Consider the following 144,179-nt stretch of genomic DNA (forward strand, 5'->3'; position numbering starts at 1 on the left):
CGGCCCCCTGCAAATTATCAAGAAAATGTCTCTAAGAATCCAAACACCCAGATGGAACGCCACATGGACAATGCCACCACACTCATGGATGGTCACAAGAGCAACCTGGAACAACTACTGACTGAGCTCCATACCCTCTGAAACCAGCTGGAGGATGCCAAGAACTCCACCCGCCATAGCAACATAAGAACACGCAGTCTATCTGAAAGTGTGATTGATCTTCAGGGTTGCATCTTCTCTTCTAGAGCTTCTAGAGGAACTAGTTCCTGATATCCCAGCTGAATGCCTGGAGATGGACCGGACCCATAGGGCCAGATGCCCCCCCCAGGGATGTAGTAGTAAAATTCAACTTTTACCATGCTAAGGAAAAAGTGACTTAGGTGGCCCTTGAAGATCTAATCTTTTATTCCAGGGTCATCAATGTCAGATTTTGCAGACCTGGCCCAATTTTCCATCATTAACAGTGGCAACGCTATGGGGCGTGGACCACACCCGGGTGACACCCACCAGGGGATGACACAATCAAGTAGCACTGTGGCAGGCTAAGGGGGGAGAGCCGATGTGCTAGCCTGCTCAGTGTCAGTGCAGCGGCACAACAGAGGCTAGCAGGCTAGCAGGGGGCAGGACAGAGCACTGTGGCAGGCTAGTGGGGGGGGTGACACCAATCCTAGTGATGCCACTGCCAAGAGGCTATCTATGAAACCCCTTCTTCAAATCAAACCCTTAATGCCCACTATATCTATTATAGATGGATGTTCTCCAATAAAGATCCAGTTCAGTCATCAAAACACCCACAACGAGGCCACTAATCCCACAGGATTCAGGCAGTGCTTACTGGAACTCAATCTGGTAACGTCATCGGAATCACCATCATGCTTCTACTGATTAGGAACAGCCAGATAAATCTTCTTTCTCAACGCAGAGCATAAAGGAACAGTGCTGAAGCAACTGGAGATCCCAAGCCATGGCCTATCTCCCAATCACTTCAACCAACAGAGGAAGGATGAGCACAATACCCTTCTGACCAAACCTCAATCTTTTGCTGACCCCTTGTTAACAGTGACCTTTTCCTATAAAGCTGATTTATGGCCAACAATTATGTGTTTTTGTTTATATTCAGGCCTCATGGGTTTGACTCATTTACTAATTTCTGTTTCGGCCAGGATGGAATGATTAGGATGCCATTAACCTTCCATTCCTGTTTTGGGCCTGTGCATTACTCTTATCGTCATTTGATTTGTTATTTTACACAGTTCTGTGGCTTATCCATTCTCCTACCTTGGTGCATGAACAGATTTTATGGCATGTATTAGCCACACATGAGTGGTTATGTGCTTTTTGGCACCCTTTGCCATTGCTATGATCATGCTAACAAAATGGCACCTTTATGGAACTCACATTGTGTGCCTCGGTTTAAGCCTCAGTTAAAGCTGTGTATATATTGTTTCAGTCTAAGTTCAAGATAATATCTGTGGGCACACTCAAGAGCATTTAATACTGTCTCAATTACTTTGCAACAGTTCTGATGGTGTGGAACACTGCTAGCCAACCTTGCTGATCCTTTATAGGTACGTTATGTATTTCCAATGATTATTAGAATTCACTATTTTCACCCTGGATTTGCATTTGCAGGAACCTAGCTTGCATTGCTCCTATATGAATACGTAAACTTTTCTTGGGTATACTGTAGAATGGTTGAGGGGTGGCAGTCCATTACATACTCCTATCTTCTCCTTCTACTCCCTTAATCCATTCCCATTTCCCATTTTGCTACTGCTATACATTACAATAGCATGGGGCAGACAAAAGTCTGACGTCTGCCTTCAAGCCCATATACGTATGGGCACAATTCTCAACGCCAATAAAAATAAGCAAACAAAATTAGTTACATCAGATCAGTTGAAAACTAACCTACATAATAGACCTAGTAAGTTTAGTGAGGGCACCATTTGAGAGCCTCCTATAACTCCTGATTTCTTTAATTACTTTTTCTAAAAGTGTATGGCCCTTTTTTGTGTACTCTACAGAAGTTATTTATTTGTGGTTAGATTGCAAAGATGACAATTGAGAGCTATATTATATGTTCAACCTTTCCTTCTGTATACTTGACTTATTATTAAAGTGGTTCTAAAGCCTAAACATTTTTTACCTTAATGCATTCCTTGCATTAAGTTAAAAAATGTTTAGGTATCAACCTCCCCCTCAGCTCCCCTTTACTTACCTGAGCTCTCATTTAATACAGAGCTGTGCAATGCTGCAGCTCTTCTCTCCCCTCACTTCCAGGTCTCATTGGCTTTGCTGGGCCACCAGGAGCCTTTGGCTCCCGCTGGTGTCAATCAAAGTCAGTGAGAAGGGAGTAGGGGCAGGGCTGTCTGTGTCAATGGACATAGCAGCGGGGCTTGGGAGTAAGCACGCATGAGTGCCCCCATGGGAAGCGCCTTCCCATGGGGGCACTGAGCAGAGAGGAGGGGCCAGGAGCACCAGTGGGGGACCCGAGAAGAGGAGGTATGCAGCAGGGAAGTATAGCTATGTTTGTTATTTATTTATTTTTTTTGATTACCTTTACAATCTCCTAAAACCTACTGCTCAGGAAAAGCGTACTGTATAGAGCAAAGTCTTCCATTATGGATATTTGATGGTTCATTATCACCCATGTAGTGCTCACTCTTGAAAGGACTAGCTGAATAGTCTCAAGGTTCTTTTCCTAAAGTGTTGTATCAGCAGCCAGGCACACAGGATCAGTAACTCTTCTGGCTCAATGAACAGCCTAGGGATACCTTTTTTTGAAGCTTTATTATAAGTTGAACCTGGACAGGGTGTAGGGAACCGTGGATTCTGCAGTAGCACAAAATAGTAACGTGAGGGCACTTCTCAAGCTTCTTAGCACAGTCTTCTTAGCAGCAACTAGGGAACTGAGCTGCACAAGGATACCATAGGAAATGTCTAAATTTTTTAGCAAGAGCTTGCACTGATGCAGAAGGGATAGTAGCAGCACACAGTCACTAGGATCTCTCACACAGGCCTGTACTCACAAATGTCCCTGGATACTTGGATACCTGCTTCCAATATCAGCCAGACAAAACTCCCATGTCTTCTCCAGACCACATCCTCAGTGGAATCCCCCAAACACTTCCAGCAGGGTCCAGTTGAGTAAGCCCCCCAGCTTTAGTTTAGCTGCGTCCTTGATGAGCAATTCAAATGTGCAGCTGGACTGCCCAGAAGGGCAGCAGCCCTTCAGGCTGGGAACTTTTCCTCCTGTACAAGAACCCTGCTTTCCCGAGCCTCAGACTATTTATGCACTTCCCAGCCACTTACTGGGCACACACCCCAAAGAATTGGCTGGGACTACATGAATATTCAGGCTGCCTATACACATAACAAAACAACTCCCCTTCTACAATTGTTTCTTAGTGCCGGTTCCCACATATGCGATGTCAGACATTGCATTTGATTCACAGTGCACTGCTCTGCAAATCACATGTGATGTCGGATCGCATGGGTGTTCCAGAGTCCGATAAGCCCCCCACCTGCAGACCCCCACAAACACTGCCTAGGGTTGTTTGGAAGAGGCCCTTGTCCCCATCAACATGGGGACAAGGTGCTTTGGGGGGCACCCCAAAGCACCCTCCCCATGTTGGGGGGAAGTGGCCTGGTATGGTTCAGGGGGGACGCTCGCTTGTCCCCCCTATCCTGGCCTGCCAGGCTGCATGCTCGGATAAGGGTCTGGTATGGTTTGGGGGGGGGGCACGTCATTTTTTTTACATTTTGGAGTGGAGTTCCCCTTAAAATCTGTACTAGACCCAAAGGGCCCCCCTCTGCTCCCCCTCTTTAACATTGGTGTCTATTGGAAATCTTGGTCAGCTTGGCATGGCACTACTCACAAACTAAAAGTGACAGGGACACAAAACATGGGGAGTACTGAAAGGGGACCCAAGACTACAACATATCTATACATTTTAAAAGTGGGGTATAACCTGAAAACGACATTGATTTCACTTATCTAACTCAACACACTATCCCCTAACTACCTGCCTAACCTCTATTATCACACACTATTCACAGCTGCCATATAAGCAGCCCCTGCCTTTGGCCAATCATGGCTCTCACAGGACATTGTGCTGTGATTGGCCAAAGCATACAGGTCAGGTGCATGCTTTGGCCAATTACAGGGACTTAATGCACTGCAATCGTGCAGTGCATTATGGAGGGCTCATCAGCAGGCTAACTTGCTGCAGAGCGCCCCGGGTGTTCGTGTGTTAGGCGAACACATGAACACCCGATGTTTGAGACGAACTTACGTTCAACTCGAACATCCAGCCCATCCCTAACTATCAAAATCCCACTTGTTGCTGACTACAGCCACTACCAGTATATCATCATAGCTGTGTAAATTCCAGTATATATATCAAAGTTTGCAAATGCTATAACTTTCACAGAAACCAATTAACATACACTTTTTGGGGATTTTTTATTTACCAAAGACATGTATAAAAATAAATGTTAGCCTAAATCTACAAAGAAATGTAATTTGTTTTAATGTTTTTTTTAATATGTTTCATAACATAAAGTAAAAAAATATTGATTTTGTTTTTCAAAATTACTGGTCTTTTTTTCATCTATATAATAAAAAAAATCCCAGTGGTGATCAAATACCACCAAAAGAAAGCTCTATTTATGTGAAAAGAAAATGATATAAATTTCACTTGTATTAAAATAGCGTGAGCGTAGAGTGCTGAATAACAAAAAATGCCATGGTCATGAAGGGGGTAAAACCTTCCAGAGGTCAAGTGGTTATATGCTAAAAGCCAATATTTTGATGCTTCCTAAACCTGGAAAAGATACGTAGTCCTCGACCAACTTTCCCTCAATTCCACTACTAAATATAGATATAAAAATCTTAACTAGGCTTCCACGAAAAAAAATGATAGAATCATACATAGTCAACACAGGGTGTCTGAACTGTAGGGCTTAGGGGTTGAGGTGTTGAGCAATCCAAAAAATTTGGGAAAAATAATACGTAAACCAAACTCACAAGAACGAAAAAGAAGGGGAAAAGGGGGGGAGGGGGAACGGGTCAGATGGCGAGAGCGGAATCGGTTGGTGAGAGGAGACCACACAAAACCTTAAAGAGGGAAAAGGTGGAAAGAAAAGGGAAGGCTCCCCCAAGCCAGGAGGTGGAGGAGGTCAGTTTGAGAGGCCCAGGCTGGTCGGGTGCAAAAGTGGAAAGGGAGTAAGATCACCACAAGGCCCACACTTTAAGAGTCATGGAGGAAACTAGTCATCTTCTCATTAATCATGAGAGTCATTAAGATTCTCTCTACCTTTGAAAATGAAACAGCTGGCTTTTTCCAGGTCCCAGCTATTGCACGCCTGGCGGCAATGTCTGCTGATAGGAAAAGAGGCCTGGGATCGGGCAATGAAGTAAGGCCAAATTGAAGGGTCATAGTCCCTTTAAACACATTATGCCTTTCCCCTCCTGACATCACCATAGGATTCTACCAGCTGTCATCTTCGCAGTGCAGCTGGAGATGCAGCCAGTCCACATTACCTGCTGGAGTTTTGGAGACCCTGCTGCTGCATGCTTGGCAGCCACCTATTGCATCTGTGTATCTTCAGCTGATCAACTCTGGTGTGTCTCAACCTGCTGTGTTACTATCCACGGGTGGATTGTTGATTTCAGACATGTAGGTGTGCTGCTTTTAATAAAGGTATTTTTATGCTTGGTGTTAAGCTCAGCGCCCTGCTTTTTGCTATTTCCTAATAATAGTATAAGGAGTTGATTTACTAAAGGCAAATAGACTACACTTTGCAAACGCAGCTACACTCATTTAGCGAATCTGGTGAAGCTCTGCTGATTTCCATCATCCAATCATGTGCAAGCAAAAATGTGTTTTTTTATCTTGCACCTGATTGGGTATTCTTTACAAAGTGAAGCCCCACCACAAAATGGGGCCCGCCCATGGGTATTCTCTGGTCCGTCATTTTCTCGGATCTCGCGCCTTCCTCTTCTGCTTCAATCCAAGAGACCCTTGAAGCTCCCTCAGTTATATTTTTCTGCTACCTTCAATCGCGACACTGGATAAACTCTCTCAGATGCCATGACACTTTCCCGTACCAGGAAACGGTCTTTGAGCATACCTGCCTGCAGTCCCCAAGAGCCCCTGGTACTATATCCTTGAATTAATCCTCCCTCAACTCCACTGGTGGATTGGTGATTTCTGACATGGAAGTGTGCTGCTTTTAATAAAGGTGTTTTTGTGCTTGTTATTAACCTCAGCACCCTGCTTTTTACTATTTCCTACTTTATAAGGTGATCCTGCCCAGATCTTACAAGAGCTGCAGAGGTGAACTATCCATCCATCCATCAGCTCTTCATTCATCCATCCAACTATCTTTCATACACCCCTCTACCATTCATCCACTATTGCTATAAATGATGTTATACCACACACACTTAGTGTGTTTATCCATGGACTAATTGCCAGTACATTGGACAGAGGAGCGCTGGATGCTTTGTATAATTTCTACACATTTCTTTGTTTTAGTTTATACTATTATTACAAGGCTACCCAGATAAAGTCCCAGGTCATCTGGGTTCCACATAAGACTTACCATTATAGGTCTTTCTAGACATACTAAATATCAACTGAATCATTTTGTTCTAACTTATTTGGGTCCTTCCAACCTTTCCTCCTAAACCTCTCAACCCAATCCTAACCTACACTCTGGGGCTACATTCAATATTCAGTTAAACAAATATCACAAATACACCTTTTTAACTTTCCCCTATTCCCTCCCAGAATATGATATTACTAATTAATTTTCCCTTGACTCCCAGACACTTTATAGAAAGATTCAGAATGCTGACTTTTGGGTATTGGTTTTCAAGGTATCCTTCAATAACAATAGAAGTCTCTGTTACTAAGGTGAAAATACAGAAAGTGTTATCTCTTCGGTTCACACTGGGGCGACTTGTCATGCAACCTGGTCGCCTGAAAAGTCGCCGTGGGTCGCCTGCCATAGATTAGCACAGGACCCGTTCTAATAGGAGCGACACAAGTCGCTCCGACTTAGAAAAAGGGTCCTGTACTACTTTGGGGCGACCTGGAGCGACCTGCATTGACTTCAATGATATGAAGTCCGTGCATGTCGCTCCGAGGTCGCGGTGCGCGCTGTGCACTGCGACTTCACAGGTCGCCCCGGGAAAATCGGGTCGCCCCTATGTGAACCTTAGACAGCTGAATAAACATTGAACCAGAAACTTGTTTTCCTTAATCATAATACAGGTTAATTTATTATTGCAATGCAAATAGTCAAGGATATGTGACTGTCTATCCCATAAACAGCGTTCATATTGTCAGAACCAGTTTCGCTTTAAAGAGGGTCCCTTTTTCTACAGGTGGTGCTTAAGGATAATTGTAATCAATTGTCCACTTTATTAAATATGTCCTTGCAACTAATTGGAAGATTGGTTTAATCTTAGAACTAGGCAACTTCATATTTCATAGTTTCAAATCAGAAAAACCCAGACAATCTGTGAATCATCTGTGTGTTAAGTTGAAAAAAAAAAAAAAGGTTGTTAATGCACAACATAATGTACCTTGTATGCTTGAAGTATCGTACCACAAAAGTGTGAAGCCAACCTTACACTGAGTATCATGGGTCTACCTCAGTTAAATATGTACTTGTAATATGCACATTTAAAGAAAATGTAAAAAAATATATAAAATATTAACTCAAAATTTACAAACTTTCTAAAAATGTTAACTCATTACTTTTCCATCACAGTGGCCCTCTAACTGCATGGCCACTTTTACTCCTAACCCCATCTGTAAGAAGAAGTACACAATACTTACATTTTTCAGCAGTCAGTATATTGAAAAGTTGCTGCATGTTCCCTCCCCAAAAAGTATTTAACCATTGGATAAGCTGAATAATTGCTCCACCCATCAACTGCTATAGTTCCTTCAGTCAGCTCATAGATCCTGTACTGACATAAGAGATGGCAAGAGCAACCACAGCAGTTGATGGAGGAACAATGATCGAACACATGCAGAAGGTAGGGTGCAGAAAGTATATTCATTTTTTTTTTTTTACAGGTGACCTATTGAGTAAACGTGAGTCTGTGCGTTTGATATCTTATTAATTTACCAATTTGTTTAAAAAATACATTTTCATTTTCCAAAAATTTGTGGCAAAAATACATTTTCAAAAGACTCACAATGCCTTTCAGAAAATACCCTGGGGTGTTGGTTTTCCAAAATATAATAATTTTATTGGTGTTTTTCCTGTTTTCAGGGACTTAAGAAATGTGATAGGTAGCCAGGAAATTAGATTCATAATTTATGTTCCTAGAAAGCCTAAAGGTGTTCCTTGGATTTTGTGCCCCTCTATTCATTTAGGCTGTAAAAAAGTCTCACACATGTGGAATCCCCATACTCAAAATAGAGCAGCAGAATGTGTTTTGGGGTGTAATTGTAAGTACGCCTATGCTGTGTGTGTGTGAAGTATTTTGTTAGAATGACAACTTTGTGAAACTGTGAAAAAGGAAGCAACAAGGGAACATTTTGTGGGTATTTGTACTATCCTGGCATTTTAGGCCTCAAGAGATGGGGCAGCCAGTACATCGGGATTGATTAATTTTCATATATATACAGTATCTCACAAAAGTGAGTATACCCCTCACATTTTTGTGAATATTTTATTCTATCTTTTCATGTGACAATACTGAAGAAATGACACTTTGCTACAATGTAAAGTAGTGAGTGTACAGCTTGTATAACAAATTGTAAATTTGCTGTCCCCTCAAAATAACTCAACACACAGCCATTAATGTCTAAACCGGTAACAACCAAAATGAGTACATCCCTAAGTGAAAAGGTCCAAATTGGGCCCAATTAGCCATTTTCCTCTCCCCGGTGTCATGTGACTCGTTATTGTTACAAGGTCTCAGATGTGAATGGGGAGCAGGTGTGTGTTAAATTTGGTGTTATCGCTCTCACTCTCTCATACTGGTCACTGGAAGTTCAACATGGCACCTCATGGCAAAGAACTCTCTGAGGATCTGAAAAAAAGAATTGTTGCTCTACATAAAGATGGCCTAGGCTATAAGGAGATTGCCAAGACCCTGAAACTGAGCTGCAGTACAGTGGCCAAAACAATACAGCGGTTTAACAGGACAGGTTCCACTCAGAACAGGCCTTGCCATGGTCGACCAAAAGAAGTTATGTGCACCTGCTCAGTTTCGTATCCAAAAGTTGTCTTTGGGAAATATACGTATGAGTGCTGCGAACATTGCTGCAGAGGTTGAAGGGGGTGGGGGGTCAGCCTGTCAGTGCTCTGACCATACGCTGCACACTGCATCAAATTGGTCTGCGCGGCTGTCGTCCTAGATGGAAGCCTCTTCTAAAGATGATGCAAAAGAGAGCCTGCAAACAGTTTGCTGAAGACAAGCAGACTAAGGACATGGATTACTGGAACCATGTCCTGTGGCCTGATGAGACCAAGATAAACATATTTGGTTCAGATGGTGTCAAGCATGTGTGGTGGCAACCAGGTGAGGAGTACAAAGACAAGTGTGTCTTGCCTACAGTCAAGCATGGTGGTGGGAGTGTCTTGGTCTGGGGCTGCCTGAGTGCTGCCGACACTGGGGAGCTACAGTTCATTGAGGGAACCATGAATGCCAACATGTACTGTGACATACTGAAGCAGAGTATTATCCCCTCCCTTTGGAGACTGGGCAGCAGGGCAGTATTCCAACATGATAACGACCCCAAACACACCTCCAAGACGACCACTGCCTTGCTAAAGAAGCTGAGGGTAAAGGTTATTGTAAAAGGGGGGGGGGCTGTGATGTAAAGGGGACTGCACTGTAAGGGGGGCACTGTAATGTAAAGGGGGTGTTGTGATGTAAAGAAGACTGCTCTGTAAAGGGGGGCAATGTAATGTAAAGGGGGGGGGCTGTGATGTTGCAAGGGACTACACTGCAAAGAAGGCACTGTAATGTAAAGGGGGTATTGTGATGTAAAGGTAACTATTCTGTAAAGGAGGAACTGTAATGTAAAGGGGGGCTGTGATATAAGCCCCCTTTGCATTACAGTGCCTCTTTACAATAATGTATCGGGGATTGCTCTGTAAAGGGGGCAATGACTGCTATGTAAAGGGGGGCACTTTAATGTAAAGGGGGGCTGTGATGTAAAGAGGACTGCACTGTAAAGGGGGCACTTTAATGTAAAGGGGGTATTGTGATGTAAAGAAGACTGCTCTGTAAAGGGGGCACTGTAATGTAAAGGAGGGCTGCAATGTAAGGGGGGCACTGTGATGAAAGGGGTCTTCACTATATACAATACATACAGTGCAGTCCCTTTTATATTACAGTGCCCTCTTTATAGAACAGTCCCCTTTATATCACAATACCCCCTTTACATTAAAGTGTCCCCTTTACAGTGCAGTCCCCTTTACATCACAACCCCCCTGCAGTCTGCCCCCCCCCCTCTTCTCTCTCTCTCTCTCCATTCTAATTTCTGCCTTCCCTGCTTAGGAATCCTACCATTGGCAGGGCATAGACTGTTCCCTGCCTGCCCAAAGATGTCATCCTATTAGCAGGGCATGGGATGGGAGGAGCTCTTTATTCTGATCTGCAGCTCCTCCTACCCTGCTCATAGAATGACATTGTTGGGAGAGGACACACGGGCATGGAGACACAGCAGCTGGTGAGCAGTGACTGTGGTCTGTGATAGTCCTGTGCAGACCGCGGTCGCCTCCCCCCCCCCCCCACTGTGCAGCCCGGTCATCGACAGGGCGGTCTGCACTTCGGGGGTTAGGGACCCCTGGGTCAGAGGGAGATCAACTTTAAGTGTACTGTGAGATTGTAATAATTATTTTCTATTTTTCAGCTTTTGAAGCTGTGATGACTACTACATGGAACCAAACATTTTTTCTGGCTGTTGCATTCTTCACCATCTTGCTGACAAGTTTTACAGTGCATTACTCCATAAAGGTAAGTACTAACTATTCAAATTCTTAAAGTACATTTAAAAGCTCATGAATGTCAGTCTAAACAGGTCCCAAATCTAGTTTCTATGTGACGTATAAGCAGCTTTTTTTCTCTGAGAATAGGTCCACGCCCAATTCCTCGCCCCAACCATGTCCAAACCCCACCCCCAGCCACGCCTTCCTTGAAGCAGAGAAGCACACCTTTGCCTAATAAATGTAATAAGTTAACCACTTTAGCCCCGGAACGATTTGCCCCCTTTCTGACCAGGCCCAATTTTGCGATTCGGTACTGCATTACTTTAACGGACAATTGCGCGGTCGTACCAAAACGAAATTTACATCCTTTTTTCCCCACATTCCCCACAGCTTTCTTTTGGTGGTATTTGATAACCTGTGCGATTTTTATTTTTTGCGCTAAAAAACAAAAAGCGACAATTCTGAAAAAAAAATCAATATTTTTTACATTCTGATATATAACATTATCAAAAAATACATTAAAAAATCAAGCTTTTTTTAACATTTTAGGCCAATTTGTTTTCTGCTACATATTTTTGGTGAAAAAAAAAATCGCAATAAGTGTATTTTGATTGGTTTGCGCAAAAGTTATCTACGAACTATGGGAAAGATTTATGTAATTTTTATTGTTTTTTTTTTTTACTAGTAATGTCAGCGATCTTCCAATTTTTAGCGGGACTGCGACATTGCGGCTGACATATCGGACCCCTGACTGACATTTTTGACACTTTTGGGGGGACCAGTGACATTACTACAGTAATCAGTGCTAAAAATATGCACTGTTACTGTAATAATGACACTGGCAGGGAAGGGGTTAACATTGTGGGTGATCAAAGGGTTAAATGTAAGCCTAGGTGAGTGATTTTAACTGGGGGGCGTAGCTTGTGGATTGACCATAGAGACCTGTAATCCTATATAGAAGGATCACAGGGGCTCTATGATCATTCCAGTGAGAAGAACGGTTAGCGGTGTTTACAACAGCTGACAGTTCTTCTCTCTCAACGGGGAATGATCACAGGTGTCAGGCGGCAATCGGAGCTGCCTCCCCGCTGCATCCATTTCCCTGCTGATGGGCCCCCCAGCCTCCTGCTCGCGACTGCCGTACAGTCATGGTCATTTGCGCAGGAGCGGCTGCCTGCCACAGTACATCTGCAGAGGGCGGTCATAAAGAGGTTAATAAGTTAAGGCTTAGAGCTGCGTATCACACAAGGTGCATTGGTCAGGAATGTGTAACAAACAACATACAGGACTCAGGACTTCATAACACACGGGGCTCGGGAGTGAGTATTGTGCAGTTGTGAGAAGTGCGTATCACACAAGGCGCAGAAAAAAATCAGCAAAAGGGACAGTAATTACATTCAATATGAAGCGTCCCATGTTCTCAGGAAAATGCAGCATATAACCCAGTTTACAGAATAAAAAGATAAGGGGTGCTGCTATAGCCCCCCTTTCTTTATGGGATGGTGGCAGGGGGATAGCAATACATATTATCGTTATGGGGCTTTCCTCAGGTAGTCAGGAGGTGAACTTTTGACCCAGGTCTGTCTAGGATTTGTGTTTCCCGCTCATTTGAGGTAGTAACCGGGCAAGTTTCATCTGAAATATAGCCTTCCCGCCCGATTTGTGGCTATCACTGGGCAGATTTGAGCCTGGAGCTCCGCTCCCGCTCAAATATCCCGCTCTTGGTCAGCTGTTCCAGCTCAAGCTGGTTCTAAAAGGGGATATTTAAGGGACTCCGGGTCACTTCACCCTGTCAGGACTTCAACTTCGGTGTTCCCCTCCCTCCCTCCCCTTTTTTATCTTGTCGCTGCCTAGTTATTATCTATTGGCTATTACTGTCGCCTTAGTTTGGTTACTTGGGTGGACGAATTTATTTATTGGTAAAGTCTATGTGATGTTGGATAATGTTGGTAAAAGTTCTAGTGATGTTTGTCAACCTGAGCCATCTGGCTAGGTTGTTGATGTAATTCTATTCTGTAAGTGTAAACACATTTTAAAGTATTTATTTTATTTTTTTTTCAAAATATTTTATTGGTTCATAAAAGATAAAGTACAAATGTACAACCAGTTCAAGTTGAGCAAGAAACATGACAGAAATGTACAAAATTTTCAAAATGGTACAAGCATGTAAACAGCCGAAGACGGCAAATGTAACAGTATAAAATAGCCTACAATAAACAACATTGATAACCGTGGAGATCCGGGACAACTCTACCCTGTGAGGCGTGTGAAGACAATCAGGGGTCGGAAGTGGAAAGAGAGGGGGGGCAAGAGTAGAAGCCAAAGAATTAGACACTATAGAGGAGGTAAGGCAGCAGGAGGACAAGCGGTCAGGTCCAGCTGGTCCATGTCGAGGCCCATATCCTGGGTGATCCAAACCCAGGGACGGGAGACAGGGGAGTCGTCGGGGAGAAGCGGCTGCGGAGCAACTAAGTCATGCAATGAAGGGGGGGAGCCAGTTGTCCGGGCCCGCCCAGAGACAACGAAGCAGCCCGTGGAGGGCGGGGAGGGGAAGGAAGACAGGGGGGTGAGGCAAAGGGAAAATTAACAGGGAAGGAGGGGGGGGGGAGAGAGGGAGAGAAAAAAAAAAAAAAAAAAAAAATTTATCTCAGTGGGAGACAAAAGGGAACCTGAAAGAGAACAGAAAGAGCGGTGTATCCAAGGGGGTCAATGAGGACAGTACCGTAGGGTCGTCACTGACAGAGACGGGAGAATTCGGGCGTGGAAGTATAATGAGTCCAGCAAGCCCACTTTTTGTGGTGTTTGGAGGGAGTATCCCTGGAAATGGCAATCAACTCTTCCATCTCCGCGACCCTTGAGAGGTGCTGGAACCACTGCTTGACGGTAGGTACGTGCGTGGACTTCCACAGAGCCGGGATGCACTGCCTGGCGGCATTCACCATAAGGATCGCCAAAGATTTAGAATAAGTCCTGCTGGAAGTAGAAGAGTGGTGCAAAAGGTATTGAGCAGGAGTGAAGGCTAAGTCTGCTGTGGTAACTTGCGTAATAATTCTATGGACTTCTTCCCAGAAGGCGGTAAGACGAGGGCAGGTCCAGAAAACGTGAAGGAGCGTACCAGGTTCCGCGTTACATCTCCAGCAGAGCCGTGACGTGGAAGGGAAGAGCCTGTGTAATCTCGTGGGGGTGTAATACCAGCGGCTAACTAGCTTGTAGCCGCTTTCCTGCGTAGTAACATTAAGGGAACATTTGTGGTTATTCGTATGGATAAGGTCCCAGTCTTCTGGGGAGAGAGTGACCGCCAGTTCCGCTTCCCAATCCTCGCATCGTTTAAGCTTCCCCGGATCGGGTTCGTCAAGCAGAAAAGAATGGATAGTGGAAAGGAGTCTGCGGATCGGGCCTTCCCGTTGGCACAAGTGGTCGAACGGGGTCAAGGCAGACAAGGAGGGGCACTTGCGAGAGAGTGACAGGAGGTATTGCTTGAGGAGAAAGTGTGGCCAAGGAGGTAAAGGGGGCAAGCCAGAATTTTCAGCAATGGAGGGTATATCGAGTGGGGCGTCATTGTCCCAAAGATGGTGGACCCTCAACTGGTCTTGGGCCCAGTTCGTGGTCAGGTAAGTACGGTGCATGCCAGGAGGGAAATCCGGGTTCAAGCGGACAGGGGTCATAGGGCCTGGAACCATGGAGATGGAGCGAGACGTGCTAACCGAACGGAAAACTTTGAGGGAGGGACCAATGAGGGGGTGGAGCTTTAGAGCGGGGGGGACGTGGGCATCCAGGAGCCACGGCGAGGAGTGGAGATCCAGAGAAGTAAAGCCCTTCTCAATGGAAACCCAATCCTTATGAGGCCCATGAATGTTCCAGTCCGCAATTCTAGTAAGGTGGCTAGCGGCGTAGTAGTTATACAAGTCAGGAAGGCCAATACCACCTTTAGACTTCGGTCTCGTGAGGGTCTGATAAGCAATGCGGGGCTGTTTGTCCCCCCACAAGAAGGAGGTGCAGATACGACGGTAGTGTTTAAAGAAGGAAGGGGGGAGCAGTATGGGGACCGTTTGGAGGACATAGAGGAGGCGGGGTAGAGCATTCATTTTTAGGACAGCTGCCCTGCCGAACCAGGACAGCTGAAGCTTGGACCAGGATCGGAGGTCTTTCGATATCCGTGTGAAAAGCGGGGGGAAGTTGCGAACGAACAAGTGTTGGAGGTTAGAAGGGATTTCAATGCCCAGGTAAGTGATCGAGTTCGGTTTCCACGTGAAGCGGAAATTCGCCCGACAGCGCTCCACGTCCGAGTGGGGTAGAGTGACATTTAACGCGAAGGATTTGGAAAAATTAATCCGAAAGTTGGAAAGGGAAGCGTACTCATCGAACACTTTGAGGAGAGCAGGTAGGGTCGTGATGGGATCGGAGAGGAACAACAGAAGATCATCCGCATACGCGGCAAGTTTGTACGTCCTGTCAGCGAAATTAATCCCGTGTATCGTGTCACAGTGTCTAATCCTGTGGAGAAGGGGCTCCAGAGTCATGATGAAAATCAAGGGGGACAACGGGCATCCCTGTCTGGTACCGTTGGAAATCTGGAAGGCACTCGACAGGGTGTCATTAACGCGGACCCGCGCCTCCGGTTTAGCGTACATGGCCATAACATAGCCAAGGAACCGGGGACCCAATCCCCAGGCAGAGAGCGTTGCCGCAAGAAAATCCCACGAGACCCTGTCGAATGCCTTCTCAGCATCCAGGGAGAGCAGAAACCCCTTCTGGTTAGTGGTGGAGAGGACGTGGTGCAGATTAAGCGCTTTGATGGTATTATCCCGCGCTTCGCGGCCCGGGACAAAACCAACCTGGTCCTCGTGAATCCCCTTAGATAGAAGTGGGAGCAGTCTGTTAGCCAGAATCCTTGCGAACAGCTTGACATCCACGTTGATAAGGGAGATCGGCCTGTAGCTGGCCGGGGAGGTCGGGTCCTTCCCTTCCTTCGGGATCACCACAACGTGGGCCTCAAGCATCCGCGGGGACAGGGGGTTTTCTGCGGAGACAGAATTAAAGGCGGATAAGAACGGGGCAGCAAGGATGTCAGGGAAGGATTTGTAGTATGCAACAGAAAGGCCATCAGGGCCAGGGCTCTTATTGGGTTGCATCTGTTTAAGCGCAAAATCCCATTCCTGTTTGGAGATGGGGAGATCCAGCGCAGTACGGAAATCGGGAGAAGCTTGTTGGGGCAGGTTGGACGCAAGAAAGTCCGTGATGGCTTGAGATCTGGTAGGGTTGGAGGGGGGGTGGGAGCGTGTTGGGTCTAGGTCGTAAAGTTTACAGTAGAAGGCCTCAAATTCTGCCGCAATGTCTCGGTTGTTAGCTACCAGGGAACCAGAGGGTGAGCGGAGGGAGTGAACCGTGGACTTCGCCTTCTTTTGGCGAAGGGCCGTGGCAAGGAGTCGACCGCTTTTATTGGCCTGTTCATAAAAAAACCTTTTGGGACAGGAGGAAGCTACGTCTGATTTTCCGATCTAGCTCCTCCGCGAGTTGTTCACGAGCGGAGGTAAGGGCCGTTAAAGTGTCCTGAGCAAGGGAGCGTTTATGGGCCAGTTCCAAGGTACGAATGCGCGAGATCAGGTCAGAGACAAAAGCCTCCCTTTCTTTTCTCAGAGCCGCTGATAGCGCGATAAATTTACCCCGGACAACGCATTTGTGGGCTTCCCATTGAATGAGGGTCGACGTGTCAGGCGTCGTGTTGACAGAGAAATATTCCTGTAAAGATTCGCGGATGGCGGCCGATCTAGCTTTGTCCATCAGCAAGGAGGAATCAAGGCTCCAAACCCGATCTCTGGATACAGACAGCGGGAAGGATAGGGTGAGAGAAATAGGGTGATGATCCGAAAGTATCGATGGCTCTATGGAGGCATCAGTAAGAGATGTGAGAGCAGATTGCGAGAGGAACAGGTAGTCGATCCTGGAGTATTTGGCGTGGAGTGGGGAGAAGTAAGTGTAATCCCTGTCACTGGCATGGAGTGCCCGCCAGGAATCGTGAAGCCTGAGGTCTCGAAGACATAGCTTAATCTGTTTTAGGGCTTTGTAAGGTAAGCACGAGGAGCCTGAGGAGGTGTCAAGCAGTGGTTCCAGGGGAACATTGAAGTCGCCCCCAAAGATCAAAGTGCCCCGTTGGAAAGGCGCCAGTTCACCAAATACTGATCTGAAAAACGAGACCTGGGATTGGTTGGGGCTATAGACGTTCGCGAGGGTGATCTGGATATGTTTAAGGGTACCTTGAAGCAGTAAATAACGTCCTTGGGCGTCCGCCAGGGAGTCGGAAATGGAGAAAGGGGTTGATTTTGCAATGAGTATAGAGACTCCTTTAGACTTCGAAGTCTCAGACGTAGCATGGAAAGCTTGAGTAAAATGTTTGTTCGTGCATTTAGGAAGAGCGTCCGAACGGAAGTGCGTCTCTTGCAAGAACACTACGTCCGCTTTAAGTCTGTGCATGAGCATGAGCAATTTCGAGCGTTTCTGAGGTGTGTTCAAACCCCGGGCGTTTAAGGAGACAACCTTAAGGCGGAGGCCATCAGGCTGGGGTGCTGTTGCGGTCATCGCAGTGCACCCTAGAAGGGGGGGGGGAAGAGAAAAAAAAAAAAGGGGTCAAGAGTTAGTGAAGGGGAGGGTGGAAATGGAAGGGTAGGAGCCGGGAGGGGAGTTAGAGTACCGTGAGAACCGACAGACCAGCTGGGGAGCTCAGAGGGGGTGGGGGGGTGTGGAAGTCGGAGGGTGTCGGGCGACCGTTAAGAAACGTCGACCGTTGGCGGGCGCGGGAGGAGACAACCAACACGGTGGCCAGAACTCCGGGGACCTGCAGGGGTCATTAGTAGTAGGTGAATGAGCCCAGTGAATAAAGAAACAACATGGAGCATACTCAGGGAGTAGGGAGCTAGTACAATCTGATGCGGAGCGGTGATGTGGCGTCAGGGAAGCAGAGCCATTGGGTGAGCCGTAGGGGAGGAACGGGGATTACCATAGGTGTCTAAATGAGGGTGGTAATGACGAAGTGATGGGAGTCGAGAGGGAGACAGGGAGGATCTGAAGGATGACGGGCAAGTCTGCAGTAAGGGAGTCGTGTAACAGTGGGCAAACCAAGGGGCGGTTAAAGTGTAGGTGATCCATGTCGTGGTCAGGTAAGAGTAAAGGAGGGAAGACCAGAGGGGTACCAGAAAGGAAGAGAAGAGAGGGGTAAGCATGACCACCCATGAGGCGTCAGTTCACTCAGTAAGGGCAGGTAACAGTCAGAGGGCGGGGAAAGGCGAGGTAGCACAGAAGAACAAATGGATAAAAAAGAAAACTTGCTGGAACAGTTGAACAATAACAAGGAGGTAACAGAGCAGTGATGCCATCAAAATCCACAACTGTTGGCATACAGCCGAACTTAGTCAATTCGCGTCCCGGAATATAGTGACTCAGCAAAGTAGTATTCAACATTTACCCCGTCGGTGACCCCAGCAGCCCGCTGCCAGCCAGCACCCCCGCACTCCATAAAGGATGTGATCCAGCTAAAGGAACGCAGGTATGTAGCTATCCTGGGGGGCGGGCCGACAGCAGGACCGGGCGTCCCCGACTGTGATGCATATGCAACGGCACAAGGGGCGTAGGCATCCATGACATACCCCACCCCCCCCCCAGGGGTGCGAATGGCAGCCCGGGGGGGAAGCAAGGCAAAACAGGAATGTCCCGCAGGCAACCAAGCGATACAGGCAATGGCCCTGGCAATGGAAGGGGGGCGGAACCGAAGTGTCAGCACAGGGGCTCCGCCTCCGTACACAGAGCAGGGCACCACTCATCTAGATCGGGCATTGCGCCCTTCTACAAAGACAACATCCGTGTGCAAGCTAGGAGGAGAAGGGAAAGGTAAGAGAGGGGAGGAGGAGTAGGCAAGGAGATGAGGATGAGGGGGGGGGACATGAAAGGGGAGGAGAGGGGGAAGGGGAGGGAGGGGGAAGGAGAGGGGAAGGGGAGGGGAGGGGAAGAAGGAGGGGGGGGGGAAGAAGAAGGGGAAAAAAGAAGGGGAGGGGAGGGGAAGAAGGAAGGGAGAGGAAGAAGGAAGGGAGGGGAGGAAGGAGAGGAGGGGAAGAGGGAGGGGAGGGGAAGAGGGAGGGGAAGAGGGAGGGGAGGGGAAGAGGGAGGGGAGGGGAAGAGTGGGAGGAAGGAGGGGAGAGGGGGGAAGGATGGGGGAGCGGGAGGGAGGAAAGTGAGAGGGAACAACAGAGTGCAGTGCAAGCATTGACTACGAACCTAGCATTCTTCTCAGCTTAAATGAGAGTAAAATCACTAATAGCAGGCTTAGTTCAAGCAGGAGGAGAATTGCAGAGTGCACATCCGCTATGATCTATAAACCTTACACGTCCCCCAGCACATGCTTGAGCAATACCATGAAAAATAAAAATGGTCCATGTCCGTGTGAAGAAGGGGGTTCCCGGGGTGTTCGTGCAGGTGTAGAGAGGGGGGGGAGACCGGGGGCAGGGGGGGGGGATCCAGAGCAAGGGGAGAGGGGAATCCAAGGCACACAGATGTAGGGTTCCCGGGGAGGCCGGAGGTCAGCGTAAGCGAGGGAAGGAAGTTCAGCAGCCGACTCTCCCGGGGGGCAGGCAGGAAGTTCTCGCCGCTCGGAGAGAGCATTAGTAAGGAAGAGGAGACTCACAGTCACCGGAGGTGGAATCCAAGGTCAGTATTGCCAGTGGGACCGTTCACAGAAGACCGAAGTGAAGGAATAGCCGGCAGATCGGTGGGACCGGAGGTCCGGGGACAGCGAGCATCTCGTGAGGGCAAGTAAGGCATCACTTCAAGGCATCAGAGGATGGGGTCAGCTCCAGCAGAGGAACGGGATCCAGGAGAACAGTTCCGTGCTACCTGAGAAAAGGCGGTGAGTGGGGAAGTCTATGGAGCGTGGCGCGCTCTCCGGTGGACGGGTGAGGCCGTCGGGCTCCCATTGCGGGGCGCATCCCTGCCATTGCCTGGAGGTGAGGAGGGCGGGTGGGAGCGGCGGCGGCCCAAGCCAAAATTGTCGGCCATCTGGATCCCATCCATGGAGGTCGCTCGGTGTATCGGGGAGATGCGGAACTCGCTGTACCAGTCGGGGACGTTGACAGGAGGGATGCCCAGGGTGGCACAGAAGTGGTCGAGGTCCTCTGGTACTCGCAATAGGGCCGTACGGCCCTGTGAGGAGGCCGACAGACCGAAGGGGAACTTCCATCGGTAAATGATCGCCCTGGACCTGAGTTCCTCCAGCAGAGGGCGAAGCTCTCGGCGTCTCTGCAGCGTTATGGCAGAGAGATCCTGGAACAACTTGATGTCGGCACCCTGGAACGTGAGGTGCTGTCTCATCCTGGCATTCCTCAAGACATCCTCCTTTAGCTGGAAATTGGCCAGGCAGCACACCACATCCCTTGGAGGATCATTCTCCCTGCCACGGGGTCGTAGGGCCCGATGGATGCGTTTGAACACCACGGGTGCTTCAGGGGGCCTGCCGAGGAGATCATTACATATGGAAGTGACTGCATGAGGTAAGTTCTGGTGTTCAATGCTCTCAGGTACTCCCCTCACTCGGAGGTTCCTTCGGCGGCCCCGATTGTCAAGGTCCTCCACATGCCGGTTGAGATCACGGAGGAGGACAGCATGCGATTCTGTCACCTGGTGGACATGCCCAAGGGAAGTGTCATGGCGGGCGGTGACCAACTCGACCTCCTCAACCCTCGCTGACATAGCTTGGAAGTCCCTGCGGAGGTCCGCTATTGCCGCCGCCATGGCCGCCTTGATGTCAGCGGCTACAAGCTGCAAATCCGCCATGGAAAGGGTCGGCGGGGTCACTGGAGCTCTCGGGGGATCATGCGAGGGCGAAGGCAGAGAGGCTCCCAGCTCTACGGCTTGCCTGTTCGGCGAGCGGGAACGTGAGCGGGCGGTTTGAGAGGATGAGGAAGACGGGGAGGGCCGCTGTGTCCGGAAGATGTCCGGGATATTGCGGCTGAGTTGTAGCTCTAATTCTCCCGGGGTTCCCGCTCGGGTGGCAGAAGCACTTCTGGCTTTACTTCCCATGATTCAGGCTAAGGTAGGAGCAAGGAAAGGGCTCAGGATGAGGTAATATCAGACCCCTCAGTGCAGGAGCTCAGAGTCAAGCGGCCATATTGGATCGGGTCCAAGCCACGCCCTCTAAAGTATTTATTTTATATGTAAAGCCAATAATAAAACAAGCCGCGGCCTTTTTACGTCCAAGCCAATATTGTGTGGACTATTTATTTAAAAAAAAAAAAAAATATATATATATATGTTGAGTTTTATATATACATTTATATAGATGTCTGCATGGTTAAATTATCAAAGTTGGGTTTTTATTTATTTAAGACAAAAACATCCTGCCTACCATTCCCATGCAGGGGTCAGAAATATGTAACATAGAGCCCAGCACAGAAAATGCATAGGTAAAACGTTTGTAATGTGCAGTCCAGCATACAGAAAGCAAGGCCCAGGAGTATGTAATGTAAAACACTTTGTACAGAGTACATCATTCAGGAGTACAATCCAAAGGCCTTTAACCACTTGCAGACCGCCCACCATACATTTACTGAAGCAGGATGGCTGCTCTGTGTCAGATCATGTACCTAGTATGTATTCTGACAATTCCCGATCTAGGGCATATGCGCCCGCTGCTAGCGACCCACTCCCACTGTGATTATACTCAGTGGGAGCCCAGCGGTGGGTATCGCAGATTTGATGTCCGCCGGCACCCGCTAATTACATGTAGCCGGGTCGCACGGCTGGTATTGTTCAAACTGTTAAATTAAAGTTCTGCAAAGACAGTGACTTTGGCATTATGGGGATGTAGTACAGGAGGAGCCAAGATCATAGACTACTGGGAGAGAGAGACCCTTCTCCCAGGGAGCAATAGGACGCGTGGAGTTTGCTGGGAGTGTCTATATAAAGGGGGCGGGACTCCACTTCGCTCTCTTGCCTCGAGGACAGCGTACTGGAAAGAAGGGGAAGAGCTGCTGCGGATTGCAGGAACTTAGGCCGAGGCCTAGTGGCAGACCCCGGAGTGAAGCCAGAGCGAGCGGAGGAGTCTCGATAGCGTGACCGAGCAGAAAGTAAAAGGCGGACAGAGACTCTGAGAGGAGTGGGGCCTGGTCGCAGAGGAGAGCGGAGCTCCCGATTTGGGTGAGAGACATCCAGTGTCTACATCTCCCTTAAACACAGACCTAGGCTGAATCAGGGCGGGACAACTAAACTGTACTTTCATAAGGCCATACTGACATTCAGCAAACCACTGGACACTGCAGTTATACATATAGTGCGAGGTGGGTGAACTAGGCCTTAAGCCCTCTATCCAGTCCTAGACTGTTAACCTGTTGTGACGCATTAGCATTTATTACATTTGATTCTCCGTGGATTACAACTATTGATTGCCTTGGGGAATACAGTTCATCATCTCTACCTTTATTGGATTACAAATACTTTCCTTGGATTGTTGGGAATTCCTTGCCAGTGAAGACAAGTGAGGCCTCACTCTCCAGGAGACTCTTGCAATTCATCATAAAGGGGGCCCCCGTTAGTACACAGAGTACACTCTGATAGTTGTTCTAATATTGTTATATTGCCTACTTTGCTTTCAAGTTACCAAGTGTAGTAACTCTTATCTGTGGTCACTCTCTAATTACACCAGCTTATTTTTTAAGTATTGTTTATTGTTGCTGAGCGCAATCCTCTAGCATACATACACATTTATTTGTGTATATGTATGTGTGGCCTGTGTTCAGGATCCTGAGTGCTGAACTAAAAGTCCTAAATCCTTGGTTGGGGATTCAGGATCTATCTCTTTAGCAACATTTGTGTTATTTCTGATTCTGTTTGCATATTCTTGTTTTACACAAAAATTCAAAAGCAGTAAATTGATTATTCACTGCAATACTTGTGGTCTCATTTATTCACAATGACAGACCTAATAGTGTTAGATGGGTTGGAGCAGGCTCAGGGCGCAAGAAGTGAAGAGGATACCCATGCAACAAGCCACTCCCTCGGGGGCAGGGCTACATTTGGGGGCTCGTCCGGGATGTCCAGTGCCACTTCTGCCCTGAGTGCCCCTCCCAGAGGGCCAGTAGCCAGAGAAGCAATTAACTCTGTCCTTGCCCGGTCCTAGGCACTACATCAGATGGGTTGGAGTAGGCTCAGGGCACAAGAAGTGAAGAGGATACCCATACAACAAGCCACTCCCTCTGGGGCAGGGCTACATACACAAGACACAGGCAGAACGGCGACCTGTTTATGTAAACAAGGCAGATCGTCATTCTGTCAGAGGGGAAGATATTGATCCCGTGTTTCTACAAAGCAGGAACACTGATCTTCGCCTTCCCCTAGTCAAAGCAGCTCCTCCACAATGAGTAAGCACAACCTAAGCATACATTTAACCCTTGAATGTCTGACGTTAGCCCCTTCCCTGCCAGTGTCATTAGTACAGTGACAGTCCATATTTTTTTAGCAATGATCGCTGTATTAGTGTCACTGGTCCCCAAAAAGTGTCACAAGTGTCAGTTAGGTGTCCGATTTGTCCACCGCAATATCGCAGTCTAACTATAAGCCACCATTACTGGTTAAAAAAAACATAGACGCTATAACTTTTTACCAAAAATATGTAGCAGAATACATATTGACCTAAATTTATGAAGAAATTTTACTTTTTTATTAATTTTTTTGGTATGTTTTATAGCAAAAAGTAAAAAATATTGTTTCTTTTTTTTGTTCATAGCGCAAAAAATAAAAACCGCAGAGGTGATCAAATACCACCAACAGAAAGTTCTATTTGTGGGAAAAATAGGACAAAAATTTTGTTTGAGTACAGTGTCACACGGCCGTGCAATTATCAGTTAAAGTAATGCATTGCCATATCGCAAAAAATGGCCTGGTTATGAAGGGGGGTAAATCTTTCGGAGCTGAAGTGGTTAATATGTAACATACAGCACAGCATACAGAGTAGTGATCGACCAATATAGTTTTTTTATTGCCGATACTGATATTTTGGTCATCGCATATCGGTATCGGCCGATATTGGCAGATATTTTCGTACATTAAAAAAAAATTATTTTTTTTTTTATAGGTACTCTTGTGGAGGGATCTGGGGGTCTAAAAGACCCCAAACCCCTCCTCTGCACTTAAAAGCATTCAAAATGCCGAGTTTGGCTGTTTTGAATGCTGTAATTTTTTTTTTTATTTGGCGCTGAGTACCCGGAAGTGATGTCATGACATCATTTCCGGGTTTTTACATGACGACACGATCAGAGCTGAATGCGGCTTTGAACTGGTCTTTTTTTCGGCGGCCATGCAGGATGGTTGCCCGGGTCTTCCGGTGGGTCGGGAGATCCGGGTGAGCCGCGGAAGGTGGCGGGAAGGGGGGGGGCGTCCCCTCCCGCTCCTTGTAATGACAGCAGAGCGGCTTATCAGCCACATCGGTTGTCATTACAAGACAGCCGGCCATCGGCTATAGATGCCGGTACCGGGGTGATGCCTCTAGCTGCAGGCATCACTCCGGTACATGCACTTTCCTTAAATATTGGCAATATCGGTCACCTTGGAGGCCAATTCCGATATATTGGGGAAAGTGCAGATTGGCCCTTGATATATCGGCTTTGCCGATAATCGGTCGATCTCCAATACAGAGTATGTAATGTACAAGGTGTTACTAAATACTCACCACTGCACCCTGCATGCTGTAACATGCATTACATACTCTTGGTCACTAACTCTGTATGCTTTACTGTCCCCCAGCAAATTTCCCTGGTCTTCCCCAAACGAAAATCCCCCTTCCCTCAAGTATCCCCCCCCAAATGTAATAATCAAATCCTCACCTCTACTTATCTTTGTGCTTACTCCTGTGTCCCCTATTCACAGCTCACCTCTGCAACCCTACTTCACAGCTCACCTCTTCGTTTCCCTGTCCACAGCTTTACTCAGTAGCTCTATCCACAATTCACATTAGCACCACCCCCACCATCCACAACACACCTCTGCACCCCTCCAACTACAGCTTACACTCCCAGTCCACAACTCACCTCTGCACCAACATCCACATTAATTCATTCCACCCTCTGCACTCCCATCTTAAGCTCACCCCAACCCACAGCTCTCACCTCTGCACAACATGACCCACCCTCCACAGCTCTCATTTTGCAAAACCTGAAATCCCCTCCCCCCTCCACATCTCTTAATTTGCCCAACCTGCCTTCTGTCCTCTGCAGCTCTCACCTTTGCACAATGTTCTCCATTCCCAGTTCTCTTCCCTGCACAAATTTCCACCCCACAGCTGTCCTCTCTGCTAAAAATCCCCCCAGCTTTTCCTCTCTGCACCACTCCCCCCCCCCCCAAAATACCTTCCCAGCCCTCCTCTCTGCTAAAATTTTCCCCAGCATCCCTCTCTGCACAACACCCCCCTCCCCCCCCCCCCCCCCCACACTTCCCCAGCTCTTCTCTCTGCATAAACCACAGTGGGTGTTGGTTGTCATTGACCTGCTGCCTGAGAACCCATCCTACAAATACAGTTTAATGATGCATAGCGTGTGGCTGAGATCATCACGTCCAGCACTGCTCTCTGCATCATCAAGAACTTCACACCACAGGACAAAATATGATGAAGAAAAAGAGAACCCTAAAGAGCTTGAAAAGATGTAAGTATAAAATACAGTATATATTTCATAAAACAATGTGGAGAAAACTTTGTGGGGGTTAATAGGAGGGAGAGCCTAAAGATGTTCATCAAGTTCCCAATTGTTAAGACCCCCCTGCCCACCCCATTGCAGCATAGACTTTCCTCAAAATCTTGAGCACTTTAAACTGGTATTTATAACTATATTTTATTTATTCCAGAGCTCAGGTGCAGTCCTACATTCCAGCAATCCCCCTGTAAACCACAAGGAAAAAAATGTAACGGTTGCCAGCTTCTCATTAGAGGATGAAAGCCAAGCTTCTCTCATCTTCAATAACATTTCTGTCTTGATTCCTTCTATCATGTTTACCCACAAAGACAACACAACCAGTGCTAAGAAGAGCAGAGCCACCATACTGAACCCAAGAAAAAGGTATTGTGTTGGAGAGACAATAATTGTACAAATTGAGATGTTTGACCATTTGGGTAACAGGAAAACATATGGAGGAGACTTCATAAGAGCTAGGATCTTTTCTCCAGATCTTAAAGCTGCAGCTTCTGGAAAAGTTGAAGATTTTAACAATGGAACCTATCATGCCTATTTTACCTTATTTTGGGAAGCAAACGTTTTCTTCTCACTGGTCCTTTACCATCCAAGTGAAGCTGTTTCAGCATTGTGGAGAGCGAGAAACCGGGGCTATGGCCTCATTTACTTCATGGGGACCTTTACGAATGGAACTCATCAAGTGAAGTCTGAATGTGGATTTCAACTGAATACAAAGAAGGAAATATGTGAATATAGAAAAGAAGAATACAATGAGATATTTTACTGCACTAAACCAGAATCTTTCCATTGTGGGTCATTAATATACCTTCAGTCTTTCAACAGTGATCTCTCCTTCCTAAGCACACTTGAAAAATCTATCTTAGGCAGGTCAGTACATATACAATGGAAACTGTTTGAATTTCCATAAACAAAAACACATTCAAATTGAACAAGAAATCAATAAAATATATTTTTTGTTGGACAGCAGGGAAAACAACTACACTCTGAAGTGGCATTCAGTGGTATAAAATGAAAATGTAATTTATTTTTGTACATTACTCAGAGCCATAAATCATAACATATGGGTTATATAGCCTATAGCCTATATATAGCCTATAGTACCTCAGTTTTTTTCGCCAGTGTCTAAAAGGTAAAGGTCGCTGTGTAGAGGTGCTTCATATGTTTGTTATGTTACAAAGAAGAAGAAAGAAGATTATGCTAACATAGCCCGAACAAAGATCACTGGATCTAAGGGGTTAGCTATCAGATCCATCTAACACAGTCAATGGACTAAAAAGATGGTACCCGAGCCTCGGGAAGCAGATACGAGGTTTTGCCTGTAACGCTGTCCTTTTTAGGCACTGGACCCTGGGATCCGGATCCTTGGAATACCAAACCCCAAAGGCGCTCTGTGCAGGGTGCTCTACAGGTCTAAGGCTGTGGCCCCTCTTATATAGGGGACCCAGTCCTTCAAGGTCTCCAAGACAATGCTTGTCATGATGGGTGAAGATTAGATTCTTGCTTATAGCAGATTCCTGCGCCGGGACTGGTGAGTCTATTTTAAGTATTTACACAGCAAACAAGCCCTAAAGGTTAAAATTGCAAATTGTAAATATTTTATGCACTGTTCCCTTTAATAAGATTACAGAGACTTGTACCAAATGTATTTCTGCTAGTAATTACACTTATTGTAGCAGGTTTATGCAAAGTATGTTTAAAGCATGTTGTTACACTGTTTGTTACCCTTAGCTGATCCCCTGAAAGGTATCAGCTGTGGCTCACAAGATTTAGCCTAAGCTTCTCTTACCCCATGTTTGCTGTTTTTGCTTCCTGGCATGTCTGTGTCGAAGGATTGTTTGTGCGCGTGGGAATCTTCACTTTTTATAAACAGGCGTTTGCCGCATAGGAAGGCGGGTTTGAATGCAATGGCGTGCATGCACACGCCGGGCATGCGATATTCAGCATAAAAGGCGCAAATTTAAAGGAAGTGTTTCCAACGCGTTAAACTCTGTCAGAGGCTGAAGGGGACGCAGAGCAGTAGCACCTTGGTTGCATGAGTCACTGTGGGTGTATGTAACTGGCACAAACAGGTCCTGAATCTTAGGATAATCAGTGCTGTGTGCATAAGCCGGATAAGCTTGGCACAAGCCTTGAGTACACTTTAAAGTTAGTACCTCAAGTTTGTCTTGCTATAAAGCAATGAATGCCCGAAAAAGGGCTGGAGGGATCACAGTCGGAAAGGGCAACATAATGCTACCATCAAGCCTTAAAGGTCCTAGTCGTGCTTCCACTGTGTCTACTCCTCCTGATAAGCCAGAGGCAACTAGCCAATCTGAGCCATTACAGTTGTCATGCATAGTAGCTACTCTGTGTACTTCTGCCACAGCCTCTGTTACCAAGGACGGTTTGGCATCGGCATTAGCCAGCCTAGAGGGTAAGATTGCTGACATGATTGCAGCACCACATGGAGGAAAGAAGCAGGTTAGATCCCCCTCTCCTGAGCCACCCCCTGAATCACTTCAGGATTGGGCAGAGGATGTGAAAGATGTAGCTCAGGGTGACCCTATAGAAGGTCAAGCTGAAATTTCCACTTCCGGGGAGTCAGAGGAGTCTCTATCAGCCTCTCAATCTCAATTTTTTTTTTTTATTCAGTCTCTTACTGAGATGATCTGGGCTGAATTTAAGCTTCCCCCCTTAGAGACAACTGAAACCCTTTTTTTCCTCCCTGGGCTCATTGCGCCCTCCTCAGAGTCCTCGGACATTTCCCATACATCCACTTTTGGAGCAAGAAGTGTATAATGACTGGGATCATCCTGATAGGATGTTTGTTCCTCCTAAAAGGTTTTCATTGTTATATCCTATGGAGGATAAGTTTACTAAGAGATGGAAAATTCCCACTGTGGATGCAGCCATCTCTTCGGTTAACAAGAATTTAACCTGACCTGTGGATAATGCCCAGGTTTTTAAAAATCCAGCTGATAAAAGGTTTGAATCTTTATTGAAGGCCTCCTTTGGGGTTGCAGGTTCTGCAGTACAACCAGCAATAGCAGCCATAGGAGTGTGTCAGTCTTTGAAAGACCGCATGAAGCGAGTGGCCAAGACTGTGCCTTCTCAAGGAGAGTCTGTGGAAGATCTGTCAGATCTACCTTGCACTTCGTGTTTCGCAGTAGATGCTCTTACAGACTCCATAAGGCAAATGTCATGGTTTGCTCTGATGACAGTGAATATGCGCAGAAACCTTTGGTTAAAGAGCTGGTCTGCAGAATTACCATGTAAAAAATGACTGGCTAGATTCTCTTTCAGGGAGAACGCCTTTTTGGTGATGATCTGGACAAGTATATCCAAAAGTTCTCGGGGGGGGGGGGGGGTAGTACATTGCTACCTGTAAAGAGGAAGAGCAGCCGTCCTTTCTTTAAAATCCCCAGCACTCATAATACCAGTGCTTCCAATTCCAGGCAGTGGCGATGGCCTCAACCGTCTGCATTTGGACCCAAGCCTTCAGGGCAAGGTCAGAAAAAACCCTGGGCCCAGAGATCAGCCAAGTCTGCCTCTAAGCCCTATTAATGAAGGGGCGCCCACACTCGCCTGGGTGGGGGGAAGGCTTTTGCAGTTCTCAGGGGTATGGGTGAAGTCTATTCGGGACAACTGGGTCGTCTCCACCATTTCAAAGGGATACAAGCTGGAATTTCGGGTATTCCCACATCCACAGTTTGTGAGGTCAAGTTTACCAACAGATCCCCTAAAAGAAAGATCTCTCTTTCAGGCATTGGACCAGCTGAGAGCTCATAGGGTAATAACTGAGGTTCCAGAAAACGGTTCAAGAGTTTTTACCCAAACCTATTCATAATCCCAAAGCCAAATGGGGATGTGAGACCTATTTTGGATCTCAAGGCTCTGAACCAGTTTCTGAACGTTCGTTCCTTCTGCATGGAGTCAATTCATTCAATCATAGCCTCCCTGCAGGGAGAGGAATTTCTAGCATCTATAGACATCAAGGATGCATATCTGCATATGCCTATATGTCAGGCCCATCAAATGTTTCTTCATTTTGTGATAGGAAACCATCATTTTCAGTTTGTGGTCCTGCCCTTCGGGTTAGACACAGCTCCAAGAGTGTTCACAAAGATCTCAGCTCCCATATTGGCTGTTCTAAGGTCCTGAGAAATATTGGTAATAGAATATCTGGACGATCTGTTACTAATAGATTGATTGGCGTTTGCTCTAAGCTGAAATGTCCTTCAGACAGTACAATTTCTGGAACGTCTGGGTTGGATACTGAACGTATCAAAGTCAGCATTACAGCCAGTTCAGCATCTGAAATACCTGGGGCTTCTTGCTGACATGGTACAGGCAAAGATATTCTTGCCAGCAAGGAGGGTGTCAGACTTGAAGGATCAGGTTCGGTCCATAGTAAAGGCTGAGATATCCTTCTATACGTCTTTGCATGATGTTAATAGGAAAGATGGTGTCTACATTCGAGGCAGTCCCCTATGCTCAATGCCATGCCAGACCCTTGCAGAACAACATTCTGTCTGCATGGAACGGGAAAATGCAGTCCTTGGACTGGTCCATATCTCTGTTACCAAGAGTATGGGAGAGACTGAATTGGTGATTGTTGACCAGAAATCTGGAGAAGGGGAAATCCTTTCTTCCAGTGACCTGGAGGGTAGTGACTATAGATGCCAGTCTCTCTGGCTGGGGAGCAGTTCTGGAGGAAGCTACCGTCCACGGGAAATGGTCTTGGGTAGAGAGTCGTCTCCCCATCAACATTTTGGAAATTTGTGCAGTCAGTCGGGCTCTGAAATTTTGGATGCCCAAACTTCAGGGTCACCATGTCAGGGTGCAATACGACAATGCCATGGCTGTGGCTTATGTCAGGAGTCTATCAGCCCAGAAAGAGGTGGATATTATCCTGTCCTGGGCAGAGAGGTTTGTGCAATGCCTGACAGCAGTGTTCATTCCAGGAATAGAGAACTGGCAGGCAGATTTCTTGAGCCATCAACATATGTTTCCGAGGGAGTGGTCTTTACATCCTGAGATTTTTCAATTGATCTGCCAATGCTGGGGGGTCCCAGACGTAGATCTGTTGGCATCCAGGTTCAACAACAAATTGGAGAGATTTGTGTCCAGGACCAGGGATCCACTCGCAGTCGGAGTGGATGCTTTGGTGACTCCTTGGGAGGAGTATTCCTTGATTTTGATTCCTCCAGTGCAGCTGATTCCACGTCTGTTGCGCAGGATACAGCTGTTGGGGAAACCAGTAATTCTGGTAGCTCCAGCTTGGCTGAGGAGGATTTGGTATGCACAAATCCAGAGGTTGGCAGTAACGAGGCCTTGGGTTCTTCCACTACGCCTGAACTTGCTCTCTCAAGGTCCAATTTTCCACCCTGCTGTATAGTCTCTAAGTTTGATGGCTTGGCTATTGAAGCCTTAATCTTGGAGGAGCAGGGTGTATCTGGCCCTGCAGTTCATACACTAATGCCAGGAAACCAGTCTCTAGAAATGTTTATTGCATGTGTGAAGCCAGGAAATGGCATCTCCGCACATATATTATTGGGAGAATTTTATCCTTCCTACATGCAGGGGTAGATATGAAATAAGCCTTGAGCACGATTAATAGGGCTGCACATCTTCACTTACCTCACGATTCAATGCGATTACGATTATTAGGGGCGCGTTTCGATACGATTCGATTCCGCGATGCATCACGATTACTATGGGGACCCTTTTCTAAAGGGGGATCTATGAGGACCCTGCTCTAAAGGGGGATCTATGGGGACCCTTCTCTAAAGGGGGATCTATGGAGACCCTGCTCTAATGGAGATCTATGGGGAGCCTGGGCCTGCCCTAAAGGGGATCCAGGGGAACTGAGCTCTAAAGGGGGATCTATGGGGACCCTGCTCTAAAGGGGGATCTATGGAATAGATCCCCTTTAGTGCAGGGTCGCCATAGATCCCCCTTTAGAGCAGGCCAGCATCCCCAGAGATCCCCTTTAGTAGAGCATGTCCCCCCATAGATCCCCCTTTAGTAGAGCAGGTCCCCTCATAGATCCCCCTTTAGAGCAGGCCACATCAGGTTAGAAGAGTTACCTGATGCTAGTTGTAGTACCGTAGGCCCTGGTAAGGAGGAATGCTGGGCTCTGTAGTCCCCCTAGTTGTAGTATAGCAGGCTCTGGTAAGGAGGAATGCTGGGCTCTGTAGTCCCCCTAGTTGTAGTATAGCAGGCTCTGGTAAAGAGGAATGCTGGGCTCTGTAGTCCCCCTAGTTGTAGTATAACAGGCTCTGGTAAGGAGGAATGCTGGGCTCTGTATAGAGCTACAGAGCCCCGCATTCCTCCTTACCAGGGCCTAATGTACTACAACTAGGGGGACTACAGAGCCCAGCATTCCTCCTTACCAGGGCCTACTGTACTACAACTAAGGGGACTACAGAGCCCAGCATTCCTCCTTACCAGGGCCTACTGTACTACAACTAGGGGCACTACAGAGCCCAGCATTCCTCCTTACCAGGGCCTGTTATACTACAACTAGGGGGACTACAGGAGTCCCCCTAGTTGTAGTATAACAGGCCCTGGTAAGGAGGAAAGCTGGGCTCTGTAGCGCCCCTAGTTGTATTATAGCAGGCCCTGGTAAGGAGTAATGCTGGGCCCTGTAGTGCCCCGACTTACCAGGAAGCAGAGCTGCAGCCAGTTGTGGGTGAAGTAGCGGTAGGTGTATGGAGTAGGGCTCGGACAGGTCCCGGGTGATGAGCTTTATGTCGGGCATTTGGAGCTCGGACTCGTGCAGTGCACGGTACAGGCAGAAAGCAGGGCCTCCTCGGCCAGTCCATTGGGGGGGACGGCAGTCCGTGGGTCGGGTTGCTCTGCAGGCTCCGCTCTCCTCCTCTCCTCTCCCACGAGGAGCTCCGTGTTCTGCAAGCCCGGCCGCTGCCACCGCCACTCTCATCAAGCGCCAGCACCGCCCACCCCAGAAGTGACGTCAAGCTAATCGATTTTGCAGTCACCCCGAATCGATGCAGAATCGCGAAGGGTCGCATCACGATGCATCGATTCGGCGATTATATTCCGCAGGCTTAACGATTAAAGGGGCAAATTTCAGCTTTATCATTTTTTTTCCCAGGAACCGATCACTTCCCATTCGTTGGTTCAAACCTTCGTCTGGGGAATATTGCATTTGTTTCCACCAGTGAAGCCACCGTTGTGTCCTTGGGACTTAAATTTGGTGTTGGCAGTTTTGCAAAAACAGCCTTTTGAACCTCTGGGGCAGGTTCCCCTGGTTCTTTTGACCAAGAAACTGGTCTTTTTGATTTCGATAACTTGAGCTAGAAGGGTATCAGAACTAGCAGCTCTTTCTTGTAAAGAGCCATTCTTGATATTTTATCAAGATATGGTGATTTTATGTCCTCATCCAGATTTTTTGCCCAAGGTAGTGTTCGCCTTTCATTTGAATCAGGACATTATACTACCTTCTTCTCACTCAGAGGAGGAAAAGTTATTGCATTCTCTTGATGTAATGTGTGCACTTAAGTTTTATGTACAGGAAACAGCTCAGATTCATAAGACCGAGAGCTTGTTTGTGCTCCCAGAAGACACCAGAAAGGGGTTGGCAGCATCTAAATCTATGATTTCTTGTTGGATTCGCCAGGGTATTACCCAGGTGTATGGTTTAGTAGGAAAGGTTCCACCTTTTCCTGTAAAGGCACATTCTACCAGAGGAGTAGGTGCCTCTTTGGCACATCGCCATCAAGCCTCTATGGCTCAGATTTGCAAGACTGCAACCTGGTCTTCGGTGCATACGTTCACTCGTTTCTATAGAATGGATGTTGGGACCCAGGAGGAGTCTGCTTTTGGCCGCAGTGTTCTGCAGGCGGTGGTGTGATCCTTCTTTTGGGGTCAGATGGTGGTATTTTTTGGTGTCCCCCTCCCCTCAGATGCATTGCTTTGGGACATCCCATATGTTATGATTTATGGCTCTGTGTGCCGTGATGTACGAAAAGAAAAACTGATTTTTAATTCATACTTACCTGTAAAATCTATTTCTTGAAGTACATCACTGGACACAGAGGTCCCTCCCCTCTTCTCTGAGGTCTTTTATTGCTTGCTACAAAACTGAGGTACTTCCTGTATGGTAGGGGTTATATAGAGGGTCATCAATTCTGATTGGTCGCCAATGTCCTTCACCTATAGGTGGCTATATAACCCATATGTTATGATTTATGGCTCTGTGTCCCATGATGTACTTCAATAAATTAATCTTATTTATACAACTGGCAGGGGGGGGGGGCTGTTCTTTTTCTGCTGCAGTTACACTTTTATTTACATGTCTCCTCCCTAGACAGTGAAAGTACATGCAACACACTGATGTCACTCCATGGCTGGATCAAAGTGGGTGCTGGGGTGGGCTGTGCCCTCCAGATTTTAGTGGCACCCCCCCCCTCCAGGCTACTTCAGATGATCTGCTGAGCTAAGTGCTCCTACTCCTCTGCATGCTGCAGATCACCTCACTGCAGACCTCCCCTTAGACTGAGGAGTGGGGACATTGCTAGCTCTGCATTACAGGACCCTGACTTGCCCCACATCCCAAGCCTGTTGCTCTCGGTGCTGACACCGCCTGCTGGCAATACTTCCTTGCACATGGCCACTGAACAAGAGAAGCAAAGCAGGGAGTGTGCAGTATGTTTAAAAAAAATGCCTGTGCTGGCAGCTGCCTACTAGAGCCATGTCAGCTGCTATAAGTAATAGGGACGGTGAGCTTTAGAAGGATTTAGAGTATGCAGCGTCCACAGGTAAGCATTGTGGATGGACGGTCACGGTGCTAGGCGCATGAAGGAGAAGTACAGTATGTATAGAAGGGAAGGGGAACTGCTGAGTGCAGTGATGGGAACTATAGATGGATGGGGGCTGAGTACAGAAATCAAAGCTATGAATGAAGGGGGAGGGAGGATGGACTATGTGCAGAGGTGAAAACTGTGGATGGGTGGGGGCAGGATGCCAAGGTGAGAGTTGTGGATGGAGTGCGGTGAAAAGGTAAGATCTTTGGACAGGGATTGCCAGAGTGTGATGTGTGGGGCAGAGATGAGTTGTGAAGTTGGGATTTAGAGTTGAATTGTAAACCGGGGGTTACAGGGTTGAGTTGTGGACAGTCAGTGGAAAGGTGAGTTGTGAATAGGGGGTCTAAAGGTAGGTTGTGGACATGGGACACATAGCGAGCGGTGGGCAAAGACACAGAGGTGAGCTGTAGATGGGGACGCAGTGGTGAGCTTTAGATGGGGACACAGAGATGGGGTGTGGGCAGGGACACAGAGGTGAGCAGTTGATTGGGATGCAGAGGTGAACTGTAAATGGGGACACAGAGTTAAGATGTAGATGGGGATGCATAGATGAGCTGTAGATGGGGACACAGGGATGGACTGTGGGTGGGGACACAGAGGTGAGCTGTAGATCGGGATGTAAAGGTAAGCTGTAGATCGGGACAAAGAGCTGTGCTGTAGATGGGGACGCAGAGGTGAACTGTAGATAAGCGCGCAGAGGTGGATTTTGGGCGGTGACACATCAGACAGCGGCTCAGTGTGGAGGGCTGGTCTGAATGAGCTCTAAGGGGGAAACCCGGGGACTCTGATGTAAGGGGGAACCCTTGGGACTCTGATGTAAGGGGGGACTCCGGGGACTCTGATGAAAGTCGGGCTCTGGGAAAAGTAATTATAGGGCCGGAATATTGGGGACTTTCATGTAAAGGGAACTCTAATGTAAGGGGGGCTCTGGGAGCCTTGATTGTAAGGAAGGAATGCAGAAGAACTCTTTTGTGAAGATGGACTTCTGGGGACTTTGATTTGAGAAAGAAATCTGTGCACAGGGGAACGCTGATTGAAAGGGGGGGGGGGGGCGGACACTAGTGTACAGAGGGACTCTGATGTAAAAAGGGGCTCTGGTGTAAAGGGAGAAAACTGAAGACTCTGAGGTAAGATGGGACTCTAGGGGCACTAATGTATGAAGGGAATGAGGGCAACCTACTGTATAGAGTAATGGTGGGGACTTTGATGTCAGGGGTGACTCTGGCGTAAAAAGAAATTCTATTGCACAAATAAAATGTATGCCATATGGGGGTGGGAGGTTGCATTGTGAAGAGAAGGGGGTGCTGCCAGGACGGTGTGATTGGGGGGGGGGGGAGGCACCAAAAGGCACCTTCGCCTAAGTAGACAAGAATCCTTGCACCGGCCCTGGTCTGAAGGATATTTTGGCTTAGAGCCAACGCCGATTGATCTAATAGTAATAGATTATCCAGATATCCTATTACCGATATCCCTCAGGATCTTAGAACAGCTAATACTGGAGCTAGGATCCTTGTGAACACTCTTGGTGCTGTGGCCAACCTGAAGGGCAGAGCCACAAACTGGAAATGATGGTTTCCAATCGAAAAACGAAGGAACCTTTGATGGGTCTGAAATAAAGGCACATGAAGATATGCATCCTTGATGTCTATGGATGCAAGAAATTCCTTTCCCTGCAGGGAGGCTACGACTGAACAAATTAATTCCATGCGGAAAGAACGAAAAATCAGAAATTGATTCAGCACCTTGAGATCCAAAATAGGTCTCTCATCCCCATTTGGTTTGGGGATTATGAATAGGTTTGAGTAAAAACCCTTGAACCTTTCGTTTTCTGGAACCTGAGCTCTCAGATGGTCCAATGCCTGAAAGAGAGATCTTTCTTTTAGGGGATCTGTTGGTATACTTGAACTCACAAACTGAGGATGCGGGAACACCCGAAATTCCAGCTTGTATCCCTGTGAAATGGTAGAGACAACCCAGTTGTCTTAAATTAACTCCACCCATGCCCCTGAGAACTGCAGGAGTATTCCCCCCACCCAGGCGAGTGGAGGCACCCCTTCACTGAGAGGGCTTAAAGGGAAAAATTGGCTGATCTCTGAGTCCAGGGCTTTTTCTGATCTTGCCCCGAGGGCTTGGGTCTGGATGCAGACGGTTAAGGCTGTCACCACTGCCTGGAACTGGAAACACTGGTATTACAGTATGTGTGCTGGGGATCTTAAAGGGGGGAAGCCTGCTCTTTCTCTTTACAGGTAGCAACGTACTCCCCCCCCCCCCCAAGATCTTTTGGATCACCACCAAAAAGGCGTTCTCCCTGAAAGGGGAAGCTAGCCAGCAATTTTTTACATGGTAATTCCACAGACCAGCTCTTTAAACAAAGGATTCTGCGCATATGCACTGTCATCAGAGCAAAACCGTGACATTTGCCTTATGGAGTCTGTAAGAGCATCTTCTACGAAACAGAAAGTGCGAGGTAGATCTGACAGATCTTCCACAGACTCTCCTTGAGAAGGAACTGTCTTGGCCACTCGCTTTATGCGGTCTTTCAAAGACTGACACACTCCAATGGCTGCTGTTGCTGGTTGTACTGCAGAACCTGCAATAGCAAAGGAGGCTTTCAATAAAGATTCAAACTTTTTATCCCCTGGATCTTTAAAAACCTGGGCATTATCCACAGGACAGGTTAAACTCTTGTTAACTGAAGAAATGGCTGCATCCACAGTGGGAATTTTCCAGCTCTTAGAAAACGTATTCTCCATAGGATATAACAATGAAAACCTTTTAGGAGGAAAAAACATCCTATCCGGATGATCCCAGTCATTATACACTTCTTGCTTCAAGAGTGGATGCATGGGAAATGACCGAGGACTCTGAGGAGGGCGTAATGAGCCCAGGGAGGAAAAAGAGGTTTCAGTTGTCTCTAGGGGCGGGAGTTTAAACTCAGCCCCTTCCATCTCAGCAAGAGACTGGATAAACAATATCTGGGATTGTGAGCCTGATAGAGATTCCTTTGACTCCATGGAAGTGGAAATTTCAGCTTGACCTTCTATAGGGTCACCCTCAGCTACATCTTCCACCTCCTCTGCCCAATCCTGAACTGATTCAGAGGGTGGCTCAGGAGAGGGGGATCTAACCCGCTTCTTTCCTCCATGTGATGCTGCAATCATGTCAGCAATCCTACCCTCTAGGCTGACTAATGCCGATGCCAAATCGTCCTTGGTATCATAGGCTGTGGCAGAAGTACACAGAGTAGCTACTATGCATGACAACCGTAATGGCTCAGATTGGCTAATTGCCTCTAGCTTATCAGGAGGAGTAGACACAGTGGAAGCACGGCTAGGACCTTCAGGGCCTGATGGTGGCATTACAGTGCCCTTTCAAACTGTGCTCCCTCCAGCCCACTTTCAGGCAGGCATTGCTTTATAGCAAGACAAACTTGAAGTACTACCTTTAAAGTGTACTCAAGGTTTGTGCCAAGCTTATACAGCCTAATGCACATAACACTGATTACCTAAGATACAGGACCTATTAGTGCCAGTAACATACACCCACAGTGACTCCCGCAACCCAGCTGCTGCTGCTCTGTGTCCCTTTTGGCCTGTGACAGAGGCTAGTGTGTTGGAAACAGTTCCTTACAGAACATGCCCTTTTATGCATGTACGGCGTGGTGCGTGGCATCCACGTGGATGCCAAATTGCGTTAGAACATGCCCACCACGCGACTTACACCTGTACTTAAATGTGAAGATTCCTGCACGCGCGAATAGGCGTACGCCATAGACACGCAAACCAGCAGAAGCCAACATAAGAGCGCTTATGCGCCAAGGCTAACACAACAAACAAATGGGGGAGAGAGCAGTTTAGGCTGAATCTTGTTTGTCACAGCTAAAACCTTTCAGGTAATTAGCTCAGTGTAAGAAACAGTGTAACAATATGCTTTAAACAAACTTTAAACATACTTTTCATAAACCTGCTACAATGTACATACAAACAGAAATACACTTGGTACAAGTCTCTGTAATCTTATTAAAGGGAACAGTGCATAAAATATTTACAATTTTGCCATTTTTAACCTTTTAAGGTTTTTGTTCGCTGTGTAAATATTTAAAATGGACTCACCAGTCCTGCCGCAGGAAACTGCTATAAGCAAGAATACAATCTTCACTCTTAACGGTGAGCATGGTCTTAAAGACCTTCAAGGACTGGGTCTCCTATATAAGAGGGGCCACGGCCTTGGACCTGTAGAGCACCCTGCACAGAGCACCTTTGGGGTTTGGTATTCCAAGCAGTGCTGCTGATAGGGCAGTACAACCAGCCCTGTTGTACCGAGCCCAGGCTCCATCAGCTCTTCAAGGGGCCCGGGCAGAATCACAGTTAATTTCTGCATGTTAAAAAAAATTTTTTTTTCTAAACTTTTTCCTAATTTTTACTTTCTTGGGGGTGTAATTACATTTTCCTGGGTCCAATTATGTCAACAGAAGGGCCCAGGAGGTGAGTGCAGTGATGGGACTTTTTTTTCATTTTCGGGGGCGCATGTATACATGGGATGTAGATTTGCTATCATACAGTCCTGGCTGCTGCTGTCCACTGCCTTGCCTGGTGGAGGAATACAATAATTCTCTGCTCAGCTTCCACCTCCTCTACTCAGGTTCCGAGAGTGATCTTGTAAGGCAGACGGCTCAGCAGCTGACAGGGAACAGCAGGAGGACAGCGTGGCTGCATTGGACACAGTGAGTGAAGATCATCAGCATGAAAATCAAAAAGGCTGCAGGTGCCCTGTCACAGTGTCACATGGCTGCTGGGAGTGCTGACTTTATTAAGCTATGGCTGTCCTGAGTACTACTGCATAACAAAGTCAGCACCTCCAGCAGCCATGTGACACTGTGACAAGGCACCTGCAGCCTGTATGATTTTCATGCTGATGATCATAGGACACAGTGAGATGCTATTTTAAACTTGTGTTTGGGGGACAGTAAACATGTGAAGTCAAACCACTCCCCTTTAACCGCTTCCCACCCATCGATGTACCGGTGTTCTGTCAGAATAGCGCTACCTATCAGATTCTGCTAGCAGAAGTGACATACGGACTAGAACATCTTACTGCTCATGCACCATGTGTTCCAACATGGCCGCTACACATTCCAATAGGTTTCCTAATGTGACAGAACATGAAGCAGTGGTGGACATCTTCTTACACCCACGTAAGTCTTGAATTTTACATTTATTTTAGCAGTAAACTCACCTTATATACTGAAATAGACTATTTCACCGCAACCGAGTGAAATAGTCTATTTCACTTTTTAACCTTTTCCCATCCGCGCTACAGCCTATATACGGCTGCAGCGCGGACTTGAATTTTCGGGAGGCCGTTTTTAAACGGCCTCCCAGAAAGACTCTCCCCGCGAGCTCCCGCGAGCGCGCATTGGGGAGAATCTGTGTCGGCCGTGTGAGCGGCCATTCACCACGTGATCGGACCGTCCAATGAGAAATGATCTCATATGTAAACATATGAGATCATCTCTCATCGCCGGCGCTCCTTCCTCACACGGAGCCTGCAGTGTGAGGAAGGAGGGGGAGTCTCACAGCGCCGGGGACACAGAAGAAATGTAATCAGGGCACTGATCACCAGTGCCCTGATTACTAAAGGTAAAAAGCATACATAAATTGCCCCCCATCAGTGCCCACAGTGCCCGCCATCAGTGCCCCCCATCAATGCCCACAATCAGTGCCCATAGTGCTGTCAGTCAGTGCCCATCAGTGCCTGCTCATTTAGGCACTGATGAGCACTGACTGGCAGCACTATGGGCACTGAGTGTGGGCACTGATGGTGCTGCCCATCAATGCTCATCAGTGCCGCCCATCAGTGCTCATTAGTGCCACCCGTCAGTGTCCATCAGTGCCATCCGCCAGTGCCCATCAGTGCCGCCTATCAGTGCCCATCAGTGCCGCCCGTCAGTGCTGCCTCTCAGTGCCCAGCAGTGCCACCTCTCAGTGCCACCTCTCAGTGCCCAGCAGTGCCACCTCTCAGTGCCCAGCAGTGCCGCCTATCAGTGCTCATCAGTGCCGCCTATCAGTGCCGCCTATCAGTGCTCATCAGTGCGGCATATTAGTACCTCCTCATCAGTGCCCATAAGTGCCACCTCATCAGTGCCCATAAGTGCCACCTCATCAGTGCCCATCAGTGCAGCCTATCAGTGCCCATCAGTGCCACCTCATCAGCGCCCTTCAGTGAAGGAGAAAAATTTATTTTCAAAATTTACTCGCAGAAAATAAGAAAAACGTTTTTTTTTCAAAATTTTCTGTCTTTTTTCTTTTTTTTTTGTAAAAAATAAAAAACCCAGAGGTGATTAAATACCACCAAAAGAAAGCTCTATTTGTGTGAAAAAAATGATAAAAATTTCATATGGGTACAGTGTAGCATGACCGCGCAATTGTCATTCGAAGTGTGAGAGCGCTGAAAGCTAAAAATTGGTCTGGATGGGAAGGGGGTTTAAGTGCACAGTAGGCAAGTAGTTAATTAATTTGTCGCTGAGCAGTGTGGGTGTACCAAGATTGAGATGGCCGTCACCACCTTCTGGCTGCAGGTTTCTCGCTATATTTACTAGAATACAATAATAATACAAATGTAATACTGTAATTTATTCTATAAGGTGAGTTTACTGCTAAAATAAATGTAAAATTCAGGACTTGCTTGAGTGTAAGAAGATGTCCACCGCTGCTTCCTGTTTTGTCACATTAGTAAACCTATTGGAACGCATAGTGGCCATGTTGGAATGCATGCCGCATGCGCAGTAAGTAGTTCTAGTCCGTATGCCACTTCCGGTAGCAAAATCTGATAGGAAGCGCTATTCTGACAGAACACTGGCACTTTACCTGGATTGGAAGGGTGATATCTTGGTCATCCCTACAGCATTATAGCCCCAGCGACTTTGCACAAAGTAACATAAATAATAAAAAATAAAATGTAAAACCTTTTTAAAGCCCCCATTCCCCCTTGCTCATGCGTAATTGCAAATATGCACATTGGTCCCGCACGTATACGTAAACGGTGACAAACCTGCATTTTGTTTTGAGGCGGGGCCAGGGATGCGGTGAAGGGGGCCCCATCAGGTAGGCTGTATGGGGCCCCATCATTTCTAACAGCAGCCCTGATTCCAAGGGTCCGGATCCCATGGTCCAGCACCTAAAAAGGACAGCGTTACAGGCAAAACCTCATATCTGCTTCCCGAGGCTCGGGTACCATTCTTTTAGTCCATTGACTGTTTTAGATGGATCCGATAGCTAACCCCTTAGATCCAGTGATCTTTGTTTTGGGTATGATAGCATCTTCTTCTTTCTTCTTCATTGAAACATAACAAACATGTGGAGCACCTCTCCACAGCAACCTTCACCTTTTAGACATTGGTGAAAAAACCGAGGTACTTCCTGTATGGGAGGGGTTATATAGGGGGTCATCAATTCTGACCTATAGGTGGCTATATAACCCATATGTTATGATTTATGGCTCTGTGTCCCGTGATGTACGAAAAGAAAGATCTGTACACTATTAAAGTGACACCGTGACAGGGCAATGAAGGGGTTAACTGGTGGTGATCAGGGTGTTAAATATTTATTGGGGGGGTTTTCATGACACACTGGCTTGTTCCATTTTGATGGCTATATGGAGAAAACGAGGTTTGTGCTTTAACGTATAACAGGATGTTTTGAGTTACTGTTTTGATGACAAGTGTCTTATTAACATCTATCTGGTGAGTTCGCATTACATGTAGGGTGACAGAAGTGGAGCACTGAAGTTTGTATTTTCATCATTACATCACGGGTGATTCCTCTCTGCTCTTCTTTCTTGCTACATGAACTGCTAGCTCAGAATTACAGCACCATGAGATTTCACCTTTTTTGTTTTCTCCCTATGGGTTACTCTATGTGAGAAACTGAAGTTAAAACGGACATTTGTACATATCATTCTGTATACCCACCAGGTAACTGTTTCTTCATGAACTGAAGCTATGATGGTGAGTGATTGATCCAATTCCAAGGACTTTTTTAGTATGGACTTTTAGCCTGCTCCAGCACTGCCACCTCTGAGCTTATATCCCCAACATCATGCAACTTGGCATATCTGTTGGGCAGGGCCGGTGCTAGACTATTTTACGCCCTAGGCAAGACCAGCTACTCGCGCCCCCCAAAAAAAATAAAGTAAAAAGGGAAGGGGTTAAAAACTCCTCTATGTCATACCCAGTGACCCTGATCTGATTGTTCCTCTATGTTATGCTGTCATACCCAACGACCCCCATATTCCTCCATGTCACACCTTGGGACCCTAATGTCCCTCTATGCCACACCAAGGGACCCCGATGATCCTCCATGTCACACCAAGGGCACCTGATGTTTTTCCATGCCACACCTGGGGACCTCAATCCCCCATAGCACACCCAGGGACCCCAATTCCTAATGGCACACCTGGTGACCCCAAAACCCTGTTACACCCGGTGACCTCTAACCCCCATGGCACACCTGGTGACCCTGATTCCCTTTCACACCAGGGAACCTCCATGTCACACCCAGGGACCCCTGTTCTGGGGACACTTACTGGGCGGTATGAAGAAAGTGGCCCGCACTTTGCCCTCCTTCACCGTGATCCTGCTGATTCCTTCTCCTAGGATGCTCCTCTTCAGGACCACAGTGCTCACCACAGCTCCAACCGGCTCCTGGTGAAGGGAGAAGCCGCAGTCAGATAGCTTTGCACGTCCCTAATCCCCAACCTCCTCAGACCATTCCGGTGCCTCGTCGTTTCTGCTCCAGCAAAGGTGCCGCCCTCCAGTGCCAAGCTTGGGGTCAGGTTCAGCTCTCCTCTGCTCCCTGCTTAATACCGACCCAGGGAAATGAACGGCTGCCCACCAGTTCAGTGCAGAGAGTCACTTCCTGCCCAGGGTTAACACCTCTCAGCTCCAGCCGAAGAGGATCATCATGCAGGCAGCACTCCTGTGGGCTCCCTTCCAGCCTCTTGGGCCCCCCCCCCAACAGTGGTGGAAAGCCAGGGCCTGGTAGTTCAGCCACTGCCCCAGACACCTGGTATCTTCCTCTGTCCATTCTTCCTCCCCCACTGCCGCCCCCTTCCCTCAGCTCACAAGGATCATTCTTGATGGACAGAGAGTGCCGACTCATGGCTGCGCCCCTAGGTTGCAATGCGCCCTAGGTGGCTGCCTAGTTTGCCTAGTGGAAGCACGGCCCTGCTGTTGGGGTATACAAACTTAGGACTGGCCTCCCTAGCGCTCTTCCTTTTACCCCTCTTCTATCTGTCACCCAACTGCCTACCTCCGGCTCCTGTGCCTCCAGGTCTCCACCCTCCTCTACGCTGGCCCCCGCCAGCACCTGCTGGGTAATGTCCAAGCTCCTTTCCAGGTTGTTGATGCTGCACAGTGTTGCCACCTTGTTTTCTAGATCCAGGATCTGTGCTTTCAGAGAAACAAGTCGCTCACATCTCACACAGCAGTATTCGCCCTCGACTGGTTCATCAAGGAACGCATACATGGAGCAAGATGTGCACTGAGTGGCATCCCCAATCCTGTCAGACATTATTACCCTCTATTCTAATGGGGATAATAAGGATAATGACCTGCTATTTGTTACCTACACTATTCCAAGCTCCCCTAATACGATACCTACTCCAATTACTTCACAGTCACTCTCAGCACCCTGTGTCACTCTCAGCACCCTGCGTCACTCTCAGCGTCACTCTCAGCACCCACCCTCAGTCACAGCACCTCGCATCCCTCACAGCACCCCGCGTCACTCTCAGCACCCCAAGTCCCCCTAAGTGTTACTCTCAGCTGCCTGCATCACTCACATACCCCGCATTCCATTTAGCGTCACTCTCAGCCCCCTGTGTCACTCTCAGCATCCCTCGTCACTCCCCGCACCCCATGTCACTCTCCGCACCCCATGTCTCACTCAGCACCCCACGTCCCACTTAGCATCACTCTCAGCACCCCGCATCCCACTCAGCGTCACTCTTATCACCCCGCGTCCCACTCAGCGTCACTCTCAGCACCCCGCTTCCCACTCAGCGTCACTCTCAGCACCCCATGTCCACTCAGCGCCCCACTTCCCACTCAGTGTCACTCTCAGCATCCAGCACACTCTTAACACCCCGCGTCACTCTCAGTACCCAGTGCTAAGGTACTCCCAGGTACTAAGATACTCCCAGGTACTAAGGTACTCCCAGTCATAAAGGTACTCACTAAGGTGCTCCCAGTCACAAGGTACTCCCAGGCACTAAGGTACTCACAAAGGTACTCCCAGTCACTCAGGGCCCCCCAGCCACTAAAGTACTCCTAGCCACGAAGGTACTCTTAGTCACTAAGGCACTCTGAGGCATTAAGGTGCTCCCAGTCACCAAGGTGCTCCCAGTCACTAAGGTACTCACAGTCACTAAGTTACTCACAAAGGTACTCCCAGTCACTCAGGCCCTCCCAGCCACTAAGGTATTCCCAGTCATTAAGGTACTTCCAGCCACTAAGGTGCTCCCGGACACTAAGGTACTTCCAGCCACTAAGGTACTCCCAGACACTAAGGTGCTCCCAGACACTAAGGTACTTCCAGCCACTAAGGTGCTCCCAGACACTAAGGTACTTCCAGCCACTAAGGTACTCCCAGTCCAAAGATGCTCCTAGTCACAAGGTACTCCCATTCACATGGTACTCCCAGGTACTAAGGTACTCCCAGTCACTAGGTACTCCCAGTCACTAATGTAGTCCCAGGTACTAAGGTGTAGCGGCCGCCCCGATGGAAAGAGGGGTTTCGCCGCCAGAGATGTTCTCTTTCCCCCTAGTGTGAGGGATGCTTTCGAGTGAAGCAGGAACTGCTCCAACCAGAGCTAGGGATTTAGCGATCCAAGCGGAAGGGAGATAGAGCTGGTATAGCCTTCTCCCACAAACATGAGATGACACACTATGTTGTGAGTCTAAGCAAGAACTGTTTATTAAATTCCAAGACATACAGTTTTACACACAGTTAGGGAAACTCCCCTTAGCCTTGCCAAAGGGGGGGAGGGGACAAGGACCAGCCAATGGGAACGGAACATTTGTACATTGAAACAGGCAGTCTTAATACACACCCCCTGCGGAGAGATGTCTCCAGTCCAAACCATTGTCTGTGTCATGAATCCACACAATTAGACACAGAAACAGGAAGGGGGGGGGATGTGGGGAGAAGGGCTGTAACATTATATTACATTAACTCAATGCCATGAGTCATGCCATCTTCAGTTGTTCAGAGGATGAATAAAGGGAAAATAAACTGCAATAAAAGGGCAATGTCCCAAACTCATTGGAAAATGACATGAAGGGGTTTATAATCCAGGGACAGGGTGATCCGTCACACATAGTGACGGTTAGTACCGTCACCTAAGGTACTCCCAGTCCACCTGCTTTGCCACCCCTGGTCTGCTTGTTATTTTCTGCAGCCTCCCCCTATCAGCCTTTCTCCTTTCAGTCTGTGCCTATCACTCACCTTGTCCACCTGTCACCTCTGGGCCCCTTCCCCGCCGCCTCTCCCGATCAGTCCCACCCTTGGGTTTCCCCTGTCCCACCAATCAGCCAAGCAGCTGATTAGCCCAGCACTTGCTAAATCCCCTGTCTGCTGTCCACTCACAATCTCTGCTGCCTCTTTCGTGCCCAGGGCCGTCTTTTCGAATGGGCACGCCCGGCAGTTGCCCGGGGGCCCCACTTGCCAAGGGGCCCCACACACAGGGTGGCAACTTACACACCAATCTGCCCCCCCCCGGCCAGATTAGTTTACCTGGTGGTCTAGGGCAAACTCCCCCCCCCCCTCCCGTTGTCCGCCGGGAGCGGTGTGGCTCTGAGTCTCCGCTGCACTGGTTGCTAGGAAGGCCAGCCGACTGACCGACTGACATCTAGCAACCAGTGACGTTCTGAGGAGGACCCATCATGCACAGTGGAGGAGGATCCTCCTTGTCGGCTCGTCCTCCTCTCCTCCGCACCTAGAAGAATGGCTCCACCCACCTCCTCCCTTCATGTGCTGTGCGGCCGGTGGAAGGTAATCAGACTGCTGCAGGCTGCTTGATTTTGTTTTTTCTCTCTCTCTCCATCGACTGTCTGTGCCATCCTTTTCCTGCCATATACCGTACATCCTCTGTGTGCCATCCTCTGTGTGTGTGGCATCCTCTGTGTGTGTGGCATCCTCTGTGTGTGTGTGGCATCCTCTGTGTGTGTGGCATCCTCTGTGTGTGTGCCATCCACATCCTCTGTGTGCCATGTACATCCTTTGTGTGCCATCCTCTGTGTGCCACCCTCTGTGTGCCATGTACATAAGCTGTGTGCCATCCTCTGTGTGCCATATACATCCTCTGTGTGCCATCCTCTGTGTGCCATGTACATCCTCTGGGTGCCTTCCTCTGTGTGCCATGTACATCCTCTGTGTGCCATCCTCTGTGTGCCATGTACATCCTATGTGTGCCATCTTATATCTGCCATGTACACCCTCTGTGTGCCATCCTCTGTGTGCCATGTACATCCTATGTGTGCCATCCTATATCTGCCATGTACATCCTCTGTGTGCCATGTACATCCTCTGTGTGTCATGTACATCCTCTGTGTGCCATCCTCTGTGTGCCATGTACATCCTATGTGTGCCATCTTATATCTGCCATGTACATCCTCTGTGTGCCATCCTCTGTGTGCTATCCTCTGTGTGCCATGTACACCCTCGGTGTGCCATCTACTGTGTGCCATCCTCTGTGTGCCATGTACATCCTCTGTGTGCCATCCTCTGTGTGCCATGTACATCCTATGTGTGCCATCCTCTGTGTGCCATCCTATATTTGCCATGTACATCCTCCGTGTGCCATGTACATCATCTGTGTGCCATCCTCTGTGTGCCATGTACATCCTCTGTGTGCCACCCTCTGTGTGCCATCCTCTGTGTGCCATCCTCTGTGTGCCCTGTATATCCTCTGTGTGCCATCCTCCGTGTGCCATGTACATCCTATGTGTGCCATCCTCTGTGTGCCATCCTATACTTGCAATGTGCATCCTCTGTGTGCCATGTACATCTTATGTGTGCCATCCTATACTTGATATGTACATCCTCTGTGTGCCATGTACATCCTCTGTGTGCCACCCTCTGTGTTCCACCCTCTGTGTGCCATCCTCTGTGTGCCATCCTCTGTGTGCCATGTACATCCTCTGTGTGCTATCCTCTGTGTGCCATGTAGATCCTCTGTCTCTGTGCCATCGTATACCTGTCATGTACATCCTCTGTGTGCCATCCTATACCTGCCATGTACATCCTCTGTGTGCCATCCTATACTTGCCATGTACATCCTCTGTGCTGTGTGCCATCCTATAGTTGCCATGTACATCCTCTGTGTGCCATCCTATAGTTGCCACGTACATCCTCTGTCTGTGCCATCCTATACCTGCCATGTACATCCTCTGTCTGTGCCATCCTTTACCTGCCATGTACATCCTCTGTGTGCCATCCTATACCTGTCATGTACATCCTGTCTGTGCCATCCTTTACCTGCCATGTACATCCTGTCTGTGCCATCCTTTACCTGCCATGTACATCCTCTGTGTGCCACCCTATACTTGCCATGTACATCATCTGTCTGTGCCATCCTATACCTACCATGTACATACTGTGTCTATGCCATCCCATACCTGCCATGTACATCCTCGGTGTCATCCCATACCTGTAATGTACATCATAGTTACATAGTTAGTGAGGTTGAAAAAATACATTAGTCCATCCAGTTCAACCTATGATGTGTGTGTGTGTTTGCTGTTAATCGTACATTGTATACCCCTGTATGTTTTGGTCTTTAAGGTGCCCATCTAATAGTTTTTTGAAACAATTGATGCTCCCTGCTGATACGACTGTTTGCGGAAGAGAATTCCACATCCTTACTGCTCTGACAGTAAAGAACCCCCTAGGTACTTTAAGGTTAAACCGCCTTTCCTCTAGTTTTAGTGAGTGGCCACGTGTCTTATTGTATTCCCTTTCTCTGAATAGCTTGTTCCTTATGCTAGGGTCGCCAGTACAGTATTTGCACATTGATATCATATCCCCCCTTAATCGTCTCTTCTCCAGAGAGAATAAGTTCAGTGCTTGTAGTCTTTCCTCATAGCTGATGTCCTTTAGGGATGATCGAACTTTTCAAGAGTTCGGTTCGACCAGAACACCCGAACTTCCCAAAAGTTCGGCCCGGATTTCAGAACCCCATTGAAATCAATGGGACCCGAACTTCGGTAATCAAAAAACACCATTTTGAAGCCCTAAAACCAAATAAATGCCAATAAAAAATGCCTAGGTTTCTGGGTCATGCCCCAGGGACTATTATTCACACAAAAAAAGTTCTTAAAAATTGTCATTTTTGATAGAGAGCCAATTATTGAAAAAATTATTGAAAAAAAAAATTAGATTTCTTTGGATTTAGTGTCTGGGGGGGGGGGGGGTCTAAAAAGTGTACCTGTGAAGTTTCAGCTCTGTAGCATGTCCAGAACCAGAAAAAAAAAGGTTGTTTGTATTAGAATTGCAATAGAACAGGATAGTGGCTCCGCTATTTTCACACTTTGCCGGTTTTGTAGCAGGCGTTTTTTTGGGGGTCTTTGGAGGCAGGCATAACATCTGAACTTCTGTATAGGGGTATATATACACACACACTTATATGTATTTTTTACACATACACACATATAGGTGTTATAGCAGAGAAGCCATATAGGTATTAATTATTTCATTAGCGCAAGCATAGGTTTCTGCTACTTTCACACCTATATATGTGTATGTGTGTATATATATATATATATACATACATGTGTGTGTGTGTGTATATATACCCCTACACAGAAGTACAGATGTTATGACTGCCTCCAAAGACGCCCAAAAAATGCCCAAAAAAACGCCAGCTACAAAAACACCCAGGTGTGTTTTTGCAGCAGGCGTTTTTTTGGGCATTTTTTGGGGGTCTTTGGAGGCAGGCAAAACATCTGAAATTCTGTATAGGGGTATATATACACACACACACTTATATGTATTTTTTACACATACACACATATAGGTGTTATAGCAGAGAAGCCATATGGGTGTTAATTATTTCATTAGCGCAAGCATAGGTTTCTGCTACTTTCACACCTATATATGTGTATGTGTATATATACATACATGTGTGTGTGTATATACCCCTACACAGAATTTCAGATGTCATGCCTGACTCCAAACATGTCCTCAAAAAAGCCCTATAAACACCTGCAACAAAAATCCGGGTGACAGGGGTGAAGCCACTATCTGGTTCTATAAGTGTTCTAAGAGAAACGATCTTTTCTCTATAGCAGTCACCCTGACATGGAAGGGTTTTGTCACCCTGCCATAGCAGTCAGAGTCAGTTAACCCTACACTACACTACGGTCCCATTACACTTAACACTTTCCCTACAGAAACTAGATTATTAAATCTAGCTATAGTGGAAAATAGTACCCTAACTACACTAGATATCCCTTTCCTCACACTAATAATTGCTAAATGACACTTTGAAGCAGAAGTAACAGAACTGCTTACACTTTCTTCCACAGCCCTGTATTAAAATGGTAGAGATTTGGCGGGGCTATCTTATATAATGGGGGGTGTATTCACTAATGATTGGCCTCTGGACCCCCTAGTCACTCCAATCACATTCCTAGCATTCTCCTGCCCCCTCAATTGGCTTTTAATGATGGTTCTGGTCCATTCACAGGCTTTTAAAGCCCAGTTCCTGTCCCATTGCATTTTGGTCGGTTCTGGTTGCCGAATTCCGAACTTTTCAGCAAAAAGTTTGAAATTCAGCCGAACGTCGAACAGTCAATGTTCGGGTCGAACCGATGGTCGACCCGAACTGTTCAATCATCCCTAATGTCCTCCATTCCCCTAATTATTTTTGTTTCCCTTCTCTGGACTCTTTCCAGTTCCAGCACATCCTTCCTGAGGACCGGTGCCCAGAACTGGACAGCATACTCCAGATGTGGCTGGACCAGAGTCTTGTAGAGAGGGAGAATAATCTCTTTATTTCTGGAGTGAATCCCCTTTTTTATACATCCCAGTATTGTTGGCTTTGCTTGCAGCGGCTTGGCATTGCATGCCACTGCCAAGCCGTTTGTCTACCAGTACCCCCAGGTCCTTTTCCATCTTAGATTCACCCAGAGGTTCCCCCTCTAGTGAGTAGCTTGCTTTCTGGTTTCTGGCACCCAAGTGCATTACTTTGCTTTTTGCAACATTAAACCTCATCTGCCATGCAGCTGCCCACCCCATTATTTTGTTCAGGTCTGCTTGTAAGGTTTCCACATCCTGCATAGAAGATATTGGCATGCTTAGTTTAGTATCATCTGCAAATACTGAGATTGTACTAGATATCCCCTCTTCTAGATCATTTATGAATAAATTAAACAGGATTGGTCCCAGGACAGAACCCTGGGGGACCCCACTTTCCACACCCGCCCAATCTGAGTACTCCCCATTAATCACCACCCTTTGCACTCTCCCCTGGAGCCAGTTCTCTATCCAGGTACTCACCTTATGGTCCATACCTACCTTCCTTAGTTTGAACAGTAAGCATTTGTGGGGAACTGTGTCAAAGGCATTTGCAAAATCCAGATACACCACATCCACAGGCTTACCTTCATCTAGGTGAATAGATTGGTTTGGCAAGAATGATTTTTCATGAATCCATGCTGATTACTACTAATAATACCATTTTCATTACTAAAGTCTTGTATGTGGTCCCTTAACATCCCCTCCAAAATCTTGCAGACTACTGATGTTAGGCTGACTGGCCTATAGTTACCCGGGATATAACTCGGCCCTTTTTTAAATATTGGTACCACGTTGGCTTTTTTCCAATCAGCTGGCACCATACCCGTCTGTAAACTATCCTTAAAAATCATGAATAATGGTCTGGTAATCACCTGGCTGAGCTCTTTAAGAACCCTCGGGTGCAAGCCATCCGGTCCCGGTGATTTATTTATGTTAAGTTTCTCTAGTTTAGTTCTAAGTCTATCTTCTGTTAGCCATGGCGGTACTTCCTGAGGTGTGTTGTTTAGTTTGGCCCTACAAGCTGGGTTAGTGTAGCCCCCCAATTCTTTTGTGAAGACTGAAGAGAAGAAATTATTTAACACTACCGCCTTTTCCCTGTCCTCTGTGGCAAAATTTCCCTTGTCTTCTTGTATGGGGCCAATGTGTTCTGGCCTCGCTTTCTTACTATTTATATACTTAAAGGATTCCTTGGGGTTATTTTTACTCTCTTCCGCTATATGTCTCTCGTGTTCTATTTTAGCCTCCCTGATTTCGTCTTTACATTTCTTATTACACTCTTTGTAATGCTTGAATGCTGCCAATGACCCCTTAGCCTTGTATTTTTTGAAGGCCTTTTCTTTAGCATTAATATGCATTTTTAAGTTGGAGTTTAGCCACCCAGGGTTTAGTTTTGCTCTTTTAAATTTATTTCCCTTTGGAATGCACTGGTCAATCCCTTTGTTTAGTATGCTCTTGAAGCACTCCAATTTTTCCTCCATGTTCTTTGTTCCCAGGGTTCTATCCCATTTGATATTTTCTAGCAGAGAGCGCAGTTTTTGGGAATTCAGTGTCCTTATATTACCCTTATGTTTCCTATTACTATAATTAATACTAAAACTTATTGACCTATGATCACTGTTTCCTAAGTTGCCCCGTATTTCTATATCCGTGAGCAGATCTGTATTGTTGGTAATCAGTAGGTCAAGTCCCGCATTGTTTCTTGTCGGTGCGTTCACCATCTGACCCATGAAATTGTCCTCTGTGTGCTATCCTATATCTGTCATGTACATTCTGTGCCATGTGTCCTCCTGTACCTGTCCTGCAAGTCACCTCACTGTGCCATCCTATATCTGTTATGTACATCCTCTGTATGCCATCCTATACCTGTCATGTGCATCCTCTGTGTGCCATCCTATAACTGTCATGTACATCCGCTGTCTCTGCCATCCTATGCCTGCCATGTACATCCTCTGTGTGCCATCCTATATCTGCCATGTACATCCTCTGTGTGCTTCTCTCTCTCTCGTTGTGTTAATGTTTAAACACTGATTTTGTTGGAGGTACCAATAAATATCGCCTTATCGATAGTATTCATTTTTATTCTCCTGGGCGATTGTGTAGGCGGGCCCCAGTGCACTGCATTGCCTGGGGACCTATAAGGCTCTTAAGATGGCACTGTTCGCGCCTGCCTCCTATCCTACAGTCAGTGGAGTCCGGTCCTCAGCCTGCGCTCGCTGCCGCTGCTTCCACCGCTGTGTCCACCGCCTTTCTCTGTCACCCACCGGGGGGGGGGAGGGGGGTCATAGTCATGGTCCTAGTTTCGCGACACACAGACAGCAGTCTGCTCCACACCACGCTCGCTCACTCAGCGTCTCTCCTGCACTCCAACTCTGACACTCTGTGTGCTCTCCTCTGCCCTCTAGAGACCGGTTAGTGAACCTTCAGGGTCTCATGCGTGCCGTATGTTAACTCTTCCTCTTCCATGCCATCAGTTAGGGCTTCTATGACACTGGTCTGCTCCCGGTTGCTATGGGAGATGGACCACTAGGAAAGAAAGCCCAAAAAGCCACCCCCTTACTACCGGAGAATACCTAGCATTACCCAGGTAGCACACCTCGAAGAGTTGTCTTGTGTCTTTGGTGTGGACTTTAGCTTTCCCCTAGTAACAAACTTGCTTTTGCTTGGTACATTCACTTGATACAGTAGTGTACTGCATACCTTATACAAAGGAGAAAGCATTCCTCTAAATTGTCATGAATTTCAATAAAGTACAATATTAATCTTTTTATTTTTTTATTTCCAGGGGAAATGTTGCTATTGAAATCCCCAAAAATGTTGAATCCATTAGTGTGTATTCATGTACAGGTGAGTAATCCTTCAAAATTTGCCAATCCTTGAAAATATATTGCATTAGGTTTCAAAGGACTCCACCCAGGGTTAATCTTGCAACATAAGGTGAAAATATATATTTTTTTACCCAACACAATATTGGGTCTACATCTTTCCTCAAGAGGCTCACGAGAATCAGCCATGTTTGAGCTTATATAAGAAACTGAACATTTATTCTTTAAGTATTTTCATTCTGCAAATTTACCTGCGAAAGATTCATATTAACCAACTGCCCTCCAGAAGATTTACCGCCCTTTATGACCAGGCGATTTTTTAGTTTTTTTTGTTAAACGGCACTGCGTTACTTTAATTAACAATTGCCCGGTTGTGCAACACTGTACCCAAATAAAATGTATGTATTTATTTTATTTATGTCCTTTATTTCCCACAAATAGAGCTTTGTTTTGGTGGTATTTGACCACCACTGCATTTATTATTTTTTGCTCTATAAACACAAAAAGACTGACAATTTTGAAAAAAAAAAAAAAACAATATTTTTATTTTCTGCTATACATCCAATAAAAAATTGTAAAAAATGGGATATATACTGGAATTTTTATTTATTTATTTTTACTAGTAATGGCGGTGATCAGCAACTTATAGCAGGAATACAATATTGCGGTGGACATTCAGGCACTAACTGACACTTTTAACACTTTTTGGGAACCAGTGACACTAATACAGTAATCAGTGGTAAAAATATGCACTGTCGCTGTACTAATGACACTGGCTGGGAAGGGGTTAACATTTAGGGCAGTGGTCTCCAAACTGTTTCCTTGGGGGCAGATGTGGCCCTTTGATTATTTTTATCCAGCCCTTAGAGAAATATTCCTCCCTCTGATAAAAGGCACTATACTCTCCACTGATACAACAATGGGGCATAATTTCTTCCACTGACACCAACAATGGGCCATTATTCATTCCATTGACTCCAATGAGAAGGCACTATTCCTTCCACTAACAGCAATGATGGGGCATTATTCCTCCAACTGACACCAACACTGGGGCACCATTCCTCCCCTAATACCAAAGATGGGGCATTGTTTACTCCCACTGACGCCATTAAATTTTCTGTCCCCACTGGCCACAGTCCGGCCCCCCTGAAGCCTGAAGGACAGTAAACTGGCCCTCTGTTTAGAAAGTTTGAAAACCCTTGATCTAGGGCAATCCAAGGGGATAAATGTGTTCCTAACCAGTGTTTACATGTACCTTGTGTGGTGCTTTCACTAGGGGAAGTAATAGATTTTATTCCCTGCTTTGCTGGGAAGGAAAATATATTAATTCCCTGCTGACAGGACGAGGCTCTGCCTCGTGTAAATTCATGATGATTGCTGACTGTAGTCCATTGGCCGGCACCCAGTGATCAACATCTGGTGTGTTTATTCACAGCATGCCTGGGTAGCTGACGATGCGCACACGCGCCCTGTACCCAGGAGTGTCAGGTCCTGTACCCCCTGCCGCCCAGGGCTGGCCCAAGACATTGTGCTGCCTGGGTCCAAGAAAGAAATGCTGCCACACCCCCCCCCCCAAAAAAAAAATAAAAATCACGCCCACCAAAAGGCTTCCCCCCCCCCTATCCAATATTTCAATATTTTATATACATATAAAATTTAGAAAATATTATGCAGTATCTCACAAAAGTGACCTCTCGCATTTTTGTAAATATTTGATTATATCTTTTCATGTGACAACACTGAAGAAATGACACTTTGCTACAATGTAAAGTAGTGAAAGGTCTCACCATGGTCGACCAAAGAAGTTGAGTGCACATGCTCAGCGTCATATCCAGAGGTTGTCTTTGGGAAATAGACATATGGGTGCTGCCAGTATTGCTGCAGAGGTTGAAGGGGTGAGGGGTCAGCCTGTCAGTGCTCAGACCATACGCCGCACACTGCATCAAATTGGTCTGCATGGCTTTCCTCCCAGAAGAAAGCTTCTTCTAAAGATGTTGCGCAAGAAAGCCGCTAACAGTTTGCTGAAGACACCAAGATAAACGTATTTGGTTCAGATTGTGTCAAGCGTGTGTGGCGGCAGAGTGGAGTAGGGTGTGAAAGGGTGTGGACGTGAGGTAGTGAGCTCCAGCTCCAGCTGATTATCATCCATGCTATCCACGGAGCACCTGTAATTGCTGCAGTCTGTGTGTGATCTACATGCCGGTGTACAGAGATGCTGCAAGGCTCTCCTAAGCAGCTGATGGGTCTCCTCCCAATAGGGATGATAGAACGGTTCAGGTCGACCATCGGTTCGACCCGAACATTGGCTGTTCGAGGTTCAGGTGAATTCCGAACTTTTTGCTGAAAAAGTTCAGAATTCGGCAACCAGAACCGACCAAAATGAAATGGGACAGGAAATGGGCTTTAAAAGCCCGTGATTGGACCAGAACCATCAGTAAAAACCAATTGAGGGGGCAGGAGAATGCTAGGAATGTGATTGGAGTGACTAGGGGGTCCATAGGCCAATCATTAGTGAATACGCCCCCCAGTATATAAGATAGCCCCCGCCAAATTCCTAGCAATGTAATACAGGGACATGGAAGAGAGTGTAAGCAGTTCTGTGACTTCTGCAACAAAGTGTCATTTAGCAATTTTTAGTGTGAGGAAAGGGATATCTAGTGTAGTTAGGGTGCTATTTTTCACTATAGTTAGTTTTAATAATCTAGTTTCTGCAGGGAAAGTTTTAAGTGTAAGGGGACCGTAGTGTAGTGTAGGGTTAACTGACTCTGACTGCTATGGCAGGGTGACCAAACCCTTCCATATTAGGGTGACCGCTATAGAGAAAAGATTGTTTCTCTTAGGTCACTTTCAGAACAGGGATATGGCTTCTTGCCTGTCAGCCTGCTTTTTGCTGCAGGCGTTTATAGGGCTTTTTTGAGGAGATGTTTGGAGTCAGGCATGACATCTGAACTTTTGTGTAGGGGTATATATACACACACCCATGTCTGTATATATACACATACACATATATAGGTGTGAAAGGAGCAGAACACTATACTTGCGCTAATGAAATAATATATATGTGTATGTGTAAAATACATATAAGTGTGTGTGTATATATACCCCTATACAGAAGTTCAGATGTTTTCCCTACCTCCAAAGACCCACAAAAAATCCCCCAAAAAAACGCCTGCAACAACACACCTGGGCATTTTTTTTTGGCGCAGGCATTTTTTTGGGCATTTTTTTTGTGGGTCTTTGGAGGCAGGCAAAACATCTGAACTTCTGTATAGGGGTATATATACACACACACTTATATGTATTTTACACATACACATATATAGGTGTGATAGGAGCGGAGACCTATTGGTGTTAATTATTTCATTAGCGCAAGTATAGTGTTTTGCTACTTTCACACCTATATATGTGTATGTGTATATATATATACATACCAGTGTGTGTGTATATATATATACCCCGATAGAGAAGTTCAGATGTTTTGCCTGCCTCCAAAGACACCATAAAAAATGCCCAAAAAAACGCCTGCGCCAAAAAAAAACGCCCAGGTGTGTTATTGCAGGGTTTTTTTTGGGCTTTTTTTGGGGTCTTTGGACGCAGGCAAAACATCTGAACTTCTGTATAGGGGTATATATACATACACCCATGTATGTATATATACACATACACATATATAGGTGTGAAAGTAGCAGAACACTATGCTTGCGCTAATGAAATAATGAACACCAATATGTCTCCGCTCCTATCACACCTATATGTGTGTATGTGTATAAATACATATAAGTGTGTGTGTATATATAACCCTATACAGAAGTTCAGATGTTTTGCCTGCCTCCAAAGACCCCAAAAAATGCCCAAAAAAAACGCCAGCTGCAAAAACACACCTGGGCGTTTTTGTAGCTGGCGTTTTTTTGGGGTATTTTTTTGGGGTCTTTGGAGGCAGGCAAAACATCTGAACTTCTGTATAGGGTTATATACACACACACACACTTATATGTATTTTTACACATAACACATATATAGGTGTGATAGGAGCGGAGACATATTGGCGTTCATTATTTCATTAGTGCAAGCATAGTGTTCTGCTATTTTCACACCTATGTATATGTATGTGTATATATACAGACATGGGTGTATGTATATATACCCCTACACAGAAGTTCAGATGTTTTGCCTGCCTCCAAAGTCCCCCCAAAAAACGCTTGCTACAAAACCGGCAAGGTGTGAAAATAGCGGAGCCATATCCCTGTTCTATAAGTGACCTAATACAAACAATCTTTTTTTTTTCTGGTTCTGGACATGCTACAGAGCTGAAACTTCACAGGTACACTTTTTAGACCCCCCAGACACTAAATCAAAAGACATTTTTTTTTTTTTTTTTTTAATTTTTGCAATAATTGGCTCTCTATCAAAAATGACAATTTTTAAGAACTTTTTTTGTGTGATTAATAGTCCCTGGGGCATGACCCAGAACCCTAGGCACTTTTTAGGGGCATTTATTGGGTTTTAGGGCTTCAAAATGGTGTTTTTTGATTACTGAAGTTCGGGTCCCATTGATTTCCATGGGGTTCTGAAATCCGGGCCGAACTTTCGGGAAGTTCGGATGTTCTGGCCGAACTGAACTTTTGAAAAGTTTGATCATCCCTACCTCCCAAACTGTTTGGCTGTCTGGTTGGGGATCACCCTAGAATTACCTAGGGACTGTTATACCTCCATATTTGATATATCTGCCATATATATCCATATATCTGCTATACCTGTAATCTGCAATCCTGCATCTCGATGGATGAGCTGAGTAGCTGAGATATCGTGACTCTGACAACAGAAGACAGAATATGACAAGGCGTCCCTGGGCCGGGCAGAGTGCTGTGGATCCCATCCGGCCCACTTTCGCTCTACTCGGCTTCTATCTACCTCAGCTGCTTGAGGTCTGCGGCTTGCTGTTTCTACACTGACCCTCTGTCCTCTGCCATTCAGCTTTGGAATATGATTTAGGTCAGCTCCTGAGTCCTGACAGCTTCTAAACGGCTTTTGTTGATAAGCTTTGCGCTCTTACACAGGTCTTCGGTCACCCATCCATCTGCCAGTCTGCATGTCTATCCGGTTAATTTCACCAGCACCAGCAACATCAGTAACGCCCAAAAGCTGAGCAGAGGTTGTTTAGAGTGCTAGCGGCTCGGCTGTATGGAAGTTGCATGGAAGTCGCATGGTCGCATAGGAGCCGCAAAATACCCATTTAGAGGGCTTAGTCCTTAGTCAAGGGTCCTGGACTGTCGAATTATTAGAAATCATCAAGGGAAATCGATGGTCATCAATGGTAAAATAAAAAAGCCTTATTCTCTGTGTCCCTCTGCTTATCCTGCTTGTGAGCTTATCTGTTTTTTTGCATATCTGCCCATATTGCATATCTGTCCTCCTATTCATCTGCCACCTGCTTAAAACCCATCTACTCTCACTTGCTTTAACTGACTTTTTAACTTTAAAGCTAAATGTCCAGTTGCCTTCTGGGCCGTAGCCCACAAAGGTATTGAAGTCTGGAGGGGTTTTTTTTTTTTTTTCTGGAGCTACCATCAACGCTCTATGATGAATTTATGTATGAATCCATGTTTAAAAACAGTCTACAATATTGTGAATGTTACATGTAGAATTTATGCTCGGATTTATAAATATTAAGCTTAATACCTTCTGAATATCCCATGATCAGTAGTAGTGGTGCTATTTTCCTTTGCTCTGCTCTGCATTCCTGCATTCGCTATGCCCCCCTCTCATTATTTGCCACCACTTGTATAGACTTTGCTTGGATTTTGTTCATTACTTCGATTATTAGGCGGGACTTTATTAAACATCAGTATATCTGTTGGTATATCGCATAGAATTAATATTATCAGTATATTGCTATATATGCTTATACATGCCGGCCAAGGGCAAGTCAAGTAAGAAGCAGCCGCCACCAAGATTGCCACCTGCTGCTACACGAGCAGCGGCCAGCGGGTCAGTCTAAGTAGCAAAGATGTCTACATTACATAAAGAGAGACAGCTTATTGGGACTGAAGAAACCTTTGCCCAAGAGGATAAGCTAGTGGAAAGTCCGGATCTAAATTCAGGAGAAGGTTTGCTATTAGATTTGGATCAAGACCCAGAATCCCCGAAGGAGCTGGAAGGAATAGCTGTCCTGTCTAGGCAAACAGGAATGGAATTAAAAGGGGAGCAGGCAGGAATATCGGTTATTTTAGAAACTATTGAAGCTAGCAAAAGTACTCTGCTGGGGAAAATAGACATTCTAACTTTAGAATGTGGCCAAATAAGGAAATATATAGACAAATTTAGAAGCCGTCTGACTGAGGCAAAAGATCGCATTTCCAGCATTGAAGATAATGCAGGGAGCACAAGTAGAGTCCTCACAGATCTGCAAAAGACTGTGAAAACATCAATGGACAGAGCAGATGATGCAGAAAACAGGATACGCAGGAATAATGTGAGAGTGGGGGGTTTACCGGAGGGTATAGAAGGTCAGCAACCAGCCAGTTTTGCTGAATTGCTTTTTAAGGAAATTTTTGATCCGTCTAAGTTTACAGCTACATTCAGTGTGGAACGAGCGTATAGGATTCCCATGGGCCAAAGAAAACAGGATGGGCCACCAAGATCCTTTTTAGTACGGCTCCTAAACTGTAGAGATAGAGAGACACAATTTTGATAAAAGCTATGAAATATTCCCTGCTCAGATACCATAATGCTACTATCCTTTTTTTTCCCGGATTTTTCGCAAGAGATACAGAAACGCAGGAGGCTATTTGGGGAAGTAAAGAAGAAATTGAGAGAAAGAGGAATTAAATATGGAATGCTGTATCCAAGCAAGCTGAGGGTAGAGGACAAGGGAGTTGTGAAATTTTTTGAGACGCCAACACTGGTGACGGACTGGGTGGATACACTGACACTTTGATGGAGAGGCGGAGGGAGAGGGGAAAGAGAGGGATGGGACTTGTGTCTTTTCTTTTTTTTTTCTCTTTCTTTCCCTCTCTCCCCCTCTCTTCTTTTCTCTCATTAACACAGCTGGTGAATTTTGGAAGAATTTTTCTGCCTTTATCTTCCTAATTTTGCATTTGGAGCTGGGGCCCCTCGTACATGGGGGAAGATCCAGGGAATTTTTTGCGGTTCCTCTGGCTCTTCCCTTTCCTTGCTCTATCTGAATTTTTTTTTTTAGGGGAGTTTTTTTTTTTTTTTTTTGAGGGGGTCTTGGGTAAAGTCCTACAGCAAATGTTGGTATGTGGCCTTTGGCCAAGTGTGCTGGCAGGACAAGGATGGGGGTATGGGGGGAGGAAGTTGCTGTGTGGGTTTTTTTGTTTTTTTTGTTCTGCGTTTTTTTTTTTTTTTCTTTCCCTTTCCTAGCAAGCCATTTATGATTGTTGTGCTGAAGCTTATATTTAGAATGATGTCATTTAATTCTCGGATACAATAGTGTCTGATATGGCATTAATTATTAAAATTATATCCTAGAATGTTCGGGGATTAAATTCAAAATTTAAAAGAGCTTTGGTTTTTAATTATCTTCGCTCACAATGCCCTCATATCATGATACTATTGGAAACACATCTATTGGGTAACAGAATATTAGCTATGAAACGTGCATGGGCCCCAATGGGTATTCATTCTATGTATTCCTCATATTCAAGGGGGGTGTCGATACTCTTTCATAAATAATTTCCAGGTACGATAGAGGACACCATAATTGATCCTGGAGGATGATATGTACTGTTAGTACTCAATGTAAACTCACACCGCCTAGTGGCTGTGGGGGTCTACATTCCTCCTCCGTTTTCTGCCGAAGTGCTTTATGAAATATTGGAGAAAGTGGCAATGTACCTACCGGCTCGGGTCTTGGGATTTTAACAATATATTGGATTATTCCCTGGATACATCAAACCCGGGGCAGGGGGTTAATGATGAGCTGAGGTACTGGGCAGAAACGACTGGCCTTACGGAATTGTGGAGATCTAGGCATCCTAGGGAAAGATGTTATTCTTTTTTGTCCCCGGTACATTTGTCCTCCTCTAGGATTGACTTGGCCTTTGCTGTAGCCTCCCTTCTACCCTTTGTTACTGATGTTGTATATCTGCTTGGGGGGATCTCGGATCATGTCCCCATCCAGACTATTTTGCAGTTTGGGTCGGGTGGATCGAGGTGACTCTGGCGATTGGCCTCAAGTTGGATTAAGGAGCCAGGAGTTATAGAAATGTTAAAATCACAAATGGAGTTCTTTTGGCAGGTAAACAAAGGGACGGCCACTCCACATTTGGAATGGGATGCTTTTAAAGCCACTACTAGAGAGATGAATATATCTGCCATCAAGGCACTTAGGAAGGAACATAGGGGAGAATTGGCATTATTAGAAAACAAAGAAAGAGAATGCGCGGAGGTGTATGCCGCAAGCCTATCTCTAGATGTGGCAGCTTCATTGAGATTAGCTAGGAGGGAAATACAGTTACATTACCAGCATTTAACTTTAGTATCTGAGCAAAAGAGGTCATCTAATTTCTTTGAAAAAGGTGATAAGAATGGTAGTCTTTTAGCACTACTAACAGCAACGGGTAGCCGTCAAACAGTAGTCTCGTGTATAAAATCAACAACGGGAGAACTATTGATAGGAAGAGAGGATATATTACAAACTTTTAGAACTTTCTATAGCTCATTTTATGCGGCTACACCACAATAGGAACCTGAAGAGTTGAGCCGTGTTCTACACACACTACATTTCCCCAAGTTGCTAGAGGAAGATAGAGGATCTCTGTAAGGTAGAGTTGGGGGAGGGTGAGTTAGCTACGGCCCTGGGTTTACAACCAAGTGACAAGGCTCCAGGCCCTGATGGTCTGCCGGTAGAGTTCTATAGGCACTATGCGGTATCTTTAATAATGAAGCTGCAGGGGTTGCTTATGGATTGCTTTCAGGGGGGGGGGGGGGGGGGGGTTTACCCCATTCTATGTACGAAGCACATATTGTGCTAGTAGCCAAGAAGGATAAGGATCCCGCACTCTGCACCTCTTATAGACCCATCTCATTACTCAATGCTGATGCTAAAATTCTTGCGAAGTCCCTAGCTAATAGACCGATAAAGGTTATTCAACAGTTGGTCTCTTCTGATCAGACAGGCTTTATGCCAAAAAAAACAACGGATATAAATCTCAGAAGAATATTTACACATACCCAGCTACGACCAGATATCTCCAGTGGTGGTGTATTGTTTTTTTAGATATCGAAAATGGGAGCAGTATTAGAGGAATTCGGGTTCGGGCCTAAATTTAGGAAATGGATTGATATTTTATATTAGTGTCCCACAGCAGCAATAAAATTAAATGGGATGCTTTCAGAACGGTTCCCTGTAGAGAGGGAAACACGGCAGGGCTGCCCGCTATCCCCGGGTCTCTTTTCTTTAATGATAGAACCGCTGGCAATGGCTATGAGGAACTCAACGGAGATACAGGGGATTCAAGTAGGAAATCTGTCAGAGAAAATTGCATTATACGCGGACGATGTGGTTCTTTTACTACGCGATTTGGAGTCCTCTCTAACAGTAGTTTTGGATATTTTGAATTCTTTTTCAAAATGGTCAGGATTAAAAGTAAATTGGAATAAATCTAAAATTCTCCCCCTAAGAACACCATCCCCGAGCTGCAGAGTGCCCGATACATGCCCACTTAAACAGATAGATAAGGTCAAATATTTAGGCGTATATATCTAACTCGGTTTCTGATTTTTTTAAACTAAATGTTATTCCATTATTGCAACAGCTTAAGATCCAAATACAATCCTGGCAAAAGTTACCTTTGTCACTTATAGGTAGAAATAACCTAATTAAAATGAAATTCTTACCGTTATTCTTGTATATGTTTAGAAATTCTCCTATATGGATTCCTAAATATATTTTTAAAAAAATTGATCGTCTAATTAATCATTTTCTGTGGCAGGGGCGAAATCCTAGGTTTAAGCTACAAACGCTTAAACAACCTATAAGAGAGGAGGGCTGGCGGTTCTGGATTTTTTCCGCAATTTTCTTGCTGGCCAGCTAGTTTTTCTTCATAGATGGCTGAATAGTCCAGAAGATTATATGTCTATAGATTTAGAGGCAGCCATTGTTGGGTCTTATGAGGCGCTGGCATTGCTCGTGATGCGAGGACCTAGGGCATTATACAATCTTACTGATTCCATGAAGGCAACACTGAGAGCATGGGCAGCAGTGGAAAGTATAGTTGGGAAAGGAAAGTGCCAATATGGAGGAACCCCCGTCTTCCACATTTTTCCTCTCATCTTGATCCGTGTATCTGGACTCGATATAATATAAAGACGGTCGGTGATATTGTGGGGGAATGGGGAATCCTCCAATTTGAGATACTAAAAAATAGATTTAACCTTCCCAATTCTCATTTTTTTCGATATTTATCGATACACACAGTGCCAAACTCCCTGGCCAATTTTTTGAACAACTGGTGTGATAGACCAGTGGCCCCCCAATACCACATATTGAAGTGGGGTGTTATCTGAGTATACTTTTACAAGTGTATTTGTGTCCTGCAACAATATTGCCTCTTTTGCTGCGTTCCGTCTGATAAACAAAATGCCAAACTCCCTGGCCAATTTTTTGAACAACTGGTGTGATAGACCAGTGGCCCCCCAATACCACATATTGAAGTGGGGTGTTATTTAACAGTATATTTTTCTAAGAGTGTATTTTAGTTCTGCAAAAATTTGGCCTCTGTTGCTGTGTTAACTGTGCTACACACAGTGACAACAGTTACTGGCCAATTATTTGTAGAACTGGTGTAATAAACCTGTGCCACCCCAATACCACGGATTGAAGCGGGGTGTTATCTGAGTATACTTTTACAAGTGTATTTGTGTCCTGCAACAATATTGCCTCTTTTGCTGCATTCAATCTGATACACACAGTGCCAAACTCCCTGGCCAATTTTTGAACAACTCGTGTGATAGAAAAGTGGCCCCCCAATACCACATATTGAAGTGGGGTGTTATTTAACAGTATACTTTTCTAAGAGTGTATTTTAGTCCTGCAAAAATGTGGCCTATGTTGCTGTGTTAATTCTGCTACACACAGTGACAACAGTTACTGGCCAATTATTTGTAGAACTGGTGTAATAAACCTGTGACCCCCCAATACCACAGATTGAAGCAGGGTGTTATCTGAGTATACTTTCCTAAGTGAATTTGTGTCCTGCAACAATATTGCCTCTTTTGCTGCGTTCAGTCTGATACACACAGTGCCAAACTCACTGGCCAATTTTTTGAACAACTGGTGTGATAGACCAGTGGCCCCCCAATACCACATATTGAAGTGGGGTGTTATCTGAGTATACTTTCATAAGTGTATTTGTGTCCTGCAACAATATTGCCTCTTTTGCGGCGTTCAGTCTGATACACACAGTGCCAAACTCCCTGGCCAATTTTTTGAACAACTGGTGTGATAGACCAGTGGCCCCCCAATACCTTATATTGAAGTGGGGTGTTATCTGAGTATACTTTCATAATTGTATTTGTGTCCTGCAACAATATTACCTCTTTTGCTGTGTTAATTCTGATACACAGTGACAAACTCCCTGGCCAATTTTTTGAACAACTGGTGTGATAGACCAGTGGCCCCCTCATACCACATATTGAAGTGGGATGTTATCTGAGTATACTTTCATAATTGTATTTGAGTCCTGCAACAATATTACCTCTTTTGCTGTGTTAATTCTGATACACAGTGCCAAACTCCCTGGCCAATTTTTTGAACAACTGGTGTGATAAACCAGTGGCCCCCCAATACCACATATTGAAGTGGGGTGTTATTTAACATTATACTTTTCTAAGAGTGTATTTTAGTCCTGCAAAAATGTGGCCTCTTTTGCTGTGTTAACTGTGCTACACACAGTGACAACAGTTACTGGCCAATTATTTGTACTGGTGTGATAAAACCACAGATTGAAGCGGGGTCTTATATACCTTTTTCCAGATATACTGCAATTCCCTAGAGACTTTTGTCACAGGGTAATTTAAAAACATGACAGGCAGAGGAAGAGGCAGACACTTGCGCAGGGGTGGTAGGGGTAGGGCAGGAGCAGTAGGTCGGAGCCAAAGTGTGAAGTTTCAGAAGGCGCGTTCGATTACGTCAAAGGACGCACCAGACTTGGTTGAGTGGCTCACTCTGCCATTTCTCTTCTGCACCCTCCTCATCCTCTATTTTTTTTTTTTTCCAAACAGCGAGTTTATTGAAAAACAAGTGCAGTACAGGATAGCAATGAAAAAAAGCAGTACGGTTAACAGCAAACATCATAAATCGTGTACAACAATACAGGCATTTCACTTCAAACAATCATCATGACATGTGAGGAACATATGCATCTGGTATGTTAGGTACAGTCCATTCATGCCCGGTAGCAAATGAAAAAAAGCAGTACGGTTAACAGCAAACATCATAAATCGTGTACAACAATACAGGCATTTCACTTCAAACAATCATCATGACATGTGAGGAACATATGCATCTGGTATGTTAGGTACAGTCCATTCATGCCCGGTAGCAAATATTGATGCAATGGTAGGAGGACAGGCGAACTCAGGGCCCAGTGTGGCAACAGCCATATCCTGGACAATCGTATACATTCGTGTCCGGGCAACTCACCCATCTGTCCCAGATCTTATCGAACTTGGCAGGATTCCCCCTATGCTTATAAAGTAGTTTGTGGAAGGGGACAATGGTGTTAACCTCCCGTAGCCATGCACTAAAAGTTGGAGGGTCACTACGCATCCATGTCCTGGCTATTAATTTCCTGGCCACAAACAGCGTCTCCTGCAGAAAGATAGTCATGAATTTGTTCATCTCCCCGTCCGGATAAACACCAAGGAGACACTGCTTGGGGTCCAGTTGTATAGGAGAACCCATCTTATCGTGAAGAAAGGCCACCACCTGTTGCCAGTACCCTCCAATACGAGGACAGCTCCAAAGTAGGTGGAAAAAGGTGCCCGCATCCGCCTTGCAAAGTGGACAGTCAGGGTTCGGGTCAGAGTGGAACCTGGACAGTTTGATAGGTGTGAGGTAGGCCTGATGGATAATAAACGTTTGGGTAAGTCTATCCGACAATTTCGGTGACACCTGCCGACAGGTCTCAAGCGCCTCTCCCCATTCCTCATCCTCTATAGGCCCTACCTCCCTAGTCCAGCGGTCCTTCAGGCCATATGCTATCACAGTAGATGAGGGCTTGTGCAGCTCGGTGTAAAACAGGGAAATTAAGTGAGAAGGTTCCTGGCATTTGATCAGGTCTAGTAGCAACACAGAGTCCAGGCTCGGCGGAGCCCCGGAGAACTGGGCGCAGAACGCATGGGTCAGTTGTAAATACCTATAGTACATGTGGGCAGGGAGGGAGAATTGTTCTCGCAGGTCGGAGAAAGACCTCAGGATACCCCCTGCCATTATATGTCTCAACAGGAACACACCCCGCCCGCTCCACAAAGAGGAGTCAGGCAGAGAGCAGAACTTCTGAAGAGACCTATTGTGCCACAGTGGGGTGGAGTCATGAAGGGAAGGGCCCTGGAGCCTGTGCATCACCACCTCCCAAACCCGGCTGTAATGGAAGAGCAAGGACGCAGGGTCCATTTGCTCCACCGCTCCCCGTGTACCTCGTAGTATGGCAGTCAGTGGGTCCTGGGAGTGATGAGTCCACGCCGGGCACAACAAGATCAGGAACCTTTCTCTATCAGTCTTGTCAATATGAAACATCTGGGAGAGCTGCGATGCCAGATAGTAAAGGTTGAAATCCGTAAGCGCCAGACCCCCCAGATCTGTTGGGTTTTTAAGCTTCCTCCAGGAGATCTTATGCCTGCTCGATCCCCAGACAAAGGCCTTGAGGAGCGACTCCAGTTGTTTGAAATGTTTCAGGGCTAGATATACTGGGGAGTGCCACACAGCATATAATACTTTGGGGAGGAGAACCATTTTGATCAAATTTACTCGACCCATGACCCCCAGGGGCAGTTTGGACCATACCTGAATTTTGGATTTTATCAGAGGGAACAGAGGCTGGATGTTGTCCGTGACATAGTCCCGCGGGTTCTTTGTCACCTGTACCCCCAGATATTTAAACCGGGGGACACATTTAAGGACCGGGTTCGCAGGAGTCACTGCTGAAGGGGCAACGTCTATAGGGAGTACTTGTGTTTTATCCCAATTGATCTGGAGGCCGGAGAATCTCCCGAAGCGTTCAATAAGGGAAAGGGCTGACTGCAGGGAGTTATCCGGGTCCTCCAGATAAAGCAGGGTATCCTCTAGGAGCCTCTACGGAAGCCACGGATATCAGGGTGGTCCCTAACGGCAATTGCTAGAGGTTCCTCCGCCAGGACATAGAGCAGGGGGGGCAAGGGACACCCCTGGCGGGTGCTCCTGGGAAGGGAAAACTCCAACGAGGTCCATCCGTTAGCCAGGACCTTCGCGACCGGCGCACTGTATAGTAGCTGAACCCACCTCGTGAATTTAGGTCCAAAGCCGTATCTCTCGAGGCATGCCCACAAGAAGGGCCACTCAACCGAATCGAAAGCTTTGGCCATGTCCAGTGTCACCACAACCCTCCTCCCTGAATTGTCATGATCGGCTTGAAGGTTCATGAAGAGGCGACGCAGATTAAAAGAAGTGTTCCTACCCGGCATAAAACCTGCCTGATCAGGGTGAATGAGGGTCAGTATAACTTGATTGAGGCGGATAGACAGAATTTTAGCAAGGTTTTTCACATCTACCTGGAGGAGGGAGATGGGGCGATAAGATTCCGGAAGGTGGGGATCTTTAGCTGGCTTAGGGATAAGAACTATCAGCGCCTCTCTCATTGTCGGGGGGAGCTCTCGGTCTTCAAAGAGTTGGTTAAAAAGTGCCAGAAGCTTGGGTAAAAGGAGCTCCGAGTATTGGGCATAAAATTCCACTGGGAGTCCATCTAGCCCCGGGGACTTCGATCTAGGGAACCTGGACACAGCCTCCGCAATCTCATGCTCGGTGAGTGGCGCCTCCAACAACGCCACTTGTTCGGGTGACAACTGCGGAAAATCGACCGTCTGTAGAAAAGAGTGCATGTCCGAGTGGTCAGCTGGGGCACGAGAGGTATAAAGGTCACTGAAAAAAGTGCGGAACCTGTCCGCAACCTGTGGGGGGCCGAGAAACAGGAGAACGATCGCTGGGAGGGGTACAGTGCACGCCACGTGTCCTGAAGACCAAAACTATCCATCATCCTGCAAATCTAGTGCCGCCGACCAGGTCCCGTGGCTGGAGTGCGGTACCTAGTCTATCCAGGGTAGGATCTAGGACATTGTTGAAGTCACCGACCCACACAGCCGGCAAGGCCGGGTGCTGAGCCATAAAGGTAAAGCCCTCCAGCAAGACAGAGCCACAGAACGGAGGAGGTATATAATAAGCCAGTATGAGCATAGGTTCACCAAATATAGAGACCCGTAGAAAAACATATCTACCATGAGGGTCGACATGAGACTCCAGAAGCTGAAAATGAATGGGCTTCGCCACCAATACAGCCACTCCTCGGGAATGGGAGGTGTAAGCCGAGTGGTAGACCCACCCCACCCATGGGCGTTTGAGTGACAGCTGCATACCGCCATCAAGATGCGTCTCGACTAATACCAATATGTCCGCCCGCAGCTGCTTGAGAGTGTTAAATATGGCCGTCCTCTTAATCTTATCCCTCATACCCCGTACGTTCCACGTTGAAATTTTCAAGGTGGCCGTACCCATTGAACCAGACAAACAAATATTTGAGCTCCCGGGATCCCAGTCACAGCCTCGCTACCCAGTAAAGGACAGCTGTAGACAGGGAGCCACAGAGGGCACATCATGGTTATGATAAAATACACGAGTGGTACCTTAGTGAAAACATCAATAACATGTCTGTACTTGTATATAAAAAATTGTTGTACTAACTGCAAAACTTCAGCCCCCCACCCTGCCCTGCACCATCCCCAACTCGTGCGGGCTTGGATCCCCAAAAAACCCAACAAAAATAGAGTCCCTGAGACAGTCTTAACACAGCATAAGGACCAAAAAAAGGAGGATTGCAGGGTCCATCCGCCCGTCAAACACAGCCCCCCGAAAGGCGCTGTGCACAGAGGGACGGCACAACCAGTTACAAACAGGGGCATACTGAAGGGTAGAAAAAAATGAAACAGGGAACATACACCTGATACTACAGGTGCAAGGGGCGAAAAAAAATTTGCTGGGCAGCACAGTCCGTGAGAGATGTCCGCTCCGCAGGAGGCGCAGACGGAAGAAATAAAAATGAGGAGAAAAGGCAAATGGAACATAGGAAGGAAAAAAAGGAGATGAAGGGGAGAAAAAAAAAAAACAAAAAGAAAAAAGGGCAAACTTGGTGTTGCAACGCTCCGCCGGAACATGCGTCTGATCATGGGTCCGCTGGCAAAAACTGGGTAATCGCCGGGCGGCGATAATGAATCTTGACAGCAGACCGGTGGCTCACCGAGGGAGGCCAGATAGCAAACCTAGTCCACAGGAGAAAGTTGACATGAAGAGAGTAGACAGTTCCAAGGATGCGATTTAGGATACTCCGCACAGGAAGATTCCAGGCAGTAGACAGGGCAGTTCATAGCAGCCAGGTATCAACACAGGGGATAGTCGGGTAGAGAAGTCAGCGACCCCCTCATCCGCGGGCTTCAAGGTGCTCCAGCCAGGTGATGACAGACTCTGGGTCCTCAAAAAAGTGCACCCTGTCTTCTCCTTCCACCTTGAGGCGAGCCAGGAACATCATGGCATATTTCAAGTTCTTAATACGCAGTCTGCGTTTGGCCTCCTGGAAACTTTTACGCCGCCTCTGAACCTCCGCAGAAAAATCCGGGAAGACCGCGACCCTGCCATTTCCCATCGGTATGTTCCCCTTCACCCGTGCCAGTCGCAGGATAGCGTCCCTGTCCTTGTAGTTTAGGAACTTTGCTATGAATGTGCGAGGCGGTGCTCCCTGTGGCGGCGGGCGGCCCGACAAACGGTGGGCACGTTCCACCACAAAAGTGGGTGAGAGGGAGTCTCTACCATAGGTTTGGATCAACAGGTTTTCAAGGTAGGAGGTAGGATCAGCGCCCTCTGATCCCTCAGGCAAGCCGATAAACCTTAAGTTGCAGCGCCGCAGCCTGTTCTCCATATCGTCTTGCTTCTGTAGGATTTGATGTACTTGCTGCTGCAGCCTGTCTGTGGTGTTCTGCAGGGGGGGGAGGGAGTCCTCCAGCCCGCTGATCCTGTGCTCAGTTTCAGTGACACGCTCCCTAAGTTTCTGCATGTCTTGCCTGATTAGGGATATGTCCACCTTGACCTCCTCGATCTTAGCGGTGAGGGTCGTCTGGCAGACCGAAATCGCTTCAAGCACCCTGGCAGTGTCCTGTCCCGCCGCCGCTCCTGCCTTGTGTTCCTGGGCAGCGCCATTTTGGGATGTAGTGTCCTTCTCCTGGCGGCGGAATCTATCAAGTTTTGCCACCGTTTCCGCTGTTTTTTTCGGCGGGGACATGTCGCCGCGGGTGCCCGGAAGGTAGGTGAGTGTAATCGGGGTGTTCAACGGCCGTGGGACCCCAGGATATTCAGGTAAGGATATCGATCCGGCGGAGCTCACTTCACCAGCGTCTCACTTCATGCTGCGCCAGGCCACTCTCCTCATCCTCTCTATCTGCAACCTCTTCACTCTCTGCTATGTGCACCCCCAAAGACACCACTACAAACACCACCACCACCACATACCCTCCGCTTGAGTCTCTGGAATTATTTTCTGATCCATCACAACACATTTGTGATGCACAGCCATTGTTGGCATCGGATCAGGAAGAGGAGGTAGCAAAAGCCGCCACTCAGCAGTCTGACTATAGTACCCAGATCAGCCCAAGGAGGTTGGTCCCCGCTGTTGCTGCCTACTCCGAGATCTCGATTGTTAGTGGTGGGGAAGGTGACGTGGATGATGACGTGTCTATGGATGTCACGTGGGTGCCCACAAGAGAGGAAGAGGAGGGGAGTTCAGAGGGATAGACGGACCGGCAGATAGGGAGGAGAGGCAGGCAGAACTTGCATTGCACAAGAGGTACAAAGCAGACTGCAAATGTATCAAGAGCGAGCCATCAACCATGTACAGTGACATCGGGCACTCCCAGGATGCCGACACATGGCTCCGCAGTGTTTGCTTTTTTTAATGTGTCCGTTGCTGACAACAGTGTTGCCATCTGCAGCCTTTGCAGTCACAGCATAAGTCGCGGTAAGCCCAACACTTACCTAGGGACGACCACCTTAAGAAGGCACCTGAACTCCCAACACAGAGCCCAGTGGGAGCAACACTATCAGAACCCATAAAGCCACACTCCAGGCTCTCACCGTCCAGCCTCTTCTCCTCTCGCCTCACATTTGTCCTCCACTCCACCTTCCATGATGCCATTGTCACGTTGTTCTGGAAAAAGGCAGGCTTCTGTGGCCCAAATGTTGGAGCGGAAAAAAATGATGACGCCAGATAACCCTCTTGCCCAATGTTTGACTGCTGGCTTGTCGGAACTGATAGCCCACCAACTACTGCCATATCAACTGGTGGACTCAGAGGCCTTTCCTAAATTTGTGGCCATTGGAACACCACAATGGAAGGTCCCAGGCAAGAAATATTTCTTGCAGAAGGGCATTCCAAAGCTGTATGTTCAGCGGCAAGTGAATATATCTCTGGCACACAGTGTTGGTGCCAAGATACATCTGACCACAGACACATGGTCTAGAAAACACGGGCAGGGAAGGTATATCACTTTTACTGCCCACTGGGTGAACCTTCTAACGGCCGTCAAGCATGTAACCCATGGCACCCATGTAGATTTGGTTGTACCGCCACGGATTGCATGCAGGCCTGCTTCTTCTTCTCCTCCTCCTCCTCCATCCTCCCTCTCCTCCTCGGCTGACTCCTCCATTTTTGCTGCTACCATCTCTTCCACTGTGCCACCCAAGATCCCCAGAACCTAATCCACATGCCAGGTGAGACGTTGCCATGCTGTTCTGCATCTGTTGTGCCAGGAAGCCAAGAGCCACACTCGTCCTGCACTCCTTTCAACTTTGCGTTCACAGGCAGATCAGTGGCTGACACCGCTGAATTTGACAGTTGGTAAAGTGGTGTGCGACAACGGTGCCAATCTGCTGAGCGTGCTGAAACAGGGCAAAATAACACACATGCCATGCATGGCACACGTCCTGAACTTGTTGGTGCAGCGATTTGTTGCCAAACACCCTGGGGTCCAGGACGTCTTGCGGCAGGCCAGGAAAATCTCGGGCCATTTCAGAAGATCTTACACAGCCATGGCTCACCTTGCTGACATTCAGGGGTGACACAACCTGCCCGTCAGGTATCTCATTTGTGACTGCTCGACGCGATGGAACTCAACATTGCATATGGTTGATAGGCTGCTCCAGCAGAAACGTGCAGCTAATGACTACCTGTACGAACTCTGCGGCAGGACAGGTTCTGGGGAGTTTGGGTTTTTTTCCACCTCGCCAGTGGCTGCTCATGCGGGACGCATGCAGACTTCTGTGGCCATTCGATGAGATCACCAAACTGGTCAGTCACGGCCATGGCGCCATCAGTGACATCGTACCTTACGCCTTCTTTCTGGAGTGTGCATTGCATCATGTCATTGATCAAGCCATCAAGGAGCAGGAGCAGGAAGATGAGGAAGTCGCAATTTTGGATGAATTCCCAGTGGGTGCTACTCCATCTGAGACAAGTCAACAGCAGGAGTCTGAAGAGGAGTCAGAGGAGGATGGCGCTGGGGGGGATTAGGAGGAGCAAGAAGAGCATGCTTGAAACCTTTCTGGGATCCCTGGTGTTATCCGTGGATGGGGGGAGGAGAACGAGGACGACATTATCCTGGATGATGAGCTGGAAACAGGCCACTACACTGCTTCCAGTTTAGTGTGAATGGGGGCCTTCATGCTCCAGTGTTTTAAGGGGGACCCCCGTATAAAAAGCATAAAGGCCAAGGATCAGTACTGGGTGGCAATGTACTTAGATCCCCGGTACAAACAAAAAATGTCGGAAATGTTACCACAATCACAGCGGGCGGTTAGAATGCAGCACTTCCAGGCCTTGCTGCGGGAAATGCTGCATTCTGATTTTGCGTGCGCTGGCAGAGGAATTTCCACTCACAGAGAGACAGTTGCGGGTAGCAATCCAACAGAGCCTGCAAGAAGAGGGCGGTTTGAAGATGTCTTGGTGACTTCAGATATGAGATCCTTCTTTCAGCCGACCCATCGACAGCTGTACTCCGATCCAGCATCAGGGAAAGCCTAGACCGACAGGTGTCCGACTACATCGGGTTAACGGCCGATGTGGACGCTCTGAGGAGTGATGAACCCCTGGACTACTGGGTGGGCAGACTTGACCTTTGGCCAGAGCTTTCACAATTTGCAATGGAAATGTTGGCTTGCCCCCCGTCCAGTGTCCTGTCCGAAAGGACGTTCAGCGCAGCAGGGGGGATTGTGACCGATAAGCTCACATGCCTAGCTCATGACAGTGTAGACTACCTCACATTTATAAAAATTAATGAGGCATGGATCTCTGAGGAATTCAACACATGTGACCAGTAGACCATGTTTCATTGAAATTCCTCATGCCAGGCCACAAATATCCGCCAGACCGCCATCCACCCACAGCAATTCCTGGTCCTTGGCTTCGCTCATACAGCGGCATAAAAGGCATTTCATGTCCATTGAATGGCACATTTTTGGGGCCTTTTAGGTCCGACAATTATTTTTTCTGTGAATGCGTAATGTACCTGTGGGAATAACGGAGACTTGGTTCGACCCCTCACATGACTGGCTGGCCAATATCCAAGGGTATTCGGTGTACCGGAAAGGACAGGGTATGAAAAAGAGGGGGAGTGGTATGTCTCTATGTCAAGAATAATGTAAGGGTGATAGAGAGGAGTGATATTACGGAAGGGATGAGTATGGAGTTAGAATCCGTGTGGGTAGAACTCCATAGGGAAGTAGAAAAGGGAAAAGTAATTGTGGGGGTTTGCTATAGGCCACCCAACCAAAGGGAGAAAGTAGAGCTGGAATTTTTATCAATATTGGGTAAAGTGGCAAAACTGGGATCAGTCATCATATTGGGAGACTTCAATTATTCCGACATTGACTGGGAAGAGGGGACTGCACACTCACAGAAGGCCCGTCTATTCACGGAAACCTTACAGGATAACTACATGTCACAGTTGGTGGATTCTCCTACTAGAGAAAATGCAGTCCTGGATCTATTGATCACTAATGACCCAGACCTAATCTCGGAGGTAGGAGTCCAGGACAACCTGGGCTCTAGCAATCACAGGATGATCACATTTAGTGTAAATAACAATATAACAAGGCAAGTGGGGAACATAAGATCCCTAAACTTCAGAAGGGCAAACTTTCCAAAATTGTGCTCATTGATGGAAAGGGTAAACTGGGACCAAACCCTGGGATCACTGACCACAGAGGAAAAATGGGAATGCTTTAGGAACATATTAAACAAATGCATCTTGCAGTGCATTCCTATGGGAAATACATTTAGAAGAGACAAAGCCAAACCTGGCTGGCTAAACCGTAATGTTAAAAAACTTATTAGGGGAAAAATAATGGCCTTCAAGAAATATAAATCAGAGGGCACAGTATCGGCTTTCGAGCAATACAAGGAGGCAAATAAGAAAAGTAAACACGAAATCAAAATGTCTAAAATCAACTTTGAGAGACAAATAGCGGAGGATAGTAAAAAAAAAAACCCAAAGAAATTCTTTAAATATATCAACAGCAAAAAAACTAGGGCAGAGCATATTGCACACATAATTAACGATGATGGGAGGATGGTTACAGAGGACACTGAAAAGGCAACCGTGCTGAACGCTTTTTTCTCATCAGTCTTTACACAGGAAAAGGAGGGGTACACTGACCATGACTGTATGGTTAGTAGTAATACACAGGTCTTGCCGCTATGGCTAACAGAGGGTGAAATCAGGGAAAGGCTGGATAAACTTAACACAAACAAATCACCAGGTCCGGATGGTGTACATCCAAGAGTACTCAAGGAACTCAGTAAGGTTATATCTATACCACTGTTCCTGATCTTTGCTGACAGTATTATGATAGGAAATGTACCAGGGGATTGGAGGAAAGCTAACGTGATACCAATATTCAAAAAAGGGGCAGAGGCATATCCAGGGAAATTATAGGCCTGTCAGTTTGACATCGATAGTATGTAAACTTCTGGAGGGGATGATAAAGGGACTATATCGTAGAGTATGGTAAAGACAACAACATCATCAGCAGTAATCAGCACGGGTTTACAAATGGGCGTTCTTGTCAAACCAATCTCTTAACATTCTACGAGGAGGTGAGCTGTGAGCTAGATAGGGGCAGACCAGTGGATGTGGTGTACCTGGATTTCGCTAAGGCGTTTGATACAGTTCCCCACAAGTGATTAATTTATAAAATAAGGTCTGCAGGTATCGACAGCAGGGTTTGCTCTTGGATAAGGAACTTGCTAAAAGGGCGTGTCCTCAGACTGGTCTGAGGTGATAAGCGGGGTCCCCCAAGGCTCAGTCCTGGGACCAACCTTGTTCAATTTATTCATAAACAGCATTAAGGACGGGATCAGTAGTTCGATATCAGTTTTTGCAGATGACACAAAATTGGGCAGGGCAAAAACTGCACAGCATGAAGCAGATATCCTACAGAATGACCTGGACAAAATAACGAAGTGGGCAATGACATGGCAAATGAGGTTTAATGTGGAGAAGTGTAAGGTTTTGCACTTGGGGACTAAAAACATAAAAGCACAATACACGTTAGGGGGGGAACCCTTGGGGGAATCAAAAATGGAGAAAGATCTGGGAGTCTTGGTTGATGATAGATTAGGCAATAGCATGCAATGTCAAGCGGCAGTTGCCAAAGCCAGAAGAATATTAGCATGCATAAAGAAAGGGATGTATTCCAGAGATAAGACTATAATCCTTCCACTTAATAAAACTCTGGTCTGACCACATCTGGAGTATTCTGTCCAGTTCTGGTCGCCAGTCCTCAGAAGGGATGTGTTGGAGCTGGAGAGAGTCCAGAGAAGGGCAACTAAACTGATTAGGGGATTGGAGGACCTTAATTACGAAGAGCATCTGCAATCGCTTGATTTATTCTCCCTGGAGAAGAGACGCCTGAGGGGGGACATGATAGCAATTTATAAATATCTCAATGGGGATCTCGGCATAGAAAAACAGCTATTCAGTCGAAGGGATTGCATGAGGACTCGAGGGCATACAATGCGATTAGAGGAGAAGCGTTTTAACCTCAGGCAACGTGGGGGGTTCTTTACTGTTAGGGCTACAAGATTGTGGAATTCTCTACCACAAGAGGTGGTTTCTGCGGGAAGTATGGTGGCTTTCAAAGGACTCTTAGACGTACATCTCAAGGATCAGAACATTCAGGGCTATGTGAGATGATTACAGCCACACACACCTACACAGGTTGAACTGGATGGACTATTGTCTTTATTCAACCTCACCTACTATGTAACTATGTAACCTCCAGCCACAGAATACAACTTTCTTAGCTGTCAGTTAAACCCATGTGGGCTAATTTTTGGGGCCTATACAGGCCTGAACTTCTGTATCCTGTGAATGCCTAATGAACCTTAAGCCACAGAATACTACATTCTTAGCTGTCAGGTAAACCCATGTGGGCTAATTTTTGAGGCCTATACTGGCAGACACTTACTTCTGGATCCTGTGAATGCCTAATGTACCTTCAGCCATAGAATACAACGTTCTTAGCTGTCAGGTAAACCCATGTGGGCTAATTTTTGGGGGCTGGAATTGCCGACACCTACTTCTGTTACCTGTGAATGCCTAATGTACCTCCAGCCACCAAATACTACAGTACGTTCTTAGCTGTCAGGTAAACCCATGTGGGCTAATTTTTGGGGCCTATACAGGCCGACACTTACTTCTGTATCCTGTGAATGCCTAATGAACCTTAAGCCACAGAATACTACGTTCTTAGCTGTCAGTTAAACCCATGTGGGCTAATTTTTGGGGCCTATACTGGCCAACACTTACTTCTGTATCTTGTGAATGCCTAATGTACCTTCAGCCACAGAATACAACGTTCTTAGCTGTCAGGTAAACCCATGTGGGCTAATTTTTGGGGGCTGGAATGGCCGACACCTACTTCTGTTACCTGTGAATGCCTAACGTACCTCCAGCCACCAAATACTACAGTACGTTCTTAGCTGTCAGGTAAACCCATGTGGGCTAATTTTTGGGGCCTATACAGGCCGACACTTACTTCTGTATCCTGTGAATGCCTAATGAACCTTAAGCCACAGAATACTACATTCTTAGCTGTCAGTTAAACCCATGTGGGCTAATTTTTGGGGCTATACTGGCCAACACTTACTTCTGTATCTTGTGAATGCCTAATGTACCTTCAGCCACAGAATACAACGTTCTTAGCTGTCAGGTAAACACATGTGGGCTAATTTGTGGGGCCAATACTGGCCGACACTTCTGTATCCTGTGAATGCCTAATGTACCTTCAGCCACAGAATACAACGTTCTTAGCTGTCAGGTAAACCCATGTGGGCTAATATTTGGGGCCAATACTAGCCGACACTTACTTCTGTATCTTGTGAATGCCTAATGTACCTTCAGCCACAGAATACAACATTCTTAGCTGTCAGGTAAACCCATGTGGGCTAATTTTTAGGGCCTATACTGGCCGACACTTACTTCTGTATCCTGTGAATGCCTAATGTACCTTCAGCCACAGAATACAACGTTCTTAGCTGTCAGGTAAACCCATGTGGGCTAATTTTTAGGGCCTATACTGGCCGACAATTACTTCTGTATCCTGTGAATGCCTAATGTACCTTCAGCCACAGAATACAACGTTCTTAGCTGTCAGGTAAACCCATGTGGGCTAATTTTTGGGGCCTATACTGGCTGACACTTAATTCTTTATCCTGTGAATGCTTAATTTTTCAGACTGGAATTGAAAATCAATGGGTCTGTAAAGGTTCTGCCAAAATGTGGATGGATGCGGACCCATTTTACAGATGTGTGAATGGACCCTATATGTATTAGACAATGTATTCATCGGCTGCTGTCACTTCTGGCTGATTTATGAAAAAAAAAAAATTTTTGCTGTAAAAAAAAAAAAATTAGGGCAACTTTTCCAATTGCAATACTTCTGTTATGATATTCTCCATGTGCTGGAACTATTTGTGCACAGCTAGTACGTCTTTTGTGGCTGCAAATATAACCTAAAGGTTTTTAAAGTTCACCTCCCATTAAAGTCAATGGGGCCCGCCGCGAACTTGCTGTTCGCGGACTTTTGAGAAAATTTATGGCTGACGTTCACGAACCGCCCCGGCCAATGTTCGTCCATCACTACTCCTCACAGCTAAACACCATGAGGTGACTTTCTGAATAGGCTGACACTTCACAGCTGAAGACCATAAAGCAAAGTTCTTTAGTTTCTAATAGTAAATAGTGGACAGTCTGGGCCTGCAATGTTGAAGACCATTAGATAATTCCTTAACAAGCTAAGGCCTCACAGCTAGGGACCATAAGGCAAATCTCCTTGGCATCAGTGCTTCTCCTTAGTACTGGTAGAATACTTAAAAGTCTAGGTCAAAACAGCTGAAGGCCATGACACAGATCTTTTGGATCTCTGGGTACCTTGCATCAAGCAAAGTAACCAGTGCAGATTTCCAACACACATCTTCAAGGATTATTTTGGGTTGCCACTCACACGTCCCCAGAACAGCTTCTGACTTCCAGCTTCCTTCGGACACAACTCAGTGAGTGAGATGCCATTTCTCAGGACCAGATTCCTGGTGGTGTAGTTATGCAGTCAGTTTCTGAGTAAAGTCCATTTACTTATGGATGTTTCTGAGGCCTCCTAGAGCAGCTACATGGTTCTAGGGCTGCACCCCTGAAACCCTCCTAGGGAGAAGGAAACCAGCTTTTCAGTGTCTCAAAATATTTTTCTGCATTCCAGCCCTCTACTGGATGCCCATCTCCCATTCATCTCCAGGGATTGGCTAGGGGTATAAATATTCAGGCTGGTTTTGGAATTCTCCCTCCCTAAATTCTAAAAGCTTCCTCTAGAGGCAGAGGAAAGTAATCAAACTCCCAGCCTGTGAAACCCTAAACAGGCCAGAATAAACAATTATCACTCCCTTGATTACAGAAGGTGCCAGAACTAAATAACATTCTACACTAAGAGAATGCTACATCTTTATGCTGCTATGCACATTTAGGAGAAAGCATGTCTTATCAGCATGAAGTCAAGCAATTGTCAGACAAGCAACTGTTATACTGTTTATACAAATTCTGTAAAATCTCCTTTAGATTTACCAACAATTATGAGGACAAGTGCCTACCTGAGCAGTCTGTTCAAATATATCCAATCAGGCAAGCTTATGCACAGCTGTGGGTTTGATATTAAAAAAGTCTGGGAAATGAGGTGTCATAATCAAAATTCATTTTCAGACATCAAATTCTCAGATTAACCACTTCTCGCCCATGCTATAGCCAAAAGACGGCTACAGCGCAGACTTACTTTGCCGGGAGGCCATCATCTGACGTCCTCCCGTGAATGCCCAGCCTTCAAACTAAGCTGATCATGAATCGGGGTAAAGGGTCAATCACAGCAGCCCTTTACAATGTAATAAGCTGTGTCAAATTACAACTGATCACGATGTAAGCACAAGCCGGTTATTAGCTTTCCTTTACTCACTCTGACAGTGTGAGGAGGGGAGAAAAGAGCCTATGAGCAGCTTGTGTTAAAGGGACATCTACACTGATAATCAGTGCTCTGATTATCAATGTTCTAATTAATAGTGCAGCCCCAACAGTGCCCACCAGTGCTGCCAATCAGTGCCCATGCCCACCAGTGCTGCCAATCAGTGCTCATCAGTGCTGCCAATCTGTGCCCATCAGTGCCTCCACATCAGTATCGCCTATCAGTGCTGCCTATCAGTGCCACCTACCGTTGCCCTTCAGTGCCACCTACTGTATTAGTTCCACCTATTATTGCCCATCAGTGCCGCCTATCAGTGCAGCCTCATCAGTGCTTCCTCATCAGTGCCTACCAGTGCTGCATCATCAGTGCCCATCAGTGCTTCCTATCAGTTGCAGTCTAAAAGTAAAAAAGCCAGTGGTGAAAAAATGCAACCAAAAGAAAGCTCTATTTGTGTGAAAACAAAAATATAACAATTTCATATGGGTACAGTGTTGCATAACCGCGCAGTTGTCATTCAAAGTGTGACAGCGCTGAAAGTTCAAAATTGCCCTTGGCAGGAAGGGGGTAAAAGGGGGTATCAACACAACCCAAACCAAGGGGGGTCAGTAGTTAGCCATTGTGGTCTGTAAAACCACTTAAAGGTGAATCAGTGGCGGCCGGTGCGTTGGGGGCGCAGGGGCGCCGCCCCCCCTATCCATGCGTCCGGCCCCCTAATCTGCATGCGGGGCGCCGGATGCATGGAGTTCAATGGGGCTTTTTTTTAGTCACCTGATTAGAGCCAAATGCTCTAATAGGCTTCAGCAAAGGGTGGACCCGGGGAGCAGAGCAGTGCGCCCCGAGCCCACCCATTGTGTGACAATAGCGAATGAAAATTTGCTATTGTCACATGGATCCTCCTCCTGGCCAATCAGGAAGCGAGTCCGATACGCGCTTCCTGATTGGCCGAAAGGCAAACCCCATACCATTGGCTGAGGAGGAGGTGGGAGGACTGAGGACTCGAGGAGACGCCGGGGGGCGGAAGAGAAGCCGCCGCTACAGGTAAGTGCACTGGTCTCGGGGGGGGGGGGGCTTGGCACGCTGTTCACTCTGCATTGAAAGGGGGCACACTGGTATCTGTGCATTGAAAGGGGGCACACTGGCATTTGTTAGGGAGCACGCTGGCATTTGTGCATTGAATGGGGGCACGCTGGCATCTGTGCATTGAAAGGGGGCACGCTGGCATCTGTGCATCGAATGGGGGCACGCTGGCATCTGTGCATTGAAAGGGGGCATGCTGGCATCTGTGCATCGAAAGGGGGCACACTGGCATCTCTGCATTGAAAAGGGGGCACGATGATCTCTGCATTGAAGGGGGCATGCTGGTATCTCTGCATTGAAAGGGGGCATGCTGGCATCTCTGCATTGAAAGGGGGCACACTGGTCTCTGTGCATTGAAAGGAGGCACGCTGGTCTCTGTGCATAGAAAGGGGGCACGCTGGCATCTGTGCATTGAAGGGGGCACGCTGGCATCTGTGCATTGAAGGGGGCACGCTGGTCTCTGTGCATTGAAAAGGGGCATGCTGACATCTCTGAATTGAAAGGGGGAATGCTGGCATCTCTGCATTTAAAGGGGGCATGCTGGCATCTTTGCATTTAAAGGGGGCACGCTGGCATCTCTGCATTGAAAGGGGGCACGCTGATCTCTGCATTGAAAGGGGGCACGCTGATCTCTGTGCATTGAAAGGGGGTATGCTGGTCACTGCATTGAAAGGGGGCACGCTGATCTCTGTGCATTGAAAAGGGGCATGCTGGTCTCTGTGCACTGAAAGGGGGCACGCTGATCTCTGCATTGAAAGGGGGCACGCTGATCTCTGTGCATTGAAAGGGGGTATGCTGGTCACTGCATTGAAAGGGGGCACGCTGATCTCTGTGCATTGAAAAGGGGCATGCTGGTCTCTGTGCACTGAAAGGGGGCAAGCTGATCTCTGTGCATTGAAGGGGGGCAGGCTGGTCTCTGTGCATTGAAAGGGAGCACGCTATGCCTTGATTACTGAAGGCCCCTTTCCCACTTTTGTGACCTCAAAGTCACGCAATTTTTTACAGCGTTTTTTGCGATGCCTATTACATTTTTCTGTTTGCGCCCCCCCCCCCCCCCAAAAAAATTTGAGCACCAGCCACCACTGAGGTGAATATCATTAAAGCAAAATTAAACTCCGTTATAGGATTTATTTTTTTTATAAATGGGCCTCCGGGTGGTGTATGCCTTAGTGTGGCATAGTTTAGTCTGCATTATAGCACATTATGGCCGACTTACCTGTCAAGCAATGCCGTCCAGCGAGCTCTCCTGCTGGTCAGGGGCATTTCCATTTTCCCCTGGTCTTTCTTCTGGGTTCGCTCTGTTTGGCCGAATTAATGGACAGGCTGTGATGATGTCACTCCCATGTATTTGCACAGTAGTCACACCATCATGGCAACGTGCAGTGCTATAAATGTATGCTGAGCTTCGGTGACAGGCAGGGAGAAAGGTTTATGACAGAAGAGACTGATAGGGTCTCTTCTGCCATAAAAACCCCACCTGTCAGTGGTTTTAAATTGTTTGAGTTTATTCCACTTTAAGGCAGGGCCTGCAAATACCAGATAGCTTTTAATGGCTCTTGCAAAAGACATTTTAAGGCCCCGTTCACAGTTTCAGCTTGTAAAACGCTCAGCTCTAAAGCTCTAAATGGCCAACAAGCAAAATTACCTTCATCCTAATGGCTCCTGTTCACACATGAGTGTTTTGTCGCCTAAAGCAAAATGCCTGAAGCTCAAAAAAGTACATGAACTTCTTTTTTGGTAGATTACAAGTGTTTTTGGCCCTATAGACTTTAATAGAAATGCCTGGCTTGAGCAGAAAAATGCTTGTAAAACGCTCAAATAGCAGCTCTCTACCCCTAATTCCCTCTCCCTCTCCTCCCCCTAGTGCTTTCTTTTGGCTAAACAAAAATGTCTGAAGCTGTAAAATGCTTGTAATACACTTCTAAATTGCTTTAAAAAAGTTTGTAAAAAGTTGTAAAAAAAGCTTAAACAAACACCCGAAAAACACAAGTAAATTTATACTCTCAGGTGTGAATGGAGCCTAAAAACGTTCCAGATTTAAGTGTTTCTGACACAGTCCAGGCCTAAATAATTACATTTATTATTCCTCCCAAGTCAACAACACGTTATCCAAGACTATATATTATGTCATAAAGAATCATTCTGAGGACCAGTGATTCTGATATTTTATGCTATATAGCAGTGGTCCTCAACCCTGGCCTACAGGGCCCACTAACAGGCCAGGTTTGCAAGATAACTGAAATACATCCCAGGTGATATCATTTGCTGCTCAGTGATTGCAGTACTCTAGTCTGCATCTCCCCAAGGTAATACTTAAAATCTGGCCTGTTAGTGGGCCCTGAGAACTGTTGAGGACCACTGCTATATAGTGTTAGGTTTCTATGGTAGTGAGCCCTTATAAAAGGCCAACCTGGGGTTGCCCAGGGCACAGAGTCTAAGTCACAGTCTGCTACTTCAATAGGGCCCCTGATGGTGGGTATAGACTTACAGCAAACTGGAACCAGGTTGTGGCTCCGAGGTAAGCCCAGCTGACGATGCAGAGACCACTTGCACCAATCAAACAGATGTGGAAAAATTGGTCTTTGGGTGTCGGTGGTGCTCTCACATTGTAATCTATAGAGGTTCTCTTGATGAAAGCAAGAATTGGCCTTGCTGTCAAAAATGTAAATGATATGCACCTGTCAAACAGGTGTGGAAAAATTGGTATTTGGGTGTCGGAGGTGCCTTCACACCGTAACCCTATAGAGGTACACTTAATTTTGATAACTGTAAGATGGTCCACAGAGTCTGTGGACAGATGAGTTTTACTATCAGTAACAAAACCTCCAGCAGCACTGAATGCCATTCTAAAAGCACACTGGATGTAGGGCAGCCCAGGAGCTCAGTTGCATGCTGGGCAAGTTCTGGCCAGTGGTCTATTCTCATGACCTAGTAACCCAGTGGATCCTCAACTGGAAAGCTCTCTGTCTCTGTTTTCGCCCCTAGATAATCGTCCACAATATGATGCAGATGCTGCCAATGAGATGTGGAAACTGAAAGCCCTGCGAGGCAAGGACTAAAAAAATTGTGAAATGCATCACTTAGGTGGCCCCTTTCTCCACTACTCAGGAAAAGCATTAGATAAACTCCTCTTTAAGGTGTCCTCAAGAGATTTCATCTTCTGCATCCTCTTTGGGGACGGGATGAGTTCTGAGACTTTCCCCTTGTAACGGTGGTCAAGGAGGGTTGCTAACCAATAGTGACCCTTCTCCTTGATACCACATATTTTTGGGTCCTTTCGCAGGCTTTTCAGCATAAGGGAGCCCATGCACCACAGGTTTGTGGAGGCATGAGAAGCAGAATCCTCCAGATAACTGAGGGTTACATTATCTGGAACTGCCTCCTGCCAGCCACGTACTACTCCCAAGGGTTTTGGGGATTGAAAACCATCTCTTAGGTTTTGAAGTATGTCTTCATATTCTTCAATGCCTCCAAAACTGCCAGAATCCTCCTCCTCCTTCTCCTCGTGTGTATTCTGTGGCATACGAAGAATGGTATCTGCATAAAGCAGGCCTTGAGAGGAAAAAAGTCCTCCTCTTCCTTCCGCTGCTATGCCTCAAGTGCTCTGTCCATAATGCCACTCAGAGTCTGCTCCAGCAAGAACACAATAGGGATTGTGTCACTATAGCATGCATTGTCACACCTCACCATCTTTGTGGCCTCCTCAAATGGTGACAGTAAAGTGCATGCATCCTTTATCAGCAGCCATTGGCATGGGGAAAAAAAAGCAGTGCCAGCCTAAGCCTGTCGTTGTGCCATACTCACACAGGTACTCGTTGACGGCCCCCATGCTGTATGCGCAGCCACTGCAGCATTGCCAAAGTCAAGTTCCACCTGGTGGGCATGTCATTAATCAGCGGTTTACGGGCAGGTGTCATTTCCAATGAATTTCAGCAAACTGAGCACTGGCTGTGTATGAACACTGAAATAGTTACAGACTCTTCTGGCCTCCTTTAGCGGATCTTCCAACCCTGGGTATCTATTTAACCACTTGCCGACCGCCGCACGCCGATCTACGTCGGCGGTCAGCCCCTCACAGGCAAAGTGACGTAGGGCTACGTCACTAGCTTGTGAGGGTCCAGGGAGCGAGCGCGCGCCGCCGGAGGCGCGCTCCCGCTCCCGCGTGGTCACGGGCCCCCCCGCGCGTGTGACCGGCGGACCCGATGTCCGCCGGCCACTCTGCGATCGGCGGGGGAGAGGGAGAAAGTCAGGCAGCTTGTGTAAACAAGCTGCCTGTCATTCTCCCCTCTGTATGAGAGCTGATCATATGGATCTACTATGTAGATCCGTTGATCACTCTGCATACAGCTGAAGCCACAGCCAATCACAGTAAGAATCACGCCCCTAGGGACACACACAGCCCCTCCCTCTCAAATAAAGTTAACCCCTTCACTACCAGTGTATTTTTACAGTAACAGTGCATACATATAGCACTGATTACTGTAGAAATGTCACTGGTAACCCCAAAAGTGTCAAAAATGTCAGTCAAGGGTCCGATCTGTCCGCCCCAATGTCGCAGTACCGCAAAAAAAATCGCAGATCGCCGCCATTACGCGTTAAAAAATAAAACAACAAAAATGCCAAAAATCTTTCCCTTAGTCAGTAAACGCAATAACTTTTGCGCAAACCAATCAAAATACGCTTTTTGCGACTTTTTTTACCAAACATAGGTAGCATAAAACAAATTGGCCGAAAATGTTAAAAAATTTTGATTTTTACATTTTTTGTTGGGGGAATTTCATATAAAAAAAAGGGAAAAATATTGCTATTTTTGCAAAATTGACGCTCTTTTTTTGTTTATAGCGCGTGATCAAAAAATCGCACAGGTGATCAAATACCGCCAAAAGAAAGCTCTGTTTGTGGGAAAAAAAGAACGCCAAATTCGTTTAGGTACAGCGTCGCACGACCGCGCAATTGTCCGTTAAAGTCACGCAGTGCCGAATCGCAAAATACCCCCTGGTCGTTTAGCAGCCAAATCCTCCGGGGCTTAAGTGGTTAAGAAATGTTGCACCACCAAATTAAGGACATGTGCCAGGCATGGCACATGTGTCAACTTTCCCTCTCTGAGGGCAGGCAGGAGGTTTGTGTCATTATCGCACACTCCATTCCTGGCTCCAACTGGCGTGGTGGGAACCACCTCTGGGTCTGCCCCTGAAGAGCTACAAGAATCTCTGCTCTGGTGTGGTTCCTGTCCACTAGACACTCCAACTGAAGCACTGCATGACACCTTTTAGTCTGACTCATTGAATAGCCCCTTGAATGCTTGGGGGGTATTTGTGGTTCATAGGATAATTCAGCAGAGGAGGGCATGGAGGAGGGGGAGGGATGAGAACTGACAAATCTCACATCATCACCACTAGCTGTAGATGTAGCGACACAACAAGCTGCCGCACTGAGCCCTGTCCTGCATTCTTCCAAATAGCAAGCAGTTACCCAGCATGCTGTGAACTAAATATAGCGTCCCTGACCATGTTTTCTGGACCACGTGTCAACAGTAACGTGGACTTTGCGGCTGACTGCTTTGCCCAACGATACCAGAATATTGCCTTCCTTGTGTTGGTACAGAGCTAGAATGGCCTTACGTGAAAAGAAATAGCGACTGGGAACCTGGCATTGTGGTACAGCACATTCTGAAAATTCACAGAAGATAGATTCGCAGAATCTACCAGACAGAAAGGCAGAACTTGTTAAGCCAGCAGCTTTGACAAGCTTGCATTTCAACGCTGGGCATGTGGGTGGCAGTGACAGTATTTTTTTGTTCACTGCAGCAGATGGAGCAGAGAAATTAGCCATCTGTAGACTACAGCTGGTGGTGTGCTACCGGCAGATGTGCTGCAAAGACCTGGGACAACCTGCGCTATACCATCATCCCTGTCAGTGGAGTCTGGAGGTTTCTAAGAGATTGGGTGGGAAGAAGCCTCTACCCCTGTGCTCAGGTCTAACCTGACCAAGGCCTTAAGCCTGATGTTCCTTCCTGGCTGTGCTGACCATATCTCTGCCTGCTGCCTGTATTGACCCTGGGCTTTTTTAGTTCCTGCCTGCTGCCTGGAGAAATAATTTGGCTGTAGCTGACCACATCTCTGCCTGGTTGCTGGAGCCAGGACTGGCTCTCCTCTGTGGACAACTACTTTACTAAATTCATAGGTAATCTTTTGTTTATGCTTTGTTCAGCAAGGCTGTCAAAAAGTCCCACACATGTGGTATTTCCATACTCAGAAAAAGTAGCAGAATATATTTTAGGGTGTAATTCTTGTCCATGCTGTGTTTTAAAAAAAATATCTTATATATTGACCACTTTGTGTAAAAAAAAATATATTTTTTCTTTCCAAAAAACTTATAGAAAAAAATGACATGTTCAAATGACTCGATATGCCTCATAGAACATACATTGGGGTGTTTGCTTTCCAAAATGGGTCATTTTGTTGGTGTGTCCATTGTCCTGGTGCTCCAGGGCCTTCAAAAGTGTTATAGGTAGTCAAGACATTAGATGTGTAATTTAGGCTCCTAGAGCACCTGAAGGTGTTGCTTACATTTTGAACCTCTCTATGTGGCAAGGCTGTGAAAAAGTCTTACACATGTGGTATCCCAATACTCAGGAGAAGTAGCAAAATGTATTTTGGGGTGTAATTCTTGCTATGTCCATGCTGTGTTTTAGAAATATCTTATAAAATGACAACTTTGTGTATAAAAAAAATGACATGTTCAAAGGACTCAATATGCCTCATAGAATGTATGTTGGGTGTTTGCTTTCCAAAATTGGGTCATTTTGTGGGCCTTTTCTATTGACATGGTGCTCCAGGGCCTTCAAAAGTGTTATAGGTAGTCAGGAAATTAGATGTGCAATTTATGCTCCTAGAACACCTGGAGGCACTACTTGGATGTTGAGCCTCTATGTGGCCAGGCTGTGAAAATCTCACACATGTGGTATTGCCATACCCAGGAGTGCTAGAATGTATTTTGGGGTGTATTGGTAGTATGCCTATGCCGTGTGAGAGAAATAACTTGTTAACATGACATTAATACAAATTGTATTTCATTTCTTTATTTTCCAAAGAATTGTGGGAAAAATTACGACTTAAAAAAACTCACTATGCCTCTTACTAAATACCATGGACTGTCTATTATTTGTATTGTCCTGGCATTTTAGGCCCTCAGGAATTATGATATGAGTCAGTATATCAAGATTGATCAATTTCCAATTAGACTAAATAATAAACACTGATTTGGGTTATTTTTAATAAAGAAATATAAATGTTAACCTAAATTTATGAAGAAAAACTACTTATTTGCAAACTGGTATAATAGAAAAATGTCTTCAAATTTTCTGCATTTTTCACGTATATTTTAAAAAAATAAAAAACCCAGTGGTGATTAAATACCACCAAAAGAAAGCTCTATTTGTGTAAAACATGATAACAATTCCATATGGGTACAGTGCTACATGACCACACAATTGTCTTTCAAAGTGTACCTGCGCTGAAAGCTGAAAAGTGGACTTAGCAGGAAGGGGGTAAAAGGGCCCTGTATTAAAGTGATTAAGCTATATACCTCAACTGAACAGCAGTCTGCAAAAAACAAGCTTTAGAAAAGCAGGAACTGACTATGTTGTCTGGCAGGAGTCTGCAGAATCATGAAAGTAAAAGAATATAACTACAAATCCTTTGGCAGATAAGACAGGTCACCAATATTTATTGTTGCTTCTATTTTCACAGAATTATCTCCTCCACCTCTAGAACAATGCAAAATTGGTATGGTACCTCCATTTCCCAGTGGATTTGTGTTACAGAATAAATGGAGACCTGTGTTCTGTCACATCGCCAACTTCACACTCCATGAACAAATGTACACCTGTTTAAATGACAAAATGATACATCTCATTGGTGACTCTACTGTACGACAATGGTATCTGTATTTAGAAAAAACATTCAAAGGTAATAATAAACTGTCATTTTATGCAGTTACTCAAAAATAATATTTTTTAAAAGTGTGACTTTAAAAAGCAGAACTCTGCATAATGAAGGAACTCAAATGTATTACAATTCACCTTTTACTGACTAACTTAACTAATGTAAAATGCGATTGGTTCCTGTAATTCGTTTTTTACATCAGCATTGCTTTGTGTACCCTCTTGAAAAAAATAGCATCTTCAATATTGGTATTTACTGTTCTGTTTCAAATACTGCTTTATGCATTGACCTCCAAAGACCCCATTTGTCTGAACAGTATGGTCACCTGCTGAATAGGCACCATCCAAAGGCAGCTTAACTCTTAACATAGAAGTTGAATCCAACACTATTTTACTTCAGTGAAGTACAAAAGATGTTTTTCCAGTCCTTTAACATATACGAAGACAAGGACTTCCCTAAGCTTTGTCTCTGCAAAGAACAAAGGCCCCATTCACATCTAAGCATTCTGCAGTCCAAAGCACCAAAATGCTCAACATCCAAAATCCCATAGTTGGCATTTGTGTTCACATGTAAGCATAGTGTCGCTTGAAGCTTGTAGCTCAAAAAAGTACATGAACTTCTTTGGAGCTACAAGTTTCAAGCATTTTTGCCCCAATAGACTTTAATGGAAGTGCTTGAAAAACACAGGAGCCAACAGAAACAGAAACCTCCGAAACCAGTAACCTGCTAAAGTTTAATACAACAGCAACATAAAAAATACATATACTGTAGGTGGAACAGAACATTCACTTTTAATCCAGAGCCATCCCTCAAAACTGTTTAATATGCAAGGCATTGTGATCCAAAAGAAAAGCATGTGTTTTATTCATTAAAACTTTTAGCTTATAGTATACAGTAGTTGCCCTGTTTGGACAGACACTAAAACAACAAAAGTACCACGGAACTTCAAACATAGTTTAAGCAATGCACATTTTTTGTATTTTATTAAACTAGGATTGAAACGTTTTGATCTACATCGGACAGGATTGGAATCAATGGTGTTATCAGTTGATCTGCAGAGGAACATCAAGCTACAGTGGAAAAAACACAGTCATCCAATTGTTGCAAGTCAGTTTTACTTGGTAAAAGATGATTTTTATGTAAGTGAGCAAATAGACCAGCTGGATGGAGGTCCAAACTATGTCATTATTATCTGCCTGGGCCAACACTTCAGACCTTTCCCTATTCAACTCTTCATCAAAAGAGTTATTAGCGTGCGCAAAGCATTGGAACGGCTCTTCTTACGGAGCCCAGACACAAAGGTTATCATTAAAGCAGAGAACACAAGAGAGATTGCAATGGATGCCGAGAGATTCAGTGACTTCCATGGCTATATTCAGTATCTTGTAGTGAAGGACATCTTCAGGGATCTTCATGTTGGTGTGGTTGATGCTTGGGACATGACCACAGCGTACAATACAAATAATGTTCATCCTCCAGAAAATGTTGTCCAAGACCAAATATATATGTTTTTAACGTATATTTGCTAGTTTAGAGTAGGTGCTGATTGAAGTCATAAAAATAGCAGAATGAATCAAAGAGAACACTGGTTACTATTCAACAATCGAGGGGGGGGGTTTTCTTTTGCACACATATAGATTGGTAGGTTCTGCCACCGTCCCTATGTAAAAGTATGGGGGGTTGCTGGTGCCTCAAACCAGGAAGGATGGGACTTTATGGGCAAGTGGATGATAGTGCAAGTAAATAAGAGGTATATGCAAAATATAATGATAGTATAAATAAATAAAAATAATTTATTTACAACAATACTAATTCCATGTATTGTAACAATTATTCAGTGAACAATGTGCTTGGGGGAAGACCCAAGTGTGAGGGAAATAAAAAGTGATTCAGAAGAATCAGTGACAGTAGTGCAGTTAGTGACATTTCATAAGGATTTTTGGCTGTTTTCCAATGGATGTTGAGATGGAAAAATGTCCCCAAAAAATCCCAGATTGCTGACGCGTTTCGGCTCTATCATGGGCCTTTTTCAAAGCGTTTAAGTCACTCAGTCTTTAATCTATAGGAGTAATATACAGGATTATTTGAATCCTCTAAATACATCATGTAGCATCAAGTATATCAATTATATTTCAAATTAGTAAAAATACATACACGGGTGTAGCCACTATTTCTGCGCAGAGCTCCCCTATCCGTTTCGCAATCACAGCGGGAATCGTGTACTGCATATAGCCTAGGGTGGTATTTGCAAGAGGAGTACTTGTATTAGTAGTGAGAATTTTACAGTGTATCACAAGTATTAAATGAGTGTGGTATCTTCACTTACAGTTGGAAAGGCTGATGGAGTTAAGCTTCCTCCATGGTTCTGGGGATAGGTTTTTTCCCCCTCTCTTTCTCTTTTGGCCAGGTTCTTGGTCTATAGTATAATATAATAATGGTCCGTTTTTTATCATTTTGTACCATGGTGGCTATATAAAAAACTGTGACTATAGTGCCAAGTTCCAGGATATGTATTCCAGATGCTTGTAACCATCGTGCTTATACAGTAAATAGTGCAGTGACTCTGGTGCCCAAAGTTTATTAGGGGTAATAAACTGGAGTTCCATTGGAATTTACGTTTTTAGCAGAAGTCTGGTAGAAAGTGGTGGCGCAGGTTCGGTCTGTCCTCTCCGGCTGGCGCAGGTTCGGTCTGTCCTCTCCTCTCTACCCTTGAGAAGTGAGGACTGACTCTCGTTCCCCGGCCTTATGAAGTCCTTCGCGCATGCGCGGTATGCGCTGCACGTAGGAGGACTTCCGAGGAGCGTGATGTGGCACTGGTATCTGCGCCTGCGCCCATTGTATGCGCGCGCAGGTCGCTCGCCCGTAGTTAGGGACGCTCTCTGGCCGCCAGCACAGGAGGAGGGGCCCTCCTCTCGCCAAAGGTGATTGGTAGGTCCCAAGCAGCCCCTACGTTGACACGTAGGGGCTTCCCGTGCTGGGTGTGATTGCGGGGACAACAAGGAGCCGGTCAGCAGGAATGTGGCTTGTATCCGTGCATACACACAAACTTATATGTTCATGGTCAAGTATATTCAAACTTAGCAAAGTAAATTGTGCATATTGGCACTTCAATACTGTACGAAAATAAGGAAAAGGAGAAAAATGAAAAAACAATAATAATGGTATTATTTAACAGCAGTAATTAGTAACCCCACTCTAGGTATCGGTGGATTGGGAAGGAAGGGTCCCGATTGCCGGGCAAGTCCAGGGTCGCCCCAGGATCATATTTTCCTGAAATCGGACACTGGGCACTGATGTATGTGGATGTTGGACATATAATAGAGGATGACCTCCGATGTATATAGGCAGATTGTCATAACTTATACATTATTTTTTAATTTTTAAAGGAAAAGATGTGGGGACTGATGGATACACTGGAAGTTGAAGAACTGTTTTGAGGCAGGGGGATAGAAAGATGGGTTGTTAGTCAGTCTTCCCTGATGCAAAGCCCTCAAGAAATGGGCGAAAACTCTCATTTTCATTGAGTCCTGGTGGTTTTGTGGCCCGAAGGCGTCTGATCCACCTCATTTCCATCTGTAGCAGTCTCTTGTTCCAATCCCCCCCTCTACACGGTATATGAATCCTTTCAAGTGCTATAAATGTCACTTTAGGCATTCTATTTTTATGATGGTAAGCTACATGTCTACCAAGGGGTACATAAAAATTGCACAATTGCATGCTGTTAATGTGTTGGTTAACACGTTTACAAAATTCCTGTTTGGTCTTTCCTACGTAGTAGGATTCACATTGGCATCTCATGAGGTAGACCACCCCTCTTGTCCGACAGTTTACAAAATGTCGGGGTTTGAAGAACTCCCCGTTGGGAAGTGTTGTGTTTACACATTTTTGTATAACATTGCATTGCCCACAGTTTCCACAGGGGAATGTGCCCATTTGCTTGCAAGGATCCTTTCTTGTTTCCTTATATTCACTATGGGTGAGCGATTGTTTCATAGATCCCGCTTTCCGAAATGTTATTTGGAGGTTTTCTGGTATAAATGGTTTTATCGCGGGGTCCTCCTTTAGGATCAGCCAGTGTTTGGAGATGATATTCTTTATTTTGGGGTGGTCATTCGTGAATCTCATTATGATCCTGGTCTGGTTTTCTTGTTCGTTGGGTTTCTCTCTCTTTTTGTTTTTAAATAGAATGTCGTGTCTCTCTTGTTTTTTTACCCTGTTGAAAGCTTTTTTCAGGGTCGTCTTCGTGTAGCCCCTTCTCATAAGTCTGGCAGTAAGGGAATTGGCCTCCCTCTGAAAGTCTTGTTCGGTAGTACAGTTTCTTTTTAACCTAAGAAACTGGCTGTATGGAGTGGGGAGGGGTGGAAGCTGGACGCATGCAGTATGGAATTTCCTGCTGTTTCCTTTCGATATAGGGTTGTTTTAAGGAGTCCGTCTTTATCTTTGATGATCCATGTGTCCAGAAAGGGAATTTTTTCTTTGTCATAGTTGAGGGTGAAGAACATATTATAGGTGTTGTTGTTCATGGCTTGAAGACATTCTTTGATCATGCTCTCTGGTCCAGTCCATATAATGAATATATCGTCTATAAACCTTTGCCAGACGATGATGTTGTTTGCAAAGGCGCTGTTTTCTTCTTTGGCTAAGAACTCCTGCTCCCATGCTCCGAGGTATGTATTAGCGTAAGAGGGGGCACAGCTTGTGCCCATTGCGACACCACATGTTTGCAAATAGTATGTGCCATTGAATACAAAGAAGTTGTTATTCAGTATGTAGTCCAGCATCATGACTATAAAGTCATTAAATTTTTTATCATGTCCACTTTGTTCTTCTAGGGTTTGTTTAATGACTTCCATTCCTTTCTTGTGCGGTATATTATTGTACAGGGCTTCAACATCGATTGTGATAAGGAAGGCATCATTTGGTATGGTAATACCGTCAAGGATCTGGAGGAGGTGTACCGTATCCCTAGTATATGAGGGTAGTTTAGTTACATGAGGTCTTAGGTATGCATCTATGACTTTGCTGGTATTTTCCGTTAGGTTGCCGTTCCCCGATATGATGGGCCTACCCGGGGGGTTGTTTTTATCCATGTGGATTTTGGGTAAAGCGTAGAAGGTCGGGGTTCTTGCGTGCTTGGTCCTAATAAACTGCCAAAGTGTTTGTGAGATCATCCCTTGATTCAGGGCTCCATCGATTTTTCTATAGAAATCTTCTTTATAGGTCTCCACCATGATGGTCATTATCTTTTTGTAGCATCGTGTATTGTCCAGAATCCTCTGGCACATAGCTTTGTAGTCTTCATTGTCCATAAGCACAATGTTCCCCCCCTTATCAGAGGGTTTGATTGTGATAGATTCATTGCTCTTTAGTTCTTTCAGGGCAATTTTTTGTTCTTTGGTGAGGTTTTGCATGGTGTTATTCCCTTTCAGTTTCTCAAGCTCTTTTGTTGTTTCCCTAACAAAGAGGGCTATTGATGGGTTCTCGTTTAGTGAGGGAAAGATATGGGATTTGTTCTTGAAAGCAGGGCATTTGGCTCCTTGTGTTTCTTCTGCTTCATCATCTTCGCTTCCGACAGGTGTATCCTCCTCTGTCCAGTTATCTATTGCTCCTTCTTCTAATAGAAGGTTCAAGTCTCTAATAGCCCTAAATTCGGCTGCTGTTAAACTCGTTTGTGGTGTTTCAATGGTTGTTTTCTTGTTGTATTTGACTTTTAAGAGTAAATTTCTCGCAAAGAGATTGACGTCCTTGACTATTTCGAAGGTGTCAGTGCCTCTGTTGGGGCAAAAGGAAAACGGACCATTATTATAGTATACTATAGACCAAGAACCTGGCCAAAAGAGAAATAGAGGGGGAAAAACCTATCCCCAGAACCGTGGAGGAAGCTTAACTCCATCAGCCTTTCCAACTGTAAGTGAAGATACCACACTCATTTAATACTTGTGATACACTGTAAAATTCTCACTACTAATACAAGTGCTCCTCTTGTAAATACCACCCTAGGCTATATGCAGTACACGATTCCCGCTGTGATTGCGAAACGGATAGGGGAGCTCTGCGCAGAAATAGTGGCTACACCCGTGTATGTATTTTTACTAATTTGAAATACAATTGATATACTTGATGCTACATGATGTATTTAGAGGATTCAAATAATCCTGTATATTACTCCTATAGATTAAATACTGAGTGACTTAAACGCTTTGAAAAAGGCCCATGATAGAGCCGAAACGTGTCAGCAATCTGGGATTTTTTGGGGACATTTTTCCATCTCAACATCCATTGGAAAACAGCCAAAAATCCTTATGAAATGTCACTAACTGCACTACTGTCACTGATTCTTCTGAATCACTTTTTATTTCCCTCACACTTGGGTCTTCCCCCAAGCACATTGTTCACTGAATAATTGTTACAATACATGGAATTAGTATTGTTGTAAATAAATTATTTTTATTTATTTATACTATCATTATATTTTGCATATACCTCTTATTTACTTGCACTATCATCCACTTGCCCATAAAGTCCCATCCTTCCTGGTTTGAGGCACCAGCAACTATTCTACTATTCTAACTACTACTACTATTCAACAATCCTTAAAATGTAATTACTGAAAATACTTGATAGAAACTCTCAGGGCAGCGCAAAATAATCGCTTGGTTGGCAACTAAACTGAGAAGCTGAAGAAGAATGAATTGCTTGTTGACAGTTTTTGGTTTAGGGCTTTAATACTGAAAGAAAGTAAACATAAAACCTTGCATGTCTCTCTTTGACTATAAACTGTACTTAAAGCTAAACCTTAAAGTTTATTTCCCGAAGAAAAAAAACGGGTGTGGGTTTCCCCCTAAAAATACATAGCAGACCGTTATCCGTGATAAAATAAAAATTGTATGGGCCCCCTAAATTCCAGGAAACACAGTACTATATATGATATTCAGCTCCTGCTGAATGAGCTAATAATCTGGATTATGAACTAATGCCCAAACCTGCAAAGTTTAGTGCAAACCTGTGTTCTGCCCAATTTGACAGTTTATCCCTAATCTAAAGCTTTTGTATTATTTTTTACCTATGAAATATGTTTTTTTTATTATGGAAGATGAGTTTTCAATATTTTGTCGTGCTTCAGGAACCAAAGATCCAAGGAAATAGCCCTGGACATACTGTTATTGCCTAAAGACATGTTAACTTTACACCTCTCACACAATAAACACATCTGTGACTGAGGCTGATCTGTCTTCCTTTTGTCATTAACATTTCTCCCCTCAAAAATAAAATTGAGTGCTCACTAAATTGACTTTTAATTCAGTTGCATCACACTTTCTATGTGACTAGTGTATTGAAGCATGAATGTGTAAAGCAAAGTCGTCTGATTAAGTCACGTGTTGTGGCGTAATGCGTAAGGCCAGAAGTAATGTTGGAAACCTGTATGATACCTTGTATCTGCATATTCCAAGTATTTCAAGTATTTAAGTACATCAAACTTAATGTAAGAGTTTTTTTTTTTTTTTTTTAAATACTGTGATTTGGGCGGCACAGTGGTGTAGTGGTTAGCACTTTCACCTACCAGCAAGAGGGTCGCTGGTTCAAATCCCAACCACAACACTACCTGCCTGGAGTTTGCATGTTCTCCCTGTGCCTGCGTGGATTTCCTCTGGGTACTCCGGTTTCCTCCCACACTCCAAAGACATGCTGGTAGGTTAATTGGATCCTGTATAAAAAATTGGCCCTACTGTGTATGTATGTATGTGAGTTAGGGACCTTAGATTGTAAGCTCCTTGAGGGCAGGGACTGATGTGAATGTACAATGTATATGTAAAGCGCTGCGTAAATGTACAGCGCTATATAAGTACCTGAAATAATAATAATAATTTTAAATACTAAACCTTGGGAGGTCACTTTGCTTTTCCTTAATATATGAATGCTGCAAGGTGGACGGAGCCTTAAAGGGATCATTACCAGGGAATATCCTAATACATCCAAACGCACCTGAAAGACCTGGAACTACGCTAGGACTGGTGGAATATCGCCCTAAGCATTACAAGGATCGGTGGAACATCACCCTGAGGTTCTGTGTAGTCAAAAAGCGTATTTGATTACTCACTAAGTTGAGAGTTCACAGGGAGGTGAAAATACACCATATTGTTTATATACGTTCACATGAGAAGCACTTAATTGGGTAATAAGCGATTATTTCAGTGACATCTCCATTGGGAAATGAACTGTCACATATTCTGAGAGATATTTATCTGCACTATAATTATGCACTTTGTATGTGATGGTATATAGCAGTTTATGAAGTATGTATGATTTAATGATACACATTATATTATAGAGTCTGCACAACGACAATTTTTGCATTTTTAAATGTGTAAAGCAAGCTACCTGGCTGGTATCTTTCCCTCTATAATCATGTCTTTACCTCTATTCGTAGCAGTAAAAAGTTACCAGGAGTAGCCTTTCCCCTACTCTACGTAAAGCCAGTTTTTTTTATGTCTGTGTTGCTGTAGGACATTTTCCCACAATTCCTGTCTAATGAAACCATGACTAGGGTGCAAAAGATGCTTTGGCCAAACTGCCTGACCACCACTGCACTAATCACTATAGTAAATTGACTAGGCATGACACAAATTAACCAGTTTAGCCCCGGAGGATTTGGCTGCTCAATGACCAGGCCCTATTGTTGCGATTCGGCACTGCGTGACTTTAACGGACAATCGTGCGCCGCTGTACCCAAATGAAATTGATGTTCTTTTTTTCCCCACAAACAGAGCTTTCTTTTCGTGGTATTTGATCATCTGTGCGATTTTTATTTTTTGCGCTATAAACAAAAAAAAGAGCGACAATTTAGAAAAAATAACAATATTTTTCAAATTTTTTATATGAAATTCTCAATAAAAAATGGCGCTATAAACAAAAAAAAGAGCGACAATTTAGAAAAAATAACAATATTTTTCAAATTTTTTATATGAAATTCTCAATAAAAAATGTAAAAAAAAAAAATGTAAAAATCTAGGCCAATTTGTTATCTTCTACATATTCTTGGTAAAAAAAATCGCAATAAGTGTATTCTGATTGGTTTGCGCAAAAGTTATTGCGTTTACTAACTACAGAAAAGATTTATGTCATTTTTATTGTTTTTTTTTTTTACTAGTAATCGTGGCGATCTGCAATTTATTTTACGGGACTGCGACATTGCGGAGGACAGATCAGACCCCTAACTGACATTTTAGACACTTTTGGGGGTACCGGTGACATTACTACAGTAATCTGTGCTAAAAATATGCACTGTTACTGTAAACATGACACTGGCAGGGAAGGGGTTAACTGTACTGGTGACCATGGGGTTAAATGTGTCCCTGGGGGGTGTGATTCTAACTGTCAGGGGGCGTGGCTAGTCAAGTAACCACAGAGACATGCGATCCTATATAACAGGATCGCATAGCCTCTGTGATCACTTCAGGGAGAATGACAGACGGCTGTGTTTACATCAGCCGTCTGTCTTTCTCCCTCTGCTGTGGAAGATCACGAGTGGCCGGTGGCCATCGGAGCCGCCGGTCACATGCGCTGGCTCCCCAGGAAACGAGCGGGGGCTCCTGAGCGAGCGACGTAGGGCTACGTCGCTTTGCCCAGCAGCAGCAGAGTGCCGCAGTAAATGTACGGTGGGTGTGGTTAAAATGTAAACATATCAACATATGAACACACAGACAGTATTCAAGGGGCCCCAAGGTCCTTGTGGGCATGCACTTCAAGTACATGCATAAACCACATTTTTTTGGCCTCCAGCCACAGAAACACTGACTCTGAGACAAACCAATATCGCAGGTACCACGAGCTAAAATAACTACTCCCGGACCGCCCGCCACAGTTATACATCAGTACTTTGACTTTAAATACGTACATAGCTTCCATAACCCCGGGAATTTTTTAAACTGCGGGCAGGCTGCTTTAACATAAGGGTGGTTCCAGTGGCGGATTTGCAGCAGGATCTCCCTTATGGGCGGCAGGAGAGGTGCCCCCCCAGCCGCTTCCCAGACGTTTTCTCTGCTTACCGGACCCGCCAGTAGCGAGGAAAACAATCCGGTCTGCCGCCCCCTCAGCCAAGAAGTTGAGTGAGGGCAAGATGGCCCTCACTTGACTCTATAGCCTTAGACAACCGGAGCGAAGTCATACGTCGCTTCCTAGCAACCGATTTAAAGAGCCCATTTTTTCAAGATGAAAAAAATTACTTTTTTTTTTCTTTTTTAGTGTAGATGTGAGATCTGAGGTCTTTTTGACCCCAGATCTCACATTAAAGAGGTCCTGTCATGTTTATTTCTATTACAAGGGATGTTTACATTCCTTGTAATAGGAATAAAAGCGATCAAAACATTTCTTTTTAAATAAAATAAATAGGAAAAAAAAATGTAAGCGTCCTGTCCCCGTTAGCTTGCGCGCAGAAGTGAAAGCATACGCAAGTCGCGTCCACATATGGAAACAGTGTCTAAACCACACGTGTGAGGTATGGCCGTGATCGTTAGAGTGAGAGCAATAATTTGAGCCCTAGACTTCCTCTGTAGCTCTAAACTGGTAACCTGTAGACCTTTTTAAAATGTCGCCTATGGGGATTTTTAAGTACCAATGTTTGTCGCCATTCCGCGAGCGTGCATAATTTTGAAGCATGACATTTTGGGTATCTATTTACTCGGCGTAACATTATCTTTCACATTTTAGAAAAAAATTGGGCTAACTTTACTGTTTTCTTATTTTTTAATTAAAAAAAGATGATTTTTTCCCCCCAAAAAATTGCGTTTGTAAGACCGCTGCACAAATACGGTAAAATAAAAAATATTGCAATAATCTCCATAATTCTCTAGGGTCTCTGCTAAAAAAATATATATATATATATATATAATGTTTGGGGGTTCTAAGTAGTTTTATAACAAAAAAATAATATTTTAACTTGTAAACAGCAAGTGTCAGAAAAAGGCCCGGTCCAGAAGTGGTTAATGTGAGCCGTATCCATGACTGGTCCCTACAAATGTACCTCTTTGCCCCTAATCATAACACTTAAAAATACCTCTTGCACTGCCAGCCACTATAACAGAAGTACCCAGACCCCTTGACCTGCAAAATAAACAGAAGGAGAGATGTGGGGCCTTATTGACCCCCAGATCTCTTAATAAAGAGGACCTGTCACTGATTATTTCAATCACAAAGGATGTTTACTAGTTATGGACGAACATTGGCTGGCGCGGTTCGCGAATGTTATTTGCAAACTTTCTCAAATGTTCGCGAACCGCAAGTTCGCGACGGGCCCCATTGACTTTAATGGCAGGCAAACTTTAAAAACCTTTAGGTCATATTTACAGCCACAAAATACTTACTAGCTGTGCAAAAATAGCCCCACATCATGGACACTGTATTGCTATTGGAAAAGTTGATATAACATTTTTTTTTTTTTTCTAAATCAGTCAGAACTGACAGCAGACGGTAAATACATGTAAAATACATATAGGGTCCATTCCCACATCTGTAAAATGGGTCCGCATCCGTTCCACAATTTTGGGGAACATTTACAGACCCATTGATTTTCAATTCCAGTCTGAAAAATTAGGCATTCACAGGATAAAGAAGTAAGTGTCGGCCAGTACAGGCCCCAAAAATTAGCCAAGAGGCGTTCACCTGACAGCAAAGAACGTTGTCTTCTGTGGCTGGAGGTACATTAGGCATTCACAGCATACAGAAGTAAGTGTCGCCCATTCCCGGCCCTAAAAATTAGCCCATATGCGTTTATCTGACAGCAAAGAACGTTGTATTCTCTGGCTGGAGGTACATTAGGCATTCACAGGATACATAAGTAAGTGATGCCCATTCCAGGCCCCAAAAATTAGCCCACATGCGTTCACCTGACAGCAAAGAATGTTGTATTCTGTGGCTGAAGGTACATTAGGCATTCACAGGATAAATAAGTAAGTGTCGCCCATTCCAGGCCCCAAAAATTAGCCCACATGCGTTTACCTGACAGCTAAGAACGTTGTATTCTGTAGCTGAAGGTACATTAGGCATTCACAGGATACAGAAGTAAGTGTCAATATTGAAAACAAGGATGACCAGCGCTATGGAGTGTATGATAAAATCAATAAATAGAAATTCAAGACGTTTGACGTTAGACTCCACCCTACGCTTTTTGTCATAGGACGTCTGCTGGAGCGGCCTTTCGCCATAGGACATCTGCTCCAGCAGACGTCCTATGCCGCTCCAGCAGACGTCCTGTGACGAAACGCGTAGGGCGGAGTCTAACGTCACTTCCGGTTTCGGAGCCTGAGCCGTGGAAAGCGGAAGCTTTCCGGCTACTACACTGATCTTGACCAGCCTACACAGTGAGTCTATACTACTTCTATTTGATCGCCTTGTGTAATATTTCACTGGGATTTCCTTCTGTTTGAGCACACAGATCGATTGAGCATCATCAGCCAATATATCTGCTCACTAAAAACGGAGGGGACCCCTGGATTCATCAGCCTGTACAATATCGCATGCCAATAGGTTGTATTGGAAGTGCGACACCTAGTGGACCACACAGGTGTAACCACTTCCTTCCATATTCTTTCATTCACTGGAATATTGTTTATTACGGACACTGCACACAGCACCTTTAGGAAAGAGCCTCTTCCTTTCCTATAATTATTTATTTGGTTTGCTCACCATTTATATTTATTTTTATCTATTTAAAGAAATATATACACAATATTTATTTGAACATTTTTTTCATTTTAATTTATTGCACTCTAATTTTATCACCCGCACCATATAGTATATATATATTTTTACAATAAAGTTTTATTATCAATTGTGCACTTTTGTTTCAACTTATTGCTTATTGCACACCGTTTCACCCACGGTATACCATTCTTATTTACTGAGCACTTTATTGGGAGATTGTGAGATCAAACCCCCTTGTTTCTGAGAAGTAAGTGTCGCCCGGCCATTACAGGCCTCAAAAATTAGCCCACATAAGTTCACCTGACAGCAAAGAACTGTCGGGTCACCTGTGGCCAGATGACAACTGCACCCTGTTGGAGGCAGGGGTGCAGCGCAAGGTAGTGAACCCGATAGCTGACTGCTGCAGATGGACTGGAACGTGAGCCCAAGATTCCCCAGGGTGCGGAGTCTAAGACCCAGCAGGTGTTCACCAGAGCCTCTAGTGGTGAGGATGGACTTGGCTGCAGCTGGGCCCAGGTCGCTGCCCCTGGGGTCCCCAGGGTCACGCTCTGCAGGGAGACAGGGGAAGCAGCCACTCAGGACACACGGAATGGTGATGGGTAAGCCGAGGTCAGGGCAACAGGCAGATAAGGGTAACCAAGGGACAGGCCGAAGGTCAGGGTAACAGGCAAACAGGAATATTCAGAGACAAGCCAAAGTCGGTACACAGAAAGATAGATCAAGCACACGGCAGACACGAAGACAACTAACAAGCACTGTTGAACAGTAAAGCAGACCTGCAGTGCACTGGTTAATATAGACTTCCTTTGATGGCCTGGGGTAGGGCTGAACAGGAAGGAGAGATGATAAAACAGACGAGGTGCATAGTCCTCCTGTTAGGAACGCTCCCTGAGCACATTGATGTGCTGTCATGAGTCTGCCATCCAAAGGGTTAATCCAGTGTAGGCTTAATTGCAGTAATTGGCAACAGGCTGCCTTATTTAAACTCCTCAGCAGCTCTGTGTCTTTGCTGTCTTGTCTACAGCTCTTGCCGTTGTTCCTGAACCTGTGACCTGTTTCCTGCTGATTTCCTGTTGACCTTTTGGCTCGTCCCCGACTCCACTTGTCTGCTGCCCGTCCTGACCCCGGCTTATTTGACCATTCTCTCGGATCTTTCTTGTCTGTTTAATCCGCCTTTGGATCTTGACAGGTTCACCCTTGGTAGGGCGACCCTGAGGACCGCGACCTGGTATTCACACCCAGCGAAGTCCATCCTCACCACCAGAGGCTCTGGCGAAAACCGGTGGATACTTAGATTCCATACCTCAGGCTAGCCTGTGTCACTTACCTTGGGGGTTCCCATCCAAGCTCCGCCCTCTAGCGAACATTGGGGCCTTCTTCTGCCGTCAGGTTACCACCAGCAACCTAACAGTACAAGACAGCCATGTCGGAACCTGCAAGAGAGGCCTCACCGTTAGAGGAGATCTGCCAACACCTAGCGGCCCTATCTCAAGCCGTGAAGTCGCTTCAGGATGGCTATACACAGTTAGAGGGACGGTTGCACTCTGTAACCCTCCCAGCGGATCCTCCTGTGCCATTTGCTCCCTCCTCTGCTACCACAGCCACAGGACCTGCCTCCGGCCCCACAGTAGTGATGCTGCCACCGGAACCTCGGGTCCCTACCCCTGAAAAATTTTCCGGAGATCGGGGTAAATTCCAAGCGTTTCGCAATGCCTGCCAGCTATACTTTTCCTTGCAACCCGGACCTTCTCCCTGGAGACCACCAAGGTGGGGTTTGTTATTTCGTTGCTGCTAGGCGAACCTCAGTCCTGGGCTCATCGGCTCCTTGAAGAGGGTAGCCCCCATTTGAACTCTCTGTTGTCATTTTTTGAGGCTATGGCCTAACTCAATGACGATCCACAGTGATCTTCCACCGCAGAAGCTGCGCTACACGTTCTCCAGCAGGGGCGCAGACCCATAGAGGACTATGTCACGGACTTCCGTCGCCTGAGCTCCGACACTTGGCTTGTCCGAGGCACTGAAGGGTGAATTGGCTCGGGTGGGCATCCCCAAAGCACTGGAGGATTTGATCTCCCAGGCCATTCAAATCGACCGTCGGCTCTGAGAACGCCGGGCAGAACGATCACCGCAGCAGTTTCGGCCAGCCTGGATTTTGCCAAGAGAAGCACCTTCTGTACACTTCTCTCCTGCTGGGAAATCTCTCCCAGCCCTGCTCCCATTGAAGCCATGCCCGATGTACCTGCACCCATTCAACTTCGGGTCATACGACCTGCCTTGTCTCCAGAGGAGAGACGTCGCCGCCAGCTGGGTAATCTTTGCCTGTACTGCGGAGAAGCTGGCCATTATGTGTGCTCCTGCCCAGCGAAATACCGTAAGTCTTTGCCAGTCTCGCCCTCCAGTTGTGTGGCATTGATTACCTCTACTTCCCACTTAGCCTTTCCTGTGTCTTTGCAGCTTCTGGAAGGACCCGTCCAGGTTACAGCAATCATTGACTAGGGGGCCTGCAGCTATTTCATTGACCGTTCCTTTGCGCGGCAACAAGGCATACACCTCCAGTCCAAGACCCAGGACCTCACCATCTTCCTGGCCGATGGCTCCCACATCAAGTCTGGACCCGTGACCCAAGAAACCCTTCCTCTTCCGATGGTCTCTTCATCAGGCCATAAGGAATTGATAAGTTTGGATGTCATCACATCTCCCTTATTTCCCATTATCCTGGGATTGCCATGGTTGCAGGCACACAACCCGCAAATGAACTGGATCACAGGAGCCATCCAGTTCCTGTCTCCTTACTGCAGGAACTCCTGTCTACCCGCTCCATCCAAGTCCCCCCAGACCCTGTTCTGTCTTGAATCTGAGCCTAATTTACGTTTTGTTGTACCCAAGGCCTATCACGACTTTCTGGATGTTTTCAGCAAGTGAGGAGCTGAGACCTTACCTCCTCACCGTCCATATGATTGCCCCATCGACTTACTCCCAGGAGCCGAGATCCCATTTGGTCGAATTTACCCGCTATCTGAATGCGAGCTGGACGTTTTAAAGGATTATGTGGACGAAAGTCTGAAAGAGGGATTTATCCGTCCCTCCACCTCTCCGGCAGAGGCAGGTATCTTTTTCTTAGAAAAGAAGGATCACTCCCTTCGACCTTGTATCGATTAAAGAGACTTGAATAAAGTTACCATTAAGAACCGCTACCCTCTCCCTCTGGTTCCCGAGCTTTTTCAGCGACTCAGATCAAGCTGTCCTGTTCACGAAGTTGGATCTCCGCGGGGCCTACAACTTAGTCCGTATCCGAGAAGCAATAAGTGGAAAACAGCTTTTCTTACCAGGTTCGGGCATTTCGAATATCTAGTGATGCCTTTTGGCTTCTGCAACGCTCCGGCTACATTCCAACACTTTGTGAACGATATTTTCAGGGATTGGCTGGACATCTTTGTCATCGTTTACCTAGATGACATCCTAATCTTCTCAACATCCCTGGAGCAACACCGCGAGCATGTTCGAAATGTCCTTGGCTGCCTTCGTCAGCATGGTCTCTATGTTAAGGCCGAGAAATGCGACTTTCGAGCAGAGCAGCATCACGTTTCTGGGGTTAATCTTTTCTACAGAGGGAATAAAGATGGATCCCCAGAAGGTCTCTGCCATCCTGGATTGGCCAACTCCATCAAACAAAAAGGGAGTGCAGCACTTCGTTGGCTTTGCCAACTTCTATAGAAGGTTCATTAGGGAATTTTCTCATATTATCACTCCTATTACTCAGCTCACCAAGAAGAGTGCCCGCTTTCAATGGACCCCCGAAGCCCAGTCCGCCTTCTTGGTCCTTAAGAAGCTTTTCACGTCAGCCCCTGTGTTGGGTCAGTCGTATCCCACCTTACCCTACCTCCTTGAGGTTGACACTTCTGAAGTTGCTATCGGGGCAGTCATCTCCCAAAGACAGGGAACCAAGGACTTGATACACCTGATAGCCTTCTTCTCCCGGAAGCTCTCCTCTGCAGAGAGGAATTATGATGTTGGGGACCGGGAACTTCTGGCGATCAAAGCCGCCCTTGAAGAGTGGCGGTATTTGCTTGAGGGGGCTGCACACCCTATTCTTATTTTTACGGATCACAAAAACCTTGTGTATCTGAGATCTGCAAAATGTCTGAGACCCCGTCAGGCACGGTGGGCACTGTTTTTCTCAAGTTTTTCATTTCATATCACCTATCGGCCTGGGTCTAAAAATGTCAAACCGGATGCCCTGTCCCTGATGTTTGATATTTCGAAGGAAACTTCAGTACCTGACACCATTCTATCCAAAAGGAACTTCTTACTTTTGTTCACAAGTCTGAAAGCTCGTCTTGAGCAAGCTTCTGCCCACATGCCTGGTCCACCTGGAATACCCCTGGTGCGCATGAATGGCTTGTTATGGTTTAAGGACAAGGTCTTCGTCCCGGAGGAGGTCAGAACAGCAATTCTAGCTGCCTGCCATGATCACCCTCTGGCCGGTCATTTTGGCGTCCATAGAACCCTTGACCTCCTGCAGCGCTCCTTCTGGTCATTTTGGCGTCCATAGAACCCTTGACCTCCTGCAGCGCTCCTTCTGGTGGCCTGACATGGAAGAAAGCTGCAGGAGTTAAGTACTCTCCTGTACCATCTGTTCCAGGTGTAAAACTGCCAGAAGTAAGGCATGGGGCCTTCTAAGACCTCTTCCCATCTCTGATCGGCCCTGGCAAACAATTGCCATGGATTTCATTGAGAACTTCAACCTTCAGCGGGGTGCTCTGCCATTTTTGTGGTGGTAGATCGGCTCTCTAAAATGGCTGATTTTTTGCCGCTCAAGGGTACTCCCTCTGCAAGGGAAACCGCAGAGATTTTCATTAGGGAGATCATAAGACTCCATGGGGTACCCATGAACATCATCTCTGACAGAGGGGTACAGTTTACGTCCCGCTTTTGGAAGGCTTTATGTAAACTGTTAAAGATTGAGTTGTCTATGACCTCAGCCTACCACGCACAGACCAACGGACAAACTGAGAGGACAAACCAAACCCTGGAGCAGTACCTGCGGTGCTTTACCACCTTTGTCCAGGACGACTGGGTAGCCCTGTTACCATTTGCGGAATTTGCCTACAACAATTCCAAACACTCTGTTACTGGCCAATCTCCCTTCTTCGCTAATTACGGGTTTCATCCCTCCTTCTTACCAGATATTCTGTCTGAATCTGTAGTTCCCGCAGTGCAGGACAACTTCTTTTCCCAAAATAATAACCTTCTGCGGGAGACCTTAGCCAAGGCCCAAACTGCGTCCAAAAGAATTCTTCGACAGGAGAAAGAAGGGAGAGCTGATTCTTCAACCTGACGACCGGGTTTGGCTATCCACGGCTAATCTCCGCCTGGCCTGCCCATCCTAGAAGCTGGCTCCCAGATTTATTGGTCCATTCCCAGTTAAAAGAAGAAACTCAATGATGTGTCCTATGAACTATCCCTACCTGATACCCTTCGGATCCATCCCGTATTTCATGTTTCCTTACTGAAGCCCGTGGTCCCCGATAACTTCCCCGGTAGAAGTTCCGGAACTCCAGAGCCTGTGATTGTGGATGGAGATGTGGAGTATGAAGTTGAGGCTGTGGTGGACTGTCGAAAAGAAAGGCAACCAGCTACAGTTTCTAAACAAATGGAAGGGTTATGGTCCGGAAGAGAACTCATAGGAGCCTGAACGGAATGTGCATGCTGCGGACCTAATCCAAGCATTTTTCCGTGCTCATCCACAAAAAAGGAGCTTGTTGGGCAACCAGAGGTTGCCCTTAAGGGGGGGGGGCAATGTTAGGAACGCTCCCTGAGCACATTGATGTGCTGTCATGAGTCTGCCATCCAAAGGGTTAATCCAGTGTAGGCTCAATTGCAGTAATTGGCAACAGGCTGCCTTATTTAAACTCCTCAGCAGCTCTGTGTCTGCTATCTTATCTACAGCTCTTGCCGTTGTTCCTAAACCTGTGACCTGTTTCCTGCTGATTTCCTGTTGACCTTTTGGCTCGTCCCCGACTCCGCTTGTCTGCTGCCCGTCCTGACCCCGGCTTGTTTGACCATTCTCTCGGATTTTCCTTGTCTGTTTAATCCGCCTTCGGACCTTGACAGGTTCACCCTTGGAAGGGTGACCCTGAGGACTGCGACCTGGTATTCACACGCAGCGAAGTCCATCCTCACCACCAGAGGCTCTTGGAGAAAACTGGTGGATACTTAGATTCCGCACCTCAGGCTAGCCTGTGTCACTTACCTTGGGGGTTCCCATCCAAGCTCCGCCCTCTAGCAAACATCGGGGGCCTTCATCTGCCGTCAGGTTACCACCAGCAACCTAACACCCCCGATGCAGGGACCCAAGACCTCTCCACAGGACCAAAGCCTTTCCAATGAACAAGGTACTGAAGAACGCCTCTACAGAGTCGGGAACCCAGAACTTGACTGACCTCGCATTCCTTAGGAATGGGCAAAGGCATGAGGAGACCAGCAGGAGCTTGTGTGGAGGATTTAGACTGAGCACAGACATGACAAGCCTTGACATAGTCTTTGACCTCCGAGCGGAATTTAGGCCACCAGTAGTGACGGCTGATGAGCAAGAAGGACCGAAGAAAACCCGTGTGGCCCGCCACCTTGAAATCATGTCCCCAATGGAAAATCTCAAAGGTCTTACCAGGAGGAATTTTTGAGTCCAGGGTGGTAGAATGGGCAACAATACAAGAAGTTGGGATGATCGGCTCAGGTTCAGGAGTGGACTCCTTGTCCAAAGTGTTAAAGGACCTGTGAGGAAGAATCATCTCAGCTGATTTCTTACAAAACACATCCCGGTAATCGCTGTATGCAGCGGGAAGGTGTAACGTTCATGCGTTTTTGTTAGTGGATGGATTTACAGCTGCAGAATTATTACACTCAGTAGCCTTGTAGAGATTCTGTTGAACAAACATATCCAACTCTCAGGACTTCATCACAGTGCACAGCCTGTTATGCAATATACATATACTCAATCAGATGTTTAATGGAGGGATAGAATATATGAGAATGTATAGATGAGAGACAGGCTATTTGTATGGTGAGCACTAGGAGTAGTATTAGGAGAGTTGCAGGTGATGGTAAAGCAGATAGGTTCTGATGTCAAGTATAGTGCAGATGGTAAGAGGACACAGATGGAGTATACTTAGGCAGAGTAACCTAGTGCAGGGATAGTTGAAGGTAGTCCCAAGAACTAACAGTCTATGCAGATGATAGGGAATAGATAGATACAGATAGTCCTGGTAATTGCAGTAGATGACAGTAGGAGATTGGTTAGTAAGGAATCCCCTGTGGGGTACTTATCACTTAGATAGGTTAGTAGTAACAGTGTCCATTAGAGAGAGGTGATCCCGTAACGAGATACGGATCAGCAGCGAGGTTCCGGCTTCAGTTCAGCAAGGGAAATGTCAGCAGCTCCGACTTCACAGGAGAAGGTGCGGTGAACATGTGGTTTGAACGAGCAATGAGTGAGAGAAAGCCGGCGATTGAAATAGCCGCTCATAGCGGCGCTCAGCAATGATGTCATCCGGTCTTAAAGGTGTATGCGTCTCTTGGATAACAAGATGTGACGCAATTTAGTAAGAGAGAAATAGGGAACAAGGGTACCAGAGGTACCAGAACATTACAGTACCCCCCCCCCTTAAGGCCGGCTCCGGAAGGCCTCTAGAACTGTTTTTTCTGGATATTTCGAATGGAAATTGCGAATCAGTCTAGGGGCATGTATATCAGAGGTATCCAGCCAGGTGTCATCTTGGGGCCCATAGTTCTTCCATCGTACAAGATACTGGAGTCTTCTTCTATGGAAACGGGAATCCAAAATCTCTTTTATCTCAAATTCTTCTCCACCTTCCACTTGTACAGGAGGTGGAGGTGAGATAGTAGGCCTTATTCCTTGGTTAGGAACATGGGGCTTCAGTAGCAACACATGGAAGATGGGATGTATCTTGAGGTCCGTTGGTAATGTGAGTTGTACTGCAGCTTTTCCAATAAGCTTCTCTATTGGGAAAGGTCCCAGAAATAGAGGTCCAAGTTTTTTACTAGGGATTTTTAATCTCAGATTTTTTGTAGAAAGCCAAACAAGATCCCCAATGGCATATTGGGGAGAGGGTTTCCTACGGAGGTCGTAGTACTTCTTTTGTTGGCTATGAGCATAAGATATGGTATTGTTGAGTAATCCCAGAGAATCCTTTATTTGGGCAAGATAATCAGATGCCACTGGATTACTTGATGGCAAGATACGTGGAGGAAGGAGTGTGGGATGAAACCCATAATTTAGGTAAAATGGACTTTGTTTAGTAGTGCTATGAGTCGCGTTGTTATAGGCGAATTCCGCTAGCGGGAGGAGATCTGCCCAATCGTCCTGTAGATACGAAGTATAGCAACGCAGATACTGTTCAATGCACTGGTTAACTCTCTCTGTCTGTCCGTTGGTCTGAGGGTGGTAGGGAGATGTAAGTTTACGCTCTATTCGTAGTATCTGACATAGAGCTAGCCAAAACTTTGAGATGAATTGTGAACCACGGTCAGACAGTAGTGTTTTTGGAATACCATGTAACTTAAAGACATGTTTCACAAGCAATTCCGCTGTTTGTTTGGATGAAGGTAGTTTTCGGATAGGAGTGAAATGTGCCATCTTGGTCAGATGGTCCACTGACACCAAGATGGTGTTGAATCCTTTGGAAGGTGGTAGTTCCACTATGAAGTCTAAGGATACCACTTCCCACGGAACCTGGGGTATCGGTAAACTACAAAGTAACCCCGATGGTTTCGTGTTGTCAATTTTAGACCTTGCACAGATATCACAAGATGAAACGAACTTTTTTACGGTTGTCTTCATGTCTGGCCACCAAAACTGCCTAGTGAGTAGATTGAAAGTTTTAGTCATACCCATATGTCCTGCCATAGGTACATCATGCGACAATTCCAAGATCTTGGTTCGCATAGTAGGGGGTATGTATAATTTATCGTTGTAGTAGAGGAAGCCTTCTGCGTCAGTAGTTAGTTGTGGTGGAGGTGAGTCCAGTCCTATGCTGTGCAAAATCTCTTCCTTCAGGGAGCGAACGACACCGATAATACGTTCAAGTGGTATTACAGGAACTGAGGGAACCTCGGTACAATCTTTCTCGGCTAGTGGTGAAAGTGCATCCGCTTTTTTATTTTTGTCTGCGGGCGTGTAAGTCACTAAAAAATTAAATCTCAGAAAGAATAACGACCACCGTACCTGCCGGTGGGAAAGAGTTCTATTAGTCTGAAGGTATTGAAGGTTTTTGTGATCAGTATATATTAGGATTGGCAATTGAGTGCCCTCAAGTAGATGTCGCCAATTCTCTGACGCCAGTTTTATGGCTAGTAACTCCTTCTCACCTACTGGGTAGTTCACCTCGGGGCTGCTTAATGACTTTGAGAAGAAAGCAACTGGGTGAAGAGGTGAGGTGTTTGTTGGTCGTTGTGAGAGAACTGCTCCTACTGCCATATTTGACGCATCTACCTCCAAGATGTATTGAAGGGATGGGTCTGGATGGCATAGTATGGGGGCAGTAGTAAAGCTTGATTTCAGTAGACAGAATGCTCCATTTGCTTCTGTTGACCAATTAAATGGTTTCTTCGTGCTTGTGAGTTGTGTGAGAGGTTTCACAATCGCAGAGAAGTTCTTAATGAATTTCCTATAGTAGTTAGAGAATCCTAGGAACCTTTGTAATGCTTTGCGAGTGGTTGGCACAGGCCAATCCAGAATGCAGGATATTTTGCTCATGTCCATTTTAATTCCATTTTTTGATATAATATATCCTAGGAATAGTACTTCCTCTTTATGAAACAAACATTTTTTTGATTTAACATATAAGTTATTTGCAAGTAGCCTTGACAACACAAGTCTCACATGTTTTATGTGCTCAGGTAAGGAATGAGAATAGATAAGTATATCGTCCAAATATACTACAACACAAACATCAAGCAAGTCTCTGAATATCTCATTTATAAACCGTTGGAAGGCTGCGGGAGCATTACATGTAATCCCAAATGGCATTACAAGGTACTCAAACAGTCCGTATCTGGTTCTGAATGCCGTCTTCCATTCATCCCCTTTACGGATTCAAATTAAATTGTATGCCCCTTTTAGGTCCAATTTTGAAAAGAAAGAAGCTCCACACACCTGTTCGATAAGTTCAGGAATAAGAGGTAAAGGATAACGATCCTTTATTGTAATGGCATTTAATTGTCTGAAATCAATGATAGGCCTAAGGCTAGAATCCTTATTGCGGACAAAGAAGAGTCCAGCAGCGGTGGAGGAAGTAGAAGGTCGGATAAATCCTTTTGCCAAGTTCTCATCCAGATACTCCTTAAGATGAGAGAGTTCATCCTGTGAGAGAGGATAAACATGTCCGAAAGGCAACTTGCTATTAGGGAGTAGATCGATACAACAATCATAGTCCCTATGGGGAGGTAGCATTTGAGCGTTTTTCTCAAGGAAAACCTCCGATAAATCCTGATAACACTTGGGTATAATGTCATCCGGCACTACAGACATGATCCTATCATATGTGGGGAGATTACACGTCGTTTCACAATAGTGAGAAGAGAAGGCTAGCCTTCTTGTTTTCCAATCGATGATTGGTTGATGTATGTGTAACCAGGGAAGTCCCAAAATGATTGGAAAATGTGGTGAAGTTAATACATCAAAGGTGGTGGTCTCCACATGAGACTTGTCAGCAGTTACAAGGAGTGCCTGTGTCTGACTGGTGATAGGACCAGAGGATAAAGGGGTACCGTTAATAAAACTAACGGAGACAGGTTTGGGTTTTGAAACAATAGGTATTTTATTAAGGGAGACAAAACAAATGTCAATGTAGTTTCCACAAGATCCTGTGTCGATCATAACCTTGGTGGTGATCCTAGTTTGGTCCCACTGCAATGTTAAATGAACAAAAAGATAAGGATTAGAAAAGGAAGTTGTGAGTCCCCCTAGCAAGACATTTGAACACTCACCCTCTTTTCTGCGGACAAGGGGACAGCCGCTTATCAAATGATTCGGGGATGCGCAGTACATGCAAAGATGTTCGGTTTTCCTCCTGGCACGTTCAGAAAGGGTCAGAGGTGGGCGTATCATTCCTACTTCCATAGGGGTAGGATCAGCAGGCAACATCCGAGAAGGACTGGAAAATGGTGAGCCCATCTTCTCAGCCTTTCTTTCTCGTAGTCGTCTGTCAATATTGATACTGGTCTGTATCAGTCCCTCTAGAGTGCCAGGTAAATCCGCTCGGGCGAGCTCGTCTTTAACGGCCTCAGATAGGCCGAGTCTAAACTGCGTTCGCAAAGATGTGTCGTTCCACCCTGAATCAGGGGACCATCTTTTAAAATTTGCCACGAAATCTTCAACAGGTCTCCTTCCTTGTTTTAAGGCCCGTAATTGGGTATCAGCGGTACTCTGCTTATTGGGGTCTTCATATAAACTAGCAAGTTGTGCTAGGAATAAAGGGTGAGAATTAAGGAGTGGATCATCCTTTTCAAAGAGAGCGTCTGCCCAGGCCCGGGGTTCACCCGTTAAATAGGAGATGACGGTACAAACCTTAATTTGGTCAGTGGTGTAGGTTAGAGGTTTTAACGGCATGCATTTTTAAATTCACGAAATTTGCTCCGATCACCAGAAAACACGAGAGGAGGGTTTATCTTAGGCTCACGGGGCTGAGCAGCAGAAAGCTGTGTGAGACGGCCAACCTGCTGTCTCAAGGTCTGATTTTCGTTTTGTACCTCTGTAAGCGCAAGGATCAATGCATCTACTTGCTGTTTTAATTGTAGTACATGAGTGGGTAATTCTGTTGAATCCATATTTTTTTTAAAGGCTCGTTCAATCTGTAACGTTCATGCGTTTTTGTTAGTGGATGGATTTACAGCTGCAGAATTATTACACTCAGTAGCCTTGTAGAGATTCTGTTGAACAAACATATCCAACTCTCAGGACTTCATCACAGTGCACAGCCTGTTATGCAATATACATATACTCAATCAGATGTTTAATGGAGGGATAGAATATATGAGAATGTATAGATGAGAGACAGGCTATTTGTATGGTGAGCACTAGGAGTAGTATTAGGAGAGTTGCAGGTGATGGTAAAGCAGATAGGTTCTGATGTCAAGTATAGTGCAGATGGTAAGAGGACACAGATGGTGTATACTTAGGCAGAGTAACCTAGTGCAGGGATAGTTGAAGGTAGTCCCAAGAGCTAACAGTCTATGCAGATGATAGGGAATAGATAGATACAGATAGTCCTGGTAATTGCAGTAGATGACAGTAGGAGATTGGTTAGTAAGGAATCCCCTGTGGGGTACTTATCACTTAGATAGGTTAGTAGTAACAGTGTCCATTAGAGAGAGGTGATCCCGTAACGAGATACGGATCAGCAGCGAGGTTCCGGCTTCAGTTCAGCAAGGGAAATGTCAGCAGCTCCGACTTCACAGGAGAAGGTGCGGTGAACATGTGGTTTGAACGAGCAATGAGTGAGAGAAAGCCAGCGATTGAAATAGCCGCTCATAGCGGCGCTCAGCAATGATGTCATCCGGTCTTAAAGGTGTATGCGTCTCTTGGATAACAAGATGTGACGCAATTTAGTAAGAGAGAAATAGGGAACAAGGGTACCAGAGGTACCAGAACATTACAGAAGGTCGGAAGATACTGATGTGGTAGCAACCAGAAGTCTTTCCTTTGGGGTCATCTTGGAAAGGCATGACGAGAGACATGAGGGGCCCCAAGCCAGGATCTGCCCAGAGACCCAGTCCACATGGGGAGAGTGGAGCTTTAGCCAAGGAAGGCCCAATACAATGGGGGTAGAGGCTTTGGGTAGAATGTGAAAGGATATTCACTCCTGGTGGAGAATCCCTACCGACATCCTAATAGGTAGTGTCTGGAAGCGAATAGGGCCCCCTGGAAGAACAGTGCCATCAAATGACGAGACTACCAACGGCGTAGAAAGGGGTGAAAGGGTGAGCTTCATAGAAGAAGCAGTTCTCCAGTCCATAAAGTTGCCAGCAGTCCCAGAATCCAGATATGCAAGGGTCGATTGGGGAGAAGTGCTTACATGAAGGGACACCAGAAGAGAAGAAGACGGGAAGGCGATGTTTCTGGGTCCAATATTCCACCTTCTAAATGTATTACCCGAGCGTTTCCCGGGCGAAGCGAGCAGGAGTCCCGAAAGTGGCCCTTGCCTCCACAATAGAGGCATAAGCCCAAAGTTCTGCGCCTAGCACATTCTTCGGGGGTAAGTCTGGTCCGGCCCAGCTGCATAGGTTCCTCAACAGGCAGAGGATGCTCATTGGGACGAAGTGAGGGGAGCTCAGACTGGCTAGGACCTAGGGAGTTTTGGCATCTTTTTTCTATGGGCTGCATAGGTTCCCCAACAGGCAGAGGATACTCCACGGGACTAAGTGAGGGGAGTTCAGACTGGCTAGGACCTAGGGAGTGTTGGCGTCTTTTTTCTATGGACATCTCCTGAAAACGAATATCGATCTTGTTGCATAAGGAGATGACATTGTCCAGACCGACGGGGAATGGTTCTTCACGCTAATTCGTCCTTCTTTCGGTCAGAGAGACCCTGCAAAATGGTAGCGACCACGGCCTCATTGTTCCAGCTCAATTCAGCTGGGAGGATATTGTCCCACTGAACGGGATTCTTGGCGGAGACGTAAAAGAGCACTTGCCGCTGAAGAAACCTGAGCCGGCTCCTCGAAGCTGTTACAAAAGAGGTTCAAGAAGTCGGACAGGTTGGAAACTACCGGATCATTCTTCTCCCATAGGGGGACAGCCCAGGCTAGAGCTTCACCGGAAAGGAGGGAAATAATATAGGCTACCTTTGCCTGATCTGACCGGAAGTTTTGCGGCTGAAGCTCAAAATGGATGGTGCATTGGCTAAGAAACCCCCTGCAGGCCTTGGAGTCTCCAGAAAAACGGATTGGAGGAGGTAGTTGCAGCGAATGCGAATCTGCGACAGGCGCGACAGGCCCAACCACTGGTTGCTCTTCGGGTTTGCGGATTCGGGGATCCTAACGAGGTCTGAAGCTGTTCAAAGCGGGAAGCCAGATCCTGTAGGAATCGCATCACCTGAGTCTGATTAGCTTCCTGTGTCTCGAGTCTGCGAACTAAGCCCTGTAATGGATCGTCTGGAGGGAGCGGCACATCAGCCGGGTTCATGGCTGTTCAAACAATCTGTGGCCAGGTGACAACTGCACCCTGTTGGAGGCAGGGGTGCAGCGCAAGGTAGTGAACCCGATAGCTGACTGCTGCGGATGGACTGGAACGTGAGCCCAAGATTCCCCAGGGAGCGGAGTCTAAGACCCAGCTAGTGTTCACCAGAGCCTCTAGTGGTGAGGATGGACTTGGCTGCAGCTGGGCCCAGGTCGCGGCCCCTGGGATCCCCCGGGTCACGCTCCATAGGGAGAGAGGGGAAGCAGCCACTGAGGACACACAGAATGGTGATGGGTAACCAGGGTACAGGCCGAAGGTCAGGGTAACAGGCAAACAGGAATAGTCAGAGACAAGCCAAAGTCGGTACACAGAAAGATAGATCAAGCACACAGCAGACAGGAAGACAACGAACAAGCACTGTTGAACAGCAAAGCAGACCTGCAGTGCACTGGTTAATATAGACTTCCTGTGATGGCCTGGGGTGGGGTTGAACAGGAAGGAGAGATGATAAAAAGGAACCAGAAAGGGAATGTGGCCTCTAATACAGACATGAAGAAACAGGTAAGCTACCAAACGCTATTGCAAGTTCATGACAAGAACGTTGTATTCTGTGGCTGAAGGTACATTAGGCATTCACAGCATAAATAACTGTCGCCCATTCCAGGCCCCAAAAATTAACCCACATGCGTTTACCTGACAGCTAAGAACGTTGTATTCTGTGGCTGAAGGTACATTGTCGGCCATGAAAGGCCTCAAAAATTAGGCATTGAATGGACATAAAATGTCTGAGATCCATGCCTCATTAATTTTTTTCATAAATGTGAGGTAGTCAACACTGTCATGAGCTAGGCGAGTGTGCTTATTGGTCACGATCCCCCCTGCTGCACTGAACGTCCTTTCGGACAGGACACTGGACGGGGGGCAAGCCAACAGTTCCATTGCAAATTGTGCAAGCTGTGGCCAGAGGTCAAGCCTGCCCACCCAGTAGTCCAGGGGTTCATCACTCCTCAGAGCGTCCACATCGGCCATTAACCCAATGTAGTCAGACACCTGTCGGTCTAGGCGTTCCCTGATGCTGGATCCGGAGTACAGTTGTCGATGGGTCGGCTGAAAGAATGATCTCATATCAGAAGTGACCAACACATCTTCAAAACGCCCTCTTCTTGCAGGCGCTGTTGGATTGGTACCCGCAACTATTTCTCTGTGAGTGGAAATTCCTCTGCCAGCGCACGCAAAAGCAGAATGCAGCATTTCTCAAAGCAAGCCCTGGAAGTGCTGCATTCTGACCGCCCTCTGTGATGGTGGTAACATTTCTCCCATTTTTTTTTTGTACCGGGGTCTAAGTACGTTGCCACCCAGTACTGGTCCTTGCCCTTTATGCTTTTTATACGGGGGTCCCCCTTAAAACACTGGAGCATGAAGGCCCCCATTCGCACTAAACTGGAAGCGGTGTAGTGGCCTGGCTCCTACTCATCATCCAGGATAATGTCGTCCTTGTTCTCCTCCCCCATCCACGTACAACACCAGGGATCCCAGACAGGTTTAAAGCATGCTCTTCTTGCTCCTCCTCATCTGCCCTGGCACTATCCTCCTCTGTCTCCTCTTCAGACTCCTGTTGTTGACTTGTCTCAGATGGAGTAGCACCCCCTGGGAATTCATCCAACATTGCAACTTCCTCATCTTCCTGCTCCTGCTCCTCGACGGCTTGATCAATGACACGACGCAATGCTCCATCCAGAAAGAAGGCGTAAGGTGCGATACCACTGATGGCACCCTGGTCGCGACTGACCAGTTTGGTGATCTCATCAAATGGCCGCAGAAGTCTGCATGCGTCACGCATGAGCAGCCACTGGCGCTGTGAAAAAACCCAAGCTCCCCAGAACCTGTCCTGCCGCAGAGTTCGTACAGGTAGTCGTTAACTGCACGTTTCTGCTGGAGCAGCCTATCAATCATATACAAGGTTGAGTTCCATTGCGTTAGGCAGTCACAAATAAGATGCCTGACGGGCAGGTTGTGTCGCCGCTGAATGTCAGCAAGGTGAGCTGTGTAAGATCTTCTGAAATGCCCGAGATTTTCCTGTCCTGCCGCAAGATGTCCTGGACCCCAGGGTATTTGGCAATGAATCGCTACACGACCAAGTTCTGGACGTGTGCCATGCATGGCACGTGTGTAATTTTGCCCTGTTTCAGCACGCTCAGCAGATTGGCACCGTTGTTACACATCACTTTACCAACTGTCAAATTTGAGCAGTGCCAGCCACTGATCTGCCTGTGAACGCAAAGCTGAAAGGAGTGCAGGACCAGTGTGGCTTTTGGCTTCCAGGCACAACAGACGCAGCACAGCATGGCAACGTCTCACCTGGCATGTGGAATAGGTTCTGGGGATCTTGGGCGGCGCAGCGGAAGAGATGGTAGCAGCGGAAAAGGAGGAGTCAGCCGAGGAGGAGAGGGAGGATGGAGTAGGAGGAGGAGAAGAAGAGGCAGGCCTGCATGCAATCCGTGGTGGTAAAACAAAATCTACACGGGTGCCACAGGTTACATGCTTGTCGGCCGTCAGAAGGTTCACCCAGTGGGCAATAAAGTTATATACCTTCCCTGCCCGTGTTTGCTAGACCACGTGTCTGTGGTCAGATGTATCTTGGCACCGACACCGTGTGCCAGAGATACATTCACTTGCCGCTGAACATGGCCATATTGCTCTGGAATGCCCTTCTGCGAGAAATATTTCCTTCCTGGGACCTTCCATTGTGGTGTACCAATGGTCACAAATTTCCAAAAGGCCTCAGAGTCCACCAGTTGATATGGCAGTAGTTGGCGGGCTATCAATTCCGACAAGCCAGCAGTCAACTGTTGGGCAAGAGGGTTATCCTGCGTCATCATTTTTTTACGCTCCAACATTTGGGCCACGGAAGCCTGCCTTTTTCCAGAACAACGTGAGGACGGCATGATGGAAGGTGGAGTGGAGGACAATTGTGGGGAGAGAGGAGAAGGAGAAGAGGCTGGACGGTGAGAGCCTGGAGTGTGGCTTTGTGGGTTCTGATGGCATTGCTCCCACTGGGCTCAGTGATGAGAGTCCAGGTGCCTTCTTAAGGCGGTCGTCCCTAGGTGAGTGTTGGGCTTACCGCGACTTATGCGTTGACTGCAAAGGCTGCAGATGGCATGACTATTGTCAGCAGCGGACACATTAAAAAAATCCCACACTGTGGAGCCATGTGCCGGCGTCCTGGGAGCGCCAGATGTGACTGTACATGGTTGATGGCTCGCTCCTGTCCTGATACATTAGCAGTCTGCTTTGTCCCTCCTGAGCAATGAAAGTTCCGCCTGCTTCTCCTCCCTATCTGCTGGTCCATCTCTCCCTCTGAACTCCCCTCCTCTTCCTCTCTTGTGGGCGCCCACGTGACGTCCATAGACACATCATCATCGACGTCACCTTCCCCACCACTAACATTCAAGATCTTGGAGTAGGCAGCAACAGCGGGGACCAACCTCCTTTGGCTGATCTGGGTACTGTCATCAGACTGCTGAGTGGTGGCTGTTGCTACCTCATTTTCCTGATCCGATGCCAAGAATGGTTCCGCATCTCAAATGTCTTGTGATGGATCGGAAAATAATTCCAGTGACTCAACCGGAGGGTATATGGTGGTGGTGGTGTTGGTGGTGGTGTCTTTGGGGGTGCACACAGCAGAGAGTGAAGAGGGTGCAGATAGAGAGGAAGAGGAGGGTGCAGAAGAGGAAGGTTGAGTGAGCCACTCAACCAAGTCTGGTGCGTCCTTTTACGTAATCGAACACACCTTCTGAAACTTCACACTTTGGCTCCGACCTACTGCTCCTGCCCTACCTCTACCACTCCTGCGTAAGGGCTTGCCTCTTCCTCTGCCTGTCATTTTTTAAATTACCCTGTGACAAAAGTCTCTAGAGAAGTGCAGTATATGTGGAAGAAGGTATATAACACCCCGCTTTAATCTGTGGTTTTGGGGGGGGCACTGGTCTATCACACCAGTTTTACAAAAATTGACCAGTAACTCTTGTCACTGTGTGTAGCACAGTTAACGCAGCAAAAGAGTCAACATTTTTGCAGGACACAAATACACTGTTATGAAAGTATACTGTTAGATAACACCCCACTTCAATCTGTGGTATTGGGGGGCCACTGGTCTATCACACCAGTTATACAAAAAATTGGCCAGTAAGTTTGGCACTGTGTGTAGCAGAGTTAACGTAGCAAAAGAGGCAATATTTTTGCAGCACACAAATACACTTATAAAAAGTATACTGTTAGATAACACCCCGCTTCAATCTGTGGTATTGGGGGGCCACTGGTCTATCACACCAGTTATACAAAAAAATGGTCAGTAAGTTTGGCACTGTGTGTAGCAGAGTTAACGCAGCAAAAGAGGCAATATTTTTGCAGGACACAAATACACTGTTATGAAAGTATACTGTTAGATAACACCCCACTTCAATCTGTGGTATTGGGGGGGCACTGGTTTATCATACCAGTTATAAACAAAATTGGCCTGTAAGTTTGGCACTGTGTGTAGCAGAGTTAATTCAGCAAAAGAGGCAATATTTTTGCAGGACACAAACACACTGTTATGAAAGTATACTATTAGATAACACCCCACTTCTATCTGTGGGATCGGAAAATAATTCCAGTGACTCAACCGGAGGGTATATGGTGGTGGTGGTGTTGGTGGTGGTGTCTTTGGGGGTGCACACAGCAGAGAGTGAAGAGGGTGCAGATAGAGAGGATGAGGAGGGTGCAGAAGAGGAAGGTTGAGTGAGCCATTCAACCAAGTCTGGTGCGTCCTTTTACATAATCAAACACACCTTATGAAACTTCACACTTTGGCTCCGACCTATTGCTCCTGCCCTACCTCTACCACTCCTGCGTAAGGGCTTGCCTCTTCCTCTGCCTGTCATTTTTTAAATTACCCTGTGACAAAAGTCTCTAGAGAAGTGCAGTATATGTGGAAGAAGGTATATAACACCCCGCTTCAATCTGTGGTTTTGGGGGGGCCACTGGTTTATCACACCAGTTCTACAAAAATTGGCCAGTAACTCTTGTCACTGTGTGTAGCACAGTTAACGCAGCAAAAGAGGCAACATTTTTGCAGGACACAAATACACTGTTATGAAAGTATACTGTTAGATAACACCCCGCTTCAATCTGTGGTATTGGGGGGCCACTGGTCTATCACACCAGTTATACAAAAAAATGGTCAGTAAGTTTGGCACTGTATGTAGCAGAGTTAAAGCAGCAAAAGAGGCAATATTTTTGCAGGACACAAATACACTGTTATGGAAGTATACTGTTAGATAACACCCCACTTCAATCTGTGGTATTGGGGGGCCACTGGTTTATCATACCAGTTATAAACAAAATAGGCCAGTAAGTTTGGCACTGTGTGTAGCAGAGTTAATGCAGCAAAAGAGGCAATATTTTTGCAGGACACAAACACACTGTTATGAAAGTATACTATTAGATAACACCCCACTTCTATCTGTGGTATTGGGGGGCCACTGGTCTATCACGCCAGTTATACAAAAAATTGGCCAGTAAGTTTGGCATTGTGTGTAGCAGAGTTAACACAGCAAAAGAGGCAATATTTTTGCAGGACACAAATACACTGTTATAAAAGTATATTGTTAGATAACACCCAGCTTCAATCTGTGGTATTGGGGGCCACTGGTTTATCACACCAGTTATACAAAAAATCGGCCAGTAAGTTTGGCACTGTGTGTAGCAGAGTTAACACAGCAAAAGAGGCAATGTTTTTGCAGGACACAAATACACTGTTATAAAAGTATATTGTTAGATAACACCCTGCTTCAATCTGTCACTTAGGGGGGCCACTGGTCTATTACACCAGTTATAATACTTTTTGAAAAGTGCTTTTGTCACTCTTTGTAGTTGTAGTATCGCTGCAGAAACGCTCACCACACCAGTCACAATGCTGCACAGTGCACAATACAAATCCACTATAATATGCTTTCTATATTAGAAAGTATATTATAAGTGCATTACACCCCTATATAGTGCACACCAAAGAATAGTACACCTATACCAAATACCAGTCCTTGAAAGGACTTTTGTGGACCTATAACAGAGTTATCTGTGTGACTGACAATCTGTCCCTGCTCCCCACAGCAAACCTCTCCCTACACTGACAAAAGAGACAATATAGATAGTACACCTATACCAAATACCAGTCCTTGAAAGAACTTTTGTGGACCTATAACAGAGCGATCTGTGTCAGTGACAATCTGTCCACGCTGCACACAGCAAACCTCTCCCTACACTGACAAAAACGCAGATTGTTGTATGACTAAAATACTGCAGCACATATTTTAAATGGGAGGCTACTGCTGGCAATAATTCAGACTCGCATGACCCTCGGCATCAAAGTTCCTTCAGATATCTGGGAGCACTCAATGACACACACAGAGACAGCAGGTACAATGTCAAAGAATGCTCAGTTTATTCAAGCAGCGGAATAGTTTTTATAGAAAAAAAAAATACTTTTTCAGTATACTTGGCATTGAGTTATAGAAAACTAGTTTCAGTCATTTTCCATCATGCACTTCAAGGCTTAAAGTTATGTATTCACATATAATCACAATTAGAATAAGGAGCATTTGGCACAAAATCAAGCTTATTCTAAAAAGCGGACACAAGAACATAACCTCCTGTTAAGACAAACCAAATTAAGGTCAGGAAAATTTGTTCAGATAGGCTTTTAATAACGCTGAGTTGAGTTGAGCGAACACCTGGATGTCCGGGTTCGGCGGGTCCGGCCGAACGTGAAAAAAAAGTCCGGGTTCGTGACACGGACTTAACCTGAACTTTACCCCGATCCCGAACAAGTCAATGGAGACCCAAACTTTTGAGCACTTAAATGGCTCTAAAACAAACATGAAAAGGGCTAGAGGGCTGCAAATGGCAGCAAAATCATCTAGAGCATGGCAAGTGCTCTGCAAACAAATGTGGATAGGGAAATAACCTAAAATAACATAAAAAACATAAAAATAAAAAATAATCATCTTGAATAGGGTTGAGCGGACACCTAGATGTCCGTGTTCGACGGGTTCGGCCGAACTTTAAAAAAAAGTCCGGGTCCGTGTCCCGAACTTTTACCGACCTTTTCCCGGACACCGAACCCCATTGAAGTCAATGGGGACCCGAACTTTAAGGCACTAAAATGGCTCTAAAACACCAAAGGAAAGGGCTAGAGTGCTGCAAATGGCAGCAAAACGTAATTAAGAGCATGGCAAGTGCTCTGCAAACAAATGTGGATAGGGAAATAACTTAAAACAACAAAAAAAAACAAAATAAAACAATGTTCTTCTTCATCTCTGAAGGACGAGGCCCATATGGAGTAGGAGGGAGGTTGAGGTGGTGGTGGATGTGGCGGTGACATAGGCATGCGCACAGGGTGTGCCGGGTGTGCCTGGGCACACCCTAATCACCTAGGGCACATAGCATTGCCAGTGAGGAGATGGGAAAGATCTCCCTCGGACCTGCTCTGCTCTATTTCTCTTTGCCTACAGGGACATGGCCCCGATACATTACTCTCCCTGCTGGCAAACACATGCATGTGTATTTCAACTTTGGGGTGCACACCTTAATGCAATAGGCTGCGCACACCTATGGGCGGTGTAGGTGGAAGCGGCGGTGGAGGAGGACCAGGGCCGGATTAAGAGCATCATGGGCTTGGTGCTGAGGATTTTGAAGGGCCTTAAGGGCCGTGCCTTGCCATGCACCCAGAGGAGGAAGGGTGCAGCCATGCATGCCTAATTCAACATGGGATGCTGTCTCTGAAGCCCATAAACACATCCATGCATCGGCAACTGTCCCTCCTTGTCCGGCCTTCGCGCTGTGTGGGGAGGTTCTGAGGGTGCTGCCTGGGGAAGCGAGCATAGAAGCCAGACTTCTGTGTTTACAAGTGACAGAAGAGCGGTAACAGTGAATATGGCCAACCCGGGGCCTATATAAAAGGTAGGGGCCTGGAGCTGCAGCTCCAATAGCCCCTACGTTAATCTGGCCCTGAGGAGGAGGACGAGGTAGCCAACACTGCTTCTTTTCACAAATTTTAAATGAGGGTACACCCCAAAAGAGTGAGAAAGAGCAAAAATGGAACAATGGGTGGGTAAGGTCGGAATCCATTGCTATTCTGCATAAGGTACGGAAAAGTCCCGTGGGATCCATGCCTGGTTCATTTTAATGAACGTGAGCTTGTCCACATTGTCTCTGGACAGGCGGCTGCGCTTGTCTGTTATAACGCCCCCAGCCGTGCTAAATACCCGTTCAGATAATACACTGGCTGCAGGGCACGCCAGCACCTCCAAGGCGAAAAGGGCAAGCTCAGGCCATGTGCCCAATTTGGAGACCCAGAAGTTGAAGGGGGCAGACCCCTCATTCACTACATGTAGGCGTGTGCACACATACTGCTCCACCATGTTGGTAAAATGCTGCCTCCTGCTAAGACGTTCCATCTGAGCTGCTGGTGCTGCTGTTTGTTGTGGCGTGCTGACAAAGCTTTTCCACATTTCGGCCATGCTAACCCTGCCTTCTGAGGTGCTGGCGGTGCCCTGGTTGCATTGGCGACCTCCTCCTCCTCCTCCTCTGCCTTGTGCTTCCACTGCGGCCCCGCTGTCAGATGGGAATGCCAGCAGCATGGCGTCTACCAGCGTGCGCTTGTACTCGTGCATCTTGCGATCGCGCTCCAGTGAGTGAATTAAGGACGGTACGTTGTCCTTGTAACGGGGATCCAGCAGCGTGGCCACCCAGTAATCAGCACAAGTTAGAATGTGGGCAACTCGGCGGTCGTTGTGGAGACACTGCAGCATGTAATCGCTCATGTGTGCCAGGCTGCCCAGAGGCAACGAAAGGCTGTCCTCTGTGGGAGGTGTATCGTCCGTGTCCTCTGTATCCCCCCAGCCACGCACCAGTGATGGCCATGAGCTGGCCTGGGTGCCACCCTGCTGTGAACATGGTTCCATCTCCTCCTCCAGCTCCTCCTCCTCCTCATCCTCCTCATCCTCCAGAACTGTGCCCCTGCTGGACAATTGTGTTCCTGGCGTTTGTGTGTGCAGGAACCCACCCTCGGAGCCCCTTGCGAATGACTGCCCTGAAAGCCTTGGAAATGTTACCTCTTCATCCTCCTCCTCCTCCTCATCCTGTGCCACATCCTCTTCCATCATAGCCCGAATTGTTTTTTCAAGGAGGCATAGAAGTGGGATAGTTAAGCTGAGAATGGCGTCATTGCCACTGGCCATGTTGGTGGAGTACTCAAAACAGCGCAACAAGGCACACAGGTCTCGCATGGAGGCCCAGTTATTGGTGGTGATGTGGTGCTGTTCCGCAGAGCGACTCACGCGTGCGTGCTGCAGCTGAAACTCCACTATGGCCTGCTGCTGCTCGCACAGTCTTTCCAGCATGTGCAAGGTGGAGTTCCACCTTGTGGGCACGTCACATATGAGGCGGTGAGCGGGAAGGCCGAAGTTACGCTGCAGCGCTGCCAGGCGAGCAGCAGCAGGGTGAGAACGCCGAAAGTGCGCACAAATGGCCCGCACTTTCTGCAGCAGCTCTGACATATCGGGGCAGTTTTTAAGGAACCTCTGCACCACCAAATTCAGCACATGCGCCAGGCAAGGGATGTGCGTCAAACCGGCTAGGCCCAGAGCTGCTATGAGATTTCGCCCAGGCCGGGCTTGAGGCTCGCTGGCAGCAACCACTCATTTGTCTGCTGTTCCATGCTCCTCCACAACTCCTGCGCGGTGTGTGGTTTGTCCCCCAAACAGGCAAGTTGTAAAACTGCCTGCTGTCGTTTACCCCTGGCCGTGCTGAAGTTGGTGGTGAAGGTGTTACGCTGTCCGGATGAGGAGGCGGTAGAGGATGAGGAAGCGGAGTAGGAGGAGTTAGGAACAGGAGGCAAACTGAAGCGCCCTGCAATCCTCGGTGGTGGAAGGACATGCGCCAAATTGCTATCTGCCTCAGGCCCATCCGCCACTGCATTTACCCAGTGTGCCGTTAGGGAGATATAACGCCCCTGACCATGCTTACTGGTCCACGTATCGGTAGTTAGGTGGACCTTGGCACAGATGGCGTTGCGCAGTGCACACCTGATTTTTTCCCCCACTTGGTTGTGCAGGGAAGGGATGGCTTGCCTGGAAAAGTAGTGGCGGCTGGGCACGACGTACTGTGGGACAGCCACCGACATAAGGTTTTTAAAACTGTGCGTCTCCACCAGATGGAATGACAGCATTTCAAAGGCCAATAATTTTGAAATGCTGGCATTCAGGGCCAGGGATCGCGGGTTGGTAGGGGGGTACTTCCTCTTCCTCTCAAGTGTTTGGGAGATGGAAAGCTGAACGCTTTCACGGGACATTGTGGAGATGGTTGTTGGTGACCCAGGTGGTGGTGTTGCTGACAGATCGTCTGTTTGCGGGGTGGCAGGTGCCGGTATCACTACAGATGTGGCTGGAGCGGCCGAGACTGCAGCAGAAGAGGAAGCAGGATGAGCCAGAGACGTTTCTTGGTTTTGAAGGTGTGTACTCCACTGCAGCTCGTGCTTTGCACTTAGATGCCTGATCATGCAGGTTGTGCTCAGGTTGAGAAGGTTTATGCCTCGCTTCAAGCTCTGATTGCACAGGGTGCAAACCACTCGTGTCCTGTCATCAGCACATTTTCTAAAGAACTTCCACGCTAGAGAACTCCTTTGAGCTGACTTTGGTGCACTCGTTCCCTTGCTGCGTTGGGCAGTAGCGGGCGTAGTGTCTAGGGCACGGCCGCTCCGCTTCTGCACCCTGCTCCCTCTTCTGCTGTGCTGGTGGCTCTGTGCGACCACCGCCTCTTCCTCCAAACTACTCAGGTCACCTGCATGACGTTCATTCCATGTGGGGTCGAGGACCTCATCGTCCTCCACATCATCTTCCACCCAGTCTTCACCCCTTCCCCTTCTTGTCGGTCTCCACAATGCTGAACGCCGCAGCAGTTGGCACCTGCGTTTCGTCATCATCGGAGACGTGCTGCGATGATCCTTGCATGTACTCATCTTGAGAAATAAGTGGTTGGGCATCGCTGCACTCAATCTCTTCCACTTCTGGGGCAGGGCTATGTGGATGGCCCTGGGAAACCCTGCTTACAGAGTCATCAAAAAGAAGAAGAGACTGCTGTATGGCTTGGGGCTCAGACTGCTTGCCTGATTTGCAAGGGGGTGAGGTGAAAGACGGTTGGACATCGGCTGCAGGTGTCAACTGTGACCTTTCTGCAGTATACTGGGTGGGAGACAATGTGAAGGAACTGGAGGCACTGTCAGCAGCAAACCAATCTACTATCGCCTCCACTTGTTCTGGCCTCATCACTTCTAGGGGCGTATGATGCCCTACCAAATACTGATGCAGGTTCTGTCGCCTACTCACACTTGAGGAAGGTGTTTCACTTGTGCGTGTAGCTGGCACAGATCGACCACGTCCTCTCCTTGCAACAGAAGCTCTACCAGCAGCACCACGACCCAGGCCACGGCCCTTATTTGACGGTCTCCTCATATTTCTGTAATTTAAGATCTTGCCCTAGAAAGGTTTTTATTGAATAGCGGAATAGGAAATATGATCCAAAAAAGTGTATGTATCTCGCACGTACAAAACCACACTAGGCCCCAATTACTATTGTTTCTACCACTAAAAGGATGGATGAGGAGTAGGAGGAGTATGGAACAGACAGCACCCTCAAATCTTCAGAAGTATGAGATGAACCTCAAAAACTTGGAAAGGTGGATCTCACACGTACCGACACAGACTATCCCGCAATTCAATTGATCCTCAAAGGTTTTTATTGAATAGCGGAATAGAAAATATGATCAAAAAGAAAGTGTATGTATCTCACACGTACACCACCACACTAGGCCCCAATTACTATTGTTTGTACCCCTAAAAGGATGGTTGAGCAGTAGGAGGAGGAGTATGGAACAGGCAGCACCCTCAAATCTTCAGAAGTATGAGATGAACCCCAAAAACTTGGAAAGGTGGATCTCACACGTACCGACACAGACTATCACGCAATTTAATTGATCCCCAAAGGTTTTAATTGAATAGCGGAATAGAAAATATGATCAAAAAGAAAGTGTATGTATCTCACACGTACACCACCACACTAGGCCCCAATTACTATTGTTTGTACCCCTAAAAGGATGGTTGAGCAGTAGGAGGAGGAGTATGGAACAGGCAGCACCCTCAAATCTTCAGAAGTATGAGATGAACCCCAAAAACTTGGAAAGGTGGATCTCACACGTACCGACACAGACTATCACGCAATTTAATTGATCCCCAAAGGTTTTAATTGAATAGCAGAATAGAAAATATGATCAAAAAGAAAGTGTATGTATCTCACACGTACACCACCACACTAGGCCCCAATTACTATTGTTTGTACCCCTAAAAGGATGGTTGAGCAGTAGGAGGAGGAGTATGGAACAGGCAGCACCCTCAAATCTTCAGAAGTATGAGATTGTGTTCACTGTACCCCACAAAGATTGTGTTCACTGCACCCCACAAAGATTGTGTTTACTGCACCTCAAAAAGGATTTTGTTCACTGCACCCCACAAAGATTGTGTTCACTGCACCCTACAAGGATTTTGTTCACTGCACCCCAAAAAGATTGTGTTCACTGTACCCCCCAAAGATTGTGTTCACTGCACCCCACAAAGATTCTGTTCCCTGTACCCCACAAAGATTGTGTTCACTGCACCCCACAAAGGATTTTGTTCACTGCACCCCAAAAAGATTGTGTTCACTGCACCCCAAAAAGGATGTTGTTCACTGCACCCCAAAAAGATTGTGTTCACTGCACCCCACAAAGATTGTGTTCACTGCACCCCACAAAGGATTTTGTTCACTGCACCCCAAAAAGATTGTGTTCACTGTACCCCCCAAAGATTGTGTTCACTGCACCCCACAAAGATTGTGTTCACTGCACCCCAAAAAGGATTTTGTTCACTGCACCCCAAAAAGATTGTGTTCACTGCACCCCACAAAGATTGTGTTCACTGCACCCCACAAAGGATTTTGTTCACTGCACCCCAAAAAGATTGTGTTCACTGTACCCCCCAAAGATTGTGTTCACTGCACCCCACAAAGGATTTTGTTCACTGCACCCCAAAAAGATTGTGTTCACTGTACCCCCCAAAGATTGTGTTCACTGCACCCCACAAAGATTGTGTTCACTGCACCCCACAAAGGATTTTGTTCACTGCACCCCAAAAAGATTGTGTTCACTGTACCCCCCAAAGATTGTGTTCACTGCACCCCACAAAGGATTTTGTTCACTGCACCCCAAAAAGATTGTGTTCACTGTACCCCCCAAAGATTGTGTTCACTGCACCCCACAAAGATTCTGTTCACTGTACCCCACAAAGATTGTGTTCACTGCACCCCACAAAGGATTTTGTTCACTGCACCCCAAAAAGATTGTGTTCACTGCACCCCAAAAAGGATTTTGTTCACTGCACCCCAAAAAGTATGTTGTTCACTGCACCCCAAAAAGGATTTTGTTCACTGCACCCCAAAAAGATTGTGTTCACTGCACCCCACAAAGATTGTGTTCACTGCACCCCACAAAGGATTTTGTTCACTGCACCCCAAAAAGATTGTGTTCACTGCACCCCAAAAAGGATTTTGTTCACTGCACCCCAAAAAGGATGTTGTTCACTGCACCCCAAAAAGGATTTTGTTCACTCCACCCCAAAAAGATTGTGTTCACTGCACCCCACAAAGATTGTGTTCACTGCACCCCAAAAAGGATTTTGTTCACTGCACCCCAAAAAGATTGTGTTCACTGCACCCCACAAAGATTGTGTTCACTGCACCCCACAAAGGATTTTGTTCACTGCACCCCAAAAAGATTGTGTTCACTGCACCCCACAAAGATTGTGTTCACTGCACCCCACAAAGGATTTTGTTCACTGCACCCCAAAAAGATTGTGTTCACTGTACCCCCCAAAGATTGTGTTCACTGCACCCCACAAAGATTCTGTTCACTGTACCCCACAAAGATTGTGTTCACTGCACCCTAAAAGGATTTTGTTCACTGCACCCCAAAAAGGATGTTGTTCACTGCACCCCAAAAAGGATTTTGTTCACTGCACCCCAAAAAGGATGTTGTTCACTGCACCTCAAAAAGGATTTTGCTCACTGCACCCCACAAAGATTGTGTTCACTGCACCCCACAAAGGATTTTGTTCACTGCACCCCAAAAAGATTGTGTTCACTGCACCCCAAAAATGATTTTGTTCACTGCACCCCAAAAAGGATGTTGTTCACTGCACCCCAAAAAGATTGTGTTCACTGCACCCCACAAAGATTGTGTTCACTGCACCCCACAAAGGATTTTGTTCACTGCACCCCAAAAAGATTGTGTTCACTGCACCCCAAAAAGGATGTTGTTCACTGCACCCCAAAAAGGATTTTGTTCACTGCACCCCAAAAAGATTTTGTTCACTGCACCCCAAAAAGGACGTTGTTCACTGCACCCCAAAAAGATTGTGTTCACTGCAGCCCAAAAAGATTGTGTTCACTGCAGCTCACACACAGAAAAATGGATGTGGATCACTGACACCTGCCTATCTCCTATCCCACACCACACAGCAATATCGATTGTAGTTTGTAGAACACAGTTTCCCTAAAATTCAGCAGCAGCAGCCTCTCCCTAACAGGATTGAGAAGAGATCGTAGATCAGGATTGAGTGCAGAGTCACCCCACCCCCCACACAGCAATATCGATTGTACTTTGTAGAAGACACTGACCCTATAATTCAGCAGACTCTATCCCTAAAATGCCTACAACTCGCCCTGCCTAAACACTCCGACCTGTCCCTCAATTCTATCCGGACACAAATGGTTTTTTCCTGCCTGTCTTTCCCTAATCAGCAGCCAGCACGTTGATGTGTGCTCTGTCCCTGATCTAAGCAGCAGAATGAAGACGCTGCGGCTGCCTGGAACTTATAAAGACTTGGTCACATGCTTCAGACGGCCAATCACAGCTACTGAGACATTTGCAGGCATGGCTGGGATGGCTTAAGGCACACCAGTTAAACGATTGTTGATTGGCTGTTGAAAGCCCGCCATGAAAAGAGCGCCAAAGCATGCAAAACCCGGAAATAAAACGACCGAACACGGATTTTTACCCGAACATACAGTAAAGTGTCCGTGTCCGTGTTCGGGTACAAAAAATCCAATTATTCGGTACGAACACGAATAATACAGTCCGTGTTCGCTCAACACTAATCTTGAATGATGTAGGAGGAGGACAAGGCCCATATGGAGCAGGAGGTCGAGGTGCCGGTGGATATGGCGGTTGATATGGCGGTGTAGGTGGAAGCGGCGGCAGTGGAGGAGGAGGATGAGGTAGCCAACACTGGTTTTTGTTTTTAATTATTTTTTTTTTTAATTTGGGTGCACACCAAAAGAGTAAGATAGATCAAATCCAACAATGGCTGGGTAAGGCCGGTATACATGTCTATTCTGCACAAGGTACGGACAAGTCTTGTGGGATCCATGCCTGGTTCATTTTAATGAACGTGAGCTTGTCCACATTGGCTCTGGACAGGCGGCTGCGCTTGTCTGTGATAACACCCCCAGCCGTGCTAAATAACTGTTCTGATAATACACTGGCTGCAGGGCAGGCCAGCACCTCCAAGGCGTAAAGGGCAAGCTCAGGCCATGTGCCCAACTTGGAGACCCAGAAGTTGAAGGGGGCAGACCCGTCATTCAGTACGTCTAGGCATGTGTACACATACTGCTCCATCATGTTAATGAAATGCTGCCTCCTGCTAAGACGATCCATATCAGCTAGTGGTGCTGCTGTTGGTGGAGTACTCGAAACAGCGCAACAAGGCACAGGAGTGATGAGATCGCACAGCGGGGAATCACACAGAGGAGGGGACAGAGGTGTTATCGGGAACGATTTCCATACGGAGGACACATCGGAGGAATTCCATACCTGATCCTGGGCAAATGTGCAATAAAACCAAGGGCTATTATACTATCTAATTCCGGTGAGTGGGGAACCAAGAGGGCACCTTCACCTCACAAGCACCTTTATTTACTTGGCACTTTGGCACCTTTTTGGATCATCAATAAGGACTTTATCCCACCATTTTTGCACTTTAAATCTCACATTTTGAATGTTTATATTCTAGTTTAAATATGCACTTTAAAATATTTCTATAGAAATTTATGCACCTTAATGTGATTAATATATTTTATTATTACATATTGTATTCACATGATATAGATTGGTTTCAATTTAAATAATTTGTAATTTTTTGTAGTAATTTGTTGCTAGCGCTGCATTAATTTGGTTTTATTCATTTATTCTAAGAATTTCTTAGTGTTGCAGCAGCTGCACACCTTCACAGTTTTTTCACAGAATAACATATCACTACTGTGTAGCGCGGGTTTAAATTTGTTTTTTCATTTGTTCTGATAATACACTGGCTGCAGGGCAGGCCAGCACCTCCAAGGCGTAAAGGGCAAGCTCAGGCCATGTGCCCAACTTGGAGACCCAGAAGTTGAAGGGGGCAGACCCGTCATTCAGTACGTCTAGGCATGTGTACACATACTGCTCCATCATGTTAATGAAATGCTGCCTCCTGCTAAGACGATCCATATCAGCTAGTGGTGCTGCTGTTGGTGGAGTACTCGAAACAGCGCAACAAGGCACACAGGTCTCGCATGGTGGCCCATTTATTGGTGGTGAAGTGGTGCTGTTCCGCAGAGCGACTCACGCGTGCGTCTTGCAGCTGAAACTCCACTATGGCCTGCTGCTGCTCGCACAGTCTGTCCAGCATGTGCAAGGTGGAGTTCCACCTTGTGGGCACATCAGAGGTGGTGGTGTTGCTGGTGGATCCTCTGTTTGTGGGGTGGCAGGTGCCACTGTCACTACAGAGGTGGATGAAGAGGCCGAGACTGCAGCAGCAGAAGAGGAAGCAGGAGGAGCCAGAGACCTTTTTTGGTTTTTGAGGTGTCTACTCCACTGCAGCTCGTGCTTTGCACTTAGATGGTCATTCAGGTTGTGCTCAGGTTGAGAAGGTTTATGCCTCGCTTCAGGCTCTGATTGCACAGCGTGCAAACCACTCATGTCCTGTCATAATCATATTGTCTGAAGAACTGCCACGCTAGGGAACTCCTTTGAGCTGGCTTTGGTGTGCTCGGTCCCTTGCTGCATTTGGCAGTAGCAGGTGTAGTGTCTAGAGCACGGCCGCTCCGCTTTTGCACCCTGCTCCCTCTTCTGCTGTGCTGGTGGCTCTCTGCGACCACCGCCTCTTCCTCCAAACTACTCAGGTCCCCTGCATGATGTTCATTCCATGTGGGGTAGAGGACCTCATCGTCCTCCACATCGTCTTCCACCCATTCTTCACCCCTGCCCTCCTTGTCGGTCTCCACAATTCGGAATTCCGCAGCAGTTGGCACCTGTGTTTCGTCATCATCCGAGACGTGCTGTGATGGTTCTCCCATGTAGTCATCTGGAGACATAAGTGGTTGGACATCGATGCACTCAATCTATTCCACTTTTGGGGCAGGGCTAGGTGGATGGCCCTGGGAAATCATGCTAACAGAGTCATTAAAAAAGAAGAAGAGACTGCTGCATGACTTGGGGCTCAGACTGCTTAGCTGATTTGCAAGGGGGTGAGGTGAAAGATTGATGGACATCGGCTGCAGGTGCCAACTCTGACCTTTCAGCAGAAGACTGGGTGGGAGACAATATGAAGGAACTGGAGGCACTGTCAGCAACCCAATCTACTATTGCCTGTACTTGTTCTGGCCTCAACATTTGTAACGGCGCATTAGGCCCTGCCAAATACTGCTGCAGGTTCTGTCGCCTACTCGCAGCTGAAAAAGGTGTTTCACTTGTGTGTAGCTGGCACAGATCGACCACGTCCTCTCCTTGCAACAGGAGCTGCACCAGCAACACCACGACCCAGGCCACGTCCCTTATTTGACCTTCTTCTCATATTTATCAAATTTTGGATCTTCCCCTAAATAGGTTTTTATTGATAAGCGGAATACAACAGTATGCAAAGGGTGTATCTCACTGTACCATATGCAGACTAGGCCGCAATTCATTTTTTTCCCCCTAAATGGGTTTTTATTGCAATGCGCAATACAACGGTATGCAATGGGTCTATCTCACTGTACCATATGCAGACTAGGCCGCAATTAACTTTTTATCCCCTAAATGGGTTTTTATTGCAAATCGGAATACAACAGTATGCAATGGGTGTATCTCACTGTAACATATGCAGACTAGGCCGCAGTTAACTTTTTTTTTCCCCCTAAATGGGTTTTTATTGCAATGCGCAATACAACAGTATGCAATGGGTGTATCTCACTGTACCATATGCAGACTAGGCCACAATTAACTTTTTTTTTTCCCCCTAAATGGGTTTTTATTGCAATGCGCAATACAACGGTATGCAATGGGTCTATCTCACTGTAACATATGCAGACTAGGCCGCAATTAACTTTTTATCCCCTAAATTGGTTTTTATTGCAAATCGGAATACAACAGTATGCAATGGGTGTATCTCACTGTAACATATGCAGACTAGGCCGCAGTTAACTTTTTTTCCCCCTAAATGGGTTTTTATTGCAATGCGCAATACAACAGTATGCAATGGGTGTATCTCACTGTAACATATGCAGACTAGGCCGCAATTAACTTTTTTTTCCCCCTAAATGGGTTTTTATTGCAAAGTGGAATACAACAGTATACAATGGGTGTATCTCACTGTACCATATGCAGACTAGGCTGCAATTAACTCCCCCCCCTAAATGGGTTTTTATTGCAATGCACAATACAACAGTATGCAATGGGTGTATCTCACTGTAACATATGCAGACTAGGCCGCAATTAACTTTTTTTCCCCTAAATGGGTTTTTAGTGCAATGCGCAATATAACAGTATGCAATGGGTGTATCTCACTGTAACATATGCAGACTAGGCCGCAAATAACTTTTTTTCCCCCTAAATGGGTTTTTATTGCAATGCGCAATATAACAGTATGCAATGGGTGTATCTCACTGTCACATATGCAGACTAGGCCGCAATTAACTTTTTTTTCCCCTAAATGGGTTTTTATTGCAATGCACAATAAAACAGTATGCAATGGGTGTATCTCATTGTAGCATAGGCAGACTAGGCCGCAATTAACTTTTTTTTCCCCTAAATGGGTTTTTATTGCAAAGCGGAAAACAACAGTATGCAATGGGTGTATCTCACTGTACCATATGCAGACTAGGCCGCAATTAACTTTTTTTTCCCCTAAATGGGTTTTTATTGCAATGCGCAATATAACAGAACGCAATGGGCGCATCTTACTATACCATATGCATACTAGGCCGCAATTACATTTTTTTTCCCCTAAATGGGTTTTTATTGCAAAGCGGAATACAACAACAGTATGCAATGGGTGTATCTCACTGTAACGTATGAATGAAAATCTGAAAAATAATTGTCCCCTTAATTGGTGCTTGTTGAATAGCAGATTTGAAATGCAGTGTCTAAACGCTGTAAGTCACAGTAAAATATGAAGGAAAAAAGTTTTTCTTTTTTAAATGCAGATTAAGCAGACACATATGCACTGAGCTTGCATTAAATGTGCAGCACCGCACACAGCACGCCGCCCACCTAACAGACTGATAGAAGTTTTTTTTTCTCCTTTCTCCTCCTCACTGGGCTCAGGTCTGGGCATAAAGATCGTGCACTGCACCCCCACACAATACATTTAATGTAGATCGCTGTCTGATTAAAGAAGATTCTTCCTATTCTTTCCCTCAAAGCAATCTCCAGCCTGCCCCTATAATAATCTCATATCTCCCCCTCTGGGCAAAAAGATCGTGCACTGCACCCCCACACAATCAAATCAATGTAGATCGCTGTCTGATTAAAGAAGATTCTTCCTATGCTTTCCCTCAAGGCAATCTCCAGCCTGACCCTACAATAATCTCCCTATCTCTCCCTCAGCAACATCAGGAACCTCTCCCTATTATAGTTTGAGCAGAGTGATGCGCGGCGCTATGTGACTCCAGCTTATATAGACTCTGTGTCACATGCTGCACTGGCCAATCACAGCCATGCCATTAGTAGGAATAGCTGTGATGGCTTCTAAGGGCACACTAGTTAAACGCTTGCTGATTGGCTGCCTTGCACCTGTTGAAACCGCGCCATTAAAACCGCGCCAAAACATCAAATAACATTACCGAACAACGGACAGTACCTGAACATACAGTGAAATGTTCGGGTCCGTGTCCGGGTACCGATAACCCAAAAGTCCGGTACGATCCCGAACAATACAGTCCAGGTTCTCTCAACCCTAATGCTGAGTTTAAAGTTTTAATCACAAGATGGAGTTGAGGGAACAAAATGGAGGATAGATATTCCTTCAACCCCCTTAAATCACTTTCAAATATAGTGATTTCATTCAGATTTTGTTCCATAACCCAGTATGTGTTGGTATTGTGTTCCCTTAGGATGCGGTGCTGCCTTGGTGGCCCTATGTTTAATGCATAAGTTTAGAAATAAAACAAAAAGCAATGCCATTACAATAAGAATGACAGCTTCTCTTATCCATGCAAATATTGACCCAAAGGAGAAATCAAACCCATTCTTAAAAGGATTTCACCCATCTTTGGCTATAGATCTGGCCTTTTCCTGCAAAGTTGCAACCTCCTTTCTCTATACTTCTGTATTATCTCATAATAATTAGGGATTTCAAAACTGGTGTTATGAATCCATGTGCAACACTCATAGTCAGTACCAGATCCACACAGCCCAGTCAATGCTACACCCATTTGTTCTTTTTCCATCTCATTCAACAGAACCTGTTTCCTCAATGCCCGTAGTTTAATTGTTCGGAAGACCCACCTTTAGCTGTGTTTTATTTTTAATCAGATCTAAAAAAAGTAAATAATTGTTTATCCTTTTCATCAATTCTATCCCCCACCCATTTACCTTAAATGAAAAATGGGGGAATCTAAAGTATATCTAATCTAAAGTGTAGATCTTTCTCTGTCTGATTTACCAACTTAGAAAATCTTATTCGGCTATGTTAGGGCTGAAAAATATAAAATATCCAAAATTAAAAAAATATAAAAACTATATGTTGGACTAACAGAAGAACAGTAAACTTTTCATATCTAAAGCACAGGAGCAGATATGAACATCAAACTTTCCTTTCCAAGAGTTTAAAAGCGTAGAAACTTGTCAAAGTCCTCCAAATCTAGTCATGGACAGCAAAGTCTTAGAAATCCGGTGATCAGATCGCAGCTGCAGCACAGCAATTGCAACGCAGTAGAACTGAAAGAACTGTAAAATACAAAGTTCATATCCTCTGGACTATTGCAGCTCACAAGTCATAAACTTGCAGGTACATAACTACCATGGTAGGTGGAACTTTACAGACCATTCAGACACTTGACCATCAGAGCAGATAAAACAGTTCAGGTAATACCACCAGAACAAGTGGAACTTGCACCAACAGTTTAGCTGCTAATCAGTGGCAAAGTCCTTATACAGAGTTGCTGCTGCAAAAAAAATTGTCTTCTTTCTCCAATATGCTTGTGGTTGACATCAAGGCAGGTGTGTTAATGTAACGCTCTAGCGTTTGTTTAGAGAGTTGGATTTGCAGCTGCAGAATCTCCACTCAGTAGTCATGTAGAGATGTGTTGAATCACCATGTCTAACTCTCCAGACTCATCATTGTGGCCAGCCTGCTTCAGCATACAATATACAAACACTCAATAAGATGTTCCTGGAGTGATAGGTTGTATATGATAGTATAGAGGTGATGTGCTGAAAGGACAGGCGTGAGTTGTGATAGCAATGATGAGTACTCAATAGTAATGTTCAGGAGAGTAGTAGATGATGGTAGATAGGTTAGCAATCATGTGCAATAACAGGTGGTAGGGGACAGCAGATGGAGTGTACAAGAGAGGCTAACTTAGTGCAAGGATATAGATGGTAGTAGACTCAAGAGCTAGCAATCTATGTAACAGTGCAGATGATAGAAATAGTAATGCATAGATAGTAACAGTCCTTAGTATGCAGAAGTAGATAGTGTAAGTTTGATAGGAAGGAATCCCCTGTGGGGTACTTATCACTAGTTAGATTAGTAAGCTGAAGGGTCCGGTAATGAGTGAATGATCGGGTAGCGAGATACGGGATCAATAGCGAGGTTCCGGTCTATCCAGGTATGGCAATAGCTGGAGGCTCCGGCAGCGTAAGACAAGGCTGTATACCATGCGGTTTGAACGAACAATTTGTGAGAGAGAAGCCGGCGATTGAAATAGCCGCTCAGAGCGGCGCTTAGTGATGACGTCATGCGGCTTAAAGGTATATGCGTTCCACCTAGCTGAAAAGGTGGGACGCAATATGAAGAAGGAAATGACCTATAAGGGTACCGAAGGTACCAGAATCTTACAGTATCCCCACCCCCCTTAAGGCCGGCTCCGGAAGGCCTATAGCACTGGTCTCTCCGGGTATTTAGAGTGAAACCTTCGTATAAGCCTGGGTGCGTGAACGTCAGAAGTATCCAACCAGGTGTCGTCTTGGGGTCCATAGTTCTTCCATCTTATGAGATATTGGAGTTTTCCTCTGTGGATACAAGAATCCAAAATCTCCCTAATCTCAAATTCCTCTCCGCCTTCAACTTGTACTGGAGGTGGAGGCGAGATGGTAGGCCTTATTCCTTGGTTGGGAACATGTGGTTTCAGTAACGACACGTGAAAGATGGGATGTATTCTAAGATCTGCCGGTAAAGTGAGTTGCACTGCAGCTCTTCCAATGAGCTTTTTAATTGGAAAAGGTCCGAGAAATAGAGGTCCAAGCTTTTTACTGGGTATCTTTAACCTCAAATTTTTTGTAGATAGCCAAACGAGATCCCCAATAGCGTATTGAGGAGAAGGTTTTCTACGAAGGTCGTTATACCTTTTTTGTTGGCTATTAGCATGTGAGATGGTGGTGTTAAGTAAACCCAGAGAGTCTTTTATTTGGGTAAGATAATCTGAGGCTACTGGGTTACTTGATGGAAGGATGCGTGGTGGAAGAAGTGTTGGATGAAACCCATAGTTTAAGTAGAACGGACTCTGCTTAGTAGTACTGTGGGTTGCATTGTTATAAGCAAATTCTGCCAGAGGGAGGAGGTCCACCCAATCATCCTGTAGGTATGAGGTGTAGCAACATAGGTATTGTTCAATGCACTGGTTGACTCTTTCAGTTTGTCCGTTGGTCTGAGGATGGTAAGGAGAAGTGAGTTTTCGCTCAATACGTAGTATATGACATAGAGCTTGCCAGAACTTGGAGATGAACTGTGAACCTCGGTCAGATAGAAGAGTCTTTGGAATTCCATGTAGCTTGAACACATGTTTCACGAGTAATTCCGCTGTTTGTTTAGATGAAGGTAGTCTGCGAATAGAAATGAAATGTGCCATCTTTGTCAGATGGTCCACTGACACTAGAATGGTATTAAATCCCCTGGAAGGTGGTAATTCTACTATAAAGTCCAAGGATACAACTTCCCATGGAACCTGGGGTATTGGTAGACTGCAAAGTAGACCAGATGGTTTTGTAGTGTCAATTTTGGACCTTGCACAGATGTCACATGAGGAAACAAACTTTTGTACAGACGTTTTCATATCAGGCCACCAAAACTGCCTGGTGAGCAAATTAAATGTCTTAGTCATACCCATATGTCCTGCCATAGGTACGTCATGTGATAATTCCAAGATCTTGGTACGCATACTAGGAGGTATGTAGAGTTTGTCGTTAAAGTAGAGGAAGCCTTCTGCATCAGCAGTTAGTTGTGGTGGAGGTGAATCCAGTCCTATACTGTGCAGAATCTCTTCCTTCAGGGAGCGAACAACACCAACAATACGGTCATAGGGTATTATAGGAAATGAAGGGATTTTGGCGCAGTTATCTTCGGTTAATCGTGATAGCGCATCCGCTTTTTTGTTTTTGTCTGCAGGCGTGTAGGTGTAACGCTCCTGCGTTTTTATATGGTGTGGATTTTCAGCTGCAGAAATAGTTCCACGTCAGCAGTCATGTAAGAGATATGCTGAGATACCATTCCCAACCTCAATGACTCATCATGTGTGGAAGGTCTTATTTCAGCCAGTAAATACACACAATTAGCAAGCTGGTTCTTAGAGTGACTTTATGCATGTGGTAACACAATGATGAAGGTTTGAGGGATAGGTTGAGTGGAGGTGGTAGGTGATAGACACTTGAAGGTGAGACAGTAGCAGATGGATGCAGGAAGGTTTAGCAATGTTGTATGATAGCAGATGATAGAATAGCAGGTGGACATACAAAAGAGATCAACCCAGTGCAGAAAAGTAGCAGTAGTCTCAAGAGCTAGCAATCTAGTTTATGCAGATGTGATAAACAGTCTCTACTATGCAGAGCTAGATAGTGTAAGCTTAGTATAAGTTTATAGAGAATTCCCCTGCGGGGTACTTAGCACTATTAGCGATACAGCCGAAGGGTGGTTCAGGAGAGGCGGATGATCCAGTAGCGGGATACAGGGATCAGCGCAGCGAGGTTCCGTCAGCGAAGTAAGCTTGCAAGCATGGAAGCTTCAAGCAAGGTTAGCATCCAGATAAGGGTGTTTGAACGAACACATGTGAGTGAGAACCGACGCCTTAAATAGCCATCTAGTCCGGCGCTGAGTGATGACAGCTCCAGTCTTAAAGGTGTATGCGCACCTTTCCAAAAGTAAATGGTAGGGCGCATACACTTGTGGAAAGTGTAATTTAGGGTACCAAAGGTACCGGAACATTACAATACCCCCCCTTAAGGCCTGCTCCTGAAGGCCTCTGGAGCTGGTTTGTCTGGGTATCTCGCATGAAAATTGCGGATTAATCTAGGGGCATGTATGTCAGAGGTGTTTAGCCAGGTGTCGTCTTGGGGCCCATAGTTCTTCCATCTAACCAAGTACTGAAGTCTTCTTCTGTAGATACGAGAATCCAGAATCTCTTTTATCTCGTATTCTTCTCCACCTTCAACTTGTACAGGAGGGGGAGGTGGAATATTAGGCCTTATTCCTTGGTCCGGAACATGGGGTTTTAGTAGCGACACATGGAAAATGGGATGGATTTTTAGGTCCATTGGCAATGTAAGCTGCACTGCAGCTTTTCCAATAAGTTTCTTGATTGGGAAAGGTCCCAAGAACAGAGGTCCAAGCTTTTTGCTAGGGATCTTCAGTCTCAAGTTTTTTGTTGAGAGCCAAACGAGGTCCCCCATATTATACTGTGGAGAAGGTCTTCTACGAAGATCATAGTACTTCTTTTGTTGACTGTGAGCGTGTGCAATGGTAGTATTTAGTAAACCCAGAGAATCCTTTATTTGGGAAAGATAGTCTGAGGCTACTGGGTTATTTGAAGGAAGGATGCGTGGAGGGAGAATAGAGGGATGGAACCCATAGTTCAAGTAGAACGGACTCTGCTTGGTTGTACTGTGAGTTGCGTTGTTGTAGGCAAATTCTGCCAGGGGGAGAAGATCCAACCAATCATCCTGTTGGTAAGAAGTGTAACAACGTAAATACTGCTCGATGCATTGGTTGACTCTTTCAGTCTGTCCGTTGGTCTGCGGATGGTAAGGAGAAGTGAGCTTCCGCTCAATCCGTAGTATGTGACATAGTTCTTGCCAGAATTTAGAAATAAATTGGGATCCACGGTCAGACAAAAGAGTTTTTGGGATACCATGTAATCTGAAGACATGTTTCATCAGGAGTTCTGCCGTTTGTTTGGACGAAGGTAGTCTGCGAATAGCAATGAAATGTGCCATCTTTGTCAGATGGTCCACTGACACCAAGATGGTATTAAATCCTTTGGAAGGAGGCAATTCTACGATGAAGTCCAATGACAGAACCTCCCATGGAGTTTGGGGTATTGGTAGACTGCATAGTAGACCGGATGGTCTCGTAGTGTCAATTTTGGACCTGGCACAGACATTGCATGAAGAGACGAATTTTTGTATAGATGTTTTCATGTCAGGCCACCAGAATTGCCGAGAAATCAAATTGAAAGTCTTTGTCATACCCATATGTCCTGCCATAGGCACATCATGCGATAATTCCAAGATCTTGGTGCGTAGGGTAGGTGGTATGTAAAGTTTGTCGTTGTAGTAGAGGAAGCCTTCTGCATCGGTAGTTAGTTGTGGTGGGGGTGAATCCAACCTTATACCATGCAGAACCTCTTCCTTCAAGGAACGGACAACTCCAATAATGCGTTTGTGAGGTATTATAGGAATGGAAGGAATTTCAAAGTAGTTTTCTTCAGTTAGTCGTGATAGTGCATCCGCCTTTTTGTTCTTATCTGCAGGTGTGTAGGTCACTAGGAAGTTAAACCTTAGAAAGAATAGTGACCATCGTACCTGTCGATGCGAGAGAGTTTTGCTAGTCTGAAGATATTGGAGGTTTTTATGGTCCGTGTATATAATTATTGGTAATTGGGTGCCTTCGAGTAAATGTCGCCAATTCTCCAGAGCCAATTTTATAGCAAGCAGTTCCTTCTCACCCACGGGGTAATTTATCTCGGGACTGCTCAGGGATTTAGAAAAAAAGGCGACTGGATGAAGTGGTGAAGTGGGGGTAGGTCGTTGGGAGAGTATTGCTCCTACTGCCAGGTTTGACGCATCTACCTCCAGAATGTATTGGAGGGATGGGTCTGGATGGCGTAATATGGGAGCGGAAGTAAACCTTGTCTTTAACAAGTGGAAAGCCTTATTTGCTTCTTCTGACCATTTAAATGGTATTTTTATGCTAGTGAGCTGTGTGAGGGGTCTCACAATAGCAGAAAAGTTTTTTATGAACTTCCTGTAGAAATTTGAAAATCCCAGGAATCGCTGTAGCGCCTTGCGTGTAGTTGGTGTAGGCCAATCCTGAATGCAGGATATTTTACTCATGTCCATCTCGATTCCTGTTTTGGATATGATGTAGCCTAGAAAGAGTACCTCATCTTTATGGAACAAGCATTTCTTCAGCTTCACATAAAGATTATGTGCAAGCAATCTCGATAATACAAGTCTTACATGTCTTATGTGTTCAGACAGGGTCCGTGAATATATAAGTATATCGTCCAGATATACCACAACACAGACATCTAGTAAGTCTTTAAAAATATCGTTTATAAATCGTTGGAAAACTGCAGGGGCATTGCATAGGCCGAATGGCATCACAAGATATTCGAACAATCCGTATCTAGTTCTGAACGCAGTCTTCCACTCGTGTCCATCACGGATTCGAATGAGATTGTATGCTCCTTTCAGGTCTAATTTTGAAAAATAGGTAGCTCCACGCACCTGCTCAATGAGCTCAGGGATAAGCGGTAGAGGATAGCGATCTTTTATTGTGATAGCATTCAATTTCCTGTAGTCGATGATAGGTCTGAGACTTGAATCTTTATTGCAAACAAAAAAGAGTCCTGCTGCTGTGGAAGAAGTGGAAGGTCTAATAAAACCTTTTTCCAAGTTCTCATCCAAATAGGTTTTGAGATGGGCAAGTTCATCCTGTGAAAGAGGATAAACATGACCGAACGGCAATTTGCTATTTGGGAGTAGATCAATGCTACAATCATAGTCTCGATGAGGAGGTAATGCTTGAGCATTTTTCTCAAGAAAAACCTCAGAAAGATCCTGATAACATAGTGGTGCAATCTCATCTGTCACCACAGACAGAATCTTCCCGGAAAACGGGAGGTTACACGTTTCCTCGCAATAACAAGAAGGGAAGGTCAAGGACCGTTTCTTCCAATCTATGGTTGGTTGGTGTGTGTGCAACCAGGGAAGTCCCAACACAATGGGAAAGTGGGGTGATGGTATTAAATCGAAGGTAGAAGTCTCCCTATGAGACTCGTTAATAGTGACTAGAAGTGCTTGTGTCTGATCGGTGATCGGACCAGAGGATAACGGAACACCGGTAATAAGACTTACTGAGACAGGTTTGAGTTTAGAAATAATAGGAATTTTATTTAAAGCAGCAAAACATATATCC

At 46.0% G+C, this 144,179-nt stretch overlaps 1 protein-coding gene across 1 annotated transcript; it reads left to right on the forward strand.

The window, feature by feature from the left end:
• Positions 1-10,909: 10,909 nt before the first annotated feature.
• On the forward strand, positions 10,910-90,797 carry LOC309566431 (NXPE family member 4-like; the record flags this gene model as incomplete). The annotated part of the gene is made up of 5 exons (XM_082271573.1): positions 10,910-10,999; positions 25,846-26,558; positions 53,357-53,418; positions 89,040-89,258; positions 90,228-90,797. The coding sequence occupies 5 exons, from the start codon at positions 10,910-10,912 to the stop codon at positions 90,761-90,763; spliced, it is 1,620 nt and encodes a 539-aa protein (XP_082127699.1). The 3' UTR covers positions 90,764-90,797.
• Between the last annotated feature and the right edge of the window lie 53,382 nt (positions 90,798-144,179).

This window comes from Pelophylax lessonae (genome assembly GCF_965119305.1).
Source record: "Pelophylax lessonae genome assembly, chromosome: 11".
Lineage (NCBI taxonomy): Eukaryota > Metazoa > Chordata > Amphibia > Anura > Ranidae > Pelophylax > Pelophylax lessonae.